The 144179-nt window shown below is 37.2% G+C and overlaps 1 protein-coding gene across 2 annotated transcripts; it reads left to right on the top strand.

Annotated features, from left to right (window-relative positions):
* The first annotated feature begins 30688 nt into the window (after positions 1 to 30688).
* Positions 30689 to 131616, top strand: NEURL1B (neuralized E3 ubiquitin protein ligase 1B). Of its 2 annotated transcripts, none has more exons than XM_053717129.1 (5): positions 30689 to 30944; positions 105693 to 106253; positions 123669 to 124373; positions 127322 to 127441; positions 128546 to 131616. In XM_053717129.1, the coding sequence occupies exons 1-5, from the start codon at positions 30914 to 30916 to the stop codon at positions 128788 to 128790; spliced, it is 1662 nt and encodes a 553-aa protein (XP_053573104.1). In that variant the 5' UTR covers positions 30689 to 30913; the 3' UTR covers positions 128791 to 131616. The 2 variants fall into 2 exon arrangements, with proteins under 2 accessions (XP_053573104.1, XP_053573105.1); XM_053717130.1 differs by lacking the exon at positions 30689 to 30944 and adding an exon at positions 87934 to 88084.
* The last annotated feature ends 12563 nt before the right edge of the window (positions 131617 to 144179 follow it).

Genomic DNA, 144179 nt, shown 5'->3' with positions numbered 1-144179 from the left:
GGCACTTACAAGTTTTGATGAGTGATCAATGACACAAGTATCGAGCAATTTGATTTGTTAGTGATAGTAGAAAATGTATATTTAAATCCTATTGGCTGATGTCATAAATCATGTGATTATGCATTTCCCAATCAAAAGTGGTGGAAAATTTCACTAGTTTGTGGGTTGTTTTTGAGCATTGCGTCAAATTTGGTGCGAAAAGTGTTACATCAAATTTGGTGCGAAGTGGAGAGTGGGACTTGTATTACATGCCTTAAACATGGTGCAAATAGATTTATCCAAAAAAAAAAAAAAGGAAGTTAGCTATATTATGTTATGAATTTATTTCATTTGTATCTCTTTATCTACTAGTGCATCAAATTTGAAACAAAACTTTGCACCAAATTTGGAGCAATACTTTGCACCAAATTTGGAGCAATAATATTGCGTTATAATGAAAAGTAACATAAGATGTAACATAATCCATAAGTAGTAATGTATTTATTTCATTTTTATCCCTATATCTACATTACTACTTATGTATTATGTTTCAGCTTTGTCTGTCATTACATTTTTATCCCTAAATCTACTAGTGCACCAAATTTGAAGCAATACTTTGCACCACATTTGGAGCAATAATATTGTTTTATTTAGAAAGAGTATACAATTTTAATAAAGTTTCTAATTTACTTTTATTATCTAATATGTGTCATTCTCTTGCACCATCGAACATAACCTTTCTGTGTTTTCAGACTCCCTTTGATTTCTATGGCATTCACGGCCTCAAGGGTGGCAGTTTGAATGATAGGTATGCTGCGTCAGATTGATACAAGCGTACCTGTTGAATGTTTGATAAATTGGCAAGAGGGTCAAATGGAGTCGAATGTGACGGCGGATCAGTTTTCTGCTTGAATAACACAAGCATCGATCTGCGTCGTATTGATTTCACAGGAGCGTATATTAAGTTACACATTTCAACATTTGACAATCTTAATGCTTTGTTAACTATGGCAGATCAAATTTGCTTCAACTTTGACGCGGACTTCCAGCGCATTATCAGTTGAAGCTTTGATAAATCGGCCCCTAAGTCTCTATTAACTTTGCACTTCTAGACTTTTGAATTTCATCCCACTCTTCTTTGCAAAAACGTTTTGAGTTCTGGGCTCTGACTGGGCCATTCCAAGACTTTGATTTTCCTTTTCTGAAGCCATAGCTTGGTCGACTTGGATTGTTTTGGGTCAACATTGTCATGTTGGGATGTGAAATTCCTCTTCATAGTCAGCAGGTTTTGTGCCAAAATATTTTGATATTTGGAGCTATTAATTCTCATCTATCTTGACAGGAACCCCTGACCCAACTGAAGAGAAGCAGCACCAAAGCTACCACCACCATGCTTAAAAATGTATATGGTCTTCCTTGGTTGATGAGCTTTAATGGTTTTGCACCAAACATATATTTTACAATTTAGTCCTAAAAGTTCAATCTTTATCTCATGAGACCAGATTTTTCCACATGGTCTAGGGTGACTGAATTAATTATTTGGCATTTAAATGGGCTTATATGTTCCTTTTAGTAAGAAATGGTTTACCATCCTACCCCATAGCAAGACATGTGCAGAAAATGAGAGATGGTGGTCACATGGAAGGAGTGACCGGTACCTTCTAGAAATTCCTCTAGCTCTCTCAGTGTTGCTGTTGGCCTCTTGGTAGCCTACCTTTCTCCTTGTCCTCTCATCAGCTTTGGAGGGTCCTTGTGATCTTTGCAATGTCTCATTTTCTCCACTTATTGATGATGTTTTTGACAATCCTCCATGGTATATCCAGTGTTTTTGATATTATTTTATAGCCCTCTACTGATTGGTACTTTTAAACAAATAGGGCCAGGTTACAAGGGGATTGCTAATTAACGATCCTGCTTAAGCGTTAATTGCGCTAGAAGTAAGCATTGGGTTGCAATCGTATTATGAGATGAAACTAAACTGTTTCCGAGCGCTTATGTGACAAGCGCAAAAAGCTCAACTTAAAATATTGCGTGCACGTTCACATATTTCCCCATAGAAGTCAATGGAGGAAAAAAGGTGGGAAAAAATAAAGGTTGGTTTGGATTATGTACTAATCACTAGGCTTGAGAAATATATATACGTTGATTGGAGTAGCCGTGTTAGTCCAGAGATTTAGATATCAAAATAACAAGAGTATTGCATTGAGCAATGATACTTTTTTATTGGACTAACTATACATTTATAAGTTGACAAGCTTTTGGAAGAGTTCCTTCCTTTATCAAGTCTGAAGCAATACTGACCAATTAAATGGAATTTACAGATTATATCTTAAAACACAGAATATCTAAGAAGACAGAAAGTGCAGGTGGAGGTGTCGTAAAAATCATGAGGGGGGCTTAGGTAACAGGCAGACAGTGTCCAGTGTAGGAGAACAGACAGGGGAAATATATAGCTTTACATAGAGCATATACTGACAAAGTTATATATCAACATTGAATCAATATCTATAAAGATGTGAAATTGTATATACAGGGGGAATTGTATATACAGGGGGAATACAAAAGTTAAAAAAAGACAAAAGTGTGGACATAGGCTTACCTGTGTACCTATGTATAAAGAATGTGGAATATACAATGTAATTTACTAAATGAAAGTACATTACAAAATGTTTTGATAATGTGTTAAGAATCCAGAGTCCACATTTAGTCCAGAATTAAACAGGTTGAAGTGCATTATCATTTTCATTTCAAAAGTTTTTCTTTCCATGGTGTTTTTGAAGTTGCCTCTGAGAATTTTGATTTTGAGGTTTTGGATGGAGTGGTCAGGTTGGGTGAAATGGTGACCAACAGGGGTGCAGTATTTTGTTTCACAGTGGTTTTTGATTCAGTGTCTGTGTACGTTCATCCGAAGGTGCAGTTTTTGGCTTGTTTCTCCAATATAGCATCCCACTTCACATGCAGTGCAATGTATCATGTATACCACATTTGCAGATATACATGAATATGCCCCTTTAATGTTATAAGATTTATTATTGTTATTTGCTGTGCTGCTTTCACAAACGTGTTGACACAGTTTGCAGAGAGCTTTATAGCAGCACTTGGTTCAATTCTGAGTGTTCTGAGTGTTCTTTTTCTGAAGGGGTAGCTTCCTATGTACCAGTTTCTGCTTTAGGTTAGGTGGTTGTCTTTATGCCAGGATTGGGGGTTTGGAAAGATTTTTTTGAGTGTGGGATCCTCTAAGAGTATACAACAATATCCATCACAAATGGCAAACTGCACTCATCTGTATACAGGAAACCAACAGATAGATGCAGCTACCTCCAGAGCTCCAGCTCCCACCCCAATCACATTAAAAAATCCATAATCTACAGTCAGGCTACAAGATACCACAGAATTTGCTCAGATACCAAGGACCGTGACAAACACCTCATCACACTGTCCCAATCATTAAGAGAAAAAGGTTACAAAACAAGGATTATAAATAAAAAAAATAACTCTGCCCTCAATACTCCCCGTGAACACTTACTACAATACAGGGAGAAGAAAAACATATCACGTATCCCACTAGTAGTCAAATACAACCCTGCTGTGGAAGGGATACGAAAAATCATAAAAGACTTACAGCCACTACTTTTAGAGGATCGCACACTCAATTTTTTTTTCCCAAAACCCCCAATCCTGGCATACAGACAACCACTTAACCTAAAGCAGAAACTGGTACATAGGAAGCTACCCCTTGAGAAAAAGAACACTCGGAATAGAACCAAGTGCTGCTATAAAGCTCTCTGCAAACTGTGTCAACACGTTTGTGAAAGCTGCACAGCAAATCACAATAATAAATCCTATAACATTAAAGGGGCATATTCATGTATATCTGCAAATGTGGTATACATGATACATTGCACTGCATGTGAAGTGGGATGCTATATTGGAGAAACAAGCCAAAAACTGCACCTTCAGATGAACGTACACAGACACTCAATCAAAAACCACTGTGAAACAAAATACTGCACCCCTGTTGGTCACCATTTCACCCAACCTGACCACTCCATCCAAAACCTCAAAATCAAAATTCTCAATATAATCTGTAAATTCCATTGAATTGGTCAGTATTGCTTCAGACTTGATAAAGGAAGGAACTCTTCCGAAAGCTTGTCAACTTATAAATGTATAGTTAGTCCAATAAAAAAGTATCATTGCTCAATGCAATACTCTTGTTATTTTGATATCTAAATCTCTGGACTAACACGGCTACTCCAATCAACGTATATATATATATATATATATATATATATATATATATATATATAAAATGTAGAAATGACTGCAGCACTCCGGTTATATTTTAATAATTTTAATTACAAGCAGTGAACATACAGGCGACGTTTCGGGCGTGTGCCCTTTCTCAAGCCTAGTGATTAGTACATAATCCAAACCAACCTTTATTTTTTCCCACCTTTTTTCCTCCATTGACTTCTATGGGGAAATATGTGAACGTGCAAGCAATATTTTAAGTTGAGCTTTTTGCGCTTGTCCCCCTATATCAGGTGTGCATAATTATTAGGCAACTTCCTTTCCTTTGGCAAAATGGGTCAAAAGAAAGACTTGACAGGCTCAGAAAAGTAAAAAATAGTGAGATATCTTGCAGAGGGATGCAGCACTCTTAAAATTGCAAAGCTTCTGAAGCGTGATCATCGAACAATCAAGCGTTTCATTCAAAATAGTCAACAGGGTCGCAAGAAGCGTGTGGGAAAAACAAAGGCGCAAAATAACTGCCCATGAACTGAGAAAAGTCAAGCGTGCAGCTGCCAAGATGCCACTTGCCACCAGTTTGGCCATATTTCAGAGCTGCAACATGACTGGAGTGCCCAAAAGCATAAGGTGTGCAATACTCAGAGACATGGCCAAGGTAAGAAAAGCTGAAAGACGACCACCACTGAACAAGACACACAAGCTGAAACGTCAAGACTGGGCCAAGAAATATCTCAAGACTGATTTTTCTAAGGTTTTATGGACTGATGAAATGAGAGTGAGTCTTGATGGGCCAGATGGATGGGCCCGTGGCTGGATTGGTAAAGGGCAGAGAGCTCCAGTCCGACTCAGACGCCAGCAAGGTGGAGGTGGAGTACTGGTTTGGGCTGGTATCATCAAAGATGAGCTTGTGGGGCCTTTTCGGGTTGAGGATGGAGTCAAGCTCAACTCCCAGTCCTACTGCCAGTTTCTGGAAGACACCTTCTTCAAGCAGTGGTACAGGAAGAAGTCTGCATCCTTCAAGAAAAACAGGATTTTCATGCAGGACAATGCTCCATCACACGCGTCCAAGTACTCCACAGCGTGGCTGGCAAGAAAGGGTATAAAAGAAGAAAATCTAATGACATGGCCTCCTTGTTCACCTGATCTGAACACCATTGAGAACCTGTGGTCCATCATCAAATGTGAGATTTACAAGGAGGGAAAACAGTACACCTCTCTGAACAGTGTCTGGGAGGCTGTGGTTGCTGCTGCACGCAATGTTGATGGTGAACAGATCAAAACACTGACAGAATCCATAGATGGCAGGCTTTTGAGTGTCCTTGCAAAGAAAGGTGGCTATATTGGTCACTGATTTGTTTTTGTTTTGTTTTTGAATGTCAGAAATGTATATTTGTGAATGTTGAGATGTTATATTGGTTTCACTTGTAAAAATAAATAATTGAAATGGGTATATATTTGTTTTTTGTTAAGTTGCCTAATAATTATGCACAGTAATAGTCACCTGCACACACAGATATCCCCCTAAAATAGCTATAACTAAAAACAAACTAAAAACTACTTCCAAAACTATTCAGCTTTGATATTAATGAGTTTTTTGGGTTCATTGAGAACATGGTTGTTGTTCAATAATAAAATTAATCCTCAAAAATACAACTTGCCTAATAATTCTGCACTCCCTGTATATATTTATGTGTTTATATGTGTAAATATGTCTGTAAATACATATATACACATATACAAATAAATACATATGTACACATATATAGACATATATATCTACATACATATCCATCTTTAGACATGTATATGTATGTATCTCTATGTTAAAGCCCTTTGCCTGTTTTTTTTCTAACACCTGAGAGGTCATATCTTTGAGCCCTTATAACTTTTGTGTGCATTTTTTTTTTTAAATAATTTTTATTAGATAGTGTAATTATGAGTGTAACTGTACCTTATAATGTATTTTTGTTGTGTTTTGTGACAATTTTTTGTTTTGCAGTAATCATTCTAGCGTTTACTTTCAGCACATAATACCAGCTTTAAGCTCAACGAGCGTAGACACCCGCAATAAACCCCTTATCACTCGCACTCAAGCATTTTCACTCCACTTGTAATCTGGCCCTTAATTATTGCAGTTTCTTTGGCAACTTTGTGTGGACCATGGTTCTCCCAGTAGGATGCAACCCCAAATATTCAAGCAAATCTTAGAACAACAGCTGACTTTTTTCTGGGTTTAATCAGAATCACTTTTATTGATGACAGGTATATGCTATTTACCTACAGGTATGATTTATAATTTGATTGATAAACTATGAACACAACTAGAGTCCCCATTATGAAAGGGTGTGCAGACTTATACAATCAGGCTGTTGTAGTTTTGTTTTTCTTTTTTATTTAAATGTTCCTAATAATCATCTATTTGTTTTGTTTTTTTACTCTGTTTTTTTTTTTTTTTGTTTGTTGGAAGATCACATTACAGATTGAAAACGTCTGACATTTATATTGTTGATATTTCTGTCTTTACATTTCAAGAATCTGTAATTCCATAAGGGTGTGTAGACTTTTTGTATCCACTGTGTGTGTGTGTGTATATATATATATATATATATATATATATATATATATATACACAGACTGTAATAAAATAAAAGAAATTGGATGCCTACCTGGATCAGGTGTTGAGGAGAGGTTGTCAGCTCAGTTACGGTCTGCAGCTCAGGATGCCTCCTCTGTGTGCCTCATGGAGCCCCTTCCAAGTCCCAATACCCAACTCTGGGAGTCCTTTACTACCCAGCACTGGAAGCTTCTCCGCATGGGAGCCTCTCCCTCCCCCTCCATTCTACTCTGGGCAGAAGCCCCTTCCTCCCCTTCTGATTTGCAGACCAGCTTGCCACACATAATTCTGGAACTTATAGTTCCCAACCTGTTGCTTAGTGCTTTTTAATTACAACAAGGAAACAGACTGTTTTATAACCCTTTAACAACTATATACAGCTAACCTCCAAGGATTTTTAAACAGTACTGTACTCATCGGGAGATTGCAAGAAAAGTGACTGGCACCATTTTGTTATGAGCAGTTCACTTTGTTTACACCATTACAGTGCAATCAGTATCTCAATGTGGTAGGCTTGCAAATGTTACTAATGTAATAGCCACTATTTTATAGGTACAGTTTTTATTGAATACTAATTGAATACTGTGCTGTGCTAGTGTTAAGCTAAACTTAGAGCTATTGCATACCTAATATATGTAAGTCCAAATATGTTTTCAAGGTTTTAAACACACTGGCAAGTGAAAAGAAAGCTAAAACCACCTTGTTTCACTTTACAGCAGGGCTCCAGTCCCTTACCCGCTGTATGAGTGAGGTATACCTGTACAAACACTTTTTTATTTTTATCAGACCTCATGGAATAAAGGTTGATTTTAAAACATATTCAGGGACATCCCAAAGCAAACCCTGAGTTAGCATATCATGTGATTTATCATTTACAGGGTTGCACAAAGACAAGTTTTCAAGACAGTGATTTACAGCAGACCCAATTCATAATGCAAAATCTATGTCAGCTAAGCTTGTTTACTATTTTGGACACACCTGACAGAGTATTAAGCCCTTCTATATTTTATGTCAGCATGTACTGTTAGCACTGTAATAACCTGATCTTTCTTGTCAACTTCACATTTTATTATACTTTTTGCATTACACAAATAAATTCCTCTGATGTTGTTTATAAGGTTTCTGGTTACTCTCATGTAAGACTTTCTTTCACATTTAATCAGTTCTGCTAGAACTACATAATCCTGGCCTCTAGGTCCCTTACAAACTTTATAGCAAGCCTGTGGTATTATATTCTAGATCAACAATATGCTCTTTACTAATCTCTCTTGCAATTTAAGCAAACTAAAAGCAAGAGTGCTGTCTTTATTATTTTATACTCTCTTTGTTTGCTGGAAATGTTGATTTTTTTCTGTTAGAGGTTCCATACAGACTTCTATAAGAGTCCAAAGTAAAGTGGCACTCACTGGATTTAAGATTGCTTTATTGTAACATTTCTGAGAAATAAATATTCCTTTTTTGGCTCCATGAAACATCACAATATACCATTTTTAATGTTTAAATCCAGTGAGTGCTGTGCACCTAGACCAGCAGTGCTCTGCAGCTCTATGTGTTTAACACCACCCCATCCCTTTTGCGGGGGTTAAACACATAGAGGTGTAGAGTTGGTGAGTGTGCATATATATATATATATATATATATCTCAATACAAATATTTGCATAGAAAATTAGCACATCTAGGCAAGTTCTAAAAAGAACGAAACAGGCTGTCTAGTGAGTGATTTCTGCATTGCTGCAATAATCCTGTTAAAAGGATCGCTGTGTTAAAACAGTATTTGAAGCAAAAAAACTGAGAATTTGCATATCTAATTTGCATATCTTACCCAGAATTCTCTTGTGCATTGGTATCATTGTATATGGACTATTTCTGGGGAAAAGTAAGAGGGAATCTTGCCTAGATGTGCTAATTTTCTATGCAAATATTTGTATTGATTTAATTTTGAGACATGGAGGATTTTAATCTCAGTTTTTTATCTCCCCCCTAATTTTAATGAATATATATATATATATATATATATATATATATATATATATATATATATATATAAGCCCTAATGGTTGGTGTTTTATTTAAGTGACGGTATACCATAAAATTATTCCCTTTATTTTCTTCTCAATTAGTTATTATTCCAGCTACAGAGTATTAAATAAGTTAGAAATGTTTTCTTTAGATTTATTTTTGTAATTGATATAGCTGGTTTTACTTATTGAAACCACCCCCAAACATGAACATTGTGTTTGTGTATAATGAGAGTGAGATAAAGAAGTCTGCTCTTTCAGGGCATGTTCAATGAGCAATTACAACAGTTAAATGGAAATGAAACCCAAAATGTTACTTGATTCAGAAAGAGCATACCATTTTAACCAACTTTCTAAATTACTTCTATTAGTAAATTACCTTTGTTCTTTTTGTATCTTTTGTTGAAAAGCAGGGATATAAACTCAGGAAAGTTCATGGGACTGGAGCACTATATAGCAGCAGTTTTGCAAAAATGATATCCATTTGCAAGAGATTTCCTGCCATGTAGTGCTTCAGATACCTACCTAAGCATCTCTTCACCAAAGAATATCATGAGAACAAAGCAAATTTGATAATACAGGTAAATTGGAAAGGTTTTTTTTTTAATTGTTTGCTCTGTCTGCATCACAAAAAAGGTCTGAATCACTAAAGAAAGAAAAGATGTTTGGGTTTCATATCCCTTTAACCTAAAGGAGCAATTTCCAATACAGTGCAGCTTATATATCAAATCAGTGGGAACCCATTAGCAGAAAAAATATTGCAGTAGACTGTCCCTTTAATTTGCTACAAGGGTTTACACTGCAGCATTAGTTCAGTATCCTGTAAGTACAACTGAATGAATCTCAGATCAGATATCATGGTCGGGCATGATTACATCTTTTATAATGATTGTGTTACCACGCTTCTTGTATTTCTCTTACACAATACTAATCTTTGGCAAAAAAAAAATAACGCAACAAAGCAAAAGACGTTTGTTTTTCTAGTGAGTATTAAAAATCAAATGTAAATTGAGCAAGTATTAAAGGGACGTGGAAGTCAAAATTAGCCTGTTGTGATTGATACAGAACATACTGTTTTTATAAATGCTTTTCAATGTATTTCTATTCTCAGATTAACCTTTTACTTTTGCTATCCTTTGTTAAATATAGCTTCTTTGCATGACAGAATACAAATGTATGGCACAAGAGTGTGCGTATATATTTGGCACGATATGGCAGCTGTGTTTGTAACGTTTGCAATAATGTGATACATATAGTTCTCAACGGAGTGCTCCTGAGCCTACCTGTCATGGAAAGGAGCTATATTCAACAAAGGAAAGCAGGAGGAAGAGGTAAGTATGTGTATTACTGGCAACTTAAGATAGCAAGAGGGAAATATGTGTATTATTGGCAACTAAATATTGCAAGAGGAAGAGGTAAAATATGTGTATTACTGGAAACTAACAATAGCAAGTGGAAGAGGTAAGTATGTGTATTAATGGCAACTAAAGATAGCAGGAGGAAGAGATAAATATGTGTAATACTGGAAACTAAAGAGGTAAAATGATTGATTTGTAGGTTACTGGTTGCCAAGGGATAAAGCAACTGCTCAGTTATGAAGAACATACATGGTGGTATCAAGAGTGGGGCATCTGGGGAGGCATTGTGTGACCATTGTTACCAATCACACATGGATTTTCCAGTATTTTTGTGGAGGACAATGCCATACTCTGATACATATAGTTCTCAAGAGAGTGCTCCTGCCCCTTCCTCAGTATGCTGTCACAGAAAGGAGCTATATTCAACAAAGGCTAGCAGGAGGAAGAGGTAAATATGTGTATTACTGGCAATTAAAGTGGTAAAATAATTGATGTGTAGGTTACTGGCAGCCAAGGGATAAAACTGCTCAGGTCTGAATAACATACATGGTGGGATCAAGAGTGGGGGCATCTGGGGAGATATTTTGTGTCCATTGTTACCAATCACCTACAGATTTTCCAGTATTTTTGTGGAGGACAGCTGGCAACCCTATCGTTATCGCCTGTCAAACTATATGTTTCAATGTGTCTCCTGATATGTACATTAACACATAATTACTGTAACACCATATTGCCAGGTGATTATTGCCATGTTTAAGCCAAAACAATGACATATATCTAACCAAATCATTGCTCATTTAAATGTGGTTCATATATAAGTAAAGTTGAGTGCCTTTAAATTTAAAGCATGTCGGGATAGCGCGCACGACTTCAGAGCTCTGGTTTCGCCAAAAAAAAACAAAAAATGTCACAAAACACATCAAAAATACAGTTACACTCATATTAACAGAATCTAATAAAATTATTAAAAAAATATATTGCACAAAAAAAGTTATAAGTGCTCAAAGATATGAGGTCTCAGGTGTTAGAAAAAAAAAGTCTGCAAAGGGCTCTAACATAGAGATACACACATGTACATGTCTAAATATATATATATATATGTGTGTGTGTGTGTGTGTATTTATATATGTACACTCAGTATTTACAGACATATAAACACAAAAACACATATATACACATATATATATAAGTGCATTTGAGCCCTTGCAGTTAAGTAGATGAAAACATGTAAAAGCATATTTAAGCAATATTCATATTTAATAAAGGTTTTAACTATGTATTTACTGTAAATATTTCACATTTCAATATACTGCAAATAGCAGTATATGTTCTATGTATTTATAATATATATAAATACAGATACAAAATTTGTTTTTTTTTTAGCACACCTTACAAAAAGTTTATATACACATCTTTGGGAGTGCTGCCAATATGACCCAGTAATTACACAAACAAAAATGTATCGGCGCACATCCATTTTCAACACTACAGTCCTTTTGCCACAGAGGGCTGAATCATTCCTGCTTTTACTCTTCATAATAGAATGAGACTCCCTAGCTTAATATTCACAACTCCATTACACTGTCATGAGCACACCTGAGCACACCTGAGCTTGGGTCGGGTGCTTAAACCAATGGGAGATGGTCAGTCTCCCTGATTATTTTTAAATACAGATACAAAATGTGGGGGGTTTTTTAGCACACATCTTTGGGAGTGCTGCCAATATGACCCAGTAATTACACAAACAAAACGGTATCGGCGCACATCCATTTTCAAAAGCACAACATATTGTTTGAACTGCTGAAAAAAAATGCCTGCAAACAACATCAAGAGACAACTATTCTTTTTAAATAAAATTGGGATCTTAGTCACACAATATGGCCATATTTTGCTTAGCCAGTCATTACTTACAAGGTGCCCCAATATAGACTGGTCCTAACACTACAGTCCTTTTGCCACAGAGGGCTGAATCATTCCTGCTTTTACTCTTCATAATAGAATGAGACTCCCTAGCTTAAAGGGACAGTCAACACCAGAATTTTTGTTGTTTAAAAAGATAGATAATCCCTTTTTTACCCATTCCCCAGTTTTGCAAAACCAACACTGTTATATTAATACACTTTTTATTTCTGTGACTAACTTGTATCTAAGCATCTTCTGACCGCCCCTAATCACATGACTTTTAGTTATTATCTATTGACTTGCATTTTAGCCAATTAGTGCAGTGTCTGCCACTAGCCACAAGCGTGATCACAATGCTATCTATATGGCCTACATGAGCTTGCTCTCCCCTGCTGTGAAAAGTAAATAAAATAGAGGCAGTCTTCAAGGGCTTAGAAATTATCATATGCACCTTCCTAGGTTTGCTTTCAACTAGAATACCAAGAGAACAAAGCAAAATTGTTGATAAAAGTAAATTGGAAAGTTCTTTAAAATTACATGCCCTATTTGAAAAATTAAAGTTTTTTTTGGACTTGACTGTCCCTTTAATATTCACAACTCCATTACACTGTCATGAGCACACCTGAGCTTGGGTGGGGTGCTATATATCTGTATCAATCTATACCTATATATAATCATCTATACCATAAGATGTATATATAAATATGTATTTATGAATAAATAGAACATATTTTTCTATGTGAAGAACACTGGAATGGGAAATATTCATATTTTAATGTCGGTTTATCGCACCTGAGAATATGCGATCAGGTTTGTGCATAAGTTTCGTGTTAGCTTTTTTTCTCCACTGTTCTTGCTCCATTGAATTCTATGGGGGAATACGTTAACGTGGTCGCAATATTCATCAGGTTAGAGCGCAAGCGAAAACTTTTTACTTTCAACTTGTAATACGACTGCTACCGATGCACATAAAAAAAGCTTACTTCTAGCACAGTTAACGCACAAGCTGGAGCGATAAATACCACGCCACTTGTAATTGGGCCCTAACTGTTTTACTGCTGGGCCGCTCAGAAAATGTGGCCTTACAGGGAACACTGGTAGGGAGTGTTCTAGAACCATTGGGGCCCATTTATCAAGCTCCGGATGGAGCTTGAGAGCCTGTGTTTCTGGTGAGCCTCGCCAGAAACAGCAGTTATGAAGCAGCGGTCTAAAGACCGCTGCTCTATAACCCTGTCCGCCTGCTCTGAGCAGGCAGATACACATCGCTGAAAATCAACTCTATTGAGTACGATCGGGTTGATTGATACCTCCCTGCTGGTGGCCGTTTGGCCTCGAATCTGCAGGGGGCGGCATTGCACCAGGTGCAATGCTGAATATGGAGAGCGTATTGCTCTCTGCATTCAGCGAGGTCTGGTGGACCTCATCCGCACTCTCGGATCAGGTCCGCCAGACCTTTGATAAATATCCCCCATTGTGTCTTTCTTAATCTTACTATGCTTCTCTGTTAATCTTTTTATTTTTACCTTTATTTTATTTTATTTTTTGAAACACCTTTTAACATTTAGATAAATTGTAAAAAAACAAATTTGACTGTAACCTATATTAGAAAACTATTTTGACTAAACTAAAATTGTCTGATATTTAAAATGCTATTCCAAACGCACCACAAACTTTTCCAGCCAATAATAAATGGTGCACTTTGCTTCCTATATCCAATGCCAAATTTCTATTTTTTTATCCAACACCAGAACTCTGGCAACCAGTAACAAGCAATTCTGAGAGGATTTGGTTTGGTATTTGGATATTTCTGGGTATAGTTTTGGTAGCCCCAAAGTTCTCTACAAAAAATAGAGAGGATAGTTTGCAATATGACTGGGACCTCTGACATGGTATAGTGGCACCCAGAATGTAGACAATTTAGGAGTTTAAAAATAGATGTCCCTGAGATGGTTGAAGTAGCAGGTGACACTTGAGATGTAAACAGATGATATTGATTTTTATGGTCTAACATCAATATCATCCAGGTCCATAAATACAGGGACACAGGAAGAAGATAAAGGTCACAAAAATATCAACTGCTCTAAATCCAAAATATTATGAATTCCTGAAAGTAAAAGCTCATCCAGAGTTATAGATAATGAACATGTGATCTTTATTAATGGTGTTTCCCATTAGCATTTATAAATCCTATATTTTTTTTATTTTTTTTTTTAAAGCATTAAAATTTAGAGTCAATACAACGCAAATGTTTTTAGAGCACATATTATGGAAGAAGTCATTAGTATGGTTATAATGATAAATATATTTCAGAATTGTACTTAAAGGGACATGAAACCTACATTTTTCAAATAAAGCATACAATTTAAACAACTTTTCAATTTACTTCTATTATCTATTTTGCTTTGTTTTATTTGTATCCTTTGTTGAAAGGCATATTTAGGTAGCTTTATTAGCATCAATACACTACTGGGAGCTAGCTGCTAATTGGTGGCAACACATATCTGCCTCTTGTCATTGGATTACCATGTGTTGAACTAGCCCCCAGTAGTACATTGCTTTTCTTTAAACAAAGGATACCAGAATAATGAAGCAATTTTGATAATAGAAATAAATTGGAAAAGTATACTGAATCTGAATCAGGTTGGTAGTTGAAGGAAGGTTGATGTGAATATAATATAAGGCAGTGCTGCTTGTTACATATAAAATATGCAGAAAAATAATTGCACCTAATTTCTGTTCTGTCCCTTGGGACATCTGGTCTTGTCTTTCTCTAATTCTATCTACATCTAAAGTTGAATTTCATTGACTGTCACCTGCACTTCTTATGCTAAAATCATTTAAATAGTAATACAATATTCTAATGAAAAAACTATTTTCAGTATATGCATCTTCATCAAAGTATTACAAATTCCTGTCTTGATTGCAGAGTATTTTTTTTTGCTCAGTTAATTATTGTCAGTACAGCATATTATTAGCATTGATTACAGTTCATTAATGATCCTGAAATGTAAATGAAAACTAAAAGTGAAAAATTAACTCATAGAGAGATAGATAGATAGATAGATAGATAGATAGATAGATAGACAAAGGGGTCTCGTTTCAACCAAACAGATCAAGAGAATGAAAAAAAAATTGTTAAAGGGCCACTCTAGCGACTCCCCAATTTGCAGGACTGCTGGATCAGTATCAGTTTGCACTTGACTAGCTCTGTGGCTCCCAAGCAGTACTTTACCTATGAGTTTATCCTCTTTGCAGGTGTTAAACGTATAGAGTTAGGGCGTGGTAAGTGTTAAAATGAGATGTTGTAACAAATATTACAATGGCTTTTTAATAAAAGTATTTGGCAAGATTTTTATTATTATAAGCTACAAAAATCATGCTTTGTCTAATTATGACGTCCATATCACTTTAAGTTGCTAATGATTTAACTTGGTCCAAAGCTATCCATTAAAGACACATGAAACCCACAATGTTTCTTTCATGATTCAGATAGAGCATGCAATTTTAAACAACTTTCTAATTCAATTCTATTATGAATTTTTATTTGTTCTCTTAGTATCTTTTGTTGAAAAACAGGGACATATGCTTAGGAGCTGGCCTATTTCTGGAGAACTGTACGGCAGCTGTTTTACAAGAATGTTAGTGCAAGAGCACTAGATTCCTGCCATGTTGTTCTCCAGATGCCTACCTGGGTATCTCTTCAACACAGAATATTATGGGAACAAAGGTGGGAACAAAGCAGATTTGATGATAGAAGTAAATTGGAAACCGTCTTAGAATGGCTTGCTCTGTCTGAATCACAAAAGAAAAATGTTGGGTTTTATATCCCTTTAAGTTCAGAAGGTGGCAGAAGACATAAGGATTGTGATGATTTGGAATTTGAAAAGGGCTTATTTGACTGTGTTAACCTGTGATCGGCAAGGTTAGAACAAACTAGCAAAGTTATGGATGTACTAGCATTGTTTAATAAAGTTAGAAAACGTTTTACTTGGTTTGCCTAATACAGTCAAAAGATAGAATACAGACACATGTATGAATTCACAAACAGCATGTGCATGTAGCATCAGCCTATCACATTGTGTTTGTGGGTGACTTGCACAAGAAAAGTTATTGCTGTAAAAACAAGCAAATTGTATCAATTTCTTACATTTCAAATGATCCTTTTATGTTTAATAAAGGGATAGTAAACACCTTGATATTTTTATATACAATTGTTAATTATGCATAATGTATCAACTTTGCAATAAACTTTCATTATTTATTTTTGCTCCCTTTTCATGTAATTTAGCTCTAAAAAAAAAAAAACCTGAGCCATTTCTCATTCTTAGAACATGAAATGACTTCTCAATGCTAACTCTGATACATATCTATCCCTAACTGGTTTTATCAGATAACAACTGCAACTGTGATGCAACGTGACATTACAAGTGCATGGTAATTCAGATTTAATAAATAAAACAAAAAACACAAGCGCTATTACTGAAGGTAAGAATAAGGATAGAAATAAAAATGTCCAACTGATAAGAACAATATTATTTGCAAACAAGCACACTTTGTATCAAAAATATATAAAGAAACAATGTATGCTGAGATAACATCAGTACAAATGTTACCAAAAGGTTTCAGTTCCCTTTCAGCATTATAGTTTGAAACAAAGATTTCTAAGTCACTTCAGCTGAGGCGGTCGGTAATTATCCTTTTGATCGGTATTCAGGAGGAAGTCTTGAGTGCAGCTCTAATCAAACCAAACCTTCCTGTTTTGGTTGCATAGAAAATCGAATACACAAAAGAGAAAACAGAGCGCAACTCCGACTCAAGCTTATTTATTTTATAAAACAGACTGCGCAAAACAAACTTTGCACTTCCTAAATACAAAGAAATGTGTGTGTCAAAACAGTCCTGTGAAGCCTTGGGGGTCCTTGATCTTTTACCGGAGCGGCTATCAGTGATGGAAACTAGCCAATGTGTGTTCCAGCTACAGATGGTCAGGTGCCCAGAGATAATTATGGTTCACAGACGACCCAGCACGTAATGATGAATCAGATCATCCTCCTCTTGAGAAAGCCTGACTGCAGATCGGGGGAAACGTATTGAGGTCATGATTACGTGCTGGGTCCTCTGTAAACCACAATTTTCTGTTTTGACGCACATATTTCTTTGCGCAGTTGTTTTGCGTTCTGTTTTCTCTTTTGTGTATTAGTAAATCTGATTTACCAGAGAAGGGTTAGTGTGGCTGACATTGCTCTGTCTAGTGCAACCAATGGATATTACAAGTTGAAAGAGTTTTGGGTTGCTTCCAAGCTGAAATTGAGCTAGAATGTTTAGCACGACTTGAGACCTGAAGTAAAATGTAAGGGTTAAAAAATAAAATTCACAAAGAACATCAAAAACATATTAAAATAATTACATTCTATATATATATATATATATATATATATATATATATATATATATATATATAAACGTATGGCTAACCATCGGCGGGCCATACGGACTGCATTAGATAAGAGAAAGAGTGACCAACCAGTGGCCAGGCACTTTTTGGAGCAGGGACATTCAGTGAAAGACTTACGCTTTATCCTTATCGACCATGTAACCCCACTGAGGGGGGGGGGGGGCGTCAGGGATATTTTACTACTTCAAAAGGAAGCTCAATTGATTTATAAATTAGGAACAATCCATCCCAATGGTTTCAATATGGGGGTTGACTGGCATTGCTTTCTCTCATATGTTTGGACATCCTTGTAATATAGGTTGTTATATAGATGGATTTATTTTTTTGCTTACAAACGTACACCTGTTTATTTATTTACTATCTGTATATTATCTCTTAGAATATATACATATTATGCAGTACAATAGTCAATACTCTGTTACCCTACTTATACTCCAAAGTTCAATTTTAGGGGTGGCTCCCTACATGATACTTTATGTATTTACATTGTACTTGAGAGAACCTATAAATATTGGAGGCATTTTGACCACTGTATAGTAAGGTGGATTGACACACACATACATAGTATCTATGATTTGTCATTATGATATCCGGGATAGTAACAAGTCATGCCTCTTCTCAATAGGATTTGCTTTATCAATATGTGTATGTGATTTATTTATTCCCATTATCTGTGTAGTACATGGGCTTTGTGGCAATTACTATCTGACCACCCCTATTACTTCGGTAGTTCATTTACAGTGCTAATTGACACAGCAGGCATTAGCTGTTGCTGGTATGGGTAGAGTGAAGGCATGTCCCATTCAACCTATAGGAATGCCCTTCCAGTATCCACACAGTTGTGGTCACACGCTTCTACTCTAGACACTACATATAGACACTACATATAAACACATAAACACATTTTTTAAACTAACATTATTTGAGCAAACTTTTTCTGCCATTTCCCCTGCAAATGATAGGTTGCCACTTTTTGAATGATAATGTAACTGCTATTCGCCTTGTTATCTACCCTCTAGTTTTTAATATCCAGACTGTTTATCTCCTAATCTGCTAGATATGGGTATACTGAGAATAGACCCTGGGTTGACATACATAGATATATGACAATGTATTAATATCAATTATTCACATCTTGATCCGTTGTTTTAAATTCTTTGGTTGTTTATATTATTATGGGATGTATTAGATTAATATGGGATGTATAGCACTGACACTGTTTAAACTGCTTGTATATGGGTCACACACATTCTTTTTTATGTATTAATTAGACTACTATTCAACTCGCACATATGGACACTTTGTATCCAACATTGATCCAATCTTATTTTAGACTATTTTAGATTGTGTATTTCTGTTTTTTCACTTGTTTTGTAATTATGTGTAAACTAAAGGGTTTCCATGACAACTGCTTTGGCTGCTTTTTTCACTAGGGGGAGGGGCCTATAGGGTATTGGTATTCACTTGTATTTGTTGGTCTGATGAAGAGGTGCATGCCCCGAAACAGCGAGTGCTGTTTCCTTCTACATATATTTGAAATTCTACTCAGCACCCTGGCCAGTGTATCTAGTGTGTGAGAGTGCACTCATCTCTACCTATTTGATATTCCTTGTTAAATCCACCATTTAATGGACATTGGACTTTCACTTTCACCACTGTGCCACACATAACCTTCACACAGGGATTACCTTTTTTTGCTGTGATAGGGATCAGAATTACTGAATGATTGATGGAACCTATCACCTCACAACCCACACATACCTTTCCTGCAGAAATAGAGGGAGCTGAGACATTATCCCTTTCTGATTACGATGTTGCAAGAATTCTCTTTGAAACAGAAAATCCAGAAACACCTGCGGAGATTGCACAAACCATATTTCTCCACATTTTGAAACTGACAAAAAAGGAGATGGATCTGAAATTGCACGGTGTATACTTATCTGAGTACCACCGTACTTATTCCTAGGGGTTTCCGTATTAAGAATGTGCCCACCATTGGCAGACAGAACCCTGAATTTTGTAAATGGTGGTGTGCGGCACTTAATAAATGTTCCCTAGACATCATCCTTCTGGTAGTTGAGGAGGTAAGGAGTTTATTGGAGAAGAACAAGATTGAACTGGCACAGGTAGAGGAGACTAAAGGACCAACACTAACAGAGGACAAAACTAAGAATTGGACTGATAAATAATCCACAAAGCTCATTAGTACAAAGATGCCCTATTAGCTTTCAAAAACAAGAAACTTACCTATGTGACTGAGGATTATAAAGATAAAAAAGTATATAGGTGGACCCTTGGACCAGAGGAACGCACCCATTATCCACCAAGACGGCAGTGAAGACATAGGGTATACACTAACCGCTGCTTAAATACAGTTGATTCCAGTTCAGGATCAGATACCGAATTTAGCGACAACCAGGGACAAGTGGCACAATGCTCCACAACCCAACAGCCTTTTTTAGGCATAACAAGATCAGCCACAAGAAGAAGAGGAGGAGACCACACACCAGGAGGGGGGCTTTTGGAAGAAGGCCCCCTTTTGCTCCAAGACAGAGGAGGATATAGTGGTCAACATCAGTCACCATACTCTCAGTGACCTGGAGCACAGGGTTCTAAATAAGGGACTCTCATTTGTACCTACTACCTCTGTGAGCCAGTTCGATACCTACATTGATACTATGAAATTTCAAAGACATTTGAAATTGGGAGATTTATTCCTAGGGAAAACACAGAAAGAAAAGCTATACCCATTTAAGAGCTGAAGTACATTCGACCCACCTACTACGAAGCCCGAGTATACGAACGCATACAAGAATGGTACAACAGTCTGCTACAACCTCAGATAGTAGCAACCGGAAACACAGAAACAACATGACAAAGGAGGAATGAAATCCATGACTAATGATACATCCATCATGATATGCCCAGCTGATAAGGGCTGCGTGATTGTGGTACAGGACTATTCTGACTACAGACTTGAAATTCTCACACAGCTGTCTAAACCACACACGTACAGACCTCTTCTATGCGACCCCACTATCGCATACAAGTTAAGTATTGATAGGATGGTGGAGAAGGCACATCAGCAGAATTGGATCGTTGATACACTAAAACAGTGGCTAACAGAGACATTTTCAATCAGACCTATTCTTTACACTTTGCCCAAAATACATAAAAACTCTAGCCACCCTCCAGACCACCCTATTGTATCAGCTCTGGGCTCCTTGTTACAACCACTTGCCACATTTGTTGATCATATGCTCCAACAATTTGTTTTACATATGAAATCGTATCTATGAGACTCGCTGGCACTTATAGACATTCTCTTAGAAGTGAAGGATTTGGGACCTGATGACATCCTAGCAAGCATGGATGTGACTAGCCTTTACACCATTCTACCCCATGGGACTGGTATTAACATCATTGCCAGGTGCCTGAACAAATATCCATATGTGGGACCACTACCAGAATTTATTCTTGAACTACTGACAACCTGTCTCAAATGTAACTATTTAAAATTTGAGAAAAGTTTTTACTTACAACTGACAGGTACTGCCATGGGATCGAACATTGCTCCAGCCTTTGCAAGTCTGTATATGGAATATATGGAGGAGGAGACACTGAAGGTGTATGCACAGGGACCTATTATCCACTACAAAAGGTACATAAACGATATTCTACTTATATCGAGAGGGTCTATGGATGAATGGATAAATACCATCAATATTTCTACATGCCCAGTGAAAAGGTCACCTCTCTGACCCACTGTCACCTCTCTGACCCTAGTGATGGTGTCTTTGTTGTATCCCCTTCTGGCAAATGTCAGTTCCATCTCCTGTAATTGTTTCAGGCGCCTCTCCTCCTCCTTTGTGCTTTGGGGATTGCCCTGATCAATGATCATGGATGACAAACATGGACATGTAGGATGGAGTTACGGTCAGTCTCTTTTTTCAAAATTGTAGTTCCCAAAGTGGTTCCATCTTTGAAGATTTTAGGTCTAAGAAATCTACTTGTTGTGTGGTAGCAGTGACCTTTTCACTGGGCATGTAGAAGGGGATACAACAAAGACACCATCACTAGGGTCAGAGAGGTGACAGTGGCTAGTAACCAAGATGCCCTGACAAGTGATGTTGTGCCACAGGAGACCCAACCAAGAGTGAACTTCACCACTACATTCTCACCACTGACTGTAACGCTTGAAACAGTATTGAAAGACAATTGGAGTATAATTAGATCTGATGACACTCCCTCGTTTAGTGAGTATAGACCTCCAAGAGTGGGATACAGATGGGTAGGAACCTTAGAGATATTCTCATGAGGACAGACCCGGTCAACAGCTACAGTACAGAAATAACTACTAGACCCTCTAAATTAGGATCGTTCAGATGTCCAAGCTGTACTACTTACAACTCCATGATCCAAGGGGGGAGTTTTAGACACCCCCACACCAACCAGCTTTTCCCTATCAAACATCACCTGACATGTACTACCAAATTCGTTATATATATGCTGAACTGCATTTGTGGCCTATTTTAGATAGGCAAAACGTCTGACGACATAAAAGAAACGTATGGCTAACCATCAGAGTGCCATACGGACTGCATTAGATAAGAGAAAGAGTGACCAACCAGTGGCCAGGCACTTTTTGGAGCAGGAACATTCAGTGAAAGACTTACGCTTTATCCTTATCGACCATGTTACCCCACTGAAGAGGGGGAGCAACAGGGATAAATTACCACTTCAAAAGGAAGCTCAATGGATTTATAAATTAGGAACAATCCACCCCAACGGTTTGAATATGGAGGTTGAATGGCATTGCTTCCTCTAATATGTTTGGACATCCTTGTAATATAGGTTGTTATATAGATGGTAATGTACTTGCTTACATACATACACCTGTTTATTAATTTACTATCTGTATACTATCTATTAGAATATATACGTCTTATGCAGTACAGAAGTTAATTCTCTTTTACCCTACTTATACTCCAAAGTTCAATTTTAGGGGTTGCTCCCTACATTCTACTTTATGTATGTATTTACATAGTACTTGAGAGAGCCTATAAATATTGGAGGCATTTTGACCGCTGTATAGTAAGGTGGATTGACACACACATACATAGTATCTATGATTTGTCATTATGATATCCAGGATAGCAACAAGTCATGCCTCTTCTCAATATGATTTGCATTACCAATGTGTGTATGTGGTTTATTTATTCCCATTATCTGTGTAGTACATGGGCTTTGTGGCAATTACTATCTGACCACCCCTATTACTTCGGTACTTAATTTACAGTATCAGCGCAAATTGACACAGCAGGCATTAGCTGTTGCTGATATGGGTAGGGTGAAGGCATGTCCCATTCAACCTATAGGAATGCCCTTACAGTATCCACACAGTTGCGTTTACAATACAGTGCTCCAGCAGCTGCAGACGGTCACACGCTTCTACTCTAGACACTACATATAGACACAACATTGGTGGTAAGCAATCAGTGATCATTTTTTGAGCTAGCATTATTTGAGCAAACGTTTATTGCTATTTCCCTTGCAAACCATAGGTTGCCACATTTTGAATGATAATGTAACCATTATTCACCTTGTTATCTACCCTCCAGTATTTAATATTCAGACTGTTTATCTCCTAATCTGCTATATATGGGTTTACTGAGAATAGACACTGGGTTGACATACATAGATATATGACGATGTATTAATATCACTTATTCACATCTTGATTCGTTGTTTTAAATTATTTGGTTGTTTGTATTATTATGGGATGTATTAGATTACTATGGGATGTATAGCACTGACACTGTTTACACTGCTTGTATCTGGGTCACACACATTCTTTTTTTATGTATTAATTAGACTACTATTCAACTGGCACATATGGACACTTTGTATCCAACATTGCTTCAATTATTATTATTCTTTATTTATAAAGCGCCAACAGATTCCGCAGTGCTTTCCATGGGTAACAAAGATAAAAGGACAGTACAATATGAGACACTTTACAAAATTTAACACACAAATGTTATTTTAGACTATTTTAGATTGTCTATTTTAGTTTTTTCACTTGTTTTGTAATTTAAACTAAAGGGTTGCCATATATATAATAATACTGATTTGAAAATGCTTGAACATAAGCCAAAATATTGATGTCTTGATAAAGGCTTGTGACTAAGCCAAAACGTTGACAATTCTGATGTCTTTTTAAAAATTGAAGAAATAAAAATTGAGGGGGCCCTTTAGCGATTGATGACATACAGGGAGTGCAGAATTATTAGGCAAGTTGTATTTTTGAGGATTAATTTTATTATTGAACAACAACCATGTTCTCAGTGAACCCAAAAAACTGTCAGTGTTTTGATCTGTTCACCATCAACATTGCGTGCAGCAGCAACCACAGCCTCCCAGACACTGTTCAGAGAGGTGTACTGTTTTCCCTCCTTGTAAATCTCACATTTGATGATGGACCACAGGTTCTCAATGGGGTTCAGATCAGGTGAACAAGGAGGCCATGTCATTAGATTTTCTTCTTTTATACCATTTCTTGCCAGCCACGCTGTGGAGTACTTGGACGCGTGTGATGGAGCATTGTCCTGCATGAAAATCATGTTTTTCTTGAAGGATGCAGACTTCTTCCTGTACCACTGCTTGAAGAAGGTGTCTTCCAGAAACTGGCAGTAGGACTGGGAGTTGAGCTTGACTTCATCCTCAACCCAAAAAGGCCCCACAAGCTCATCTTTGATGATACCAGCCCAAACCAGTACTCCACCTCCACCTTGCTGGCGTCTGAGTCGGACTGGAGCTCTCTGCCCTTTACCAATCCAGCCACGGGCCCATCCATCTGGCCCATCAAGACTCACTCTCATTTCATCAGTCCATAAAACCTTAGATAAATCAGTCTTGAGATATTTCTTGGCCCAGTCTTGATGTTTCAGCTTGTGTGTCTTGTTCAGTGGTGGTCGTCTTTCAGCCTTTCTTACCTTGGCCATGTCTCTGAGTATTGCACACCTTGTGCTTTTGGGCACTCCAGTGATGTTGCAGCTCTGAAATATGGCCAAACTGGTGGCAAGTGGCATCTTGGCAGCTGCACGCTTGACTTTTCTCAGTTCATGGGCAGTTATTTTGCGCCTTGGTTTTTCCACACGCTTCTTGCGACCCTGTTGACTATTTTGAATGAAACGCTTGATTGTTCGATGATCACGCTTCAGAAGCTTTGCAATTTTAAGAGTGCTGCATCCCTCTGCAAAATATCTCACTATTTTTGACTTTTCTGAGCCTGTCAAGTCCTTCTTTTGACCCATTTTGCCAAAGGAAAGGAAGTTGCCTAATAATTATGCACACCTGATATAGGGTGTTGATGTCATTAGACCACACCCCTTCTCATTACAGAGATGCACATCACCTAATATGCTTAATTGGTAGTAGGCTTTCGAGCCTATACAGCTTGGAGTAAGACAACATGCATAAAGAGGATGATGTGGTCAAAATACTCATTTGCCTAATAATTCTGCACTCCCTGTATATAGGGAAATGTTCTTCTAGGTAAAGAACATAAGAATTTAAAGTATTCCTAGCACACTCGGCTTTAGTGCAGTTGATCTAGCTCAGTGTCAGGTTAGCAAGCGAGTGATAAATGAAAAGGGCTTTCTATAGCATGCCCCATAGAAATCTATGGGGAGAGGGAGTTAATTCAGTTGCAAAGTCCTGAGTCTTTCATTCAATACCAGCGCTAATCCAGCTGTGCTAATTTTTTAACTTGAGCTCAGTGCTCAAGTGTGGAAAATAAATATCTTGCCACTTGTAATCTGGGCCAATAGTTTTTCACATAAATCACTATTTTTGCTTTGTTTTCCCTGATGAAGCAACTTAAGCTGTCAAAAACACTGGCAAAATTTAACAAAATATGACAGCTCTGAGGCTGAAAACTTTCTTGTATTTAAAAGAGCTATTCTTATTTTAACTGAAACCACACATTGAAAACACTGAGTAATACATTTACATAAGCAATGCATAAAACATACAATACTCAGCCTTAAATATACTTTTTGTATCAGATATCACTAGGGGATGATCTGTCTTTAGTCCAACTTCAGTAGCTTATGTGTTGGGTATGATGGTTATTCATCCATTCTTTTATTTGCTAACCAGGACTTTCATATGTATACACAAAGATTGTTCATGTGACTTGGTTTCTACACCCCCCCCCCCCCACACTCATATGTCTGTAGTGAAATAAAAAGTTATTAGTCCAGAGAAAAATGTTTCCTATAATGACGGAAATAATTAAAAGGGATATTAACTTTTGAATCAAGTAGTACCCTTGTAATTTACATTTTGACCAGTAGGGGGTGTTGGATCCAATATGTAGGAAAAATAAAAAGATTATTGGAGCTTTTTGGAGCGTGTCAGGGATGTTGAGAAACCAGACATCTTTAACTCCAGTTGCAAGGCACTTTAAATGTCATCATAATGCAGACACAAAATGATAAGAAGTGCAAGCAATTGACCTTTAACTTGCTCTTAAAATGGGTGGGAGCAGAGAGGCACTTCTGAGTCAAAAAGAGGTCCAGTGGACAACTAGAATTCTACCAGTTAAAGTGAGAGATTTTTGGATTGATTCATACAATATTAGGTGCTATCATCCCACTAGCATTAAATTTCATCAAATTGGGTTGGTATGTCTACCCGGAGATCTTTCTCTACTAGCTGAACTAAACTATGAGACTATAATGATGCAGCCAGCAGTAAGTGATATAGTGCACTTTAATATAAAAAAAGGTTTGTCTCCATTTTTCTGTTCATATGATCTTGAAATAGACCTGCATCTGTCATAGAGGTCAATTTACTAAAGTGCGAGCGGACATGATACGATGTAGCGTATCATATCCGCTACACATCGATAAATGCTGGCATTTATCATTGCCCCAGTAGTTCTTGTGAACTGCTGGTGCAATACCGCCCCCTGCAAATTTGCGACCAATCAACTGGATCGTATTCGATCAGGTTGATTTCTGTCCGCCGCCTCAGAGCAGGTGGACAGGTTATGGAGCAGCGGTCTTTGGACCGCTGTTTCATAACTTCTGTTTCTGGTGAGCCTGTACGGAGCTTGATAAATTGACACCATAGAGTAAAAAATGAACTTTCTGACAAACATGAAATAGCAACATCAACCTTAGGTGGAAGATCTAGGCATTCTGTAACAGAAAGTAGAATATGACATATTTAAGTTTGTCAGCAACAAGTAAATGCTTCTTAGCTTTCCTCTGTTCAGTCTAAAACACTTCTAAAAAAGCAGACACTCTCTCACACACATTCTCTCTTTCACACATAGACTCACAGAAAGACACTGACAAACACAAAGACAAACACTCACACACAAAGACACACAAAAAGTAACACACAGAGACATACTCCCATACTCAGACACACACACTCCCACACAAAGACACATACATGCAAGTGAGAAATAACTGTAAGCATGTGCAGTGTGTTGCAAATGAACAATGTCACCTTTTTAGCTGTGGCTGTTTTGGGAATGTACAGATATCTTTGCAAAGGCAGAAAGGTTAGCAGCTTGTGTCCACATGATATTGCAATGACAATGCTGAAATAGGGGTACCATGACTACCTAACTCTATCACTCACATTCTCTTCACAAAAAATCACTTCTTTCTCACTAAGCCCTGATTCTAAAACATTTGCCGGCCATGATGTGGTTTTCCACTCCAATACTTGCAGGGGCAGCCCTCATGAAATTCTAGAAAAAAAAGGGTATGTCCCTGGGTGTGGTGAGATGTCTCACATACAAATAATGAGGGCCGAATTCTAAATAGGTCTCTGGGCTGGTGAGATTCTATAAGAATGCTCGCCAGTCCTTCTATTTACCTGGTGGAATTATATAAAGCCACTTTTTACCCTAAAACAGGGTGTCTCGCTAAGAGGCACATACTGCATTTTCATATAGGAAGGAGATGCATACATTACAAAAGTGCACAATGAAAATCATAATTTAAAAATCAAACAAAACAAATATAATTTTTTAAAATTAGTCTTTATCGGAAAGCTGAAAGTATGACAAGAACAATGCATCAGTGATACAATACAAATGTCCAAATGAATTTGTACAAAAAGTCCCATAATTATCTTTTTTAGCAAGAAATTTAAAAAACAGTGCTTTTAACAACAAGAATATATCACTTGAAGAAAGTCTACACAATCGTGAGGTTTCAATTTTGATCATATCCAAATCGTAGATGTAGCAAAACAAATAATTTAACTATTCCCACAAATATATGCAGGGAAAAATGTATTGTTAAGGCGCATCAAAAATCAAAACAAAATTGTCCACCAAAAACCGTATTTTATCAAAAACGTAAATTTTGTAGATAAATTACACAGGAATAAATCGTATTAACTATGCAAAGCATAAATCGTCATTTTAAGTGAAGGTAAACTTTGATGAATGAAAGCCCGTCTTTAAAAATACTATTAAAAACAGGGGAACTTTCATTCATCAAAGTTTACAAAGCAGCCATTTTGATTAAAAACGTACCTTTTTTCTTTTCACAGCCAGAGCATCTTCCCCGTCCTGGAAATCCTCTCTTCACACGTCAGCAATGACTAATCCGGCTTCCTCCAATCACAGCATGGCCTCAGGCAATGACTACCCTGGGGAAAGCCGTGATTGGAGGAAGCCGGATTAGTGATTGCTGACGTGTGAAGAGAGGATTTCCAGGAGGGGGAAGCTGCTCTGGCTGTGAAAAGAAAAAAAGGTAAGTTTTCGATCATAACGGCTGCTTTGTAAACTTTGATGAATAAAAGTGCCCCTGTATATTTTAGTATTTTTAAAAAACGGGCTTTCATTCACCAAAGTTTACCTTCACTTTAAGTACACTACATATGTAAAAAAAGCAAAAAAATTCCAACTTAAAGTGAAAGTCAACCATAGTGTTTTTGAAATGCTAGGGTTGACTGTTGAAACAAATAAAGGGCACTTCCATTCATGAAGTATAAGATACTTTATGCAGAAAGTGCCTTTATTCGTTTCAACCGTTCTCCGTTCTTAGCTGCTACAGCAGCCCACGGCAAAAAAATTTTTTTGCTAAGAGGTGATATTTTCAGTTCTTAGCAAATAGCTGTACGGTAAATCCCGTTCACATGGGCGCCAAACCGGATTTACCGCACGGCTATTGGCTAAGAGGTGAAAACGTCACCTCTTAGCAAAAAAATTTTTGGCCATGAGCTGCCGTAGCAGCTAAGAACGGCGAACGGTTGAAACGAATAAAGGCACTTTCTGCATGAAGTATCTTATACTTCATGAATATAAGTGCCTTTTATTTGTTTCAACAGTGAACCCTAGCGTTTCAAAAACGTTATGGTTGACTTTCACTTTAAAAGTACAAAATAAAAGGCGTAATTGTTGTTTTTTCATAAATTGGGCTGAACATTGGGGTTCCATGGGAGTATATGAAATTTTCTTTGAAATCCCAAATTCTATAAACATTTTTGCAGTTCTCGCTGTTTTATCTCACCAGTTAAAAAAGTGGCGAGTTTTCACCAAAATACTCAAATCTTTACAGTGTACTCCAGGAATGTTATTGTTTAAAAAGATAGATAATCCCTTTATTGTCCATTCCCTAGTTTTGCATAACAAACACTGTGATATTATTACACTTTTTACCTCTGTGATCACCTGGTTTCTAAGCCTCTGCAGACTGCCCCTTATCTCAGTTCTTTTGACAGACTTGCATTTTAGCCAATCAGTGCTGACTCTTAGATAACTCCATGGGAGTGAGCACAATGTTATCTATATGGCACACATGAACTAGCAGTGTCTAACGGTCATTGTCAAAAACTGTCAAAATGCACTGAGATAGGAGGTTGCCTTCAACGGCTTAGCAATTAGCATATGAGCCGACCTAGGTTAAGCTTTCCACAAAAAATACCAAGAGAGCATTGCAAATTTGATGATAAAAGTAAATTGGAAAGTTATTTACAATTGCATGCCTTTTGGTACAGTGCACTAAAAACAGCATACTTTGATATGTATTAAGCGTAATATTCAAGTTTTAAAACACAATGTTTCCCCCTCTGTACTTTGTCCTTCATTGAGAACTATTACCTAGCAGAAAGCTCTCATTATTTGTATGGGAGACATCTTGTCACTCGCAGGGACAGACCATTTTTTTTATAGAATTCCATGAGGGCTGCTCCTGGAAAATCACGTCTAGACTTGCGACATTTCTAGAATTGGCCCATGAATCTGATTGGTGGTGATTTACAGTTTCTCCTCTTTCCTGACCACGACCATGCGGAGGCTGTGGGTAACGTTTCCAACTGTGTGTGTGTGTGTGTTGGGGGGGGGGGGGGAAATGCCCATGCTCGTTTAGGAGCTGTCATTAAGAAGATCAGTACTACTAATACAGTACTACTAGGCAGTGTATATTTGCACCACATTTGCCACCAAACCCAGATATTAACATGTCCGAGCCTGACTCAGTTTTAAACCCAGACACACAAATGAAAACCCAAACTGTTGGGGTCATTCCCTGAAAGGTAACAACCCCAGCTCTTTCTTTTTGGGGTTTCATGCCCCCCTCTTTGTAAACATTTTCAGTCTAACGCTAACTAAGAACTGGGAAGTTGTTTGGCTAAAACTCTTAAACATTGAGTATTAAAAAAAATGGTTTATATTGTTTTAATATGACAATCTGCAAGTGCCAAAATTTTGTGTTTGTATTTTACCCCATTTTGTGGAGTTTCTTCCAATTAGCATGTTTTATACACATTCCCTGTAGGCTGCCAAAACCCTTAGGCCTGATTGCTGCAACTAAAGTATTTAATAAAATGTTCTAATTATTCTAGGGTTGGTGACATAAATGAAATTAAAAAAAAATTAAAACTGAAAAGGGTTTTACATCCCTGGTATAAAAGGTACTACTTGAAACCAACTGTTGCATTCAGGATCGTTCATTTATTGTACAGCAACTGAGCTGATCCACCTTAAGAGAACAAAGCAGGAGGCAGTGACAGTGGAGAAGGGAGGGGCGAATATTGGTTCATGAGAGAGAAATTCAGGATCTGCTGGGGATAAGGAATGTGATACTACAGTCACTCTGCTCTGGCTCCGGAGCTGCACGGACACAAGGGAAGCAGCAAAGCGACCACCACCCCCTGGATTAATATCTATACCTCAGCACAGAACCGTGCAGCAACTAACATCATCCAGGGAGCAAAGGGTTAAATGGACCTTCACTGCCCGGGAAAGGGCTGTCTATCACCTTCCTGCTGCTGCTGCACCCACTGTCACCACGGAACATGGGGAATACAGCCCAGAAAACCCTACCAGGTGAGGCTCAGGTTGCCAGGCATCACCCAGTACTCTTACTGGCAGCTGTGTCAATGTGACAGAGAGGGGATCTATTCTAATCGTTTCTAAGGATGAGTCTTCATTATTAGTACCAACCTGTGCTGGGTGATGTTGTTCAAGTGTGGGTATATGGGCAAGTGTATACTTGATCACTATTCTGAAAGGAGTTGGTGTCATTATATGTATTGCAGATCATGATTATGCACTGTGAAATGTAAAGAGGTTTGTCAGGGTTTCAGTATAATGTGCTCCACAAACATGATGCCCACTGCATGCCTGCACTTCTTTGTTACACTGGTGTTTAAGTGTTAATTACCCTATTCATTAACAAATAAGGTTGTAATGCATTGCTTTGGAATCTGTTGCATCCATCTCTCCCAACAAACAGATCCTATAAATGAACATGAAATAGGATTATTATCATGCAAGTGCAATATGCTAAATACATGGAGGTTTAAAGGGGCAATAGTGACCCACTGATATCCTCAGTCTCACTTATTGGCTCACTGTCAAAGCATATTTTCCGATCAAGTCTGTGGTTTCACCTGCAGAATAGAATTGTCTCTTCCTAAGATCAATACAAAGGGTTAAAATAGCATAATAATGATATTGAATTTAACTATGGATATTACAAAAAAAAAGCACAACAAAAACACGAGAAACGCATTAGATTCATGACCAAAAAAAACTGAATGAAATTGCTATCTCAGTATAAAACAAGCAGTCCCTGTTTGTGTGATATCTGTATCTTGCCCTTCACTGGTATAATCACACCTGCGGGCGCTGTTTAGTGTGCTGCTTATGGTAGATGGGTTTCTAGGGGTTTGCTATTGTGTCTGCTTTTACCCTGCCCCTGAGTGTACACCGAGTTGTGTTACTTAGCAATGTGATCAGACACAATTTACATTTGAATTAGAGCTTGTGTAGGAGGAGCATTATTTAAACGACTGTTGTTAGATACGGCAGTTACCAGTTTGTATGTAGTTAGTACAGTGAGGCAATCGTTCAAGTTCCTGTAAAGTAGCCAGTTTCTATCACAGCAGAACCTATGTCAGAGTTGCAGCTTGTGCTGCTGCTGTGCTACTGCCGATGCTTTGGTAGAACTGATCCAGCACAACAGTTGAATCCCTCATTTCCTTACTAATATTAAAGGGTGATGTTCTGCTTAGTGTCTAGAACTGACGCCGGCAGATACTGATTTATAAACTTCGGAAAATAATCCCTAGTTTGTAAAGAGGTTTGATTTGAGTAGAAACTCAACAGATGCTATTCTTCAAAACTCCAGGAACAACGTATTACAGTCTCTTGCTATTTGCACGAATCATACAGAGTTGTGTGACCTTGTGCCATGTCTACTGCTCATGAAAACTTATATTTATAATTTGTGTATACCCTGCTGCTGTAACTTTATTAGGAAAAAAATACATTTAAATAGAATACATTAATATCAAGGCAATGAGGTGTCTAAAATACCCCATGCAATAGATGACAACATGCACCTGTTTGTGAGGGAACAAAGACAGAAAATAATGAACCATTAAAATATGTGGAAAGGCAGACTTTATTAACTGTTATTGTTGCTTAAACTAATGATACTTTTATAATAGCCTTTTTTACTGAAATGTGACCATAGAAATAACCTTATTAATGCCACCAGGTTTTGTGGTTTCCTAAAGTGCCAATGGCATCAGAAGCCTGGTGGGTTGTTGAAATCCTGAGTTCACTGTATTACATTGGATTTTTACTGAAGAGGAAGGGTCTCATATTTATCACAGTATCTTTCTATATGTGTTTTTTTTTATGGCACATATTAGTTAGCTATGAAAACATCTTAATTTATTGTATATCAATTTTTGTTATATAACATTAAAGGGATACTAAATCCAATTTTTTTTCTTTCATGATTCAGATAGAGCATGCAATTTTAAGCAACTTTCTACTTCTAGGTAATGTTATGACTGTTTTTCAGCGGCATACGCACATATTCTGTGAGGGCCCGTGCACTAGTTTTCAAACACTATGCAAACTCAAATAGTTGGCATTGGTGTTGGACCTTTCTGTCCCTTTTTCAGTTTTCAGCAGTCTTTAATACATATCTTTTTGTTTTGTTGATACGTTTGCTTATTTTATTGCATCATAGTTATCTATTAGTATTTCAAGAAACATGACTTATTTTATGTGGATTTCCACTGGATTAAAAGAACAGTGCTCACATTGTGGTTATGATTAACGGTGAAACTTCAGGTGTCTTACATAAGATGAACATATTATTTGATTTGTCACACATTGTGTTCCTGTGATTATATCTAACAATTTATAACCCAGAATATGTTGATTCAAATATTTATTATAAGAGTCTAACAGGGGAAAAAATGCTAGGATTTTATTTGGGTGGGATTGAGAGAGATCTTTGCTGTGTGGGTGGAGATGTAAAATGAGAATTGTGTGTCTCCAATGGTCTTGTGGGAACGACACGAGTCCTGTCTGAGGGATCATGGGAGGTACAACGGGTTATATAGCTCTATATTTGTTTCCTAAATATTTTGGTTAGAGGTCACATCTTAAGACGAGGCCCATAAATATTGATTTGCTCATTTGTCTTAGTGTGAAAATAATTGTAAATGTCTCTGCAAGGATTGGATTTAAGAATAAATACAAACAATGTGTTTGAAAAGTGAGGTACCCTGAAATGACACAATTGTATGTGGGCTAGGGACTGCCATCATTCACTGCAAAGATGTCAAGCAACTGCTGCTGCCAGAATTGTTTTTTATTGGCAGGATCAGCCATGTGTCTGCTATGGCCTCAGAAAGGGCAGATGCTGATTAGACTCAGCTGCTTTTGTCCCATTCTTGGTACACAAGTGGTACTAAGGAAACAGCTGAGATGCCTAAATTAAATTGAGCATTCAGTCCCAGCTTCCATGCTCAGCCCATGTGTGACACTTAATTATACTCAGAGCACTTAATATTATTATTATTTGAGTTTAAATATTTTACACTATACAACCCTGGGGGCATTCAGTTATATTGGTCATTGCATATTTAAACCTATATATGTTAACCTTTTTAAAAAGCTACATAATTATGCTCCAATCTATTTATGCAAAGACCAGGGATCCCTGTAATCTTATTATTACATTGGGATTTGATAGCTTTTCAGTCACTTTGTTCATATTAAATGCATTTTTAAATTGACATCAATGGCACTATCACTTCTGTCTTTTTGTATTTAAAAATGTAAACAAAAACAAATAGTATTATGACACAAACTTGAGCTTTTCTTGGTTTGTCGCCTTTTGTTTGAAACTGGTTAATCAGATATCAATAACACTTTTTTTTATTTTTTTGTGGTGAATTCTGGGGGAAAATTCCCATGAAAATTGTATTATTGATTGAATGAAATAACAAATGAGATGATTACGTTTAGTTAATAAGTGATGTAACACAATTAGTGTACCAGTCATGGTGTAATAGCACACACATCCCTTGTAAAATGGATTTAAAAGATGTGAGAAGAGCCATACACAAGGACAATGAGTGCCTGCAGCAGATGGTCTGTGTGCGCGTCAAGATTCTGAGCAGTCAGCTGACCTGTTGCCTCCAATGCTGCTGCTATTCTTGTTTGCCTTTATTCTTAACAGTGATTTTCTAGGAATCAATGGTTCACAGCAAATTGGCATGTGAGGCTTTGTGTTCCTTTAAGCAACATGATCTGTCTTAAAAGTATTGTAAATGGACTTGAGTCACACATTATTTTGTGTCACATTTTTTCTTTAAAAACAATAACAACTCAATGAAGTCAGAGGGTTTGATTAAGAAGTCATACATTCATTGCATCATTGTTTGTTTACTTTAAAGGGACAGTCAACACCATAATTTTTGTTGCTTAAAAAGAAAGATAATCCCTTTATTACCCATTCCCCAGCTTTGCATAACCAGCACCGTTATAATAATACACATTTTACCTCTGTAATTACCTTGTATCTAAGCCTCTGCAGACTGTCCCCTTATTTCAGTTCTTTTGACAGACCTGCAGTTTAGCCAATCGGTGCTCACTCCTAGGTCACTTCACTTGCAAGAGCTCAATGTTATCTATATGAAAAACATGAACTAATGCCCTCTAGTGGTCAAAATGCATTCAGATTAGAGGCAGTCTTCAAGGTCTAAGAAATTAGCATATGAACCTCCTAGGTTTAGCTTTCAACTAAGAATACCAAGAGAACAAAGCAAAGTTGGTGATAAAAGTATATTGGGAAGTTGTTTAAAATTACATTTCCTATTTAAACCATGAAAGTTTTTTTGGGACTTGACTGTCCCTTTAAATGGGAATTTGTGCTGCTGTATTTTTAATTAAAATTGTTACTTCCTTTGAATTAAAATGGTAAAATACACTCCTGCAACCTGTTTACGTATTTTTTAAAGGGGCGTATATATGTAGAAAAAAATCCACTATTTTATAGTGTGAGCATTTTTATTCAGCTTAACCCCCCTTTTCACTTTTTTTTTCTGCAAATGGGTTAAACACATTTTAGTTGTAATTTTTAAGAAATTGTAGTAGCTGCAACTATTTCTATGGAGATTTCTGGTGTCACTACTACCAGTTTACACCTAAAATGTAAACCAGCCCACAGTTGATTAAAAAGTTACAAATCGAGTAATCTGTTTTGCTGCTTCTGTGATGGACACAGCTGGTGAGCCAATCAGGAGCTGCCAACTTATCTATCCACTAATCACTGGTTGATTCCTGCTGACAGGAGTGAGCTGGGTATGTGTTTAACCTCACTGTAGTGGTTAAAGGGGCATGAAACACAGAATTTTTCTTTTATGATTCAGATAGAGAATCAGAGAATACAATTTAACAACATTTCCAATTTACTTCTATTATCAAATGTGCATTATTTGCTATTCTTTGTTGAAGAGATATCTAGATAGGTAGAGTGCACGTGTCTGGGGCACTACATGACAGGAAATAGTGCTGCTATCTAGTGCTCTTGCCAATGTATAACATTGTTGCAAAACTGCTGCCATATAGTGCTGAAGACACCTGCACACTCCTTAGCTTACATTCCTGCTCCTCAAGAAAGGATAACAAGAAACAAAGAAAATTTGATCATTGAGGTAAATTGGAAAGTTATTTAAAATTGTATGTTCTATCTAAATCATGAAAGAAAAAAGTTTGCTTGTTTTTTTTGTCCCTTTAAGTACAAACCATAGTAAAAAAGAACATTTGTTTAAAAATAAAATGCTCTAGGAAAATAGAATTTATTCAGATTTATTAGGAAATAAAGTTGTCAACCAGGTGTAACTATATACATAAAAGTACCCATACCTACTTTTTAGTTTCACTTGAGACCAGCAGTTCTCTGAAGCTCCTGAGTGGTACTTTAACTGTGTGTTTAACACCTTTTGTGGGTGTTAAACTCATAGCATTGTAGCTTTGTTAGTGAAAAAATGGCATGCTCTAACAAACTACACTATGTCATTTTATCAGTATAATGGCCCTTTAAGTAGATTAAAATTGCATTAAATGAAAGAAAAATCTATCATACATATGCAAGAGTTCTTTTTAAGTATGTTAAAATATATTTTTACATGAAAAAGGTGTTTTGTTCACTCTATGGTAAGGACAAATCCTACAACTCATTTGATAAACCATGAAAGAAGGAATGTGCATTCGGATTCTTCGTGAGGATCCGAATACAGAAATAGGTGGCTGCTCAAATCTTTTCATAGGCGGATTGATTCTAGTGAAAGAGCCCCACATCAAGAAATGGACTTGCACGGATCTTAGTGTGGTAATCTTTCACTAGAATCAATTTGGCTGCAAAATCATCTGAACGGCATGAGCAGCCGTCTATTTGCGTATTCGGATACCCATAAAGGATCCAAACGCACATCTATATTAAGAACATATTTTTACAACATATGTTTAAAAACACACACACACATAATGCATCACATGTTAAAATGGCCTTTTTTAGGTGCAACAAAGAAAATAAATGACTTTTTTATTTATTTATTTTTTTAATACAGTGTCTGACAGACATCAAACTAAGAGACCAGCTAACAATAATATTACTGTCTTTCTTGCAAAAAAAAAAAAAAAAGGAAAGAAAATGGTCAGCCAGTGGGTGAAAAAGTAGTATGTGAGGCTGTGATCCCATCTCAGATCAGGGCCCATAGCTGTTTAGTTTCTTTAGGCCATATGCCCACCTCTTGGCTACATGAGATCTCAATACATGTAGGACCTGTAAATTACATGTCCAGATTAGATCTGTGGTTCTGACACATTAGACCTCAGATCAGTTTTATTTTACTGGAGAGGCAGTTGAAATACTAGACTGTCCACTTAAATACCAGACAGCTAGCAAAATACATTTTGAAAGTCAAGTTTAAAAAAAAATATTGATATATATACTGTGTGTGTGTATATATATATATATATATATATATATATATATATATATATATATATACTGTATACACACACACACACCCAAGTAAAAAAAAAATTAGACCATAATAACGGAGTTCATGGTTTGTGGGACTCCAGCCATATCTTGCAAATTGAAAGCAAAGCACTTTAACAGCACCTGCAAATAATCCTTTTGGTTCTCCTCTTGATAGTTTAGCCTGTAAACCACAAACCACCAACAGCAGGGTATATAAAGTGTCAGATTTGAAGGGTGCCCTTAAAGGGAATGGGAAATCAGACTCACATGATTCAGACAGAGCATGTTATTGTAAGACCCTTTTAAGTTCACTTCAATTCCTGCATATCCTTTAAAAAAATAAATGTACATATCATGCACTACTGGCAACTAGCTGCTGATTGGTGGCCACACACATTTGTCTCTTTTCATTCTCTCACTAGATGTGTTCAGTTAGCTCCCTGTGCTGCACTACTGCTCTAGAATTGACTGCAGGGGTTAAACACACAGTTATACAAAGCAATAGTACAATAATAAAATTCTTTAACATCATAGAACATTTTCCCTTTGCACTTTTATATACTTTGAATTTTACTAGGTATTTGTTTTACAATTTGTGGTAAAAAAATGGACCTTGGAACACATCGGAGAACCTGGTTAATATCCCTGTAGTGCTAACCTTTATGTTGAATCTGTAAAAACAAAATTTAAAAGGGACAGGAAACCCCCACATTTTCTTTCATGCCTTGGATAGAACATACAATTTTAAACAACTTTCCATTTTAGTTCTATAATCAAATTTGCTTCATTCTTTTGCTATCCTTTGCTGAAGGAGTAGGGCTGCACTTCTGGCAGCTAGCTGTACACATCTAGTTAGCCAATCACAACAGACAAATGTGTGCAGGCACCAATCAGCAGCTAGCTCTCACTAGTGTAGGATATGTATGTATTCTTTTTAAAAAAGGGATACCAAGAGAACGAAGCACATTGTTAAAATAGAAGTAAATTTAAAAGTGGCTTAAAATGACATGCTCTATCTGAATCATGCAAGTTTAATTTTCACTTTCCTATCCCTTTAAGAGCTGAAGTACAATTTTAACAGTAGTATCTTCCTGTCTATTGGTTTCTCAAGCTCTGTGTTATAATATTGATGTAAGTTTATCCCCAGCATCAGTGAATTAATTGAGTTTTGTTTTTGGATTCATATGTTCAGTACATTCCATACATTTTTTTTTCTTTCAAACTTCAAGAGTAATCAACAATAGCTGTCTGTCTAGAATAAAGCACACATTAATAGTAAATCGGTAGAACCACACCCACAGCTAGTAATATACTGTAGCATAGTACCCTCACACACTTATACAAAAAGTATATTGCAAGCAATGCATATGTTAGTAGTATACATTGTGCATTTATTGCAAGTACTGATATAATACATGGTTTGACAAACCTTATGTCAGCATGACAGTAATAAGATTTAGCTCCCATAAATGTGATCTGCAGTAATATAATACTTTGGATGTGTGTAGGTAAGTAAATTAAGCTCATTTTAACCCCTTAATGTACAGGGTACGTCGCTGATCTTTGAATGTGGATTGCTATTTTTATAGCGTGGTCTCGCCACCAGCTGTCCTACTGAAAAGATTAGATTTAACCCAACAGTAACTTGATTTGGCAATGATTTCAATAGCACAGTTTTCATACAGACATTGCAAAAGCATAATGGATATAGTCACAGATTCCTTAGCTCCCTTGCCCCTGAACTGCTTTAGATCATGTATAAAGCGCAGTCCCTTATGCCATATGCAATAAATGCATTGTTGTCTCCGTGCCTGTGTGACTTTTATTCTCTTGTTCTATCCTTCTCTGTAGAAGGACAATTATTTATAACATTTGCTGATACAATGATAAGACACAGCTCTTTATCTTTGTAATAAAAAAAAACACACAAGTTTCACTGCAGGTGGAACCTTTTATATCATAAATCAATATTTTTTTTCTTTTTAATTTTTTTTTTCTAACTTATTTAGGGTTTACTACAATGAAAAATCTGACAGGCTCTTCACCTGCCATGGAAACTTGCACAGAGAGCTGTGGTTTCAATAAAAAACGTGACCCGCAAGAGAGCCAGTGTTTTAAAGGGACAGTCTTTCATGATTCAGATAGGGCAACTTTCCCATTTAATTTTGTCACAACATTAGCTTTGTTCTCTTGCTATTCTTAGTTGAAAGCTAAACCTAGGTAGGTTAATATGCTAATTTCCCTTGAAGGCCGTCTCTTATCTGAATGCATTTGACAGTTTTTCATTCTATAGCTTATAATGGCAATACAATTCAGATCTGTAATGCACAGTATTGCATTTCCCATTTGATGTTTATTAGGTTGGGTGCACAGTAAACTGTGCAGATGTATTTTGTTAAAGAGCTTTTTTTTTAAGTTAAATATTAAAGCAAATTGAACTCAGTGCCTTTAAAATGTTACATACTTGAATAAGTGAGTAAAAAGTCTGGTGAGTTATTTGGGTGTTTACTGAAGTGTTTTAGCTTCTGGGCAGAATACCTGTGACACCTGTGACATCAATAGTGGCATCCATGATGAGACAATTGTTTTATTTTTACCTAAATGTCATTAAAATGTCACCGTACAGAATGTAAAATTTCAAGGTAATTTTTCTTTTGTACCAAAAAAAAAAAAAAAAATGTTTAAAGTGACACTGTAACCAAATTTTTTTCTTTCGTGATTCAGATAGAACATGCAATTTTAAGCAACTTTCTAATTAACTCCTATTATCAAATTTTCTTTATTCTCTTGGTATGTTTATTTGAAAAGAAGAATGTAAGTTTAGATGCCGGCCCATTTTGGTAAACAACCTGGGTTGTCTTTGCTGATTGGACAGCACCAATAAAAAAGTGCTGTCCATGGTTCTGAATCAAAAATTTGCTGACTCCTTAGCTTAGATGCCTTATTTTTAAAATAAAGATAGCAAGATAACGAAGAAAAATTGATAATAGAAGAAAATTAGAAAGTTGCTTATAATTACATGCTCTATCTGAATCATGACAGTCATGGGTTCAGTATCCCTTTAAAGCCATTTACCATCAAAAAATAATTATGTTTACTACCTTTCATTTTCAGTGCTATTCAAGTGTAATGTGATTTAAAACACCAGAGTAGCGCTTGACCAGTTTTTTTCTGTATAGGAGCCAGGCTCAAAAAGTAGGAGCAAGATTATTTTTCAGGTGCCCATAAGAGCAAAGCAGCAGCAAAGTCCAGAGAGTTCAAGTGCTTTATTGGTTTTGTGACCCGTGCTTTACACTTATAAGTTGGGCGGCGCATCACCAGATTCCAAAGCACATACTGTGGGAGCCCGATAATAAGGGACAATGATCCTGTGCAGCAAGTAATAAGGGTTTGTTCAAGAATAGAATGCTCTAATGAAGTATAGCAGTTTATTATTATTTTTATTATTATTTCACTAGACTGTCCCTAAATAAAACTGTAATTGTGTGCAAGCTCCTGTGTCATTATTTTTTTTTTTCTTTGTGCTTCTTAGAAACCAGTATTTGGCAGCAAAACATTTTTATAATTTACTTAAAGGGACAGTATACACCAATTTTCATATAACTGCATGTAATACACTAGTACAAAGAAGAATATACACGGATACTGATCTAAAAATCCAGTATAAAACCTTTTTAAAAACTTACTTAGAAGCTCCCAGTTTAGCACTGTTAATGAGGTTAGGCTGGGACACCCACTGAAAGGGGCTGGAAAAACATGAAGAGCAGACACTCCCACTCCCCCTGCCCTGCATATGGAAAAAAAAGATGACACAAACAGGAGGGACAGGAATCTGTAGACATCAGTATACATCTAAAACTTTGGGGCTTGGTTAGGAGTCTGAAAACCAGCACAATGTTATTAAACAATAAGCAAAACTATACATTTTTACAAAAACACGCCCAGATGGACTGTATAAATGGATCATCTACAAAACATTTATGCAAATAACAATCTAGTGCACAATGTCCCTTTAATGGATGGGGGGAAAGGTGACCATTTTCTGGATTTACTTTGCACGTGGCATGCACTCTCTGGTCTTTTTAGATGGTACAATGTTGTCATTAATAGAGGAGCCTGGAAATTGGAAAATAATCTAAATTGCTTCCCATCTTTTCTGATTCTCATTCTGTGATGAGATAAATCCTAACCCTCTCATTAACACTTCAGATCTGTACTAGTAGAGAAGAGGTCTTGTTTAGTTTTTGCTAGCAGTATAAATTTTCTAGATAAAAGGAGATTGACATAATGCAATCACTTTCATTCCAATCTGTACAAGACTAAATATAAACATGCATAATTCCTTTTTGCAAAGTTATATTTCAAAGTTACCAATCATAGGTTGTTATCATCTAAGCAAATACATTTTACAGTGTTGCTCCAGCTTCATGTTGTTATGACAGAGAGAAATTCAAGTAAACATCCAAAGAAGAAGGGAATATGCAGTAAAGTAAAACTTCACTTTTATTGTACAAAGTTTAAAATCCAAGGAAGGTTCACACGGTATCCAATATGCGTTTTGGCGCTAGGCCGTATTCATAACTGCTAAATCACATTCTTAATCATCACCTAAAAAAGGGTGTCTAACACACTCATTGGCAAAAAAGGGGATACGCCCCCTATTCTAAATTTTTAATTAACACATTAGATACCAACTAAAAATATTATCCACTCCACTCTCACATGAAGCTGTTATGCTAAACACAATATTCTACATGTATTGGATAATTGTATATCCCCACACTGTAAGTACTGGTGGTGCTGGTGTACAGCACTATATTTAATAGGCAATTCAATATATTCATACATATATGTTTGACATATTTACAGAGACATGTGTAAGCAAGTGATAAACCTCACAGTAGGGATATAATCTGCAAATAATCAAGATAATGATGGTATATATGCAAAAAGCAAAGGACAAAAGGGCATATGTACATATAGCTCAGAACACCAAAAGATAACAAAGCAGTATAATATATAATTTTATACATGCATGCGTGAGATGGAGTAATTGGACAAGTACAATATATACATAAGCTATATTTTCAATAGTGTATGTGAAGGGCTTATAGCTCACTCTCACAAGTCTCATATTATCCTATCTCATGAATGTACTACATTGTTACACAAACAAAGATACCAGTTCTTGTGAATATTAAATACTACTCAAACCTGAACAAAGACAGAGCAAGTATAGTATGAGACCACTATTCCCCCTGATATAAAACACACATTAAATAATTGTGTATACGCTAATGCATTGACATATATATTGACATATATTGACATATAACTAAAGCATGATATTCATAAATGAAAAGAAAAAGTGAGGTTGTGTATATTCAATCAACCTGTGAACTCTAGCCACACACCAGGTCACCACAGGGCACAAGGTGAAGGGTATTTTCACTTCCAATAGTTAATAAGATCATATTGAGCATTAAGACCCTGTGGTATCCTGGTGCACAGCTTAAAGATCCACAGCATTTCTCTCTTTTCCAAGAGTCTTTGTCTATCACCCCCTCTTTTAGGATATGTGACTTTGTCAATGGCTTGCCATCTAAAGCTAATAGGGTCTTTGTTATGCTTCTGTACAAAATGTTGTACCAGGGGAGAGGATGACTTTCCAACATTAATCGTGGACTGATGTTCCCTAATACGTAATTTTATGTCACGTGTAGTGAGTCCTACTTATGGGACCTTACAAACCTCACAAGTGATGATGTAGATGACAAAGGTGGACATACAGTTTTTAATGTCATATCTTTTGTTAGTGACTGTTGATGTAAACGAGTCTGATAAAACAATGTAATCACATGCTTTGCAGCTTGTCCTCCCACATCTGTACATTCCTCTACTACTCAACCAAGAACTAGTGACTCTATAAGGATTTTTAGTACAGTGGGGGAAAGATAATTGCCTAAGGATTTATTCCTCCTATAGGAGCATCTAACCCCTTTCTCTTTGCAGCCCACCAACTTATCATCAGCAAAAAGGAGTTTAAAGTGTTTCTTAACTATATTACAGATTTGGTTGTATTCTGTACTGTAATCTGTAACAAAAGTTACACCTTCGTTTGTCATAGAGGAGTCCCTGGATCGTTCAGACAGCAGATCCTTTCTGTCTAGAGCCTGTACCTCTCGGTTGGCTCTTTGAATCACATGTTTGGGATAACCTCTACTCTTTAAACGGTTTATCATATCCTGATTTTGTGTTTGGTATATATTCTCCTTTGAGCAGTTTCTTTTGACCCTTATGATCTGCCCCTTGGCAATTGCATAAGGTACATGTTGAGGGTGGCAACTACTGGCGTGGAGAATTGAATTACCTGACATTAGTTTTCTGTATATATTCTTCTCAACACAACCATCCTTGTCACCCTCTAATGTACTGTCCAAAAAGTTTATAGATGTGTTATCAATCACATATGTAAATCTTCAGATTATTTTTATTGATGTAAGCTACAAACAACCTCATCGTGTCAACGTCCCCCTGCCAAATAAACAGGAGGTCATCGATGAAGCATCTGTAGAAGATGACCTTCTCTTTATAGGGGTTTAAATCTCCTAAGATGTGGGACAGCTCCCACCAACCCATGTATAGGTTGGCGTACGAGGGGGCAAATTTGGCCCCCACAGCTGTCCCACATCTCTGGAGATAAAACTCTCCCTCAAACTGAATTGAATAATTATGACTAAGAATAAACTCAGTAATTCTAAGGACATAAGTCCGAAATTCCTGAGATAGAAAAGAATGATTTGTCAGGAAAAAGTCTTGAGCCATTCATCCCTTGCTGTGAGGGATGGACGAGTACAGGGCAGTCACATCAACTGTCATCTATTTGTAAGTTGCTTTCCATTCTACGGATTCCATCAATGTAAGTACATGTTTAGTAGCTTTCACATAGCTTGGCAAAGCAAGTACCAAGGGACTAAGCAATGTATCCAACCATTGGGAGGTGCGTTTAAGAAGTGAGCCAATCCCACTCACTATAGGGCGATCAGTGATTTATGCACTTTGGGGAGGTGGTGAAAGGCTGAAGTAACTGGATACTCCACATATAAGTATTCCAAAGTCTTTTGATCTATAAATCCCTGTTCCAGCCCATCATCTAGAAGGTGCATAAGTGCAACCTGATATTTTCTTACTGGATTGTGAGAGAGCTTACAGTAGTTTTCTTCCACATTTAAAGTGGATGTAAAGTCAATTATAGCAGACAATCTGAACCGCTTTATCTCTAAAAATTAGCATAAGTTTGTCATCGTTTTTTTTTTTTTTAATCAGTCAATTATATCGATCTATATACTTATTCAATTGTAATCGTCTTGCTCTCTTCCTCCGCCCGCCATTTTGGACCGCATTTAGAACTTTGATTGACACTTTAGTCAACTAATAATTAGTCATACCCCGTGGCGTCCAGCCCCTTTTTGCTATACGTCACTATTTCTTTTTGCGTCTTTCAGTATGCGCATGCGTAAATAAACTCCTTTTTTATTTCGAAGTGCTGCGCATACATGCTTTAAGCATGTGCATAAAAAGGCCGCAGCCATAAGCTTCCTGGATCCACTGTGAACAGCAAGTAAGTAAGGATCGATGTTTAGACTCGGAATTCAAAATAGCTGTTGCTCGATGCAAAAGTTTTCAATGAATGGAAACATTCATTGAATACTATGTTGCTTAGAGAAGATAAGCACTCAGTACGTATGCGCATTTAAATTTTCAGTTACGATCGCGATCGCACAATAGTTGACTAACGCATGCGCAAATTCGGCAGTAAATTTTAAATGCATGCGCACACAAAAAAAGCATCATGAACAAGCTTTGATAATACGTCATAGAGTGGGTGGGACCGCTCTATACGTTAGGAGGAAGAAATAAGGGAAGTAATGGATGGGAGGAGCGATAACTGAAAACGGAAAATAATAATGCGTTTTGACTAAGACACTTAATATGGAGCATTATTTATTGTTAAAAACTGCTAAATTTACATTCACTTTAACTGTCATAGTGCTTCCTCCATATAGGTGAGTCTATCTAATACCACAACAGAGCCCCCCTTATCGGCAGCCCGTGTCACTATATTGGTATTATCTTGTAGTTCCTTGAGGGCTTCTCTCTCTTGTCTGGTCAAATTTCCAGGGACCAAAGTCTCTCTTCCAGCAAGGAGCTTCAAATCTCTTTCAACTCTATTGTAGAATTTCTTGATGAGGAGTCCTATGCTGTGTATTGGATCGAAGGTGGATTTGTTCTTGAAACCACTAAGGGAGGTTACACTCTTACTAGCCTGAGTCAAGGTACTTTCTCCCAGTAATTCATCTAAGGATACTGAATCACAAGTTTCAATAAAAGACAAATCTGAGTTTAAGTTTATTCTTGCAATGTTGTCAGTTCTCATCCTACTGTCAGGGATCTGTTCTCCCTGTTCAGACCTTGAAAAATACTTCTGTAATGTTATGTTGCATACCAATCTATTGACATCAGTCATCGTTTTGAATAAATCAAAATGTACAAAACCTAGTCCTAAACCCAGGACTTATGTGTGTTTTATTCAAAACGATGGTTGAACGATTGATCACACTGTGGGTTGATATTTGTTCTTGTTCCCTCTGCAGGGGTATCCGACCTGTGATTCTATCAGCATCCCCCCTTCCTCTGGTTTCTCTGAGGGAATACAAAAAACCTGTTCCAGTTGCTTATTGCCTTGTTCTTGTATGTTATTGTGTAGACCTCCCCACTGTAGTGTGGTTACTATAATGCCCTTTATTTGTTTCCTGTACCCCAGTACTATATTTACTGACAGACGTTTTAGGTCTAACCATTGGTTCTATATATCCACCCCTCCTTCTGGGGACTATTATTTTTTTTTTAAGATACCAGGGAGTTCTGTTTTGGGCCCTTCTCTGTCTGAGGAAGTTCTACCATCACCTGATTCAACTTCAGTCTGAAAAGGTCACATGGGTTGTATTAGACTGTCTACCCCTTATATTCCTACTGCGTGATCTGCCTCTGTTTCTGTTCTAGAATCTCTGCCCTCGATTTCAAACATGTACCAGGTTAAAATCATAGTTAGCCTGATCGGGCAAATATTTTTAATGCTTAATACCTATTACCATCGTTTTAATGTTAGCAACTGATGTTCTGAGAACCTCATCAAACTTAGGATAGTCTAATTCATGTTTACGTAAATTCAGTTCTAGTTGCAAGGTATTAATCTCATCTCTGATCATTGACAACATTTTAGCTTTATAAGTCACTAACCATGCCATTAATCTTAATGAACATTCATTGAGTATACTGTTCCAACTTCCAAGCATTTACAAATTCAGAATCCTCCACTTCAAAAGTGGGATATTTAGTGATTCTCAGTCCTCTGGGTACTATATTCAAGTCAATATACTTCCCCATGGTCCATATGTCCCATTGGAATTTGGTCTCTTTTACTCTGTTTGTCCATTTCATCAAAGAGATCACTTAATGGAAAATCTGATTTGTTAGTGGAGAAAACTTTAGCCAGTTCGTGGTCTGGTTCCTCAAGAGGAAGAACCGGTAGGAGTTAATAAAATTGTGAATCTTCCATTTGAAAACACCCCCCTCACTAGTGGATAAAATCCAGCAGTGCTGCCTGTACGCACTATACCAAATATACCGTCACTGAGCTAGGTTCATATCTCACTATGAGTGTGTGTTTAGCTGCAAAAGTATGCTCCTGCTCCTTCTCTGAGTCTGACCAGCTGTTGGTAAACAAAGCACTTACAGTCTTTTGCCATTCACCTTCGTGCCAAGATGGTGTCAGTCCCGACCTCTTTGTTGGGGAAGCCTTTTCGATCTATCTCCGATCAGCATTTATGCTCGCAGCATCACCGCTTCCATCCAAACGCTGTCGCTCTGGTCTGACCCAATCACGTGACTCATACACACGTCACCAGCACGGCCGGAAAACACCACCTCGTCCAAGGGAGCTCAGGATTCTACGTCACACTAGGAGGCTCCACTGTTCCCTACAGGCAATTCAAGTAAACATCCGAAGAAGGGAAAATGAGGTAAAGTAAAACTTCACTTTTATTGTACAAAGTTTAAAATCCAAGGAAGGTTCACACGGTATCCAATATACAGTCTATGCGTTTTGGCGCTAGGCCGTATTCATAGCTGCTAAATCATATTCTTAATCATCACCTTTAAAAGGGTGTCTAACACACTCATTGGCTAAAAAGGGGATACGCCCCCTAATCTAAATTAACACATTAGATACCAACCGGTAAATAGATTATCCACTCCACTCTCACATCAAGCTGTTATGTTACACTATGCTAAACACAATATTCTACATGTATTCAATAATTGTATATCCCCACACTCTAAGTACTGGTGATGTACAGCACTATATTTAATAGGCAATTCAATATATTCATATATACAGAGACATGTGTAAGCAAGTGATAAACCTCACAGTAGAGAGATAATCTGCAAATAATAAAGATAATGATAAATGATGGTATATATGCAAAAAGCAAAGGGCAACAGGGCATATGTACATATAGCTCAGAACACCAAAAGATAACAAAGTAGTACAAGATCATATAATTGGTCAAGTACAATTATAGCTCACTCTCACAAGTCTCATATTATCCTATCTCATGAATGTACTACATTGTTACACAAACAAAGGTACCAGTTCTTATGTATATTAAATACTACTCAAACCTGAACAAAGACAGAGCAAGTATAGTATAAGACCACGTTTCCCCCTGACATAAAACACACATTAAATAATTGCGTGTACACTAATGCATTGACATACATGTAACTAAACCATGATATTCATAAATGAAAAGAAAAAGTGAGGTTGTGTATATTCAATCAACCGAGTGTTGCAAACTCTCTAGCCTGACACCAGGTCACCACTGTGAGGTTTATCACTTGCTTACACATGTCTCTGTCTCTCTTGTTTGCTGATGTTTGACATATATACAAAGGGGCCACCACTTGATAACAGACTACATATATAGCAGTCAAGGGGTTAATAAATTGTCAGCTTACAAATAGCTGCTTGGCACATAAGAGACAAATGAGAGAAGTAACTGGACTTAATGGGTGAACAGTTTCAGCTTTGAATATTAAAACATAACTTTTATTGATGAACACACAATAAAATAGGAAATTGCAATGTTAAAAACACACTTAGGAGCCTAACAATGGTCAAATGGCCAGTGTTAGTGTTGAATATTATGTGGAGCTGCTGTAGTGTGCAGGTGGAAAGCGTAACAGGAGCTCCTAGGGCTCCTCACCAGCTCCCTAGCCCTAGGAGCTCCTGTATTTTATAAGCCTTAGGTTGCCTATCTGTAGTTGTTGATAATGTTAATTTAAACTTATCTTACTGTGGAAGCTACTTAGTGGGATAGTCAATACCGTACACTCGGGGGTAACTGTATACTATTTACCCAGGCTTAGTTGCTACCGGAACTAAAGCTGGCATTCAAATTATTCCATTTATCATTATCACAAGGTTGCAATTCAGTGCAGGCATCCGTAATTTATGTATTTATATATAGTTATATCTGGATGCTTTAGTAGTTTTTTTAAGTTTAAATTACTCTTGTGTTATATTATCCTTTGCAACGCTTATATATTCCCTATAGACTGGTCGAATGATACACCTTTACAAACTTGTGTACTCCGGTACGATCTCTTCCGCAACTTAAGTTACAATTTATTAAACTTAACTATAAGGGAAGTGCAAGATTTAAAACCAGAGAATTTAATCAGTATCATTTCATGTCAAGTCTGTATTTCTGTGTCAGAGGGAAAACATAGCGGTTATATTGCATACTATACTCAATATTGGGTTTATATCTCTCCTCTTTTTGACATAATCTATAGACTGGCTGAACACATAAGTCTACATACACTTCATACTACTGAACTCTTACCGAGAAACCTTAACCATTTAAGGTGACAACATAAGGCTTTCTAGAAGAGGTTTTATACCAGTATATTAAACTGACAGGGAACTCTAACACAGCAATTGCACAGGTGAATTATAGGAGTATCCTGATACTATTATAACCACTTTCACTACTATCACTTCATACAAATTGAATAACCAAAAACTAAGATACTTTAAGTCAATTGGCATACAATATGAATAATGAGGGGGTGTCCTATCATGAGCCCTAAACACTAACCCTGAATAAACGTAGGGGATATTTTTACCTCTAATAGTAGACTCTCTGGCAAAAAGAGGTTGTTACAAATCAAATCCGGAGCCCAATCGTATAAACGAGCATAGGCAAAGAGCGTCTTAAAGATATCAGCTCAGTACTACTTATATCAAACCTCCAGGCATTACAGCCAAATATGCAACATTAGCAGTTTATCTAATGATAACCATTGATTGTGGGTATAATTTGCCTTACTACCTGATCATAAGACCTTATATGTATAACGTAATTACTGATTCAATCAGTTAATTTTCCATTTACTGGTATAACACGCACTGATCATAAGACTCCTCTATTGATAATAGGAGGAACCTCAATCCTTGTTGAATATACACATATAAGTAATCCTCACGAGTCAGGTGTCATTAGCTGGTGAGCTACACACCAACTTTATTTACAAACGGAAGCTATCTCTACTATTAACTCAGGAGTGTTTTGGGAAACGTGATAATCTATATCCCCCCTCTAGTATTAACTATACTCGCTATTCAGTGCTTAAGCCAATGACTTAATGTCACAATCGTTAACATTAACATACTGTTATAATTGGGATCCCCGATACATCTTACTAAGCAAGTGTTTAGATAACTGCCTCCCCACGCAGTCACACTGCTACGCTTTCCACCTGCACACTACAGCAGCTCCACATAATATTCAACACTAACACTGGCCATGTGACCATTGTTAGGCTCCTAAGTGTGTTTTTTAACATTGTAATTTCCTATTTTGTTGTGTGTTCATCAATAAAAGTTATGTTTTAATATTCAGAGCTGAAACTGTTAACCCATTAAGTCCAGTTACTTCTCTCATTTGTCACTTATGTGCCAAGCAGCTATTTGTAAGCTGACAATTTATTAACCCCTTGAGTGCTAAATATGTAGTCTGCCATCAAGTTTGCCTCTCTTGTTTGCTGATACTAACCTTAGTACTACATAGCAACTACACATTCCCGTGAATAAAACATAGAGACAGCGTCATTTTACACAAATAGGTAATACAGGGGTAATTAATTTGGAATAGTAGTGCCATTGGTTCATTCTCAGTTTTTGCTATATGTCAAACATATATGTATGAATATATTGAATTGCCTATTCAATATAGTGCTGTACATCACCAGTACTTACAGTGTGGGGATATACAATTATTTTAGTTAGTAAGTACTGCGCTGGCCAAAACATAGATATCAAACCCTTCTAAAAACACACCTTCCTCCAAAGTATGTTATATAATTAGAGAACAAATTGAATTTAGTATTTAGAGGGCGCTAGGAGAAGCTAAAGATATCTTAATATGCGACCTTAGATAGGTGTTAAAGAGGATTAGCCTTATTTAGACTGTGATTGTCTATACGTGTATTTATATAGACTAAACCACAGATTCAATACCTAAGGATATCTAAATGGTGACTATAGATTAGTGTGAATATAGATTAGTCCTAATTTAACTGGATATGTTTATATGTATATATTTTATAAAATTTACCCCAAGCAGAGTAGGCAAAGATTATTACAAATGTATTTACAAAGATACTTCAGTATTTAATATACATTCACAATAGTAAAATTTGGGACGTCTCCCATACATATAGGACCACTCCTAAAAAATGACATAAGAATATAAAAACAATCTCAAATTACAATAAAACGATAAAGCAAAAATAAATTCCAACTGATCATGGATCATATAGCAGATAAAATCAATGTATATGTATACAACTCTTCAAAATTAACAAATCTGGATAAGTGGATAACCTATGTTAATATAGCCAGCTATATAGAAAACATATACCATTAACCAATTAATGAAAATATATATTCAGGGGTTATGAACCGCATACCACCATAGGAAAAATGATATATTATTGAGCCATTTGAGAACTAATCCACTTCTGATTAAATACTGTATATCTTTAAGACGTACTGTTAGACGTTTGTATTGCAGGACATAAACAAACTTATGGCGCCACTTTGAAGAGCCAAGTAAAAGCAATGTCTCTTATTGCAAGTCTTTTATAGCGAGTTTCCCACTACAGAATGTGGTAGCATACATTACTATTGCAAACATATTATTCTCAAGGTCGTAAGTGAACTGTTCTACAGGTAAGTGACACTTTGTATCAGCAGTTTTAGTTTTCCTGCATGAGCTATGCTCCTAGCTCTTGTTTCGTACAGCAGTTTTTCAAGCGTGTGTTTGGCGTGTTGTGTGGCTCCTCTGTGGTGATCACGTTACTTTACCTTACGTCACAGCTCTGATCAACTATGTAGCAGTTTTGGTTAAGGGCTGGATCGGATACAAAAGAACTTTTCCAAAAGTAATAGCAACATTAAAAGATTGCAACACGAAGTCTCCTTGCACTTAGTGCTGATAGCACGCAAGTAGTGTTGTATAAAGCATATATTATAACCCGGGTTATTTTTAAATGTTCCAAAGATTAGACACTGGATCAGAAGTTATCCGTAGATTTGTGCCTGTGTGTTAGTAGTCAGAAATGTTCAGCCTGTATACAATCAACATGTTTCACCCTATGATGGGCTTTATCTAGATGATGCTAAAGCCCATCATTGGGTGAAACATGTTGTCTACGGATAACTTCTGATCCAGTGTCTAATCTTTGAAACATTTAAAAATAACCCGGGTTATAATATATGCTTTATACAACACTACTTGCGTGCTATCAGCACTAAGTGCAAGGAGACTTCGTGTTGCAATCTTTTACTGTTGCTATTACTTTTGTAAAAAGTTCTTTTGTATCCGATCCAGCCCTTAACCAAAACTGCTACATAGTTGATCAGAGCTGTGACGTAAGGTAAAGTAACGTGATCACCACAGAGGAGCCACACAACACGCCAAACACACGCTTGAAAAACTGCTGTACGAAACAAGAGCTAGGAGCATAGCTCATGCAGGAAAACTAAAACTGCTGATACAAAGTGTCACTTACCTGTGGAACAGTTCACTTACGACCTTGAGAATAATAGGTTTGCAATAGTAATGTATGCTACCACATTCTGTCGTGGGAAACTCGCTATAAGAGACTTGCAATAAGAGACATTGCTTTTACTTGGCTCTTCAAAGTGGCGCCATAAGTTTGTTTATGTCCTGCAATACAAACGTCTAACAGTACGTCTTAAAGATATACGGTATTTAATCAGAAGTGGATTAGTTCTCAAATGGCTCAATAATATATCATTTTTTCCTATGGTGGTATGCGGTTCATAACCCCTGAATATATATTTTCATTAATTGGTTAATGGTATATGTTTTCTATATAGCTGGCTATACTAACATAGGTTATCCACTTATCCAGATTTGTTAATTTTGAAGAGTTGTATACATATACATTGATTTTATCTGCTATATGATCCATGATCAGTTGGAATTTATTTTTGCTTTATCATTTTATTGTAATTTGAGATTGTTTTTATATTCTTATGTCATTTTTTTTAGGAGTGGTCCTATATGTATGGGAGACGTCCCAAATTTTACTATTGTGAATGTATATTAAATACTGAAGTATCTTTGTAAATACATTTGTAATAATCTTTGCCTACTCTGCTTGGGGTAAATTTTATAATATGCATATAAACATCCAGTTAAATAAGGACTAATCTATATTCACACTAATCTATAGTCACCATTTAGATATCCTTAGGTATTGAATCTGTGGTTTAGTCTATATAAATACACGTACAGACAATCACAGTCTAAATAAGGCTAATCCTCTTTAACACCTATCTAAGGTTGCATATTAAAATATACAATTATAAAATACAGAGAATTTAGTGTTTAGCATAGTGTAACATAACAGCTTGATGTGAGAGTGGAGTGGATAATCTATTTACCGGTTGGTATCTAATGTGTTCATTTAGATTAGAGGGCGTATCCCCTTTTTAGCCAATGAGTGTGTTAGACACCCTTTTAAAGGTGATGATTGAGAATATGATTTAGCAGTTATGAATACGGCCTAGCGCCGAAACGCGTAGGCTGTATATTGGATACCGTGTGAACCTTCCCTGGATTTTAAACTTTGTACAATAAAAGTGAAGTTTTACTTTACTGCATATTCCCTTCTTCTTTGGATGTTTATTTGAATTGCCTGCTGTGGGGAACAGCGGAGCCTCCTAGTGTGACGCAGAATCCTGAGCTCCCTTTGACAATGAGGTGTTTTCCGGTCCTGCTGGTGACGTGTGTGTGAGTCACGTGATTGGGTCAGACCAGATGCGAGCATAGACGCCGATCGGAGATAGATCGAAAGGCTTCCCCAACAAAGAGGTCGTGACTGACACCATCTTGGCATGAAGGTGAACAGCAAAAGACTGAGTGCTTTGTTTTCCACCAGCTGGTCAGACTCACAGAAGGAGCGGGCGCATACTTTTGCAGCTAAACACACACTCATAGTGAGATATGTACCTAGCTCAGTGACGGTGTGTGTGTGTGTGTGTATATATATATATATATATATATATTCAAGCCTTACCGCTCACAAGCTCCTGTGCTGAAAATGGTTCAGTGCCACTTCCCCTCATGACAACATGCAGCCGGGGGCGTACTATTATGCACTTAAATGCCTTAGGCAATGCTGCCTCTGATTGCCTGTATTATTTTCTGCCTTTTATTTAAAAAATAAGCAGGAATAAGTGACCTGTCAAAGGCTGCATACAATGGTAACTGGTAATGGTAATCTGAATTAAAAACAAAGAAACAAGAACTAACTGGAGTTTGAGCCCACAGTGACATTGAAGTGTGGGTGGCTTTATTACAACCATATTCTGTCCTAAGTGACATTGTGTCTATGGCAATATTACAGCTGCAATCATGATAATTCCGCACCATTTAAAAACGTATAGAACTGTCATATGTGGCTACTTTGGAATGATCAGATTCCTACAAACTGCTAGCTGGTGGTTATAATGCATGGGGACTGTTAGCCTAAGATATGGTGGTTATACCTTTTTAAGCTCTACCTGAAAAAAGTTTGACACTAGCCACAATTAGGGTTCCCTGTGTACACCTATTAGAAAGCCCTTCCTAGATGCTTAATTATAAAGTCTTCTGGTGGGAGAGGCAATGTATATCAAGTATAGAAGAAGGGGTGTTGGTAGAAAGCTGAGCACTGCACTAGAACCACCGTCTGCTTTAATAATTCACGCCACCATATATCATTCCTTACAATCCGGTCATTTGTGGTAGAATCCTGCATTCAGAATTCAGTCCTGCAATCCATGATCCCACAATATTTATTTTCATACTTTTTTTGTGATATATATATATATATATTTTTTTGTTATAGATAATAGTGTGGTTAAACAGCAAGTAGACTGTCTTGAAATAGTACAGTAAATGGACAATGCCTGGCATATGTATAAAGTTATCTTTCCTATAGTTTGAAAAACATTATCTCCCTCTCTGCACAAACATAATTTATTGGCTGGGAATGCATAAGGCTTGTTTTGTCACCTTACCCCACAATAACAGGACTGAAGACAGAGATGCTACTTATGACATTATGCCAAATGACTAATCATGAAAAATCCCTTAGCTGAAGTATTACTTTGTAAACAACAAGTCTTAATTAGCAGAAATCCGTCTCTCTTCCCAAGACAGGGAGATAACATGGATCACTTGACTGCCAAAGAACAAATCAATCTCACACAGGCTTCACATATAATTGCAAAAGATTTAGGCAAATTCTGTGGTCAATCGCTGTGAAATGAAGAGCAAACAATACATAAAATATGTGCCTGGGGCCTTATTCTGTCAGAACCCCACTCAGCCTTTGGTATAATTTTCTGTTTTGGTTGGACATTGTCTTAGAAGCACCATTGATTATGCCATGAGGCCATAGAGACTGGTCCTAGACTTATGGCACTGTACAATGTTTAACTTTTTTTTATTTTGTGGATTTTTTAATCCAAATACTGGTAGGAATATTAAGTATAAAAATAAGACCTGCCCTGTACTTTTCATGTAGTAAACTATGACCAAACTACAAACCTTCCTTTGTGATACATGAGATGTTACAAACAGAAGAAAGCATAGTTTTGTTCTTGCAGGGTGATGTGTGCAGCTAATAGGATTGGCGCCATTGTTGATCATTCAAGTGCATTAATACATTTGAAACTGCAGGAGCTATACAGCACAGTGTGCCAGAACTGGTCTTATCAGTGTGATTAGTAAAGAACACACTGCATGTGCTTGAGGCTTCTTTTGTATATCGTAGAATGTATTAAACTGTAAGGTTATGCTAAAAGCAAAGCACTAGATCAGTTCATTTTCTGCAATTATTTATTCTATGATTTTGATGACGTATATCTTTAAAGACAAATTCATGTAATACAGCAGCTTGTAGATCATGTTTTTCTTTATATACGCAAATTATAATTACACAAAATATTCTCTATTTTACACTAACCTAGTACTTTTATTTATTTTGGTACCAGCAATTTGTAATAAGCTAAGAGAAACCAGAATCTAATACCTGCCCTGATACCAAACCTCAATAACTTGTGGCTAATTGTTTTTGCCATGTGACAGCTGTAAAGTGACTGTCATAGTGATAACTAACAAGACATGCAACCCCTTATTTTAATCATGGAGCATCCAACATTATGATACATTTCTACTATGGTTAGGGCCCGACACATAGAGGAGTGCACCAGTGGCATTGCACAAGGGGGGACTGGCACCACCAGCACAATGTTGTGCCTCCCTCCCTTCATCCTGAAGCTGCTCCTGGTGTGCTGCCTTCACTCACAGGCCCTTCCCCAATTTTTCCCGGGGGCCATTGTTGGTCTCAGTCCGGCCCTGAGAAGAGTACAATGTCAATATTCCATGTTTTACTTTCTAATTATCTGGTTGCATTTAGCAGTCTTTAATAAGATCTGCAATCACACTTATATGATTTCATTAAATGATGATAGATCATCATATAAGAGGCTTTGGGGCATATCTATCAAGCTCTGGATAGAGCTTGAGGCCCCGTGTTTCTGGCGAGCCTGCAGGTTTGCCAGAAACACCAGTTATGAAGCAGCGGTCTAAAGACCGCTGCTCCATAACCTGTCCGCCTGCTCTGAGCAGGCGGACAGACATCACCGCAATTCAACCCGATCGGGTTGATTGACACCCCCCCTGCTGGCAGCCGATTGGCCGCGATTCTGCAGGGGGTGGCGTTGCACCAGCAGCTCTTGTGAGCTGCTGGTGCAATGCTGAATACGGAGAGCGTATTGCTCTCCGTATTCAGCGAGGTCTGGCGGACCTGATCCGTGCTGTCGGATCAGGTCCACCAGACTTTGATAAATAGAGGCCTTTAGACCGCTGCTTCATAACTGGTGTTTCTGGCGAGCCTGCAGCCTCGCCAGAAACACGGGGCCTCAAGCTCCATCCGGACCTTGATAGATAGGCCCTTTGAATCTTGTACGGTCCTAAACTTTTTTTTTTTTTTAGTTTTATTTTATTCCAGATATATTTGGATTTGCATTTTAGAGCTACTGCTTTAAAATATATTTCTTCCATGCCCTTGTGACAACCTATTTGGAACAGGTAGGTATCATTGTACCTTCTTGTAGTAGGTAAAAGTTCTTAAAAGTCTCCATTCAATGCATATACCCTGTACCTGCTGCTGGCATCAGTTCAGTTCCTACCAGAATGTGTGCACTGAAGATCTGCTTTAGCCAGAAGTGGTTTCTTTTTTTTTTTTTGTGCAGATAAAGAAAAAAAAGAATCTGACCCCTCTCAATACATATTATTATTGCTACGAGGGTTTGTTGACAGTCCCCGACCTCTGAAAACTTGCCTATAGCCAGTGTATGCTGGGTCTTGCAGGCCCAGGGGGTCCTTATTCTGGCTACCGCTGAGGATAACTGGTATTGCTTGCTGTAGCAGCAAAGTGTTTGTATGAGATTGTTTTGTATAGTACATATTTGCTATATGGCCATATGATATACACATGTACTATAGTAGTATAGATGTTTCCAGAGATCTGGCCTAGTCTTGACTGACATAGGTGTATAAAAAAACTCACCCCTCTGGCAGGGCCAGCTGGTTACTTTTGCAAGTGCACCTCGACCCATTAGAAGAAATAATTTCTGAACCACGATAGTCTTAAAAGAAATTTAAAAAAACAAACAAAAAACAGAAACAAAGCAAATGCTTTGTGAATAAAATGGTTCTACCTTTTTGATTGCTTACCAAAAGTTAATTCTCCTTAGAGATTTGGGAAGAGACCTTCCTGTTTTTGGACTTGGCACAAAACAAACTTTCCAAAATGTCATTTTTGTTAACAAAGGAAGCTGTCGGACAGTGGTTTAATAAATTTGCTTTTCATGACCCTTATTTTCTAGTTATTTTTTCCCCCCCTGCAGATTACAAAAGTCATATTTAGTGTAAATAAAAATGAACACCAGATTATTATAGCAGTAAAAAAGGCAGTCTTTTTTGTAAATAGATGGGTTTTTGTTTGTATCCTGATGATAGGCATTAGGAATGGGAGAACATATTTATTGTATGAAGAGTCTTCCCCTTAACATTGGTTCTATAAAACATTTAAATGTCAATATTTGAATATCAAATGTAACAAATATTTAGATGTAACATTTAGATATTACCATTTAAATATTGATTCACAAAGAGAATACATTTGAATGTTTAATTTGATAATGTTTATTACTTAAAGTGAAAGTAAATTTTGCTTCAAATGATTTGATCTACAGTTAACATTCATATCAAATACTCAAGTTGATAACTTTTTTTTTGTAAAGTCAAAGTATAATTAAATAATTTTATTTTTACGGATCACATTATGCATTGTCTTCCTCCGCCCCCTCGCCATCATCCGGGTTTATGCTGGCTTCACTGTTCAACTGACAGACCCGTCATTTACGTCAAGATGCGCGCTCGTAGCCGACAAGGAAAAATTTGCGCATGCGCAATTTGACGATCTACACTGAGATACATACTAACAACTTGATTCAATGTTTAGTATTGCAGCGTAGATCGTGTGAACATTGTCTCTGCGTTGCGGGATTCCCCAAAGAGTCTAACCCTCTAAACTAATTATGTGAGTATATTGATTCCCTCCTTTAATGCGCATGTGGCTATCGTGAATGTGCTTTAAGAGACAGAATTAATTCTGTCTTAGCCGCATGCGCATTAGAAGGGCGTTTTTTTTTTGGTGCTCGAGACGCCAATGGGGGAACCAATCGGTTAGATAACGATGGTTTCGTCACAGCCACATCATTATTATTTTTTTTATCGTGGGTGGAGGAACGCATAGTAAATTGTACACACTTGGAAAGTAAAAAAGGTATTTAGACAACAATAACAAAACCATGAATTAAACTTCAGTTGATTTTGAATCTAATTGCGGATTATAAATAGCGCAACCTCTGACTTAACTTTCATTTTAAGGAAAAACAAATGTCAAAAGGGACACTGAACCCAAACTTTTTTCTTTTGTGATTCAGATAGAGCATTCAATTTTAAGCAACTTTCTAATTTACTCCTATTATCAATTTTTCTTCGTTCTCTTGCTATCTTTATTTTAAAAGCAGATGGTAGCAATATTTTCTGTCATTTAGTGCTCGAGACGTGCACGCTACCTATCTAGATAGCTCTTCAACAAAGAATAACAAGAGCACAAAGCAAATTTAAGAACATTTTTACAATTCTTTTTTCTGTCTGTATCATAAAAGAAAAATGTTGGGTTTCATGTCCCTTTTAAGGGTTACATCTCTAATTAGAATGTCTAGCCTGTCTGTTTAGCAAAAGAAAAAAATCCTTGAAGATACTTACAAAATGATCCATAATGCTATTCAATCACATACGCTCTTTGTTGTTTTTTACTCTTATTAAAGATTTTCAGGCTTCTGTTATTGGAAGGTAACATGAAAAATTGTGCATCATACGTTTAAGTGAACAATATGCTGCACATTGATTGCATTAAATCATGGTTTAGAACGTATATGGTTTAGATAGCGTATGTAATTTTTAAAAAGCTTTTCAGCTTACTTATATAATTTGCCTTTTTTTTTTTGCTTTAAAAGCTTGCTTAGTACTTTCTTAAAGGTCAGAATTAAATTTTCATGGTTTACATAGTGTATGTAATTTTAAAAAATCTAGTTTATTTATATTATTTGCTTTGTTATCTTAGTATCCTAAAAAGTAAACCTAGGTAGGTTCATAGGAGCCAATGAGTGTCCATGTGTCTCATGCACTCTGTGGCAGCAGTTTGTAACAGTGTATAACTTTACTAAAGACAAGTGCACGCTCCTAAGCTCCTATAAGCCTACCTAGGTAACTCTTTAACATAGGATACCAAACAAACAATGACACTTTTGATAATAATTTTATTTTTTTTAATTGCAGGGTCAATCTGAATCAGGAAAGTTTAATTTTGACTTTACTATCCCTTTAAAGGGTGTTAGAGCATTAAAGTGAAAGTAAATTTTGATGCTAAAGTGCCCGTTTTTAAAAAAAATTGATTAAAAACAGGGGCACTTTAATTCATCAAAATTTACATTTCACTCCTGTTGTGAAAAAAAACTTACCTTTTAATCTTGACAGCAGCTCCAGCTTCCTCCGGTCATCGCAAGTTTTTTTTTTCACAACAGGAGTGAAATGTAAATTTTTATGAAATAAAGTGCCCCTGTTTTTAATCAAATTTTTAAAAACCGGGCACTTTAGCATCAAAATTTACATTCACTTTAACTTTTTGACTATTACTTGCAAATAAGTGTTTGTTTCTCCAACATAGGTGTGTCCGGTCCACGGCGTCATCCTTACTTGTGGGATATTCTCTTCCCCAACAGGAAATGGCAAAGAGCCCAGCAAAGCTGGTCACATGATCCCTCCTAGGCTCCGCCTACCCCAGTCATTCTCTTTGCCGTTGTACAGGCAACATCTCCACGGAGATGGCTTAGAGTTTTTTAGTGTTTAACTGTAGTTTTTATTATTCAATCAAGAGTTTGTTATTTTGAAATAGTGCTGGTATGTACTATTTACTCAGAAACAGAAAAGAGATGAAGATTTCTGTTTGTATGAGGAAAATGATTTTAGCAACCGTCACTAAAATCCATGGCTGTTCCACACAGGACTGTTGAGAGCAATTAACTTCAGTTGGGGGAACAGTGAGCAGTCTCTTGCTGCTTGAGGTATGACACATTCTAACAAGACGATGTAATGCTGGAAGCTGTCATTTTCCCTCTGGGATCCGGTAAGCCATGTTTATTACGATTGTAAATAAGGGCTTCAAAAAGGGCTTATTAAGACTGTAGACTTTTTTTGGGCTAAATCGATTGATTATTAACACATATTTAGCCTTGAGGAATCATTTTATCTGGGTATTTTGATATAATAATATCGGCAGGCACTGTTTTAGACACCTTATTCTTTAGGGGCTTTCCCAAAGCATAGGCAGAGCCTCATTTTCGCGCCGGTGTTGCGCACTTGTTTTTGAGAGGCATGGCATGCAGTCGCATGTGAGAGGAGCTCTGATACTTAGAAAAGACTTTCTGAAGGCGTCATTTGGTATCGTATTCCCCTTGGGGCTTGGTTGGGTCTCAGCAAAGCAGATACCAGGGACTGTAAAGGGGTTAAAGTTCAAAACGGCTCCGGTTCCGTTATTTTAAGGGTTAAAGCTTCCAAATTTGGTGTGCAATACTTTTAAGGCTTTAAGACACTGTGGTGAAAATTTGGTAAATTTTGAACAATTCCTTCATGTTTTTTCGCATTTGCAGTAATAAAGTGTGTTCAGTTTAAAATTTAAAGTGACAGTAACGGTTTTATTTTAAAACGTTTTTTGTACTTGTTATCAAGTTTATGCCTGTTTAACATGTCTGAACTACCAGATAGACTGTGTTCTGAATGTGGGGAAGCCAGAATTCCTATTCATTTAAATAAATGTGATTTATGTGACAATGACAATGATGCCCAAGATGATTCCTCAAGTGAGGGGAGTAAGCATGGTACTGCATCATTCCCTCCTTCGTCTACACAAGTCTTGCCCACTCAGGAGGCCCCTAGTACATCTAGCGCGCCAATACTCCTTACTATGCAACAATTAACGGCTGTAATGGATAATTCTGTCAAAAACATTTTAGCCAAAATGAACACTTATCAACGTAAGCGCGACTGCTCTGTTTTAGATACTGAAGAGCATGACGACGCTGATATTAATATTTCTGAAGGGCCCCTAACTCAGTCTGATGGGGCCAGGGAGGTTTTGTCTGAGGGAGAAATTACTGATTCAGGGAACATTTCTCAACAAGCTGAACCTGATGTGATTACATTTAAATTTAAGTTGGAACATCTCCGCATTCTGCTTAAGGAGGTATTATCCACTCTGGATGATTGTGACAAGTTGGTCATCCCAGAGAAACTATGTAAAATGGACAAGTTCCTAGAGGTGCCGGGGCTCCCAGAAGCTTTTCCTATACCCAAGCGGGTGGCGGACATTGTTAATAAAGAATGGGAAAGGCCCGGTATTCCTTTCGTCCCTCCCCCCATATTTAAAAAATTGTTTCCTATGGTCGACCCCAGAAAGGACTTATGGCAGACAGTCCCCAAGGTCGAGGGAGCGGTTTCCACTTTAAACAAACGCACCACTATACCCATAGAGGATAGTTGTGCTTTCAAAGATCCTATGGATAAAAAATTAGAAGGTTTGCTTAAAAAGATGTTTGTTCAGCAGGGTTACCTTCTACAACCAATTTCATGCATTGTCCCTGTCGCTACAGCCGCATGTTTCTGGTTCGATGAGCTGATAAAGGCGGTCGACAGTGATTCTCCTCCTTATGAGGAGATTAAGGACAGAATCAATGCTCTCAAATTGGCTAATTCTTTCACCCTAGACGCCACTTTGCAATTGGCTAGGTTAGCGGCTAAGAATTCTGGGTTTGCTATGGTGGCGCGCAGAGCGCTTTGGTTGAAATCTTGGTCGGCTGATGCGTCTTCCAAGAACAAGCTACTTAACATTCCTTTCAAGGGGAAAACGCTGTTTGGCCCTGACTTGAAAGAGATTATCTCGGATATCACTGGGGGTAAGGGCCACGCCCTTCCTCAGGATCGGCCTTTCAAGGCAAAAAATAAACCTAATTTTCGTCCCCTTCGTAGAAACGGACCAGCCCAAAGTGCTACGTCCTCTAAGCAAGAGGGTAATACTTCTCAAGCCAAGCCAGCTTGGAGACCAATGCAAGGCTGGAACAAGGGAAAGCAGGCCAAGAAACCTGCCACTGCTACCAAGACAGCATGAAATGTTGGCCCCCGATCCGGGACCGGATCTGGTGGGGGGCAGACTCTCTCTCTTCGCTCAGGCTTGGGCAAGAGATGTTCTGGATCCTTGGGCGCTAGAAATAGTCTCCCAAGGTTATCTTCTGGAATTCAAGGGACTTCCCCCAAGGGGGAGGTTCCACAGGTCTCAGTTGTCTTCAGACCACATAAAAAGACAGGCATTCTTACATTGTGTAGAAGACCTGTTAAAAATGGGAGTGATTCATCCCGTTCCATTAAGAGAACAAGGGATGGGGTTCTACTCCAATCTGTTTATAGTTCCCAAAAAAGAGGGAACGTTCAGACCAATCTTAGATCTCAAGATCTTAAACAAGTTTCTCAAGGTTCCATCGTTCAAGATGGAAACCATTCGAACTATTCTTCCTTCCATCCAGGAAGGTCAATTCATGACCACGGTGGATTTAAAGGATGCGTATCTACATATTCCTATCCACAAGGAACATCATCGGTTCCTGAGGTTCGCATTCCTGGACAAACATTACCAGTTCGTGGCGCTTCCTTTCGGATTAGCCACTGCTCCAAGGATTTTCACAAAGGTACTAGGGTCCCTTCTAGCTGTGCTAAGACCAAGGGGCATTGCTGTAGTACCTTACTTGGACGACATTCTGATTCAAGCGTCGTCCCTTCCTCAAGCAAAGGCTCACACGGACATTGTCCTGGCCTTTCTCAGATCTCACGGATGGAAAGTGAACGTGGAAAAGAGTTCTCTATCTCCGTCAACAAGGGTTCCCTTCTTGGGAACAATAATAGACTCCTTAGAGATGAGGATTTTTCTGACAGAGGCCAGAAAAACAAAACTTCTAGACTCTTGTCGGATACTTCATTCCGTTCCTCTTCCTTCCATAGCTCAGTGCATGGAAGTGATCGGGTTGATGGTAGCGGCAATGGACATAGTTCCTTTTGCACGCATTCATCTAAGACCATTACAACTGTGCATGCTCAGTCAGTGGAATGGGGACTATACAGACTTGTCTCCGAAGATACAAGTAAATCAGAGGACCAGAGACTCACTCCGTTGGTGGCTGTCCCTGGACAACCTGTCACGAGGGATGACATTCCGCAGACCAGAGTGGGTCATTGTCACGACCGACGCCAGTCTGATGGGCTGGGGCGCGGTCTGGGGATCCCTGAAAGCTCAGGGTCTTTGGTCTCGGGAAGAATCTCTTCTACCGATAAATATTCTGGAACTGAGAGCGATATTCAATGCTCTCAAGGCTTGGCCTCAGCTAGCGAGGGCCAAGTTCATACGGTTTCAATCAGACAACATGACAACTGTTGCGTACATCAACCATCAGGGGGGAACAAGGAGTTCCCTGGCGATGGAAGAAGTGACCAAAATCATTCTATGGGCGGAGTCTCACTCCTGCCACCTGTCTGCTATCCATATCCCAGGAGTGGAAAATTGGGAAGCGGATTTTCTGAGTCGTCAGACATTGCATCCGGGGGAGTGGGAACTCCATCCGGAAATCTTTGCCCAAGTCACTCAGCGGTGGGGCATTCCAGACATGGATCTGATGGCCTCTCGTCAGAACTTCAAAGTTCCTTGCTACGGGTCCAGATCCAGGGATCCCAAGGCGGCTCTAGTGGATGCACTAGTAGCACCTTGGACCTTCAAACTAGCTTATGTGTTCCCGCCGTTTCCTCTCATCTCCAGGCTGGTAGCCAGGATCAATCAGGAGAGGGCGTCGGTGATCTTGATAGCTCCTGCGTGGCCACGCAGGACTTGGTACGCAGATCTGGTGAATATGTCATCGGCTCCTCCTTGGAAGCTACCTTTGAGACGAGACCTTCTTGTTCAGGGTCCGTTCGAACATCCGAATCTGGTTTCACTCCAGCTGACTGCTTGGAGATTGAACGCTTGATCTTATCGAAGCGAGGATTCTCAGATTCTGTTATCGATACTCTTGTTCAGGCCAGAAAGCCTGTAACTAGAAAGATTTACCACAAAATTTGGAAAAAATATATCTGTTGGTGTGAATCTAAAGGATTCCCTTGGGACAAGGTTAAGATTCCTAGGATTCTATCCTTCCTTCAAGAAGGATTGGAAAAAGGATTATCTGCAAGTTCCCTGAAGGGACAGATTTCTGCCTTGTCTGTGTTACTTCACAAAAAGCTGGCCGCTGTGCCAGATGTTCAAGCCTTTGTTCAGGCTCTGGTTAGAATTAAGCCTGTTTACAAACCTTTGACTCCTCCTTGGAGTCTCAATTTAGTTCTTTCAGTTCTTCAGGGGGTTCCGTTTGAACCCTTGCATTCCGTTGATATTAAGTTATTATCTTGGAAAGTTTTGTTTTTAGTTGCAATTTCTTCTACTAGAAGAGTTTCAGAATTATCTGCTCTGCAGTGTTCTCCTCCTTATCTGGTGTTCCATGCAGATAAGGTGGTTTTACGTACTAAACCTGGTTTTCTTCCAAAAGTTGTTTCTAACAAAAACATTAACCAGGAGATTATCGTACCTTCTCTGTGTCCGAAACCAGTTTCAAAGAAGGAACGTTTGTTGCACAATTTGGATGTTGTTCGCGCTCTAAAATTCTATTTAGATGCTACAAAGGATTTTAGACAAACATCTTCCTTGTTTGTTGTTTATTCTGGTAAAAGGAGAGGTCAAAAAGCAACTTCTACCTCTCTCTCTTTTTGGATTAAAAGCATCATCAGATTGGCTTACGAGACTGCCGGACGGCAGCCTCCCGAAAGAATCACAGCTCATTCCACTAGGGCTGTGGCTTCCACATGGGCCTTCAAGAACGAGGCTTCTGTTGATCAGATATGTAGGGCAGCGACTTGGTCTTCACTGCACACTTTTACCAAATTTTACAAGTTTGATACTTTTGCTTCTTCTGAGGCTATTTTTGGGAGAAAGGTTTTGCAAGCCGTGGTGCCTTCCATTTAGGTGACCTGATTTGCTCCCTCCCTTCATCCGTGTCCTAAAGCTTTGGTATTGGTTCCCACAAGTAAGGATGACGCCGTGGACCGGACACACCTATGTTGGAGAAAACAGAATTTATGTTTACCTGATAAATTACTTTCTCCAACGGTGTGTCCGGTCCACGGCCCGCCCTGGTTTTTTTAATCAGGTCTGATAATTTATTTTCTTTAACTACAGTCACCACGGTACCATATGGTTTCTCCTATGCAAATATTCCTCCTTAACGTCGGTCGAATGACTGGGGTAGGCGGAGCCTAGGAGGGATCATGTGACCAGCTTTGCTGGGCTCTTTGCCATTTCCTGTTGGGGAAGAGAATATCCCACAAGTAAGGATGACGCCGTGGACCGGACACACCGTTGGAGAAAGTAATTTATCAGGTAAACATAAATTCTGTTTTTATTTAATGGAAAAACAGTGACAATATACCATGTTTGTATCTGGAATAAGAGTGCACGGCTACTCTGGAGCCTTTATATGTTCAACTCCTCTTCAGGATTTAAACACATAGTGGTTAATCACAATCCTTTTGCTAAATCATTTGATAAGCCTTTATATACGGTTGTGACTGACCCCATATTTCTCTGCAGGCAACAATCCAATAAAGGACCTGTTGTTCTGATACATTAGAGCAGTGGTTCTCAACCAAAGTTACCTCAAGGCCCCGTATATTTTAGCTGGACATGTCCAGGGACTGGTAGTTTATATAAATATACAGTATATTTATATGCATTAGTGTCAGTGGGGGAAGAAAATAAATACTTTTATTGGTGCCAGTGGGCTGTGGGTATCACTTAACTGCGTTGTCCAGGTCCATCTGCTCCTTGTCCTGCGCTGTGCTCCCACTGAACTGCTGCTGCTACATGCGCGCAGTGCACACGCACATGTGCAATTGCTCACTGAGACGCCTGCCCGGTATTCCTTATGTGTGGAGCGGCGGGCCTGTCATATCGTGGCCACGAGCAGGGTGGCCCAGCTGTTGAAAAGCCAGGCCTTAGAGCATTTTCTTATTGGATGTTTATGTTCATTTTAGAAGATGTCCTCTAAAGCAAACTCCACTTTTACCATCTTGTCTAAATACCAAGAATGTACTAAATTCATTATGAACAACATCACCAGACACTGAAATTAAAGTGTGATCTGGCCAGTGTCTTTTCTGTAAATAAAGTTGGGCAGTTATATTTGCTGAACTTCAGATGCCACAATGGTTGATTCAGTAGTGTTTAACATGAGACATAGAGGTAGTATGCTTGTGAGGGAAAATAACCTGTATTCGCCGCAACCAATTTCTACTGCAAAATATATAATTTATTTATAGGCCTTAGTGGAATGTGCCTCCTGTATTTAGTTTGTGAAGAAGTGTTTACAGTATCGGGAGGTGTAATATTTAATGTAATTCGTTAACACTGAATATGGGAAATGGGTTGGTCATACAAGGGGCAGGGCATACAGGTGGAGATAAATAAGGGTTCTGGGCATTGGTACCTAATAAATATGTCTTGCCTATGGCCCTGGAGTGATGAAACATTAGCAAACAAATTAGCTGTCCATTTTCACAACTTTCTTTTAGTTTTTAATTTGTTGTCTATACGCAGGATAGTGATGGATAGGTTTTAAACAACTTAAAGTATTTTTAAACGGGGTTATACACTTGTTATATGGGACAAGAAATATCAGTAGAGATTCATAAGTTGTGTTTTTGGCGAATCTGAAGACTCGCCAGAAACACGGCCCTTCAAGCTCCGTACGGAGCTTGATAAATGGGCCTGTAAAAGTGTAGAATATTGTGTAGCTGTTTTCTAAGAAATTTTAAGGAAGTGATTAGTTTTTTTCAAGTGCCTTTCCAGTGGTAATGTGGGCAAATTATTTGATGCCATCAAAGTGATTTTATAACAGACTGCACGCTTATTGTTACTAATGCTTTAAAGGGACAGTCTACCATATAATTGTTATTGTTTTTATAGATAGATAATCCCTTTATTACCTATTCCCCAGTTTTGCATAACCAACACAGTTATATTAATATACTTTTTACCTCTGTGATTACCTTGTATCTAGGAACCTTCTTCCAGCCCCCTGATCACATGACTGTGACTGTTTATTATCTATTGTCTTAAATTTAGCATTGTGTTGTGCTAGCTCTTAAATAACTTCCTGTGCCTGAACACAGTGTTATCTATATGGCCCACATGTACTTTCTGTCTCTTTGTGTTGAAAAGAGATTTACAAAGCATGTGATAAGAGGCAGCCCTCAAAGGCTTAGAAATTAGCATATGAGCCTACCTATGTTTAGTTTAAACTAAGAATACCAAGAGAAAAAAGCAAAGATAAAAGTAAATTGGAAAGTTCATTAAAATTATAAGTCCTATATGAATAATGAGAGTTTAATTTATACTAGACTGTCCCTTTAATACAAAATTTAATACAACGATTCAAAACATTTTTTATCACTACTCAGCATTTCAGTGAGTAACATGCAGATTTATGTTCCTGTTATCTAAAGACATTACAGGCATAAATATCTCTTGGCTTAGCAATTCAAATGTAATCAAACAAGGACTTCCTTCTTGGCTTTGTCAACTGCTATCTCACCTGGCCGGAAAATCAAGATTACTAACAGGTTTGCCACTGTAAGACGCAGCACCCTGTGTCATTGATAAGTATGAGAACAGTAACATGTATTCCTTGGTTTCTAAGATTTATACCGTGCAGCTTGTTTGGATCTTCACTATAAGCTTCTTGAAAAAAATCAGAAGATTTTACCATCCTCCAATCTCTGTCACAATTGGTTTTATCAGTGTTATGTTTTTTACAGTCCTCCATGTCTGAAAGTGTTGTTACTGAACTGTGCTATTTAGAAAATAACAATCGCTTTTTGGTTAGAACGAGAAATTATTTGACGCAATCTAATGGATGCACTATTTGGTCAATAGCAAAGCTTTTTATATGTATTAGATGTGTCTGCTCTGCTTTTACATTGGCAGCAATAATGTGTAGCACACATGTCATACTGATTCTGCCACCCCAGCTGAACTCTTTGTGTCCTGCCCAATGCCAGTAGGCATCATTTACTTCGTTTGCTCACACCTGGTGACATATATTTCATGTCTGCCAGTGTCGGGTCATTAGCTGGGTCTTGCTACTGTCTGCCAGACGCGTACAGAATGAAGAGACTGATGGATGAAAAGGATAGGGTACTGGTAAATGATATTTAGAGGCCACCCTCATGGAGCGTGGTGCTGCCTCAGAGCTGTGCCAGGAAGCTTTTTGTTCAGTGTTGTTTGAGCAAGGCTAGCCAGTAAATGTCTCTGGGATCTCTGCCATCCTGCTTTCTCTCAGCTAGTGAGTTCTGTTAGAATTTCAACAAGGCGACCAAGTTTGTTTCTGTCTGTTTTTGGTGTTAACATTTTATATATTTGTGTGTGTGTGTGTGTGTGTGTGTGTATATAACATTTTATATATATGTATGTGTGTGTGTGTGTGTAGATAGTAGATAGATATAAAATAGATTTGTTAAAAAAAAAAATCTAAAAATCAGTAGATAACTGAAATAATTTATTATATAATTGATTAGAAATTAAACCAGATGTCCTGCAAAATGCAAGGTAAATATATATATATATATATATATATATATATATATATATATATATATATATATATATATATATATATATATACTATTACTATCAATATTTTTATATTTTAATTACTGAGATTAACTGAAGTTTTGCGCCAATCCACAAAGCTCTTTTTGTTTTATATATATATATATATATATATATATATAATATATTACTATAGTTTGGTACCTAACTATTATAAGAAAATCTTTTTGTTTAAAAATACCAATGCCTAAAATAGATTTCTTCACACAGTGACTCACTCCTTGGTATTTTATTTATTCACACAGTGGGGCAAGGTAATGGTCAAAAGTAATTTCTAAATTATACACTATAAACCCCTTCTTCAAATATATCCATGCTCAGAACTGTTTATGTAAAATGCATTCAACTTCATATAAACATGAGATTTTAATTGGACACATTGTTCCTACACTCCATGAAAAGAATTCAGATATCTCATTGAAATTTGCTTCTTTGACATATACACACTCACACAACACATTTTCCTTTTTCACCTATAACATCTGATCATTTAATTAGACGTTAAACACTTTGAGATTGTAATATAAAACGTAACGTTAAAATATATGTTGAATACCTACTTCTGTAATATACTTTCATTATTCATTTTGCCCCCTTTTCCTGTAATTTTTAAGTCTTAAAATGTTGGTCTTTACATTTCCTGTTAAAAGTGGAAATGAAGACCCCAGATTTAACACTACTATATTTCACAGTCATTGGTTGCACACTCTAGTGACCTATTTATAACTAACTGTCCCTGATTGGTCTCAACTAAAATGGGAATCTACGTTGCAACATGATGGCGCTCATTGCTTTTACCCAATTGTTTTAATATTGAAACTACTATAATTTAAAAACACATCTGCATACTATTCTCAGGCTAATCTTTGTCTTAAATATATAATTATATCTAGGATTTCTGTCTATGTCACTTTAAAGGGACAGTCTACAATAGATTTTTTTTTATTGTTTTAACCCCTTAAGGACCAGCAACGTACCCTGTATGTCGCTGGCCTTTTTTTGGGACTTGATTGTTTTATAACGCGGTCTTGCCACCAGCGTTGCGACTGCTCTATTCCACAAAGCCTTCTGGAGGGAGGGCATTAATAGCGTGTTCTTGCTAGACTTGTGCTATTATGTCCTGAAAAAAACCTTAACGACCAGTGACATACAGGGTACATTGTGGTCATTAAGGGGTTAAAAGATAAGATATTCGCTTTATTACCCATTCCCCAGTTTTGCACAACCAACACAGTTATATTAATATACTTTTACCTCTGTCATTACCTTGTATCTAAGCATCTTCTGACAGCCCCCTGATCACATGACTTTTTATTTATTATCTATTGACTTGCATTTAGTACTGTGTTGTGCTAACTCTTAAATAACTCTTTGGGCGTGAAAACAATGTTATCTAAATGACCCACATGAACTAGCAGTCTCCTGCTGTGAAAAGCAAATAAAAAAGCATGTGATAAGAGGCTGTCTATTGTGGCTTAGAAACAGTCAGAAATTTAGAGGTTTAAATGTTATAAAGTAACAATGTTGGTTGTACAGAGCTGGGGAGTGGGTAGTAAAGGCGTTATCTATCTTTTTAAACAGTAACAATTTTAGTGCAGACTGTCCCTTTTAATGCACCTTTCTGTGCCGTTAATCAGTGGTTGAATTTTTTTTTTATCAAACGTTGCACAAATATTGGACAGCCGTAGGAAAAAAAAAACATTTTAAGCAGCCAGGCATATGCAATGTGCCACAACTCATGGGATATAATACAATTTACCAAAAGTACAAAAGATAGGCTGAGTAAGTTTTTTTTTTTTGTTGTAAATATAATTTTTAATCAAGGGGAATTACAAGAGCTTTTAGGAATCCTGGTATATCTTCTTTTGTGAAGGAATTCCTAAATTATTAACAAACAACAAATTGTTACATTATGAGAAGAGTGTGTACAACAATCCTCAAACATCTATAGTACTATACAAATGTGTTTATAATGTTAAAGCACGGAAAACAAAATAACAAAACAGTTACACTACATATAGCCTTTGACCAAACAAAAAAATAAAAAGCACAGAAATGGTGGGACACTTTGAAAGTGTTAGCATTGATTATTTATAAATTATTAAACTATGTCCTTCCAACACTGCAGATGTCAGGAGTCTGCTTATAAAGGGATAGTTGTAACTGATTATAGCCTTTGATGGCAATGAAAGGTGACCTCATCATCAATGCCTAACGGAACAGCAATGTGAGGGATTTGAGATGCATATTTCCCATACTAAACCATATGTAATGTGACATATATTAATGTGTAAAGAGCTTTACTATATGAACTTAAGCTCCCCCTATTGTAAAGCAGGCAATGCCTAATATATGTTGCCCTAAATCAGCATTATTCTCTCTCCAGCAATTTCACAATCTTCAAGTTAATTAAATAAGCATCTTAGGAGAGCTTGGCTGCTATACAGAGTGTGCAGAACACAGTGACAGTGATATGTTCTCATTATTGTATTTTTCCCAGATTAGATGACAGAAGTAACAATTTAGCAAACAGATGGTACCAATTCAGAGACAGACGAAGAACATAGAAAACACACTTTTCTTTTACATATTTTCTTTTCAAGGCTTCAAATGATGCCTGAGTTAGTTTGAACCTTTTTTATATAGATTTATATGTAGTTAAAGGACCAGTAAACACAGTAGATTTGCATAATTAACAACTGCATGATAACAAGACAATGCAATAGCACTTAGTCTGAACTTCACATGAGTAGTAGATTTTTTCTGACAAATTTCAAAGTTATGTATATTTCCACTCCCCCTGTACCATGTGACAGCCATCAGCCAATCACAAATGCATATACATATATGCTGTGAATTCTTCCACATGCTCAGTAGGAGCTGGTGACTCAAAAAGTGTAAATATGAAAGACTGTGCACATTTTTTTTAATGAAAGTAAATTGGAAAGTTGTTTAACCCCTTAACGACCGAGGACGTGCAGGGTACGTCCTCAAAAAAAAAGGCAGTTAATGCCTGAGAACGTACCCTGCACGTCCTCGGTGTGGAAAGCAGCTGGAAGCGATCCTGTTTGCTTCCAGCTGCTTTCCGGTTATTGCAGTGATGCCTCGATATGGAGGCATCCTGCAATAACCTTTTTGAAGCCATCCGATGCAGAGAGAGCCACTCTGTGGCCCTCTCTGCACCGGAGATCGGTGGCTTCCTTCGTTGGTGGGTGGGAGCAGTACCGGGAGGCGGGTGGCGGCCATCGATGGCCCTGGAGATGTGGAGGGGGGCGGGATCGTGGGCGGGGATGCCCGGGGGCGCGCACGGACGCGCGCACGGGAGGGCGGGGGCGGGCGCGTGCACGGGGAGGGAGCGGGTGGGAACCGCTACACTACAGAAAAAGGCAATTAGTTAAAAAAATGTAAAAAAAAAATACGATCAATGAGGTGGTGGTGGGGGGGGGTGTTTGGGGAAGCTACACTACAGAAAAAAAAAACAAGAAGAAAAAAAAAAAAAAAAGCCCTGCCAGTACCCAAGATGGCCCCCAATAAGGCAGATAGGGAAGGGTTACAGAGCTGTTTTGGGGGGATCAGGGAGGTTGGAGGCTAAGGGGGGTCCTACACAGCAGAAGAATAATTTTTTTATTTTTTAAAAAACCTAAACCCCCCAAAAAGCTTTTATTTTAGTACTGGCAGACTTTCTGCCAGTACTTAAGATGGCGGGGACAATTGTGGGGTGGGGGAGGGAAGGGAGCTGTTTGGGAGGGATCAGGGGGTCTGATGTGTCAGGTGGGAGGCTGATCTCTACACTAAAGCTAAAATTAACCCTGCAAGCTCCCTACAAACTTCCTAATTAACCCCTTCACTGCTAGCCATAATACACGTGTGATCCGCAGCAGCAATTTGCGGCCTTCTAATTACCAGAAAGCAACGCCAAAGTCATATATATCTGCTATTTCTGAACAAAGGGGATCCCAGAGAAGCATTTACAACCATTTGTGCCATAATTGCACAAGCTGTTTGTAAATGATTTCAGTGAGAAACCTAAAATTGTGAAAAATTTAATGTTTTTTTTTTTATTTGATCGCATTTGGCGGTGAAAATGGTGGCATGAAATATACCAAAATGGGCCTAGATCAATACTTTGGGTTGTCTACTACACTACACTAAAGCTAAAATTAACCATACAAGCTCCCTAATTAACCCCTGCACTGCTGGGCATAATACACGTGTGGTGCGCAGCGGCATTTAGCGGCCTTCTAATTACCAAAAAGCAATGCCAAAGCCATATATGTCTGCTATTTCTGAACAAAGGGGATCCCAGAGAAGCATTTACAACCATTTGTGCCATAATTGCACAAGCTGTTTGTAAATAATTTCAGTGAGAAACCGAAAGTTTGTGAAAAAATTTGTGAAAAAGTGAACGATTTTTTGTATTTGATCGCATTTGGCGGTGAAATGGTGGCATGAAATATACCAAAATTGGCCTAGATCAATACTTTGGGATGTCTTCTAAAAAAAATATATACATGTCCATTGATATTCAGGGATTCCTGAAAGATATTAGTGTTCCAATGTAACTAGCGCTAATTTTGAAAAAAAGTAGTTTGGAAATAGCAAAATGCTACTTGTATTTATGGCCCTATAGCTTTCAAAAAAAGCAAAGAACATGTAAATATTAGGTATTTCTAAACTCAGGACAAAATTTAGAAACTATTTAGCATGTTTTCTTTTTGGTGGTTGTAGATGTGTAACAGATTTTGGGGGTCAAAGTTAAAAAAAGTGTTTTTTTTTCCATTTTTTCCTCATATTTTATAAAAAATTTTATAGTAAATTATAAGATATGATGAAAATAATGGTATTTTTAGAAAGTTAATTTAATGGCGAGAAAAACGGTATATAATATGTTTGGGTACAGTAAATGAGTAAGAGGGAAATTACAGCTAAACACAAACACCGCAAAAATGTAAAAATAGCCTTGGTCCCAAACGGACAGAAAATGGAAAAGTGCTGTGGTCATTAAGGGGTTAAAATGACATGCTGTATCTGAATCATGAAAGTTTAATTTGACCTGAGTGTCCCTTTAAGTTTGGGGTTAAGGGGACATTAAAACCAAAATTTTATTTCTCTTAAAATGCATGATTAAAAAAATTCAATGCAATTTTATTATTTATTTTATTCCTTTCATGCAATGTTACTCTGATAATTGTAGTGTTTTTACTCCTCTCAGAAAAGCTGGAGTGCTCTCTGTGGAATGTAGAACTCTTGCCATTCCAACATGCTGTACATTGATTGGTCGATATATGCAGGCGCTTGTTTATATATGTTCCTAATTGGCCACAGCAAATGAAGTAAGATAAATAGGATTCCAGAGGCCATTTTAAAGGGATACTGAACTGACATTTTTCTTGATTCAGATAGAGCATGCAATTTTAAGCAACTTTCTAATTTACTCCTATTATCAATTTCTTCTTCGTTCTCTTGGCATCTTTATTTGAAAAAGCAGGAATGTAAGCTTACGAGCAGGCCCATCTTTCGTTCAGCACCTGGGTAGTGCTTGCTGATTGGTGGATAAATGCAGCCACCAACGAGCAAGAGCTATTCAGGGTGCTAAACCAAAAATGGGCTGCTTTTTCAAATAAAGATACCAAGAGAATGAAGAAGAAATTGATAAAAGGAGTATATTAGAAAGTTGCTTAAAATTGCATGCTCTATCTGAATCACAAAAGAAAATAATTGGGTTCATTATCCCTTTAAGGAGTGTGTCTTCAGACCTGCAAAACCATGCATATTTTACTAATAAAATTACAGTTTTTAAAATAGGTATTTTGTATGCAAAACTTTTGTAATGTGAATAATTTCTGGTGTATACACAAAACAAATTGCCTTTAACCTAATACAGAATATGCATTATAATTTTAATATTTTAAAAACACCCATTTACATTAGCTGATCAGGCATATCATTGTGATGTTGGGACTAAAAAAACATGTTGGGGTTAGTATAATGTCTGAACTGACCATCCTTTGTTTTGTTCATATTGTTGCTAAGAATGTAAGGCACATTTTTAATATATGAAATAACTGCAAACTGTAGGGTTGCCACCTCGGCCATGTTTTCCTGGACACTTATGAGTTACACATGCTGCAGGGTGTGCAGGGAGGAACATGTATTGTGTTTCTGGACAGCACTATTCATATTCCTCGCTGCACACCCTGCAGCATGTATAACTTATAAGTGTTCTGTATTTTAAGGGACAGGTGGCAACCCTAGCAAACTGACTGTCATGTTTATGAAATGCTGTATGAGCAATCCTGCGACTGTTCTACTCACATGTGTCTAATAATCTGACAACTGCTCATAGTACTGAGGATTTAGTATGCTCGGGCTTGTAAATAACAGGGAATTTAAATTGCAAAATAAGACCAATGTGTGATGTGGGTGGTTTGCTGGGAATGTGTTGACATTTCATGTAGGAAAGAAGCCTAACTGAAAGATTCTGCTTTACTTCTCTATTGTTTTTTTGTATATATTTAATTTCAGATACATTAAAACTAATTTCTAAATAATCGTTTTGGAATTTATTGTTAAAGGGACGTGGAAGTCATATGTACCTCTTTCACTTGACATCATTTGTTGAAAACCTATCGCCTTTCTATTAGTGCATACTGCGGTAGTCTAAGGAAAGGAATGAGCTCCTTTCCAATAAGACAGGTGCAAAGTTTCATCAAAGCATTTGAAGTGCCAGGGGGTAGCAGATACCAGACGGAAACCAGATATTTTTTTTTCCACTTCTAAACTAAATTTGAATAATGAAAGTTTCATTTTGATTTAAATACCCTTTTAATTACAACACTAAATTTAGCTTTGGTGAGTGAGTTTTTACACTGCACGTGTATATAGACCGACTGACCTGTTTGAAAACAATATAGAATAATTTGGTATGCCTGGCTGTGTTCAAAGCCACTTAGATACATATGATGTGAAGATCTCTATTTCAGTATTTTCCTGTATAAAAACATTACCGCTAGATTTAGAGTTTTGTCGGTAAAGACCTGCGGTGCTAACAAGCCTTTTTTTCCAGCGCACCCTTAAGACAACACTGGTATTACGAGTTGTCTGAATGGCTGCGTTAGCCTCAGAAAAGTGAGCGTTGAGCCAAATTTAGCTCCACTTCAACCCTCAATACCAACATTGCTTACGGTAGCGGTAAGCTGGAAAAACGTGCTCGTGCACGATATCCCCATAGGATACAATGGGACTGAGCTGGCTGGAAAAAAAACTAACATCTGCAAAAAAGCAGCGTTCAGCTCCTAACGCAGCCCCATTGTTTCCTATGGGGAAACACTTTCTAAGTCTACACCTAACACCCTAACATGAACCCCGAGTCTAAACACCCCTAACCTTACACTTATTAACCCCTAATCTGCCGCCCCCGCTATCGCTGACACCTACATTATATTATGAACCCCTAATCTGCCGCTCCGGACACCGCCACAACCTACATTATAGCTATGAACCCCTAATCTGCTGTCCCTAACATTGCCAACACCTACATTATATTTATTAACCCCTAATCTGTCCCCCCCCCCCCCAACGTCGCCGCTACCTGCCTACACTTATTAACCCCTAATCTTCTGACCGGATATCACCGCCACTATAATAAATGTATTAACCCCTAAACCGCCGCACTCCCGCCTCGCAAACACTATAATAAATTTTATTAACCCCTAATCTGCCCTCCCTAACATCGCAGCCACCTACCTACAATTATTAAGCCCTAATCTTCCGCCCTCAACGTCGCCGCTACTATAATAAAGTTATTAACCCCTAAACCTAAGTCTAACCCTAACACCCCCCTAAATTAAATATAATTTAAATAAAACAAACTAAAATTACTATCATTAAATAAATGAATCCAATTTAAAACTAAATACTTACCTATAAAATAAACCATAAGATAGCTACAATATAACTAATAGTTACATTGTAGCTATTTTAGGATTAATATTTATTTTACATGCAACTTTGTATTTATTTTAACTAGGTACAATAGCTATTAAATAGTTAACAACTATTTAATAGCTACCTAGTTAAAATAATTACAAAATTACCTGTAAAATAAATCGTAACCTAAGTTACAAATACACATAACACTACACTATCAATAAATTAATTAACTAAATTACCTACAATTATCTAAACTAAAATACAATTCAATAAACTAAACTATAGTACAAAAACAAACAAACACTAAATTACAAAAAATAAAAAATATTACAAGAATTTTAATCTAATTACACCTAATCTAAGCCCCCTAATAAAATAAAAAAGCCCCCCCAAAATAATAAAATTCCCTACCCTAAACTAAATTACAAAGTAATTAGCTCTTTTACCAGCCATTAAAAGGGCTTTTTGCGGGGCATTGCCCCAAAGTAATCAGCTCTTTTACCTGCAAAAAAACCCAAATACAATCCCCCCCCATTACAACCCACCACCCACACACCCCTACTCTAAAACCCACCCGATCCCCCCTTAAAAAAAACTAACACTACCCCCTGAAGATCACCCTACCTTGAGTCGTCTTCAGCCAGCCGGCCACCGATGGGACAGAAGAGGACATCCGGAGCGGCAGAAGTCTTCATCCGATCGGGGCAGAAGAGGTCCTCCAAGCGACAGATGTCTTCATCCAAGTGGCATCTTCTATCTTCAATCAACCGGAGCGGAGCTATCTTGAATCTAGCCGATGCGGAGCCATCCTCTTCTTCCAATGTCCTAAGGCCAAATGAAGGTTCCTTTAAATGACGTCATCCAAGATGGCGTCCCTCGAATTCCTATTGGCTGATAGGATTCTATCAGCCAATCGGAATTAAGGTAGGAAAAATCTGATTGGTTGATTTAATCAGCCAATCTGATTGAAGTTCAATCCGATTGGCTGATTGGATGAGCCAATAGAATGCGAGGTCAATTCTATTGGCTCATCCAGTCAGCCAATCGGATTGAACTTCAATCACTATAGTGTAGGTAGGTGGCGGCGACGTTGGGGAGGCAGATTAGGGGTTAATAAATATAATATAGGTGTCGGGGATGTTAGGGACAGAAGATTAGGGGTTCATAGGTATAATGTAGGTGGCGGCGATGTCCGGTCGGCAGATTAGGGGTTAAATAATTTTTAATATAGTGTGTGCGATGTGGGGGGGGCCTCGGTTTAGGGGTTCATAGGTAGTTTATGGGTGTTAGTGTACTTTATAGCACTGTAGTTAAGAGCTTTATGATCCGGCGTTAGCCCATAAAACTCTTAACTACTGACTTTTTTTTGCGGTTGGAGTCTTTGCGGTAGAGGCTGTACCGCTCACTTCTTCCAAGACTCGTAATACCGGCGTTAGGCAAATCCCATAGAAAAGATAGGATACACAATTGACGTAAGGGGATTTGCGGTAGCCTCGAGTCGTGGAAAAAAGTGAGCGGTAGACCCTTTCCTGCCTGACTCTAAATACCAGCGGGCGTTAAAAAGCAGCGTTAGGACCCCTTAACGCTGCTTTTTAAGGCTAACGCAGAACTCTAAATCTAGGCATTAGTCTTTAACATTATCTGCGTAGGAAGGGATTCCTGTCAATTGGGTATTATATAACCAAGTGTGAATATTTTATAACATTTTATAGGATAGTGGCCTTCAGCTAGTTGTGCTAAATGATTCATATGTACATGAAGTGAAAGAGAAAAGATTTTGAAGTTATTTTGCTTTTTCTTTTTTTCTTTTTTTTAATGGTTGTTTTCAAGACATATGTCATCTTGCTTTAAAGGGACACTCATGTTAAATTAAATCTTCATGATTCAGATACAGCATGTAATTTTAAACAACTTTCCAGTGCACAGTCTTTTATATTTACACTTTTTGAGTCACCAGTTCCTACTGAGCATGTGCAAGAATTCACAGACTATACGTATATGCATTTGTGATTGGCTGATTGCTATCACATGGTACAAGGGGAGTGGAAGTTCAGACTAAGTGCTATTGCATTGTCTTGTTATCTTGCATTTGTTGGTTATGCAAATCTAATGTGTTGACTGGTCCTTTAATGAGTTTTCCTCAGGGTACAATGTTGAGCTTTGCTTTCCAGCAACAGGATGTATTGTTTCAATGGAAGTTTTCCCGGTCTGCTAAGCACCACCCGCCCTAGCTTTTCTGTGTAATCTCATAATGTCTACATGTAATATTGTAATGATGCTGTTTTTACATGTGATGAGAATAAGATTGAAGTAATGAACCACCTAGCAAGCGGTTATTACTGAAAAATGTCATGCACTAATAAATGAAAGGGTAAATAAGAATTTTGTCATTTCCCATTCCCCTCTTAGCCAGTAATGATAGTATGGGCTCAAATTAAACATAATGTAAAGATGTGTTTTACACAAGTATATTCTTCACCAATACCGAAGCCTCAATTAAATAGAAATGTGACAGCTCAGAAATACCAGTCTCCATGTTAATTAGTGATCAATTGCAGATGTCCTTATGATTAGTGGATGCATAAGCAGATTACTCTGACAAACTTCACACAAAGTAGACCCCATCATGCTAAAGTATGGTACCCCTTAAAGGGACATAATACATATGCTAAATCACTTGAAACTGATGCAGTATAACTGTAAAAAGCAGACAGGAAAATATCACCTGAGCATCTCTATGTAAAAAAGGAAGATATTTTACCTCACAATCTCCTCAGCTCAGCAAAGTAAGTTCTGCGTAAAAAGTTATACTCAGCTGCTCCCAGCTGCAGGTAAAAAATAAAAAAAATAAAGAAAAGAACAGCAGCCAATCAGCATCAACAGTGCTGAGGTCATGAACTCTTTTACTGTGATCTCATGAGATTTGACTTAACTCTCATGAGATTTCATAGTTAGCTTCCTTTAACCTGAATAGGGAAATAATATGAGAGTGCATGAGGCTCATCCCCTAAGCTGTCCCAGGACAAACATACTAATATGCTGCTTAGAAATCCTTTACAATGGAAGGTGGCTACTGAGAAATGTTTGAGGTAAAATATCTTTCTTTTTTACATAGAGATGTTCAGGAGATATTTTCTAGTCAGCCTTTTACAGCTATACCTCATCACTTTCAAGTGTTTAAACATTTGGGTATTATGGCCCTTTAATTCCCGCATTCAGTAATAGAATGTCACTGTAATATTTTTAGTCCTTATGGACATTGCACAGACAGATAATAGAACATTACTCTAGTTCATATTATCCGTCTTATTACTTTTGGTATGTACAATGCCAGTAGAATTAACAAGTTGATAATAATTGTCTACAGTGATGTATGTCACCAAAATAAGTACATAAGTTTGTGAATTACAGGAAGACAAGGTGGAAGTAGAAATATTTTAACCATGCTGTTCATTATTTCCCAGTAAATATGAATTATGAAATAGGCTATTTGGGGGACAACTGATTTTTACATTAGAACAATAAACAACATGTGGCATTTCTCTTATTTGCTTCATTTCAGGAAATGCCAGGAAGAGCGGGGAGCCTGTGCATAAGCTATTAGTGACATTTAAGGCTTTGAAGTTAGCTAACGTATCAACATTTTGTTCCCTGAATGTCTGTAAGGTTCTACCCCTTGTGATACACAGAGCTTCATCAATCTGTTTATGTTCAGAGATGGAATGCAATCTTCTAAAATATTTCTCCTGCTCATTTTGTACCAAAGAACACTGGGAAATATTCCCTATTCGTTAGACTCCAGTGGCGGAGCCCTTGTCAAAATTCTGATGTTTTGCATCTGGATGCAGTTTATCTCCTTTGAATGTGAAGCTGATATGGCTTTTTAAGATGCAGACTAATAATTCCCAGGGAATGATCGCTCACAGGGAGAGTACCGGAATATCTGGAAAGTTTTGACATCTGTACTAAGTGTCCATCCAACTGTTGGGAACAATTTAAGAGAAATGCAACTCTTTCAAAAACAGATATCACATAATGTGAGTTTTAAGAGCTAAATAACATGTATATCATTGAGCAAGAGTCACCTCACCTCAACTTTAGCTATGACAGTATCCTTTATTCACATTTTAATTGAGGTTCGTTATTCGGAACAGTAGTGGTAAAAGTATCTATTCACATGTCCATAATGTGCAATATCATTATCATTTAGAGTTCTTGTTTAAAAAAAAAAAGAGACATTAAAAAATGTGAAATTGCTACTCTAGTAGTTGACCCTTACTGGCCTCAACAGAGGAAAGTGCAAAACACTCTTATATGCCACATAGCCATTGGCTGTACACTTGAGTGACCTATTTATAACTGTCCCTAATTGGCCACAGCAGAGAAGGTAACCTTAGTTATAACATGGCAGCTCCCATTGTTTTATATAAAACTTTACACCTATTTTGTCAACTTTTAAACAGCCAATGGAACTTTAAAAATACATCTACTACATGTTATTCTCAGACTAATCTTTTCTTTGAATGCTTCATTCTAGCATTTGTTTAGTGTTTAATGTCCCTTTGAAATGAAGGTCAAGTTACAAGCACAGCCTTACGGAATTGCATAGACATCAAAACGAGCAGGAGTTTAAGTCATGATTTTTTTTTTTAAATCCTATTTATTTTCTTTTATTTTTACCTTTAAACTGCTCCGCCGATAAGCGCAGCACTCCCGCCCGCCATCTTGTCTAATTGATTGACAGATGACGTATCCTAAACCAACTAATCCTTGTTTCCCCCCGGGCCGTGACATTTACGCAAAGGGGCTCACAAGTGTCTGAATCTAGCTCGTGGAAAGAAACAGATCTGGCGACTAGTTTCATTTTGTATTTCCCATTTATATTTAATCAGCTATTCCTAAAATATCTGGCCTCTAAGGTTGGTAGAATTTTGTCAAGATCCGGTTTATTCTACATGTGCTGTTTAGCTTGTAATTGGTTCTGTAGCCTCATGTTCATTTTCATAGACTGTAAACAACACTTTGATATCCATCACGTTGTCATGGAAACAGAACTTTTTTAATAATATTTTACAAATTACTGATAGTGTTTACTTATTCAGTTTGGATTAGGATTGGTTGTTGAGGTCATTTGCAGTTGGTCGCAGTATAATTTAAAGAGAAGTTACAGCTATTTTATTTATTGCAATACAAATGTGGTCTCAAATGCATTGTGTCTGTCCATGTTAATACTACATAAGTGTTAAATCATTGCAGAGTTTATATGCAAGTCAACACAATTTTATAGTTGTTTAAAATGGAAAAAAAGCTGCAAGGGTAAATGGAGTTCACAGAAGTGAGACTGAAGACATTCATAAAGTGAAAGCTGTCATGACACGTAATGGTGTAAGTAGTAGGAATATCTGTACAATAAAACAATTAGAATGTTGCTTATTCTCTTAGAGATGAAATGGAGATTGAAGCCAAAATTAAGCTATTTGTGATTCAGATAGTACATGCAGTTTTAAGAGACTTTTCAATTTGCTTCTGTATTTAAATTACTTTGTTCTCTTGGTATCATTTGTTGAAAAGAATACCTAGATAGGCTCAGGGGGCAGCAATGTGTGAATAGGAACTAACTGGCGGTTCGTGGCTACACACATATGATAGGCTCACCAGATGTGTTTAGCTAACTCCCAGTAAGGCATTTCTGCTCTGGTGCTGACTTTTACTATGTTTTTAATTTACAACACATTAAAGCATTTTCTTTTTTCACTTTTATGCCTGTTTAATGTCATTCATTTATTGATATACTGTCACTTTGTTTTGCTTTTACCATGGGTTAGATTGTTACTGTTGAAAAGTCATGATAAGCTTTTAATTTGGAATAGAATATCTCCCATATTATTATGTAATAACCAGGTGGAAATAAACTATTTTGTGATGAGGACTACAGATTCTCATTGTCTCCAGTTTTCCTGTGACACTTAGTGCTGGATGATTGTCTGTGTAGTCATAACCTTGTATTATTATGTAACAGTAGCACATCCTGTTTGCAGTTTGTACAGTATGGATTATTGATACTGTAATGGAAATTGGCATCACTGTGAGGTTGACACTTGTTTTTATTATAACCTATGTCTAATTATAGTTTAGCTAACCCCATCCCAGGTACGAAACAGTTTCTACAGAAACCAAAGAGAATATGCACCTTTAAAGTGACGCAAATCTGAATCAGCTGCATTTGTACAAGATACAGGGTCTATGTTCCAGAAGGTCTGGTTTTACTGGATATTAGAAAGTAATAAAAAATCGTGACTAAACGCTGTCTAGAAAGTGCTTGGAGGTTGAGGAGAGATTATAATTCTGGTTTAGAAAAAGAAGAGAGAAATAGATATGAAGACTAGCAGACTCAAATAAATCTTTTTAAGAATGAGTTAGATGATGGAAAAAAGTATTAGCGACTATATCGATATAGTGTACAGTGACAAAATGTAACTCAATGGGTTTTTTCCTTTTTTTTTTTTTTCTCTTTGTTTTTGTGTGTATTCTTTCTATTTGTTTAACTTGTTTATTGGTATTGTATTGATATTAAGATTAAAGTTTTATAGGGCTATCGCCCCCACATTAAGATAATCCCTATGGAAGGAAATATATCAGTTACAGTTTACAGAGATGGTTAGAGGGAAAATATATTTATGAGGAGTAGCTCCTCCACACCTCTGGAAGAAACCTACAATTCTGTCATGACTTGAGACGGCAATAATATTGATATCTCCACGATAACAGGGGGGATGTACTGTTTATGGAATCCTAAGAGACTCAACTACTAAAGAATTCCTCTGGAACGGATACCCCTCCTAGGGGTAGGACTATGTACTTCAGATTCTTTAGTCAGATGTATTCTTGTGATAAAATGTCTGTAAGTCTTATGTTGCTGATGGTGGAGAGGAGTGGCTAATAAAAAAAATAATTATTTCATCTAAAGTGACGCAAATCAACTCCAAAGGTTTGATTTGCCCGCGTGGAGCGATGTTGTGAAGGTTACTAACATTTTGGTTTTACATTAAATCAATATGAGAAGGATTTATCTGATTATCTGTGTATTGTAGTTTTAGGTCTACATAAGAATTTGCAGGAATTGCTTCCACAGTAATGTCGGTTGTTGGTCGGGATATTCATTAAAGGGACATAATACTCATATGCTAAATCACTTGAAACTGATGCAGTATAACTGTAAAAAGCTGACAGGAAAATATCACCTGAGTATCTCTATGTAAAAAAGGAAGATATTTTACCTCACAATTTCTTCAGCTCAGCAGAGTAAGTTCTGTGTAAAAAGTTATACTCAGCTGCTCCCAGCTGCAGGTAAAAAAATTAAAAAAATGAAGAAATGAACAGCAGCCAATCAGCATCAGCAGTGCTGAGGTCATGAACTCTTACTGTGATCTCATGAGATTTGACTTAACTCTCATGAGATTTCATAGTAAGCTTCCTTTACCTGATTGGTGAAATAATATGAGAGTGCACGAAGCTCATCCTTTCAGATGTCCCAGGACAGACACATTAATATGCTGCTTAGAAATCCTAACCTAACTTGTAATACCAGTGCACATTTGAGTTAAGTTAAGCGCAAATATCGCTTTCGGTTTTGCGCTCCACTTATAGTCTAGCTCTAAATATGTTGTGCCATAGGTTAAAACTACAACTCCCTTCTTATTACTACCATTGATCTTTTTGCAGTCTCTATGCACATACTTTCATCTCTTCAGTGTAGAGAATGGCAGGAGCGATGCCCTCCGCTCTATCCTCTAAATGCTCATCTAGAGGTATAACAAGCAGGGGCCAAGGGCAATTATGAATTGCAAAATAACTTTTTACAAAATTAATGTTTTTATAGCCATGTAAAACTGTCAGAGTTTCTGTACATACCAAGCAATCGCGGTCTATGTTGCAAGGTCATGGTTTTGGCTCCTAAAGGTTACACTCCAGCCTAATTGGTAGCAGTGGAAAGACAATTCTAAAAGTTAAATTACAGGAAAAGCAGGAAATATAAATAATGTACATTACATTTTTAAATATACATAGTTAAAGGGACACTGAACCCAAATTTTTTTTCTTTTGTGATTCAGATAGAGCATGAAATTTTAAGCAACTTTCTAATTTACTCCTATTATCAAATTTTCTTTATTCTCTTGGTATCTTTATTTGAAATGCAAGAATGTAAGTTTAGATGCCGGCCCATTTTTGGGTTGTCCTTGCTGATTGGTGGATAAATTCATCCACCAATAAAGAAATGCTGTTCAGAGTCCTGAACCAAGAAAAAAGCTTAGGTGCCTTCTTTTTCAAATAAAGATAGCAAGAGAACGAAGATAAAGTGATAGTAGGATTGCTTAAAATGTCATGATCTATCTGAATCACGAAAGAAAACATTTGGGTTCAGTGTCCCTTTAAACATTTTATCATATTTAGTTTCCATTTTAGTAATTTCACTGTTCTTTTGAAGCTTGATTAGGCTACTGATTCCAGAAAAGTTGAAAAGACATTTTGTGAATTAAAGGTACAGTCAAGTCCAAAATAAACTTTCATGATTCAGATAGGGCATATATATATAAAATACAGGGCTGGAAAATGTCACTGTTATTGGACAAATGAGAAAAAAAGTGCCCCTCCCCCCTATCTTTAACATTCGTTATGTGGTAAGGATGGGTGATCCCAAAAATCACAAATAACTGCAAAATAAACTAAGTTGCCATTTGTATAAGCATATTAACAACCTCCATTCTTTAACTCTTGTAACCAAGTCAACTACCTGTTTAATCAACTTTTTTGGGGATATTTCCTATCTTCACGTTAACCGTATGATCAGAAATATCTCAGAGTTGTTCTAATATGCTATATTTAACATATGACAGCATGTACTGAACATGTGTGACATTACACACATCTTGCTTGTTGTAAAAAATTGTACTTCCCATACTCCCTAGAGAGGACAAAAAGCAAAACTGCCTAAACCCGTTATTTGATTTGCAGCATTTGCAGGTTACAAAATGCATGGGTAAGTACAATTTTTATACAAAGAAAAAGGTGTTTAAAGGGACAGTCTAGTATAAATTAGACTTTCATTATTCAGATAGGACTTTTAATTTTAATCAACTTTCCAATTTACTTTTATCATCAAATTAGCTTTTTTCTCTTGGCATTATTAGTTTAAACTATAGGTAGGCTCATATGCTAATGTCTAAGCCTTTGAGGGCTGCCTCTTATCACATGCTTTTTAAATCTCTTTTCAACACAAAGAGACAGAAAGTACACATGGGCCATATAGATAACACTGTGTTCAGGCACAGGGGGTTATTTAAGATTTAGCACAAAACAATGCTAAATTTAAGACAATAGATAATAAACAGTCACAGTCATGTGATCAGGGGGCTGGAAGAAGGTTCCTAGATAAAGGTAATCACAGAGGTAAAAGATTGTAAGTTCCCACGGGAATAGGGCCCTCGATTCCTCCTGTATGTGTTTGTAAATTCTGTCCTGTCTCTTAGTCTTAGAAGTTTTATACTAATGTTTTATTTAAATGATCTGTATCCATGGACAGTAATATAACTGTGTTAGTTGTGCAAAACTGGGGAATGGGTAATAAAGGGATTATCTATCTTTTAAAACAATAACAATTCTATGGTAGACTGTCCCTTTAAAGCCAATTTACAACAGTGGTTGACACATTTATTTCAACCTTAGGGGCCACCTTGCATACTTGAATCCTATGAGCCATGGTCCTCTGCCAACCAGGAAGCCCTGTCATAAAATGATATCTAGTTATGTTTGTGTGCATTGTATATATCAGCATTTACCCAATCAGGGGCTGAAGGTAATTTTAACTTAATATTGGCTAAAATTTTAGCCAGGTGGTCAGTAAAATCAGCCGGGTGTTGCACCTGGTAAAAAGGTCCTGGGAAGAACACTGTAATATATATATATATATACTAAATATAGAGAGAAATAGGTGTTATAGGGATATTCTACTATTACTGACCAGGTGAGGTAAAACATCAAGGTTGTATTGTTATTGACGATCAGTTACTTATGTTTTTTTTATTTTTAAATTGAGTGGATGTAATGTTTAGTGCTAGAGAAAGCAACATGTTAGATGCATATGACTGCTTACTGTACATTTATTTACTAGGAGTCATGTATTTATGTGTGTATATGTTTAAGTGTGTCTATTATTGCAATTTTTCCCCTTTTTTTACAGTAAGGTCTGAGCTTTGTTAATTTGATCTCTATTTCATATCTCATTGTTGGGACCCAAACCAGGTGACTGCGCTATTTAGAGAGGGTCACCAAAAGTAGGAATGTTAATCACATCCATTAGGCCCAAGGCAGTTTCGTATAGCAGCATACCATGCATTCTAAACTCTATTTGTATAAGGGGTGTTTTACCGAGTTTATTTCAGAGAGGTCTACAAAGAATAGGCAGTACCACATCTTCATCCTAGATATGTTTGTTCAGTTAAAGATATTACAAGCTGCTAAAAAGAAAATAATATTCTCTTTGGGCGAATTACAACAACTGCCATTTTGCTTGTTAACCAGCCGCATCAATTTCAGAACTTAGGTGAGAAATATTATTTGGGTCACTGTTTAATTACAACTGATCTACATCTTTAAGTTTAATTTGTCATATTGGCAATGTACCCCCTTTAGCTTTATGTCTTGATTTCTAATGATTCATCTGCTATGTTGCATGTCCTACCTTCCTTATAGTTCTTTATAAAAAAAATAATGTGTGTGTATATATGTGTGTATATATGTGTATGTATATGTATGTATATGTATGTGTGTGTATATATATATATATATATATATATATATATATATATATATATATATATATATATATATATATATATATATATATATATATATATATAAGCTAGGAAAGGGAGGGGACTCTCAGGATTTATATACATCAAAGTTAGTTTATTGTTTACAGAGCATTCTGTTTTGCCGGTGGTGTTGTGTGCGGCTGCTAGTCGCCGTTGTGAGTTCTTCATCTGTCTTGATGAAGGCTTCTATGTAAGCCGAAACGTCGACCTATCCTTATGTGTGTGTATGTATGTGTGTGTATATATATATATATATATATATATATATATATATATATATATATATATATATATATATATATATATATATATATATATATATATATAATAGCATTTTATATTTTTTCTCTTGTGCTCACCATACACATTTTTGTTAAACAATATTCTCCCTTGTTTATTTGTCTTAAGGAAGTGTTTTCTTAATAGGATGGGATTAACCACAAATATTCACTTTCTCATTCATTCCGAGTATACATTTCTTACCCCTATGTTAAAAGGACATAGTACCAAAATCTGGTAATACTTTGATTGCCTGTCAGTAATTTAATTTGAAAAGGTGTTGATGCAAAAAAAAAAAAAAATTTTATAATCTGGATTCACTTAAAGGAATAGTCTAGTCAAAATTAAACGTTTATGATTCAGATAGAACATGCAATTTTAAGCAACTTTCTAATTTACTCCTATTATCAATTTTTCTTTGTTCTCTTGCTATCTTTATTTGAATGTAAGCTTAGAAACCAGCCCATTTTTGGTTCAGCACCTGGGTACCGGTTGCCGATTGGATGGCTACATTTAGACACCAATCAGAAAGTGTTTCCCAGGTGCTGAACCAAAAATGGGCCGACTCCTATGCTTGCATTCTTGCTTTTTCAAATAAAGATACCAAGAGAACGAAGAAGAAATTGATAATAGGAGTAAATTAGAAAGTTGCTTAAAATTGCATGCTTTATCTGAATCATTAAAGTTTAATTTTGACTAGATTATTCCTTTAAAGTTCTTCAAAAAATAAAATAAAAAAATAACAAATAGTTGCTACTTAGTCACATTAAAATATATGTTTCCCAAATTATATATATTCATTTATTAGTATATTTGCAATTTAGGGGATGATTACAATGTTGTACATATTTTCACCAGATGATTTCTAGTCATGTGCCCTTTTAGAAATGTTGAATTTGGATTTGCTGTGTGTTGTACAATTGAACAAATAACTTTGGCTCTGAAAACATCGGAACGCCACTACCTGCTGCCTTATTCAGCATTTGTTTATACAAACGAATGCTGAATTTGTAAAAGTGCACGATTTCTGAACCTTGGCTGATATTGTCAGGTTTTTTCCCAGTGACCACAATCCTAAGATGCTTCTGCTGTTAAAACCCTTCCAGCTCACACATTAAACCTCCTGAAAACAACACAAAATTGTTGTCGTCTTTATTATTATTAATCTCCCGATTTTTCAATTAAAAAACCCTATGTGCAGGATTAAGGCAAACAAAATGGTGATGTTTTTGGGTTTAGTGATTACATCAGAGGTATCAAGACTAGAACATGTTTAGCATAGGATCATTTGTCATTAAACCAATTTTGTCATTAAACCAATAGTGAAAAGCTGTCAAAACATTAAACTGGTTGATCGTGATCACTTCTAAATCATAAAAGGGCTTATTTGCAGCTGTTGACAACAAATGGTTGTGAAATTTTCTAGATTATTATGAATTTGATTTTCTAATTTAGGTTATTGTTATTCATATACATAAGTACACAATATTAAAAATAATTAGGTCATACTAAAAAAAAAAAAAAAAAAATCTATGGAGAAAATGCATTAAGCTGCATTTGCATCTTTTGAGGCTTTGTGGAGTGAGCCTTCAATAACAAATGTACGAAGCCGAAACTCCTTTTTGCTTTTCCTCCAGCAAAATAAATCTGATAAATCACCCAGACATTTCCTTTTTCAGATGATTGACATGCCCTGCAATTGATTACGTAAGAGCAGGGGGCAGCATTGCACAAGAGTGCTCTTGTGCAATATTAAGTTTTACCACACAATGCTGCATCACAAGTGGCAATTGCAGGTGAACAAGATATCTACTAGACCCTCATCAAAGTAGCGAGTGGCAAGATCAGCTTTGACCTAGTGAGACACGAGCTTTAGATAAGATACAAAAGTTGTGCCTTTCTAAATCTCTCGTGCTAAGTTATGGTTTAGAAAAACCATGGAAACGCCCACACAGTTAGCCTCCTATCCTAGTCTGTGGGATTGCTGATCCAAAGTCTAATTACGTTCCCATAATAAAACAGATATGCAAATATATAACAATCACACACATTTACACAACCCAAGTGTTAAAGTTGTAATTACTGTTTATCCATCTTAGCTGTGTGAGATATCATGTATTGGGTCTTTTAACACAACTATAGATTTGTTCATGTAAGAGATGCTCTCTGGCAATAGATTCAAAAAGATAGGTGAATTGAGCTTCAATTAATTTCATATGAGCACCCATCAATGTAACCCAAAGACTTGAAGTCTATGCAAACACACTCAATAGTATTTGGATAGATACATGCTCTATGGTTTTATTCATACTGGCAAGTGTGCATGTGCCTATAGCATATGAAAGATGAGTCTAAAACTATCTAGCCGAGGATGACAAACCCAGAAAGTGAAGTGTTTTTCTGTTTTCAGCAATTTTTATAAAAAGGTGTTTCCCCTGATTGATATGATTACATGAAGGTTACATATGTAATATAATACAATGAGAAAAAAACAAGTCACTTTGCACTGACATGTTGTAGCTATAAAAAGCACAGTCGTATATTGTCTGAAGCATATTACATGGGGGCGTGTCCTGTTTTTGTTTTATGCAATCATATGTTTGCTCAAGTACAAAGCCTGGCGAGGCAATATAAATAGCATGCATGAGCCATAGTGATACACATTAGTTTTGCCCAACAGGTTATGCTTGTCCTTCGTGCAGACAAACCTAGTGTATCTGAGGTGATAAAAATATGCTAGAAAAAGAGTGGTTCCACTTGATTGCCTTTAACCCCTTTTATACCACAGAGTTGCAAAGTATTGCACCCAGGGGGTTAAAACATGATAATGACTCGCTAAACTGTTCAAATAAGTTTTAACTATTTTGAAATCGTTGACTGACTTTTTGGCTTTCCTGAATGATATCTTAAATGGAAAGTTTACCCTAAATGTTTCTTCCCTTTAATACAGTCCAGCAGGTAAAATTGATTATTTGGAACAAATTAATTTTTTTTTTTTTTTTTATAAATAACTTCTTTACCTTTTATATCAGCATCTGAAATAGCTGTGGTATCCCTACCTATACTAAAAGTTTCATAGTATAGGCTATAAAAAAAAAAAGCTGTGTAATCATAGCTAGCAGAAGAAATTACACTCCCAGTGGGAGGTAGGTGAGATAAGTAATAAAATGTTAAATTTAAATTGATTTCTTTAAGTATTGGACTTTGTTATTAAACACAGATAATATAAATAATTGTGTGTGTACAGAAAGTGATAACATAAAGAGATCTGATTTCCGTGCAAGCTTAACATTTTTGTTGATGGGTTGTGGTGTCAGAGAACAAAACCAGCTATTTCATAAAATGTAAATGTAGCCATCAATCAGCAAGCACTACCCAGGTTGCTGAACCAAAAAAATGGGCTGGCTCCTAAGCTTTACATTCCTGCTTTAAAAAAAAAAGAACAAAGAAAAAATGATAATAGGTGTAAATTAGAAAGTTGCTTAAAATTGCATGCTCTATCTGAATCATGAAAGAAAAAATGTGGTTTTCATATCCCTTTAAAAGCATTAATGCCTTAATATAATTTGTTATTGTGGAGCTGATACTCTTTATAGAGATGTGAATTCCAACATTTTTCTTTTGTGATTTAGAGAATACACTTTTTTTTAAAAAAAAAGTTTCCAATTTACTTCTATTATCAAATTTATTTTTTCATAGCATTCTTTGTTGAAGATTACCTAGGTAGATGGCGTGCAGATTTCTGAGGCAGTACATGACAGAAGTCTTTCCTATACTTTAAATAAAAACATTCAAATTCAACCAGATGATGGGAGCTTGTCCAAAATTAATCTTTGAAGGCTGAAGAGAAGAGTACTGACCAGAATTTCAGGATTCATATCTCATACCTACACTTTGTTCACATATTCTAGGTCCTTTTTATTGACGTGTACTTTGGAACATCCGTTATTTAATTGTAAACTGTGAATTATTATAAGAAAAGGGAACTTTGTTTTTACTGTAGGGTGGGCCCTACATCTATTGGTTATCTTATTAGTGAAGTAATATAATTTTAGTGCAGGCATGTGAGTGATAGTGAGAACAAGCAAAAATTTGTTTCTTCTGCTCATTTCCATTTATTCATTTCTGGCACCACTGTTTACCATGTTAGCCATATACAGTTTATGTTGTGCGCTAAAATTCTTTTTTTTAGTTGTCTTTAAAGGGATGTTAAACTGTAAAATAAAATTTACTAGGAGCACTGTGGTTAAGGTTAAAACTTTAGACTTTATTATTGAATATTCAAGGTGTGCAAGCCCAGAGGGTAAAAAACAGTATAATCTGTGCAATATTAAACAAGAAAAAATGTGGCTGACCGGTTTTGGCTGCTGCCTTACTCCTAGCCTGCTTAAAACATACACAAACTTGCTAGTTTAAAAACCATATGTCTGAGTGCCTATTGGATATTGGGATACACACACCTCCCTTTCCATAACCAATCAGGCTACTAATTAATCAAAAGCACTCCTAAACTACACAAACGGCTAATTGTGGCTGAGTTCTACTGCTCTGTCTATCACTTTGCAATCGCTATTGATATAACCAAAAAATGTGACTACATTCTAGTGGAGTCAAATATGTGGAGAGACCCATGGGACAGTAACAGAATGTTAAATATCAATATAGCTTTGACGCTGAGCTGAATATACTCAGTATTCTTGGCCAATCAGGCTCTCAAGTTACCAAAGCTTAAACCAATCAGACACTTGAATTACCGGAGCCGGTCTGAGTTATAATGGCCTCTTTAGAATGGCACTCTGACACTGTCCAATGAGCATCTTTAATTTGTAATGCACTCCCCAAACCTTCGGCCAATCAAACCTCCTGTTATGCGGAGTAATGCGGAGCTATAATTCTCCGATCTAATGTGCACAATGCCAAAGTATCTAGCACATGTATATGCTGGAATAAGTCCTGCTCACTTCATATATTCCAAACATTCTGGGCAAATTATCTAATTATTGCGGGACCAGTTCTTAAGTGTGGATGCCTGGTAATATCAGCACTCCGCTCCTGTCCAATGTGCCCTATTGTCTGCAAACACACCCTACGCTTTTATAGCCAATCCGGTGTCTTGTCGAAATCTGCGACTCAATGGAATTTGTGACCGTTACGTCACCACATTCCTGACCGCACACGTGACTGGTTGACCACCAATCACCTGCTAGAGACACCTCCTTCGTCACGGTCGCACATTCTGAGTGCTCACATTGATCCAGGTGAGAAAATTATACAAGCAAAGGAGCTATTGCCTTGTGCTCTTTTATTCTCCTAAAGCAACTTATCTCTAAAGCACCACACCGGCGGCAGAGTTAAGATGTTGCTTGCCCTCAATATTAGATATTTCTATTTGAATCTCTCTGCGTATTCACTTTTTAGGTTCACGTCCTCCGTCTTTACTACACACATCTACTTTTTCGTGTCGCATTACTGTCTTAACTCCAAGTACTTAATATTGTTACCTGGTATATAGGCATTAGGTCAGAATATATTATTGCCTCTTCGTAAGCGAGCACTCAGAATGTGCGACCGTGACAAAGGAGGTGTCTCTAGCAGGTGATTGGTGGTCAACCAGTCACGTGTGCGCTGAGGAATGTGGTGACGTCACGGTCGTACATTCCGTCGGGTCGCAGATTTCGATTCTACACCGGCTCTGTGTTCATTGAAGTAAGGCTGTATAGCAAACATCTAATAAAATCTAAACATAGTCTGTACTACAATCTTGCCATCCTGTTGAAACTTAGGACCCTGGGAATGTACATGAAATGGCTTAAAATTAATTATATCGATGTGTCCAATCTGTTCAATTTACAAGTTCTCCTGTGTTTAAAGGGCTCGCCCCTTTTGACCTATCAGATGCAACACGACATGCAATAGCCTATATGAATGTTGCTTATTGTAACTGTGGATATATGACTACCAACTCCAACCTACATCCTGCAACACATTACGAGTGCCCCTAATCTCTCATATAAAGAATATATCAATAGCTTATATGCAACACTTTTTTGTTTTTACGTTCTACTCGTCATTCTTCAGAGAGGTGATGATGAGGCAGACTCTAGTATTAAAATCTTATCCCACACCTTTTGCCTACTATATAGTATCAGTGTGAGAGTTAGTAAGCTAGATTAATAATACACAATAGATGTATATAGATTCTGACAAAGTAACTCAGATACGGATAACTCACATAAGGGTTATACTATGCCCATTGAGAGAACGAAACTACCAGAAGATAATGAGGTCAAATTCCGAGTTTAGCCTAAAGATCCAGAAGGCCTCTCTTTCTCCAAGTTTTCGTGCCCTGTCCTCCCCTCTTTTTTGTGGGAGTGCCCTTTCTATAATGGTCCATGTAAAGACCCTTGTGTCTTTCTGATGAAGAACTGAAAAATGATTAATTAGGGGGGTAGTCAGCACTCTTGCTCTAATGTCTGTTAGGTGTTCTTTTATCCTTACCCTGGCCTCCCTAGTCGTGAGGTCAATGTACTGAAGGGCACATTTTGTGCAAGAAATAAGATACACCACATAAGTGGAGCGACAATTCAAGCACAGACTCTTCTGGAAACTCTCTTCTGTGACCATGGAGTTAAAGACTTCTCCAGTTGTGACTCTCTCACATGCTATGCATGCTTAGTAATGGCACCGATAGGTGCCATTAAATCTCAACCAGGAAGAGTTTGTTACTTGTTCCTTTCGTAACCTTGTGGGGGCTACCTGATTGCCTATTGTCCTATTTCTCTTGTAGGTAAATCTGGCCCCTCTTGTCACCGTCTCCTTTAGATCGTCATCAGCTGACAATAAATTGAAATGATTCCTTATGATCTGACGGATCTGGGTATACTGTTGTGAATATTCTGTTATAAATGTGACCTTACTGTCTGTCTTCTTTCCTGGTTACCCAGGGTGCTGAACCAAAAATGGGCTGGCTCCTAAGCTTTACATTCCTGATTTAAAACAAAAAAGATACAAAGAGAAAGAAGAAAAATTGATAATAGGAGTAAATTAGAAAGTTGCTTAAAATTGCATGCTCTATCATAAGAGAAAAAAATGTGGGTTTCATATCCCTTTAAAAGCATTAATGCCTTAATAGAATTTGTTATTGTGGAGCTGATACTCTTTTTATCTTTTTTACATTTTTATTTTGTGATTTAGAGACTACACTTTAAAAAAAAAAAAAAGTTTCCAATTTACTTCTATTATCAAATTTACTTTTTTTTCATAGCATTCTTTGTTGAAGATTACCTAGGTAGATGGCGTGCAGATTTCAGGAGTCATTCCTATACTTTAAACAAAAACATTAAAATTCAAACAGATGATGGGAACTTGTCCACAATTAATCTTTGTAGGCTGAAGAGAAGAGTACTGACCAGAATTTCAGGATTCATATCTCATACCTACACTTTGTTCACATATTCCAGGCCCTTTTTATTGACGTGTACTTTGGAACTTCCGTTAATAATTGTAAACTGTGAATTATTATAAGAAAAGGGAACTTTGTTTTTACTGCAGGGTGTGCTATACATCTATTGGTTATCTTATTAGTGAAGTAATATAATTGTAGTGCATGTGAGTGATAGTGAGAACAAGCAAACATTTGTTTCTTCTGCTCATTTCCATTTATTTCTGGCACCACTGTTTACCATGTTAGCCATATACAGTTTATGTTGTGCGCTAAAATTCTGCTACGTTTTAGTTGTCTTCAAAGGGATGTTAAACTGTAAACAAATGCTAGACATAATCTATCCAAAGCAAAGATCAGCATTACATCAATATGTATATTTTACAATTATATTTGTTTCGCTAAATAAAGCGCTGTAGAACAATATCCCACAACACACGTCTCATTGCTAAAGGGTATAATGTAACAAAGCACACATTTTCACATTTTTACACATACATCAGAATAAGAAATCCCCAGCACCTTTCCTTGCGAGTGCTGTGTGAATGCTGCCTGATCGACACACTGCACCTCTACACCTATTGCCTGGATGCAGCCAGTCTGACAGGACGGAGCAGTCGCAGTGCTGACATGCTTGGGGCAGGGGCATTAAAGGGACATTAAACCCCCAAAAATTATTTCATGATTCAGACAGAGAATACCATTTTAAACAACATTCCAATTTACTTCTATTATCTAATTTGCTTCACTCTTTATATAGCCTTTGTTAAAGAAATAGCAATGCACATGGGTGAGCCAATCACAGGAGGCAAATATGTGCAGCCACCAATCAGAAGCTACTGAGCATATCTAGATATGCTTTTCAGGAAGGAATATCAAGAGAATGAAGCAAATTAGATAACTGAAGTAAATTAGAAAGTTGTTTAAAATTGTATTCTCTATCTGAATCATGAAAGAAAAAAATTGGGTTTAATGTCTCTTTAACACTAAAAGATGCAGTGCACGCTTCTTTTATGTGCACTGTACTGCGTTTGTGGGTCGCCAGTGACATCACCGGCCAATTAACGCATGCGCTCTGCTGATTGGCTAGAGACACCCATGTGACTTAAAAGGACGGGGAATCCATTTAAAATTTCAAACTGATTGTTCTCAGAAAATATGCATTGGTTTTGAATAAGGTTAGTATCAAAATGATTTATATTTTATTATATACATAATTCTGTGCATTTCCTGCAATGTTGACTGGTCCTTTAAAGGGACATGAAACCTAACATTTTTTGTTCATGATTCAGAGAATACAATTTTTAAAAAGTTTCTAATTTACTTTTGTTATTAAATTTGCTTTGTTCTTTTGTTATTATTTGTTGAAGAGGTATCTAGATAGGCACTACACGACAGGAAATAGTGCTCTTGCTTATGTTTAACATTGTTTCAAAACTGCTGCCATATAGTAATGCAGGTGCGTGGACACACCTGAACTTGCCTTCCTGCTTTTCAACAAAGGAACAAAAAAATAAAGAAAAATTGACAATATAAGTAAATTAGAAAGTTGTTTGAATTGTATGTTCTACGTGAATCATGAAAGAAAATGCTTAGGTTTTATGTCTCTTTAAGATGCAGCTTTATATAGACTAAACTGGATACTAAAATTGGCTTGTGACTGAGATTTGCTAAACTAAATGTGATTCCTTTATAATTAGTAAGTTAGTGCAGGGTTAGGGTAATGTACAGGGCACAAACTAAATATAGTACCAGTTACATATAAGTGTGAGCCTACCATACTGACTTTTTTCATATTGCCTTAAAAGGATAAGAAACCTAACATTTATCTTTTAGACACAGAGCAGTGATGCCTAACCTTGGCACCCCTGATGAATCAGAACAATGCTCAACTAGACTGCAGTGTGCCTAAGCATCATGGGTAATGTAGTTTCAAAACATCTGGGGTTGTCAAGGTTAGTCATCACTGCGATAAAGCCTATGGGGCCCATTTATCAAGCTCCGGATGGAGCTTGAGGGCCCGTCTAAAGACCGCTGCTCCATAACCTGTCCGCCTGCTTTGAGCAGGCGGACAGACATCGCCGCAATTCAACCCGATCAGGTCCGACGGACCTTTGTTAAATAGGTTTCTATATCTCACAGCAAGTTGGGTGTCATGAGAGTCAAAGTGCATGGTAAATAGAATTTGCTGGCAGACTGGGGCCACTGAACAACAAGCCGCTCAAAAAATGCTCATAAAATTTGGAGCAGGCTACTAGATTGTGATCAGATTTCTCAAGACCTAGGATGATTGTGCACACAATGTAGTATATTATTTGTAGTTAACCACTAATATATTAAATACTAATGTTGTTTAGTAATATATTCCCTTCCCAGCCTGGGAATATACATTTGCTTCCTAAATACTAAACATCCTATAGAAAATGATGACGCTGCACTACAATCATCACCAATATAATGTATTTAAACCTTGAGCGCTAATCAAATATTTTGTGTCATTAATAACACAGAAGGGAACGGATACTATAAAGATTGAGATCAGTATCTTGTGTGTTTATATATATATATATATATATATATATATATATATATATATATATATATATATATATTTCTGTTTGTCTATGTGTGTGTATATATATATATATTTCTGTTTGTCTATGTGTGTGTATATATATATATTTCTGTTTGTCTATGTGTGTATATATATATATATATTTTTTTTTCTGTTTGTCTATGTGTATATATATATATATATTTCTGTTTGTCTATGTGTGTATATATATATATATATATATATATATTTCTGTTTGTCTATGTGTGTATATATATATATATTTCTGTTTGTCTATGTGTGTGTATATATATATATATATATATATATATATATATATATATATTTCTGTTTGTCTATGTGTGTATATATAGAGATGTGTATATTTTGTTCTGATAAATATATATTTTTAAATTTGTTCAGCATCTCTAGAGTAAAGGATAAAAAAGTGTGACTTATCTACTTAGTGAAAAAGTAGCCCCCCCTGATCCAGCAGGTGTTATTTAAATAAAACACACAATAAATACAATAACATCCTTTCCCATTTCCATTTGGCAACTTTCCCATCACACTTCAGTTAGGGTGTTTTTTCTTGCTTCTGCACGTAGACAACTACTTTCAGATGTGCCTAAAATGTATCTAATAAGCAATGCAAATGTACACCTCATTCCTCTTAAATGTTAACCTTTGTTGTCTCTGGTACCAGTATTCCACTAAGAGTTTGCAATATAAAAACTTTCATGATTCAGATAGGGCATGCAATTTTAACCCTTTCGTGACAGGGTTAAAGTGTCTACATCGGAACACCTGTTCCGATGTAGACAAATTGAAACTACGCGATCGTGCATACGATCGCGAGATTTCAATTATTGGATCGCATCTGGGGGGCGTCCCTACAACCCTAGGAACGCCCTCCAGACCGCGATCAAGTCCTTGAAGCGCAGAAGGCTTCAGGACAGCCGTTTGATATGACGTTCTATTCCGTCATAACGGCTTTAAAGCCCAGTATAAATATGACGGAATAGAACGGCATAACGGCGTTAAAAGGTTAAACAACTTTCCAATTTACTTTTATCATCCCATTTTCTTTGGTATTCTTCATTGAAATCTAAGCCTAGGTAGGCTCATATGCTAATTTCTAAGCCCTTAAAGGGACAGTCTACTCAAAAATGTTCTCCCCTTTAATTTGTTCCCAACGCTCCACTTTACCTGCTGGAGTGTATTAAATTGTTTGCAAGTATTTCCATGAACCTTATATTGGCATTTGAATTAGTTTATTTAGCCTGTGTTGTCCCCACCCATCCTGAAAGTTTTTGGCCACGAGGCCCAGCTGTATTAACACAGCCAGTAGAAGAAATTACACTCCCAGGGGGTTATAGAAGAGATAAGGTTATAAAATGTTAATTTTACATTGTTCTCTACAAGTATTGGTGATTGTTTTATGGACAGATATAAGATAAAGAAGCAGGTTTATTTACACAATGTGATAAAGTAATGAGATCTGATTATACCTACAAGCTAAACCCATTTTATTAGGTTGTGGCTTCAAAACACAAAATCAGCTAAATCATATACACAAATAAGCCTTAAAAAAGCAAATCTCATACATTTTATACTCTGCAGCGGGTAAAAAAAGTAATTGGAAACACATTAAGGGAAAAACAATTTTATAGTATACTGTCCCTTTAAAGGCAGCCTCTTATCTCAGTGCATTACAGCTAGACTGTGCTTGTTATTGTGTGTCAAATAGATAACATTGTGCACAGTCCCATTGAGTTATTTTTGAGTAAGCACTTATTAACTAAAATTAAAGTCTGTCAAAAGCACCTAGATAAGGGGGCAGTCTGCAGAGGCTTAGATACAAGGTAATCACAGAGGTAAAAAGTGTATTAATATAACAGTGTTGGTTATGCAGAACTGGGGAATGGGTAATAAAGGGATTATCTATCTTTTTAAGGCAGTTTGTAGTAATTCAGTGCTTGATAAATGTAGTTAAACTCTAAAGCCATTTAAATTATGTTTAACTCAATCAGGAAACTCATGTTTGTGCACAAACCATTCTTTAGGAACAAATGGCTGATTGTGAGGTGCACATGAATGATAAAAATAGGAATATACTACAAAGCTGTGTTTAAAGGGACATGAAATCCAACATTTTTCTTTCATGATTCAGATAGAACATACAATTTTAAACAACTTTCTAATTTACTTCTATTATGTAATTTGTTTCATTCTCTTAGTATCATTTGTTGAAGGAGCAGAAATGCACTACTGGTTTCTAACTGAACACATGAGTGAGCCAATGACAATCGGTGTGTATATATATATATATATATATATATATATATATATATATATATATATATATATATATATATATATATATATATATATATGCAGCCACCAATAAGCAGATAGAACCTAGGTTATTTGCTGCTCCTGAGCTTACCTAGATAAACTGTTTGGCAAAGGATAACAAGAGAATGAAGCAAATTAAATAATAGAAGTAAATTGGAAAGTTGTTTAAAATTGTATGTTCTATGTGAATCAAGAAAATGTGGTGTTTCATGTCCCTTTAAGTAGTAAAAGTAGCATATTTAGTGTTTGTGCTGCCCTAGGCATTAGACATCTATCTGAAACCCCCATCTCAACCATTTTAAAGGGACAGTCAAGTCCAAAAAAAACTTTCATGTTTCAAATAGGGCATGTAATTTTAAACAACTTTCCAATTTACTTTTATCACCAATTTTGCTTTGTTCTTTTGGTATTCTTATTTGAAAGCTAGACCTAGGAAGGCTCATATGATAATTTCTAAGCCCTTGAAGGCCGCCTTTAATCACATGCTTTTGTATTTACTTTTCACAGCAGGGGAGAGCTAGTTCAGGTAAACCCTATAGATAACATTGTGAGCATGCACGTGAATTGTGGCAGACACTGCACTAATTGGCTAAAATGAAAGTCAATAGATAATAAATAAAATGTCATGTGATCAGGGGGCTGTCAGATGCTTAGATACAAGTTAATCACAGAGGTAAAAAGTATATTATTATAACTGTGTTGGTTATGCAAAACTGGGGAATGGGTAATAAAGGCATTATCTAGCTTTTAAAACAACAAAAATTCTGGTGTTGACTGTCCATTTAATCTTGCATTAGTCCCAGCCAGAGGGCAGGGATACACGGAGGGGTCATGCACACAAGCTAACTGGGAACTATTGGTTTTTTCTTAATAAACAAAACCATTGGAGGGAAAGCTTTACAAATGGTGGCCTTCTTATTTATAACACATAAAAAGTTAAGTTTCTGCAAATTACAACTGTTTTTGTAATGTTTTGCTGTACTATTTACACATGAATCGCGCATTAGTCACAGCCAGAGGGCAGGTTTTGTATTGTGTTTTATACATTTTATTTTCTTTAGTTATATGATTCTGTTAAAGTGACGGAAAAGTCAAATTAAATAATAGAGCGTGCAATTATAAACACCATTCTAATTAACTGTTGTTCTAATGGTATCCTTTGTTGAAGAGTAAACCTAGGTAGGCTGTCAGTAACTTAGGAGCTTGCACATGTTTATTAGTATTCTATGGCAGCAGTGTTTTGCAACTATGCATAATATTGCTGTAAACATTGTTGCAAACACTGCTACCAGATAGCTAAATATACATGCACGCTCCTGAGCTCACCTAGGATTAGTAAAATTGATAATAGAAGCAACTTGGAATGTTGTTTAAAATTCCATTCTGTGATCAATCCATTTGTTTAATTTTGAGTTTGCTTTAAATAGGGAGAGAAAAGTGTGTGCCGGAGTGCCTGCAGCTGCATTTCCTTCTTTTCTTTATGCCTGACTATTTTTATCTGGTGGTTTTTGTGACCTTATTAGAAACTACTGTAAGTGCATTGTATAGAGTTTTGCAAAATGCCTTCTAAATAGCTGTATTGTGCTCCACCTCCCTCAGTCCATTTCATGGCTAAATATACCCTCCGTGCTAAATGTCCTTTTGCAGCTTCACCCAATCGTTTCTCTAGTAACCAACATAGCAGGGCTTGTGACTGCAGACACTAAATCTTCCTTTTAAGAAGCAGTAATACAGAGTTTTATAACTGGCATGCACTCACAAATATTAGCCCTTATCGCTAATCTAGAGCTTTGCAGAAAAAAATCTATAAAGTATATTCTAAAAACCAACTGATAAGTAGGCTCTACCCATTAACATACTCCTATATTCAGGCAAGTTTATATGGAAAAAAAAGTTTCCTGTGTAAATTTTAAGAGTGAACATGAGAACCGCAAGTGTATTGAATCTAATGTTTATACATATTTAGAGAGAGATCCCAGAAAATAAATGACACATGGATATTCTCATGTTAACGCACTGTATATGACAGAAGCTTGATTGAAGATTTAACATATCCACAAATGTTAACAATATGGTAAATGTCACTTTTGTAAAGCTATACTTTCTCATAGTCACATGCTCATGAATGCAGTTCAATTATTTATGTAATACACATTAGCACAAAATGCTTCTAGCGAAAGTTATCACTATTGTAGTGCTACACATATCGTATGTATGTCACAGGCATCCACAGTCAAACACTGCTCATATTGTCATTGTATTCAGCTATGTCACAAATAAAAAGGACAGTAAACATTGTTTAATTACAATCTATTCCTGTTGTGTTGCAATAGAATAATATATTAGAGAAATCTTATGGTTTTGCCTTATTTGGAGGAGCCAATCTGGGCCTTAGTCAGCAGACAACAAAGCTAGCCACTGTCATAGTTAGTATAAAATGCATTATTTTGCAGTGGTTATCCGATGAAGCCAGTTAGGGACCAATATGTAGCATAGTTAGCCTTGAAAAGTTACCATGGAGCAATTTCTAATTCTCAGAACTTGAAAAGGCACATTTGTCAGAGCTAATTTACATGAAAAGGGGGCAGTATAAATAATAAAAATATATTGCAAAGTTGTTTCATTACTAATAACTAAACATTTTAAATAAGAATTTCAAGGCCTCTTTAAGTCATCACAAGCACAATATACACTGAACAGGTGCAGTGTTTGAATGTGCACATTAATAGCTACCATTAAACCAGTGATCACGTTTACTAGAAGTATTTTTTTTGGATAATGTGTGTATTGCAAAAAGCCTCAATTCAAAACTGAAATGTACTTATGAGCATTTCAATGTTGCTCTTTTGTCCCTAATGCATAGTTAGTTGAAAGCTGTGTGTTCTGATCCTTTTTACATCTCAGGTTCACAAAAAAGAGTTAATCATTATTAGGTACAAACATTACAATATGTAGAGGTAAATTAACGTGGATACAGCATACCCCACAATCTGACCCATTTCATTGCACACTGAGTGACATTTTTGCATCTTAACAAGCCTTGTGTTAATGTTTAATACTACAGTGGCCAAGCAAGCCATATGACACAGATGTATGACCCAAGGAACGTGCCAATATTCTACATCTACATATGAATTACTGTGTGTGGAATGTGTGTGTGTGTGTGAAACTGCATAGCACAGGAAAATATGGATGCTGTTTCCACTCTCATATGATGTTTTTTTTTTACCTGATGAATAAAATATAGCTGGTTAGTGCCAAAACACAGTACATGTATTCTAAAATACTCCACACTGTAGGCTAGGCAGACACCATCTTTATCTTTTCATTAACCCAATATTTTGCCACACCCATAAATACATAACTGTTCATAACCCTGAAAGGGTTACATTTTTCCAATACTTAAACCCCAGAGGAAGGAAGGAAGGGATAGCAGGGGGCTGCACGTAACTTTTAGAGGGATGAATTTACATTACCTGACTTCTTTTAAATTTCAGCCAGACAGCTGATCCTGTATTTGAAAAGAAAGCCTTGTATGTTAAAGGAAACAGTCTCTGCATATTTCCACTAACAATTCCTGTACAAATCAGCAGGAGCAAATGTGCAAGGAAATTGCTCTTGCTTCTGTACCAGAATATTATTTTTTTGTCTTTTGAGGTTTTCAATCAAACACAATAAAGGAAAGGCACAACATTGTTAATCTTAGGATCTGGATCTGAATTTGTTTGTTTGTAATTGTATATTGTTTAAATAGTGCAAAGTAATCCTATAATACAAGGATATTATTATTAGCTTTACCTAATGTGTAGTGCTACAACCTGCATATAATGAATGCATGATGCATAAGACATTCTGTTTTATATACACAAGTAGAACAAAATGCAGTCCATATTATATTGGTTTAGTTAAATGTAAATCAACTAAGTTACAGTTGAATTTTAGTTTTGTTTTGAAACCTCTTTCTAGTTGGTTTTGTAGCTTTAAAGGGACAGTCTACACCAGAATTGTTATTGTTTTAAAAGATAGATAATCCCTTGTTTACCCATTCCCTAGTTTTGCATAACCAACACAGTTATATTTATATATTTTTTACCTCTGTGATTATCTTGTATCTAAGCCTCTGCAGACTGCCCCTTTATTTGTTCTTTTGACAGGCTTGCAGTTTAGCCAATCAGTGATGGCTCCCAGGTAACTTCACGTGCACGAGCACAGTGTTATCTATATGAAAAACATGAACTAACACCCTCTAGTGTTGAAAAACCTGTTAAAATGCATTCTTAAGAGGCGGCCTTCAAGGTCTAAGAAATTAGCATATGAACCTCCTAAGTTAAGCTTTCAACCAAGAATACCAAGAGAACAAAGAAAAATTGGTGATAAAAGTAAATTGGAAAATTCTTTAAAATTACATGCCCTATCTGAATCATGAAAAAAAAATTTGGTCTAGACTGTCCCTTTAAATTCATACAACCAGAATTTCTGCAGTTAAAATATACTGACTATTTAAAATGTACAGGCTTGTTGTAAATTGTTAGCCCTAAATGGAGCCAACTGCCTGTCCATTTAAGTAAAAAAACTGAGATCAGATTAGTTCTGTTTATTTTATGTACTTTTCTAACAGATTAACTGTATTTTTCCCTTAAAAATGTGATTATGAATTGATTAATGTAATATTTTTAATAGCAGATTTTTTTTATGTCTTACACAGATACAAACCATCTCAGTCGTCCAGTGGTCAATAGACCTTGCTACACATTTCTCAACTGTGGCCAGGAAAGGAGGATGGTTCTATCCAGAACAGAGCCTCCTCGCTTCCACTTGCAAGCCAAGGGCAAGAATATTCGCCTGGACACTCATGGGCGAAAAGCCATTAGACGAAATAGCTTTTGTAATGGGATCACTTTTACAAGTCGACCCATCCACCTATATGAGAAGGTGCGCCTGAAGTTGGTTTCTGTCCACCATGGGTGGAGTGGGGCATTGCGGTTTGGATTCACCATCCATGATCCAGCACAGATGAAGTCAGAGGATATACCCAAATATGCATGCCCAGACTTAGTTACAAGGCCAGGATATTGGGCTAAAGCTTTGCCAGAAAGGTTTGCTCAGCGAGATAATATTTTGGCTTTTTGGGTTGACCGACATGGAAGAGTATTCTATAGCGTTAATGATGAAGAGCCCATTTTATTTCATTGTGGAGTAAAAGTATCAGGCCCGTTGTGGGCCTTGATTGATGTGTATGGTATCACCCAAGAAGTGCAAATACTAGGTAAGTCTCATTTCAAATCTTCATATACTGTATATTTTTAGGTTCAGTTTTTTTTATATATTTTACAGGACAGAAACATAGTTATCCGTCTTTCTATGTTCAATTGTTTTCCTTTAATCAGTTATAACTACCTGTAGCTTATAGTCCCAAACCTTTTAATTGACCTATGGTTACATGATGAGGTGGTATATTTTCCGCTGCAAGAAAAATGGCCAAAGCATAGTAATTTGGTGCCATGTATGCCAGCCACAACCTTACAAACACATTAGAATATTTTACTATTGTATATCTGACTATCAGTATTGAAGATATTAATAAGAATGTGAGATCGGTGGTGTGCTTTCATTTAAAGGGACAGTCTACTTGACAATCGCTATTGTTTAAAATGATAGATAATCGTTGTATTACCCATTCCCTAGTTCGGCATAACCAACACTGTTATATTAATATACTTTTTACCTCTATGATTACTCCTGCAGACTGTCGCTTATCTCAATGCTTTTTACAATCTTGCATTTTAGCCAATTAGTGCTGGTTCTTGTATAACCATTATCATTCTCCACAGGAGTGAGCACAATGTTATCTATATGGCACACATGAACTAGCACAGTCTGGCTGCTGTGCAAGATTTAAAAAGCACCAAGATAAGGGGTGACCTGCAGGGGCTTTAGCAACAGGCAAACTTAGAGGTTATAAAGTATATTAATATTACAATGTTGGTTATTCGAAGCTGGGTAATGGGTAGTAAAGACGTTATATATCTTGTTAAACAAAAACAAAAAAATCAAGTAAACTGCCCCTTTAAATATAACACAAACTCTCTGGTACATAGTCTGTCCTTACATATTGACAGTGTTAGCCCTTTTTACATAAACCTCAGCAGAACAAGGCAGTAAACTATGTTAAGTGTTTCCCTATTAGCTACTCATTGCTTCCTTGCTGTGATTGAGCTGTTTACTTCAATGGACAAAGTACATGGATCTAGTCTTCTTTAATCTCCAGTAGCATTCCCTCTTGCTTACTGTGCTTGGCCGCTACTGTTCCCATACCGAGCACCCCCCCCTGCTTTTAGCATCAATTGCTCTGCCTACTGTATATCGCGTATCTCCCACAAGAGACTCTTTAGGACCTCTTATATAGCATTCCTCTGTTATCAGTCAGGGTTTTTAGAAAATCCAGCACTTGACCCTCCAGAGAAACACCAGCGTACCTTTTATCAGTAAATACAGGAGTGTTCTAATTCACTTTTTAAGATCTTGGAAATTTCCACCCATTAAAAAAAACAAATCAACAAATTACCTCATTTAGACAAGAAACTGGAGCATGTTATTTTCTAAGATGTCTGTTGGCAGAAACAGGTGTTACAGCTCCTATCCCAGTAAATTCTTTGTTTTATGATTGTATATTTATTGCTGAGGTCTGTACTGTGTATTGTGTGTAAAAAGACATTGTCAGCTGTTTGTTGTACAGTTTGTAGAAAATAAAGTAAACTGCATTTATGTACAGTTTAAGGTTTATACACCTTATACTATTTGTTTATACTGGGATAGGCAAGGCGTCCGTACACAGACACTGGTGTCCGTGACTGGCCCTTACAGTGTCCGCCGCCCATTTTGCTGTGGGGAGGGAGGAGTAGGACAGATGAATGCTGGTTCTGACTCCTCCTTAACACACGCAGCGCCATATTTTGCAAGGTTGTGGCCACTCCACGTGATGCCGCTTAGTACCGTGAAAATGACTAAGTGAGACTGAGAGAGAAGGAAGATTCAAGAAGCAAGCTCCCACTGTGTCCCTGGAGCTTTATATGCAAAGCCTTTTAACCAGCACCTGAGGTTTATTATAAGTAGTATTTAATTAGAAAGAAAAGATATACTAAGGTTGTGATTCACAACCTTATTATACCTTTTATTTCGGATTAAATAATAGGAAAGGGAGAATATGTAGTGTGAATAAAGTTAGTGGCTTGTCAAGAGACTGCTAGCAATATTGGGTGATAAGTTATGGAATAAATAAAGCCTGAGTGAAATACTGGATGTGTATCTGCATCTGTATAATAGCACCCAGCACTATATAAAGACACAAAAGTGACACTGGCACATGGATATAGCCAGAGGAGGGCTGGTTATAGGATCAGTGGTATCTGCATCAGTATAATAACTCCCAGCACTATATAATGACACAGTAGAGACACTGGCACATGGGTATAGCCAGAGGAGGGCTGGTTATAGGATCAGTGGTATCTGCATCCGTATAATAACACCCAGCACTATATAAAGACACAGTAGTGACACTGGCACATGGGTATACCCAGAGGAGGGCTGGTTATATGATCAGTGGTATCTGCATCTGTATAATAGCACCCAGCACTATATAAAGACACAGTAGTGACACTGGCACATGGGTATAGCTAGAGGAGGGCTGGTTATAGGATCAGTGGTATCTGCATCAGTATAATAACATTCAGCACTATATAATGGCACAGTAGTGACACTGGTTCATGGGTATAGCCTGAGGAGGGCTGGTTATAGGGTCAGTGGTAACTGCATCAGTATAATAACATTCAGCACTATATAATGACACAGTAGTGACACTGGCACATGGGTATAGCCAGAGGAGGGCTGGTTATAGGATCAGTGGTATCTGCATCAGTATAATAACACCCTGCACTATATAATGACACAGTAGTGACACTGGTTCATGGGTATAGCCTGAGGAGGGCTGTTTATAGGATCAGTGGTATCTGCATCAGTATTATAACACCCAGCACTATATAATGACACAGTAGTGACACTGGCACATGGGTATAGCCAGAGGAGGGCTGGTTATAGGATCAGTGGTATTTACATCAGTATAACACCCAGCACTATATAATGACACAGTAGTGACACTGGCACATGGGTATAGCCAGAGGAGAGCTGGTTATAGGATCAGTGGTATCTGCATCAGTATAATAACACCCAGCACTATATAATGACACAGTAGTGACACTGGCTCATGGGTATAGCCAGAGGAGGGCTTGTTATAGGATCAGTGGTATCTGCATCAGTATAACACCCAGCACTATATAATGACACAGTAGTGACACTGGCACATGGGTATAGCCAGAGGAGAGCTGGTTATAGGATCAGTGGTATCTGCATCAGTATAACACCCAGCACTATATAAAGACACAGTAGTGACACTGGCACATGGGTATAGCCAGAGGAGAGCTGGTTATAGGATCAGTGGTATCTGCATCAGTATAATAACACCCAGCACTATATAATGACACAGTAGTGACACTGGCTCATGGGTATAGCCAGAGGAGGGCTTGTTATAGGATCAGTGGTATCTGCATCAGTATAACACCCAGCACTATATAATGACACAGTAGTGACACTGGCACATGGGTATAGCCAGAGGAGGGCTGGTTATAGGATCAGTGGTATCTGCATCAGTATAATAACACCCAGCACTATATAAAGACACAGTAGTGACACTGGCACATGGGTATAGCCAGAGGAGAGCTGGTTATAGGATCAGTGGTATCTGCATCAGTATAATAACACCCAGCACTATATAATGACACAGTAGTGACACTGGCTCATGGGTATAGCCAGAGGAGGGCTTGTTATAGGATCAGTGGTATCTGCATCAGTATAACACCCAGCACTATATAAAGACACAGTAGTGACACTGGCACATGGGTATAGCCAGAGGAGGGCTGGTTATAGGATTAGTGGTATCTGCATCAGTATAATAACACCCAGCACTATATAATGACACAGTAGTGACACTGGCACATGGGTATAGCTAGAGGAGGGCTGGTTATATAATCAGTGGTATCTGCATCAGTATAATAACACCCAGCGCTATATAAAGACACAGTAGTGACACTGGCACATGGGTATAGCCAGAGGAGAGCTGGTTATAGGATCAGTGGTATCTGCATCAGTATAATAACACCCAGCGCTATATAAAGACACAGTAGTGACACTGGCACATGGGTATAGCCAGAGGAGGGCTGGTTATAGGATCAGTGGTATCTGCATCAGTATAATAACACCCAGCGCTATATAATGACACAGTAGTGACACTGGCACATGGGTATAGCCAGAGGAGGGCTGGTTATAGGATCAGTGGTATCTGCATCAGTATAATAACACCCAGCTCTATACAAAGACACAGTAGTGACACTGGCACATGCGTATAGCCAGACAAGGGCTGGTTATAGGGTCAGTGGTATCTGCATCAGTATAATAACACCCAGCTCTATACAAAGACACAGTAGTGACACTGGCACATGGGTATAGCCAGAGGAGGGCTGGTTATAGGATCAGTGGTATCTGCATCAGTATAATAACACCCAGCACTATATAATGACACAGTAGTGACACTGGCTCATGGGTATAGCCAGAGGAGGGCTTGTTATAGGATCAGTGGTATCTGCATCAGTATAACACCCAGCACTATATAATGACACAGTAGTGACACTGGCACATGGGTATAACCAGAGGAGGGCTGGTTATAGGATCAGTGGTATCTGCATCAGTATAATAACACCCAGCACTATATAAAGACACAGTAGTGACACTGGCACATGGGTATAGCCAGAGGGAGAGCTGGTTATAGGATCAGTGGTATCTGCATCAGTATAATAACACCCAGCACTATATAATGACACAGTAGTGACACTGGCTCATGGGTATAGCCAGAGGAGGGCTTGTTATAGGATCAGTGGTATCTGCATCAGTATAACACCCAGCACTATATAAAGACACAGTAGTGACACTGGCACATGGGTATAGCCAGAGGAGGGCTGGTTATAGGATTAGTGGTATCTGCATCAGTATAATAACACCCAGCACTATATAATGACACAGTAGTGACACTGGCACATGGGTATAGCTAGAGGAGGGCTGGTTATATAATTAGTGGTATCTGCATCAGTATAATAACACCCAGCGCTATATAAAGACACAGTAGTGACACTGGCACATGGGTATAGCCAGAGGAGAGCTGGTTATAGGATCAGTGGTATCTGCATCAGTATAATAACACCCAGCGCTATATAAAGACACAGTAGTGACACTGGCACATGGGTATAGCCAGAGGAGAGCTGGTTATAGAATCAGTGGTATCTGCATCAGTATAATAACACCCAGCACTATACAAAGACACAGTAGTGACACTGGCACATGGGTATAGCCAGAGGAGAGCTGGTTATAGGATCAGTGGTATCTGCATCAGTATAATAACACCCAGCTCTATACAAAGACACAGTAGTGACACTGGCACATGCGTATAGCCAGACAAGGGCTGGTTATAGGATCAGTGGTATCTGCATCAGTATAATAACACCCAGCTCTATACAAAGACACAGTAGTGACACTGGCACATGGGTATAGCCAGAGGAGGGCTGGTTATAGGATCAGTGGTATCTGCATCAGTATAATAACACCCAGCTCTATACAAAGACACAGTAGTGACACTGGCACATGCGTATAGCCAGACAAGGGCTGGTTATAGGATCAGTGGTATCTGCATCAGTATAATAACACCCTGCACTATACAAAGACACAGTAGTGACACTGGCACATGGGTATAGCCAGAGGAGAGCTGGTTATAGAATCAGTGGTATCTGCATCAGTATAATAACACCCAGCTCTATACAAAGACACAGTAGTGACACTGGCACATGGGTATAGCAAGAGGAGGGCTGGTTATAGGATCAGTGGTATCTGCATCAGTATAATAACACCCAGCTCTATACAAAGACACAGTAGTGACACTGGCACATGCGTATAGCCAGACAAAGGCTGGTTATAGGATCAGTGGTATCTGCATCAGTATAATAACACAAGCACTATACAAAGACACAGTAGTGACACTGGCTCATGGGTATAGCAAGAGGAGGGCTGGTTATAGGATCAGTGGTATCTGCATCAGTATAATAACACCCAGCACTATATAATGACACAGTAGTGACACTGGCTCATGGGTATAGCCAGAGGAGGGCTGGTTATATAATCAGTGGTATCTGCATCAGTATAATAACACCCAGCACTATATAATGACACAGTAGTGACACTGGCACATGGGTATAGCCAGAGGAGAGCTGGTTATAGAATCAGTGGTATCTGCATCAGTATAATAACACCCAGCGCTATATAATGACACAGTAGTGACACTGGCACATGGGTATAGCAAGAGGAGGGCTGGTTATATAATCAGTGGTATCTGCATCAGTATAATAACACCCAGCACTATACAAAAACACAGTAGTGACACTGGCACATGGGTATAGCAAGAGGAGGGCTGGTTATAGGATCAGTGGTATCTGCATCAGTATAACACCCAGCACTATATAATGACACATTAGTGACACTGGCACATGGGTATAGCAAGAGGAGGGCTGGTTATAGGATCAGTGGTATCTGCATCAGTATAATAACACCCAGCTCTATACAAAGACACAGTAGTGACACTGGCACATTAGTATAGCCAGACAAGGGCTAGTTATAGGATCAGTGGTATCTGCATCAGTATAATAACACCCTGCACTATATAAAGACACAGTAGTGACACTGGCACATGGGTATAGCCAGAGGAGAGCTGGTTATAGAATCAGTGGTATCTGCATCAGTATAATAACACCCAGCACTATACAAAGACACAGTAGTGACACTGGCACATGGGTATAGCCAGAGGAGAGCTGGTTATAGGATCAGTGGTATCTGCATCAGTATAATAACACCCAGCTCTATACAAAGACACAGTAGTGACACTGGCACATGGGTATAGCAAGAGGAGGGCTGGTTATAGGATCAGTGGTATCTGCATCAGTATAATACCACCCAGCTCTATACAAAGACACAGTAGTGACACTGGCACATGCGTATAGCCAGACAAGGGCTGGTTATAGGATTAGTGGTATCTGCATCAGTATAATAACACAAGCACTATATAATGACACAGTAGTGACACTGGCACATGGGTATAGCAAGAGGAGGGCTGGTTATATAATCAGTGGTATCTGCATCAGTATAATAACACCCAGCACTATACAAAAACACAGTAGTGACACTGGCTCATGGGTATAGCCAGAGGAGGGCTGGTTATAGGATCAGTGGTATCTGCATCAGTATAACACCCAGCACTATATAATGACACAGTAGTGACACTGGCACATGGGTATAGCCAGAGGAGGGCTGGTTATAGGATCTGTGGTATCTGCATCAGTATAATAACACCCAGCACTATATAATGATACAGTAGTGACACTGGCTCATGGGTATAGCCAGAGGAGGGCTAGTTATAGGATCAGTGGTATCTGCATCAGTATAATAAACACCCAGCACTATATAATGATACAGTAGTGACACTGGCTCATGGGTATAGCCAGAGGAGGGCTGGTTATAGGATCATTGGTATCTGCATCAGTATAATAACACCCAGCACTATATAATGATACAGTAGTGACACTGGCTCATGGGTATAGCCAGAGGAGGGCTGGTTATAGGATCAGTGGTATCTGCATCAGTATAACACCCAGCACTATATAATGACACGGTAGTGACACTGGCTCATGGGTATAGCCAGAGGAGGGCTGGTTATAGGATCAGTGGTATCTGCATCAGTATAATAAACACCCAGCACTATATAATGACACAGTAGTGACACTGGCTCATGGGTATAGCCAGAGGATGGCTGGTTATAGGATCAGTGGTATCTGCATCAGTATAATAACACCCAGCACTATATAATGATACAGTAGTGACACTGGCACATGGGTATAGCCAGAGGAGGGCTAGTTATAGGATCAGTGGTATCTGCATCTGTATAATAACACCCAGCACTATATAATGATACAGTAGTGACACTGGCTTATGGGTATAGCCAGAGGAGGGCTGGTTATAGGATCAGTGGTATCTGCATCAGTATAATAACACCCAGCACTATATAATGACACAGTAGTGACACTGGCTCATGGGTATAGCCAGAGGAGGGCTGGTTATAGGATCAGTGGTATCTGCATCAGTATAATAACACCCAGCACTATATAATGACACAGTAGTGACACTGGCTTATGGGTATAGCCAGAGGAGAGCTGGTTATATGATCAGTGGTATCTGCAGCAGTATAATAACACCCAGCACTATATAATGATACAGTAGTGACACTGGCTTATGGGTATAGCCAGAGGAGGGCTGGTTATAGGATCAGTGGTATCTGCATCAGTATAATAACACCCAGCACTATATAATGACACAGTAGTGACACTGGCTCATGGATATAGCCAGAGGAGGGCTAGTTATAGGATCAGTGGTATATGCATCAGTATAATAACACCCAGCACTATATAATGATACAGTAGTGACACTGGCTTATGGGTATAGCCAGAGGAGGGCTGGTTATAGGATCAGTGGTATCTGCATCAGTATAATAACACCCAGCACTATATAATGACACAGTAGTGACACTGGCTCATGGATATAGCCAGAGGAGGGCTAGTTATAGGATCAGTGGTATCTGCATCAGTATAATAACACCCAGCACTATATAATGATACAGTAGTGACACTGGCTTATGGGTATAGCCAGAGGAGGGCTGGTTATAGGATCAGTGGTATCTGCATCAGTATAATAACACCCAGCACTATATAATGACACAGTAGTGACACTGGCTCATGGATATAGCCAGAGGAGGGCTAGTTATAGGATCAGTGGTATATGCATCAGTATAATAACACCAAGCACTATATAATGAAACAGTAGTGACACTGGCTCATGGGTATAGCCAGAGGAGGGCTGGTTATAGGATCAGTGGTATCTGCATCAGTATAATAACACCCAGCACTATATAATGACACAGTAGTGACACTGGCTCATGGGTATAGCCAGAGGAGGGCTGGTTATATGATCAGTGGTATCTGCATCAGTATAATAACACCTAGCACTATATAATGACACAGTAGTGACACTGGCTCATGGGTATAGCCAGAGGAGGGCTGGTTATAGGATCAGTTGTATCTGCATCAGTATAATAACACCCAGCACTATATAATGACACAGTAGTGACACTGGCTCATGGGTATAGCAAGAGGAGGGCTGGTTATAGGATCAGTGGTATCTGCATCAGTATAATAACACCCAGCACTATATAATGACACAGTAGTGACACTGGCTCATGGGTATAGCCAGAGGAGGGCTGGTTATATAATCAGTGGTATCTGCATCAGTATAATAACACCCAGCACTATATAATGACACAGTAGTGACACTGGCACATGGGTATAGCCAGAGGAGAGCTGGTTATAGAATCAGTGGTATCTGCATCAGTATAATAACACCCAGCGCTATATAATGACACAGTAGTGACACTGGCACATGGGTATAGCAAGAGGAGGGCTGGTTATATAATCAGTGGTATCTGCATCAGTATAATAACACCCAGCACTATACAAAAACACAGTAGTGACACTGGCACATGGGTATAGCAAGAGGAGGGCTGGTTATAGGATCAGTGGTATCTGCATCAGTATAACACCCAGCACTATATAATGACACATTAGTGACACTGGCACATGGGTATAGCAAGAGGAGGGCTGGTTATAGGATCAGTGGTATCTGCATCAGTATAATAACACCCAGCTCTATACAAAGACACAGTAGTGACACTGGCACATTAGTATAGCCAGACAAGGGCTAGTTATAGGATCAGTGGTATCTGCATCAGTATAATAACACCCTGCACTATATAAAGACACAGTAGTGACACTGGCACATGGGTATAGCCAGAGGAGAGCTGGTTATAGAATCAGTGGTATCTGCATCAGTATAATAACACCCAGCACTATACAAAGACACAGTAGTGACACTGGCACATGGGTATAGCCAGAGGAGAGCTGGTTATAGGATCAGTGGTATCTGCATCAGTATAATAACACCCAGCTCTATACAAAGACACAGTAGTGACACTGGCACATGGGTATAGCAAGAGGAGGGCTGGTTATAGGATCAGTGGTATCTGCATCAGTATAATACCACCCAGCTCTATACAAAGACACAGTAGTGACACTGGCACATGCGTATAGCCAGACAAGGGCTGGTTATAGGATTAGTGGTATCTGCATCAGTATAATAACACAAGCACTATATAATGACACAGTAGTTACACTGGCACATGGGTATAGCAAGAGGAGGGCTGGTTATATAATCAGTGGTATCTGCATCAGTATAATAACACCCAGCACTATACAAAAACACAGTAGTGACACTGGCTCATGGGTATAGCCAGAGGAGGGCTGGTTATAGGATCAGTGGTATCTGCATCAGTATAACACCCAGCACTATATAATGACACAGTAGTGACACTGGCACATGGGTATAGCCAGAGGAGGGCTGGTTATAGGATCTGTGGTATCTGCATCAGTATAATAACACCCAGCACTATATAATGATACAGTAGTGACACTGGCTCATGGGTATAGCCAGAGGAGGGCTAGTTATAGGATCAGTGGTATCTGCATCAGTATAATAAACACCCAGCACTATATAATGATACAGTAGTGACACTGGCTCATGGGTATAGCCAGAGGAGGGCTGGTTATAGGATCATTGGTATCTGCATCAGTATAATAACACCCAGCACTATATAATGATACAGTAGTGACACTGGCTCATGGGTATAGCCAGAGGAGGGCTGGTTATAGGATCAGTGGTATCTGCATCAGTATAACACCCAGCACTATATAATGACACGGTAGTGACACTGGCTCATGGGTATAGCCAGAGGAGGGCTGGTTATAGGATCAGTGGTATCTGCATCAGTATAATAATCACCCAGCACTATATAATGACACAGTAGTGACACTGGCTCATGGGTATAGCCAGAGGATGGCTGGTTATAGGATCAGTGGTATCTGCATCAGTATAATAACACCCAGCACTATATAATGATACAGTAGTGACACTGGCACATGGGTATAGCCAGAGGAGGGCTAGTTATAGGATCAGTGGTATCTGCATCTGTATAATAACACCCAGCACTATATAATGATACAGTAGTGACACTGGCTTATGGGTATAACCAGAGGAGGGCTGGTTATAGGATCAGTGGTATCTGCATCAGTATAATAACACCCAGCACTATATAATGACACAGTAGTGACACTGGCTCATGGGTATAGCCAGAGGAGGGCTGGTTATAGGATCAGTGGTATCTGCATCAGTATAATAACACCCAGCACTATATAATGACACAGTAGTGACACTGGCTTATGGGTATAGCCAGAGGAGAGCTGGTTATATGATCAGTGGTATCTGCAGCAGTATAATAACACCCAGCACTATATAATGATACAGTAGTGACACTGGCTTATGGGTATAGCCAGAGGAGGGCTGGTTATAGGATCAGTGGTATCTGCATCAGTATAATAACACCCAGCACTATATAATGACACAGTAGTGACACTGGCTCATGGATATAGCCAGAGGAGGGCTAGTTATAGGATCAGTGGTATATGCATCAGTATAATAACACCCAGCACTATATAATGATACAGTAGTGACACTGGCTTATGGGTATAGCCAGAGGAGGGCTGGTTATAGGATCAGTGGTATCTGCATCAGTATAATAACACCCAGCACTATATAATGACACAGTAGTGACACTGGCTCATGGATATAGCCAGAGGAGGGCTAGTTATAGGATCAGTGGTATCTGCATCAGTATAATAACACCCAGCACTATATAATGATACAGTAGTGACACTGGCTTATGGGTATAGCCAGAGGAGGGCTGTTTATAGGATCAGTGGTATCTGCATCAGTATAATAACACCCAGCACTATATAATGACACAGTAGTGACACTGGCTCATGGATATAGCCAGAGGAGGGCTAGTTATAGGATCAGTGGTATATGCATCAGTATAATAACACCAAGCACTATATAATGAAACAGTAGTGACACTGGCTCATGGGTATAGCCAGAGGAGGGCTGGTTATAGGATCAGTGGTATCTGCATCAGTATAATAACACCCAGCACTATATAATGACACAGTAGTGACACTGGCTCATGGGTATAGCCAGAGGAGGGCTGGTTATATGATCAGTGGTATCTGCATCAGTATAATAACACCTAGCACTATATAATGACACAGTAGTGACACTGGCTCATGGGTATAGCCAGAGGAGGGCTGGTTATAGGATCAGTTGTATCTGCATCAGTATAATAACACCCAGCACTATATAATGACACAGTAGTGACACTGGCTCATGGGTATAGCCAGAGGAGGGCTGGTTATAGGATCAGTGGTATCTGCATCAGTATAATAACACCCAGCACTATATAATGACACAGTAGTGACACTGGCTCATGGGTATAGCCAGAGGAGGGCTGGTTATAGGATCAGTGGTATCTGCATCAGTATAATAACACCCAGCACTATATAATGACACAGTAGTGACACTGGCTCATGGGTATAGCCAGAGGAGGGCTGGTTATAGGATCAGTGGTATCTGCATCAGTATAATAACACCCAGCACTATATAATGATGTTTTTAAATTGAAATGTTCCTTGGTGTCCTTCACTAAGGTCTTTACTTTGGAAAATGTCCGCCCTAGCCTTGGTTCGTGCCTATCCCTGTTTATACACCTTATACTATTTGTAATGCTATCCGTTAATAAAACCATTTCTATTTGTTTTTTTTTTGTATGTTTAAAATCATCAAAGTAAACAAAATAATAGATGTGTATTCAAATAAAAATGCATGATTAAAGGGACGTAACACCCTAAAAATGGATTTCATGATTCAAATAGAACATACAATTTTAAACAACTTTCTAATTTACCTTTTTTATCAAATTGTATTTGTTTTCTTGTCATGCTTTAAGGTAAGCAGGTAAGTTCGTGAGTGGGCAGGTGTCTGCAGCACTATATGGTAGCAGTTTTACATTAACAAGAGTACTAGATGGCATCACTATTTCCTGTCATGTAGTGCATGCTACCTATCTAGATATACCTTCAACAAAGTATAACAAGAGAACAAAGCAAATTTGATAATAGAAGTAAATTGGAAAGTTTTTAAAAATGTAATTCTCTATCTGAATCATAAAAGAAAAAATGTGGGTTTCACGTCCCTTTAAGAAACAGAGTGCAATTTTAAACAACAAATTTATTTATATCATCAAATTTGTATTGTTTACTTGGTATCCTTTGTTGAAATAGTCAACTGTGTAGGCGTATAGAGGCTCAGGAGCATGCAGATATCTTTAGCACTCTATGGCAGCAGTGTTTGCAACAATGTATAAAATAGCTACAAACCTTCTTGCAAACACTGCTGTAATACAGTGCTAAATACACATTCACACTCCTGAGCTCCTATACTCCTACCTGAATTTACTCTTCAAAAAGTATACTAAAAGAATAAAGCAAATTTGATAAAATAATAAAAACTGCTTGTTCTATATAAACCACAAAAGGGTTAATATTTACTTTAGTGTCCCTTTAATATAATTTCTGTTTATCGCCATAATTTGTTACACGTTCTTGTATCAACACTGTAATTTCTGTATGACTTATTCTTCATTTTGATAGTTAAGAGTTTTCAAGATTTTCTAAAAGGCATAAGAATGAAAATGTGCACATGCTGTTTTAACATATAAATATTGCAAAAAATCAATCAATCAATCAAATTACACAAAGAACAAAGTTAAAGTAAAGAATTTACATCAAATGAATAATAGTATAGAAATAAGATTAGTTAAAACATTAGAAAATAAGCTAACAAATACCAAATGTTTCATCCTATTAAGCCATTTTAGTTCTGATCTTTTACTCTCAGAATATCCTTTACAGTGTAGCTGCTGAATATCCAATTATAGATTACGCTGCTGATATATTTTTAAAAAATATGCAACAAAAAAAGTTTTAGCTCTGTGACTGCCTGACATTTTGCAGCACATTGCTTGGCTACGTTGAGCAGCCAAGGGGTTAAACAGTGCATAAAGCGATACTTGTGCATTGAGAGGTTCGATGAACTTTAAAATCTTGTTATAATGATTGCTGGATGTATACACCGTTTTCTAAAGAAGCAATTGCAGTATTCATAGCCTCAAATGTCACACGCACCCTACTGTTGATGGTGCGCTCTCTGTGTCATGACCATGACTTACGGCTTTGGTTTTGGAAGATCAGGTTAAGCTTCTCAAAAGTCATGTCCCTTGAGATGCACAGTATGAAATTTCAGCGCCTGAATAGAGCGTACCAAAAATAGCCACCGTAATGCTGAGGATGCTATATGCGTCTTCTCACTTGACTATCACAGTCTAAAGAGGTCAGGTGAAACCCTTTAATCTCACACCCCACATTAGTGTCATGTTTATCGTTTCCGGACTCTGTTCTTCTGGAGGCAGCCTGTGCAGTCATTAAGATTACAGCTAGTTGGAGAAATTCTCAAACTCATTTGTCATATCATCTTGTCTTGTTTTTCAGAGACATTAGCTCATCAGATTGCCTCTTATGGTAAAGTCTCCTAAGGCTTTCCCCCCTGCTTGTAATGTAGACAGAGGCATTTGAGTCAATTAAGCATGACCAGTGATTGCTTTGGAACAAAGAGTTAACTAAATTAACATCTGGTTATCAAAAGGTTGTTTAAATCTCCATTTTACTTATAAGTCATTTTAGACTGGTCATATAAGATCACTATCTTAACTAAAACACTGTAGAATCCAGACAGAATGTTTCTGTAACCTCTCAGCTTGGGTACAGGTCTTCTAAGCTATCTGATTTAATTCATTCATGCTTATGCGGGCAGATCATTAAATTCTTTCTTTTTTTGTAGTCCTTTAAGAAACTTTAAAACACTTAATAAAAGCACAAAGTTTGTTGTAGTGGATTTGGTGACTGCAGATTTCATATCTATTCACCCCTTATATAATACTATTTTAAAACAAGACTTTGACATTGGTATTACTTGAATACAGATGCAACACTATAGCACATATGTTTTGTTTTTAATCTTTTTATTGAGGCAGTATGAGTTATACAACATCATAAATACAGAATATATAAACAAAAAAGGAAGTCGGTTTTGAATTTACAATATTGAATTCACACAAAAATGAACAATTATTAATGAAATAACCAACATAATAAAGATGCCTGCCTCAATGTTGTAATGTAAGAGAAATAGGAAAGAAGGAAGGGAGAGAGAAGAGAAAAGATTTGATTTGGAGAAAAGAAAAATGGTCAGTCACATAGATCCCAAGTTGCATAGCTCACTTACAATTCCCAATAGATTGGCGTCTAATCGGTTATGGCTTATGTCATATGTTAGCAGATTAGCGCATCAGTTTGTAAAGTGAAATGAAGAAGAAGAAGAAGAAGCATCATTTCTAACTTCTGAATCTAATTACAAAATACAATACTATGGCAGTCATTAAAGAAACAAAAATAGGTACATAATATGGAATGTCAGTCTACAAAAGGACAAAGGGCCAGATTATCTAACATTCGCTGGATGGGACAAGAAAAATCTTGCTGACACTCGCAGGTGTTGCCCTAAATGAATTCTTTAAAAAGGGGGCTGTCTCTGCGAGTTGAAATGTGTCCCACAGAAAGTAATGGAGTTCACTGGAAAGGGAAATTTCACTGGGGAGAGTGAAGTTGGCAGGAGCATGCTGCAACCAATAGGAATCGGATGACCCTGTTTTTAGCATATAGTATTTTTACAATTGCTTCTACTTTTATAAGTATGTGTTTGTTTTTCTATCAGTGTAATGTGTTTTTTTTTTTTTTGCATTTTTACTTCATTTTGTCACCTTTCAGTTTGAAAAATAAAACAACAAGATCTACAGGTGGGAATATTTTAAGACGATACATCTGATTTGACATAGAACTTTTAGCTCCACCCATGGAACACCAATATTCAGCCAACTAGCAGAGGCCCGGGAAACTCATTTGAATGTCATACTTATAAGTTTACTTCATAGCGTTTATTTAAAATATATATATATATATATATATATATATATATATATATATATATATATATATATATATATTTATTTGTTTTAATCTGCAGTATAGTTTTATTATGATTTGAACTTTATGCAATAAATAGGGCGTCGTGTAATTTCAATACAAATTTTAATTCTTCCATAAAATGTTAGTTTTTTCTGAAAAATGTATTTTATGATTTTTAATGTGATTCAACAATATAACTTCTGACTGAGGTTTTTGTTTTGTTTTTTATATATTTAATTTATTTGTTCCATGCAGTTTTTCTTAATTACATTTTTTTTTGTAAGCTCTACTGTAATGTATGCATGGAACGTCCCCTTTGTGGGATACACTGTCCTCAAGGTAAACAAAATGCCTTTAGAGAATTCCTCTAGTATTCCTAAAGAGTCTCACAAGCCCAGAGACCTTTAGATAATCAGGATCAAAGTGCTTTACAGAATATGCATATGTGCTTTATATTTATTTAAAAACCCCCAGATAAGTCCACCTTTTTTATATTGCATTATAGTTTTGTTTTGTTAAAATGTTCGCCACCCATATCTTCTTCACAAAGGCACCATGTACCTTACAAACTGCCTTTTAGAAGCAGTGCCACACTTGCTGGCTGATGAACTGGATATTACCATATAACCATAACTTGTCTAGCTCTCCCCATTTCCAACACACACAGGTGACAACAGCCTTTTCTTCAAGTGACTTACCCCTTTTGTATTTAGTTCCTATGATTATGTTAATGGATCATTTTTATGTATGTCTTTGACTCTTACTTTGTTGTAAAACTTTTTATATTGAAGTAGATATTTTGATTAATTTAGAAAAAGATGTGTGTGACTGTGGCCCCTCATTTTAACAAATTGCAAATATCGGTTTTAAAGTTATATGGAATTGAAATCTAAATGATGCGTGCTTGCACACTTACTGTTTGTTAAAAAAATGTTGCCTAGCATTAGGCCCCAAGGAAGGTTTCATAACCCCCATGGCTGAGGTAAAGCAGCTGCCGTGCTTTTGACTTCTTTTCATTTATAACACCATTGTGGATGGAATATTGTTTTCCATTCAGAGAAGTTGGCGTGATACAGTGACACTAAGTTCATTTCAATCCAGTGATATTTGTAGTGCAGTATCCTTCTGTTCTTGATTTACCATATGATTAATTGTCTATTAGAAGTCCAAGGATTTCTTCATTGCCTCATAATTATTAGCCCACATATAACTAGGTCCTCACGGTTTTGCTGGAAATCATTTTTATTTCTGTCTGCATTAGATTTTTTTTCCATTTATTATAACAAAATTGGTCGTTTGTAGGGCTAAATACTTTATATACATTTTATATATCAATATTATATTAATATTTCTGTCAACAATTTTGTAATATCATATGTGCTTTGTCATTCTATTTCTTACAGATAGCATGTTTGCAGAGACCATGCCTTCAGGCCGCCTTAGCAGTCCTCGGCTGAGCACGTTTTTACCCCAAACAAGCCATGATTCTGCCAACTTCAACAACAATGAACTGGAGCATAACCAAGTGGTGGCCAAAATTGCTAATCTGAACTTAAACCGTGGGCCGTCTCAGACAGATAATCACTCTATACCTTGCTGTACAAATAGGAGGCAACGAACACCAGCCATACCCACTTTACTAGACATGGAACTTCATTTTCACCACACTCGGGGTGCAGACATCACTCTGTCTCCTGACCGAACAGTAGCGTACACCAACTGGCAAGAGAGCAAACGGACGATAGTCTTTACTGACAGGTCAGTGCACATTGGTGAGACTCTCTTTGTAGAGACTGGACAACTGCCACTGCCATATTATGGTTCCCTCTCTTTTGGTATCACATCTTGTGATCCAAGTATGTTACGGACCTGTGACCTCCCATCCAACCCTGATTACCTTTTGGACCGGAAGGAGTACTGGGTGGTTCACCAAGGGTTGTTTACAATAAGCAATGGAGATATCCACAGCTTTTCATTTTTACCCAGCGGTGAGGTTCATCATGGTATTAATGGGAACAGTCGTGGAATGCTAATGTTTGTGGACATATCACAGCCGCTATGGGTGTTTTTCATTATTCATGGGATTGTCAACCAGTTAAAGATTATGGGTAAGAAAAACATTTATTATATATATTTTAAAAAGTCATACTGTGCACTTATTTTATGTGGTGGCTTTATAAATATTCTTAGTAGAAAAATACAAGAATACAATACTGTTATCTGTCTTTAAAATCGTATGTATTAGTTGTGAACCTATAAAGCAATAGGTATAGATGGCGATAAAAATCAGTAGGATTTATAGATATGTGGTATCACTTTGTGTTGAATAGATCGATGTCACCTTATATAAAATAGATAAATGAACCAATACTAGTATAAAATGAAATAGCATTTTTAATCAATATAAAACTCAGAGTATAACTAAAAACCCATCAATGGTTAAAATCCAAAATTCAGATAAAAGATAAAAAATCTCATAAACAGCTAGAACATATATGTGTTATTACCAGATAAACATTCACACTGCTCATTCAACAATACAATCTCTCAGACTCTTAATGCACATAACAGACTATATAAATGCCAATATCACAAGTGTCCAGCTGATACTTTCTCTTATGGGGATCCCCAACTTAGATTCTTATAGATTCAGAAGTCAATATGGGCTAAATTGTCTGCAGTTCTCCAACACAAGTTACTAGTATGTGTGCCCATGGATGTCAGCGTCCTCGCTATACCTTCAGTAGCTCCTTTTCAATATGGCTACAGATAAAAGTGGTTTATCTCATTCCCTTACCGCTGTATTAGTGATTGGAACAGTCAATGATACTGAATGGAGCTGTGAGGCTCTCTTACCTCCTCTAAGTGTCTACTTGTCGGCCTCCTCACCCAACCCGACACTAATAAAGTAAGGGATGAGATAAACCACTTTGATCTGTAGCCATATTGAAAAGGAGCTACTGAAGGTATAGCGAGGACGCTGACATCCGGGGGCACACATACTAGTAACTTGTGTTGGAGAACTGCAGACAATTTAGCCCATATTGACTTCCGAATCTATAAGAATCTAAGTTGGGGATCCCCATAAGAGAAAGTATCAGCTGGACACTTGTGATATTGGCATTTATATAGTCTGTTATGTGCATTAAGAGTCTGAGAGATTGTATTGTTGAATGAGCAGTGTGAATGTCTATCTGGTAATAACACATATATGTTCTAGCTGTTTATGAGATTTTTTATCTTTTATCTGAATTTTGGATCTTAACCATTGATGGGTTTTTAGTTATACTCTGATTGAGTTTTATATTGATTAAAATTGCTATTTCATTTTATACTAGTATTGGTTCATTTATCTATTTTATATAAGGTGACATCGATCTATTCAACACAAAGTGATAACACATATCTATAAATCCTACTGCTTTCTAGCGCCATCTATACCTATTGCTTTACTGATTTATACTTTTTTAATTGTCTAGGGAGGAGACAATTACCATAGTTAAGCATAGTGGGATTGGTCTAGTGCTGTACCCTATCTATCTTTGTTAGTTGTGAACCTAGATCAATGATCCAAATTATGAATAATAATAATCATTTATTGTGGTTTTCTCTCAAAAGCGACTCTCAGTTGAGTTTTATAGTTTGTTATTCACTTGCCATAAACAACTGGGTGAAATAAATGATGAATAATCATCTCATTGGTCACATTCACTGTAAGCAGAGTCCTGGGGTCTGACCCTGGTTATTCAGCTTTAGGCCTGGAACCAGTATGCAGTAATCACTGGTACAGAGCAGGAAGACAGACTACAATGAAGCATTAATTGAGGCAGCCACAAATGTTATCAGTGTATATATTGACTCTTATCCAATCAGTATGTGTATTTTGTGTTTAAGTAAATTGAGATAAAAAAAATGTGAAATTTAGCTCTAGGCTTTTGCTATGAATGTGATCTTCATTTGTGATTAAGGTTGAATAAATAGCTACTGAATTATGAAGGACAAACACACTGAAACATTTTTAATTCCTTTTTTTGCATCAATCTGTAAAAGCAAAAAACAAACCAAAGCCAGCTTTTTGTGTCTATGTATTTACCCTCTCAGCTATGATGAATGTGATGATACAAAGTTTATTTCCCAAGACCCCAGAGTTGTTCTATGTCCTTTGTTTGGACATGTATATCTTAAAGGGACACTAAACCCCAAATTTAGTTTTCATGATTCAAGTAGAGAATACAATTTTAAACACCATTCCAATTTACTTCTATTATCTAATTTGCTTTATTCTTTAGATATCCTTTGTTGAAGTAATTGCAATGCACATAGGTGAGCCAATCACACAAGGCATCTATGTGCAGCAACCAATCAGCAGCTACTGAGCCTATCTAGATATGCTTTTCAGCAAAGTATATCAAGAGACTGAAGCAAATTAGATAATATAAGTAAATTAAAAAGTTGTTTAAAATTGCATGCTCTTTCTAAATCACAAAATAAAACATTTGGGTTTCATGTTCCTTTAACTCATATAATGTTAGTTCTAGGATGGTACATAATGGTACCATGAACACAAATCTCTCTCTCTATAGTATATTTTGAAATGTTTTTCTGATATCTGAGATACACACACATTTCCCCTAGTCCCAGAATTACTACCTAACAAATCTAATAAATATTAAAAAGTACTTAAACATTGCCAACCATAACGAGTAATTGCATAATTACAGTTTATGAATACTTGTACAGATATAAATTCTCGACATTCAAATTGATCAGATTTAGATAAACCGACCACACGCCAAAATCAACCATGTTCAGTAAAAGTTAATGTACACATCGTAAATATATAAAATATAAAAATGTAACTAGCAGAATGTGGAATTGAAACAACTATTAAAATAACACTAATACCTAAAGTAATTATTTATGATCTTTAAGATAGGGTATTTTATTATACTAAATAGGAATTATTTCAAACGGAATACAGTATTTCCTTGATTAATACAAATTAAAACCATAACAACTCGTTTTATCTTATGACTTCTCTTCCCCTGGTTCACAGGTACAGTCCAGTCCAATGTTCTATCTCCATCTGGTTCTCCTAATGGCTCACCATACGACAGTGATTCAGATATGGCCTTCAGTGTGAACCGCTCCTCTTCGGCCTCAGAGTCTTCCCTAGGTATGTTAAAGTACAATAAATATACTATTTTTAGGGACATTGTAGTGAATACGTTCTTTAAATGTATAGGATTAAAAAAAGAATTTATATAACTATGCTATTTTTATTTATTTACACTGTGCCTTCCTGCCTTACCCATCTGAGCAGCTAACTGGCTGTATGGAATATACATACAAATAAGTCAGCATCTGTGTGCACATAGCAGATTGGAGATAGTGAAACATGAAAATAGAATTTAAAGGGCCATAATAGTAAAAAATAAAATGACATGCTCTTATTCATTAGATAATGAAATTTGAAGACTAGCGACCCTGCACTACTGTGCGTTTATTGCAAAGGGTTAAACAATAGAAGTACCGCTTGAGACCTGCAGGGCACTAATGGTTCTGAGCAGAAACTGATGCTGATCCACAACTAAGCTGTGTTACTAGAGCTGCTGATTGGATCTTAGTTTCCACTCTAAACCAGCAGTGCTCTGGGGGTCACATGCCGTACTTCTACTTTTTAAACCCTGTGCAGTAGTTAAACACACAGTATTGCAGGGTTGCTGGTCTTCTAACAAAGCACAGACTTCATTAAATAGTGCTGTCATTGTATATGAGTTTAAAACTTTATTTGCATATACATTAACCAGTCTTTATTGCTAGTTTAATGGCAGCAATACATTTTATTCAGCTTAATAGAATGGGTTTTTTTTTTGGGGGGGGGGGGGTTAAGTGGGCACTGTAAAATGTATGGATCTTTTTTACTTAAAAGAAAACGTGTCTGTTGAAAAATGATGATTTTTGTTCTTATGTTTGTGGGGGTATATGACTGTCAACCAGAAGAGTTGTGGGATTTGTCCTTTTCAGCCTGTGAGCTTCTGTCCCCTGAACCAGTTACCAATTGTACCAGCTTTAATGTAAAATATTCATATCAATATATTCCTAATCTACCTAAATAGTGTTGTTTCATATGCATGATAGTATTGTTCTTTATGTATCCTTTGTTAAAAAGTAGGTCTATCGGATCTCCTCTATAGCTTATCACATCAGTATTATGATAATAATGTGAATAGTTTGAGAAGCCCTTTTCCTTCTAACATTCTCACCGTCATTTTTGCAGTAACTGCTCCTAGTTCTCCTTTGAGTCCACCTGTATCTCCAGTGTTTGCACCACCAGAACCACAGGGAAGTAAAGATGGCGAGTGTGCGGTTTGCTTCGATAACGAGGTTGAGACAGTGATCTATACTTGTGGACACATGTGCCTGTGCAGTAACTGTGGGTTGAAGCTGAAGAGGCAGGTCAATGCTTGCTGTCCCATCTGCCGGAGGGTCATTAAAGACGTCATCAAAACCTACCGAACCTAAAAGTGTGTCTGTCTGATCCACGGACTCTGTGGCCTTGCAGGGATATTTTTATGCTGACTTTTCAGAAGACAAAATGAGGAGTTTAATCAGGGATGTTCCCTTTTGGAATCTGTACTTTCTTATTTGGCTCTGGGATGTCATTACAGACCTGATGCAGCAGCATAAGCACGTTCTAACGTTCTTACGGCCAGTTAAACATAAACTATCTTGAATATCGTTTTGTAAGGGAGTTGGTATTTCAGAGTGGTTTCTTTATCATAGTGATTTGTGCAGAACTGTTGAAATGAATCCTTTTCTCAGGTGTGAAATTAGACCAAAATATTTTCACTTAAAACCCTTTTGATGTAAATGTTCTACTAGGAAAAGTGGTAAGAAATAAAGGTAACTGTGCCTTGTTATTATTGCATTTAAGGCACATGATGACTGGCAAGGTCCCTAGCACTATGTATACCATAATATAAAGCCAATCACATCTTTGCATTTCGACATCACTTTCGTGTTGTAGTTTGTGAAATGCAACAACCGTTGGCAATCGAAGTGTATAGCCATCTAATTGTCATTAAAACCCCAAAGACACAAATAAAAGCAAACAGCAGCATAACATTTGTTAATTTGATTACTGAAAAGTTCATATAATTATTACCAAGAAAATCAGCCTTGGTTATCTTAGTGCTGCATTATAAGGTACATGGAAAGTGTATATTAACTGCAAAAATTGAGTGTTGGGATTAAGAAAATTTGATAATAATTTTCATGGGCAGGCTGAACTATCCTGCAAATTTAAATAACTTTGAAGGTTGAACTCAGTAGGCTTTTGTCTTCTCTCAATCTCATCTACCATGTTACTATATAGTTAGTCAGCAGACACACTCGTCTCCATTCCAGGCATTATCCTGCAAGTGCAAAGCCACTAATTATTAACTACATATAGTCAAAACAATAATAGTAATAGTTTTTTATGCACAACTAACTTATTTCACAAAATTAAATATGGCTATTAAAAACTGCATTTTTTACTTTTGAGTAGTTGCATAACTAAAACCACCAACACATGAAAAGGAACTGACAAAAATAACACAAACAGACACTGTACAACAGCACAAGACAGTACAGGAAACGTAAGCAGGGGCCAGTATTCCGAAGAACACACATCACATCTGCACATCATGCATACGCCCCCACCAGCAGGAACAGGCAGCATCAGGTTAACCCAGCATAAACTGGCAGGAGGCAGAATGTTAGCCATATTTCGTATGGTGCAGAAAGCCTATTATTTGCTTGTCTGTATAAACGAGTAACAAGTTGCAATCCCTTTAAATCAGACTAAGCTCAGGGGAACTGCACCCAGCCCAGCCTGCCCATGATGTAGATGTTGGAGGTTCTAACACTGGTGCGTTATGTAAACAGCAGAAAATATTGATCAGACTTAAAGGGACAGTCTACTCCAGAATTGTTATTATTTAAAAAGATAGATAATCCCTTTATTACCCATTCCCCAGTTTTGCAAAACCAACTGTTCTATTAATACACGTTTTACCTCTGTGATTACCTTGTATCTAAGCATCTACAGACTGCCCCCTTATGTCAGGTCTTTTGAATTTTAGCCAATCATTGCTGACTCCGATAACTCCACGGAATGAGCACAATGTTATCTATATGGCACACATGAACTAGCGCTGTCTAGCTGATAAAAACTGTCAAAATTAACTGAGATAAGAGGCGGCCTTAAAGGGCTTAGACATTAGCATATGAACCTACCTAGGTTTGGCTTTCAACAAAGAATATGAAGAGAACAAAGCAAATTTGATGATAAAAGTAAATAAGAAAGTTGTTTAAAATTGTATGCCTTAACTGAATCATGAAAGCTTAGTTTTGACTAGACTGTCCCTTTATGGCACATTTACCTAAAGGAAAAGAACAGTAAGATATTCACAAGATGCCTTGCTATCATGGTCAAACGTTAATGAGAAGGAAAATGTCAAACTCTGAATCATGTTTGCTGGCTGATTATTTTTTATTTAGCTGTTCATTACATTTCAATACCATGTCTAGTCCATATGTCGGTAATTGGAGGAAGATCACCATTTATTTTTGGTTTTATCTTTCTATCTGTCTTGTGCTGCATCTCATACCTTGCAGCAAACTAGTAACCATTCCTTCAGCATATTCTCTACGCCCTTTGTGCTTATATATGCCATATTAATTGATATATCTGTTACTGTGGCTTAGAGAATGTCTCATATATTCCCACTTCCCACATTGTTTTTGAAAGGTGGTATCTATACATAGCCACAGATACTGACTTAACCTTTTGGTTTTACATCAAAAGCTCCCACGCTTCATTAAATTGTGTTCTACGAATTAAAGCCTAGATAAGAACTGGCATAAGGTTATTAGCAGATGTTGTGATGTTAATATCAAAAGAGACATGCTCTCAAGCATTGTGTGTGAGTCTAGTTCTATAAGTACCAAAGCCATAACATATTTTTCAGTTGCCTCCTTGGTAATGAAAACTGTTGGCTCTGAGTGCCAGCTTGGTTGTGCTGCTGTGTGGCGCCAGTAATTAGTAAACTAATGACTGAAGCTCAGTTCTGTGCTGATGGTGTATATAGCCCCTGTTTCTACAACAATATAATACAACACTTAAGCACAGGAGGTAACCGTGTAAACAACAGAAACCTTGCAGGAGGCCTGCATGCCTCCGTGCTATGGCGCTGCCTCTTAATTGATTCTAATAGCCACCTTTGTTTAAAATTATTTTTGCAAAAATGTAAAATGGTTTCTTCTTCGTGGTGCACTAATAATAAAAAAGCTTGTCCAACTTAATACCCAGGGGCCAAAGTATGTATTTTATCTGGTGCCCCACTTCCTTCTCTAAAGTAAATACTGTGTGTATATGTACTAGGGAGGGATATTAGTATGTTTGCTATACTAACAATATTGTTTTAACTAAGAAACATACTGATCAAGGTGTAGAGGCATAAATGGAGAGAAGCAGTTCTTTAAGTGTTTCTTGATCTTACAAAAACAGAGGCGCATCACTTCACAAGTAGCCAGGCTGATATTGGCACTTGTGCAAAACAAAACGTAACTAAATAAACCATTGAAGGTTGTTGACATATAAAATACATCATATATTTATTTTTGTTTAGCAAGATTACAAAACATTTACTTACTTATTATCTTAGAAAAATATGGAAATATGGCCCTCAGGTGAAAAGGTTGGATATGGCTGGAGCTTTTGTATGAAGTAATCTTTAATGGTAAAACAAACTGAAAGGGTTGAATAAATGTGACTTGGCAGTGATCAATGCTTTAGATGCAATATAGAGGACATTAGCTTTTTCACATTTCCATTTACAGCTGTCTGTGAATAAATGGCTGTGTTAATTTTTTTTATAACGCAGTATGTAGTAACTGCTAAAATAGATTTGTATAGCACATTTATATATATATATATATATATATATATATATATATATATATATATATATATATACATATATATATATATATATATACACACACACACAGGTGCTATTATAGATAAAAAAAAATATCACCAAACCAGAAATTGAATAGCCTCCCTCCATTACACATTGGGCTTAAAGGGACAGTCTACACCAGAATTGTTATTGTTTTAAAAGATAGATAATCCCTTTATTACCCATTTCCCAGTTTTGCATAACCAACACAGTTATAATAATATACTTTTAACCTCTGTGATTATCTTGTATCTAAGCCTTTGCAAAACTGCCCCTTTTTTCAGTTCTTTTGACAGACTTGCAGTCTAGCCAATCAGTGCCTGCTCCCAGATAACTTCTCATGCACGAGCACAGTGTTATCTATATGAAATACGTGAACTAACACCCTCTAGTGGTGAAAAACTGTTAAAATGCAATCTGAAAGAGGTGGGCTTCAAGGTCTAAGAAATTAGCATATGAACCGCCTAAATTAAGCTTTCAACTAAGCATACCAAGAGAACAAAGCAAAATTGGTGATAAAAGTAAATTGGAAAATTGTTTAAAATTACATGCTCTATCTGAATCATGAAAGTTTATTTTGGCCTAGACTGTCCCTTTAAATGGGCATAAAACCACTACATTTTAAAGCAGACTTTTAAATAAAACAATCTGTGCCTTAAAGGTTTACACACAGAATCTCAGCATTGTCCCTTTTCCAAACACCTAGATGCAATTCAGGAATAATTCAAGGACACACCCTATTTGGACTGCAGTGGAACAAGGAATTAACACGGCTTTCAGTAGTTTCAGCCGGAGTAATGCTGAGCTTTAGAGAAGAGTTAGCTTTTCAGGCTTAGAAACAAATTTGATTCAAGATGTATAATATAGTGACAAATATCATTTTAAAGGTTTATATAGCTTTGAAAGTGTTTTCCTGACATATTTATGAGAGTGGGTAAATAGAAGCTTGACATGATATTTTAATTAGCTGGCAATAATGTATGATGACCACATTGAGTCACAATAAAATATACCCTGTACAGATGTAGTGCAGTTAGACTAGTTGTGTATATATTGTGATGTTACAGGACCAACAGCTATGTCCATCTACAGTTCTGATAATGTTTTAACACCACAATTGCTTCAGCATTAGTTTGCTAATGTACTTTGTAAGGTCATGTAAATGATGTAAAATCCTTCTTCAGCCACTTTCCATTATTACTGGCTTATCTGTTAGACTCTCCTTCCCCTGTGGCAATAAATGGTTGAAATCAAAGTCAACCAACAGAGAAATAAAGACCCATGGCGGTAGCGGTCTTATGCAGCTGCCTTAATTATAGAACACAAATACTCCAAAGCTCCAGCGAAACAAAGTGGACTTTATTGCAAGTGTGGGGGATCCCCAAGAAAAACAGCAACATTTTGGGTTGACAATTAACCCTTATTCATGCATAAGGGTTAATTTTCAACCCGAAACGTTGCTGTTTTTCTTGGGGATCCCCCACACTTGCAATAAAGTCCACTTTGTTTTGCTGGAGTTTTGGAGAATTTGTGGTTAATGCAGGCTTGGTAAGCCTTTTCCTGGCAAAGTGTTTAGTGCTGTATTCTTCTCTGAAATTGAATTATAGAATGCACAGAGTAGGAAGAAGTGAGTGCACGGACACTTCAGTAAATATTTCACTATAAAAACTGGGAGCTTGAGACACGCATTTGCCTTCTCTTGGCCTATACTCTAGAAAAAGCTGTGACCCAGCTTAGGGACATCCCTATATACATTTTCATTGTAGTAGGTGGAAGCATCCAGGGACCTAGACAGGTAGTTAGCTCCTTGTTATTCTTAGTGAATTTGAGAGATCATAGATTTTCATAGTTTGCTTATTTGTAGTGAATGTCCTAGTGCAGAGCAAGTAAATAGATTGAGACATTTGTTCTTTAGTAAGAGACTTGCTTATTTTACCTGAAGGTCCAGTAAGTGTAGAAAATATATCTTTGGATGAAATGGAGGTGACTTGAATATGGTAGATAGTTCATTTTTTTTGACCCATGCTATTAATGACTAACGTGGCTATGAGAGGTTGTGTACAATTAGTCTGTAATCTTCATGACACGTGGGTAACATTCAATAAAGCCTATCTGTATGTACTAAGGTTATTAGAATACCACTTTATCCAGCACAGCCACTGTCTTTTTTTTCCAGTGTATTCGCTTATTAATAACCAGTTAATGTGAAAAATGTGCATTAGAAACATAAGCTGTCTTTTTACGTACATACAGATGAGAGAAAATCCCATCCTTGTTCTAGTGTCTCTAAACATTCTGATAAAGTATAACTAAGTAATTAGTATGGATCTGGTCTAATCAGCCTTGGCACTGCACAACAAAACAAAACCAGATATTATTAATAAAGAGTAAAATCAACACAACTGTTTGCCTACCATAAAAAAAACAGAAATATAAAGAAAGGGGGACATCCATAAAGGCCCAAAGCTTCCATTTTACAAATTGAACAGCACAGTGTAATAACCTCACCTGAGATAGATGCATCTGAATTGGTTGTAACACTTCCAAAATCATGTTATTTATATTTAAAGTATTATTTTGTAAAAGTGATATACAATTGGAATTGAGACATGTGAAGGCTGTAGTGTAATGTCAACTACCCCAGAGTTTACCACCTTACTTTGACTTCTAACTGCTTTAGAAACTCTGTTGAACTCAGTTTGTAAAGAAAGATACTTAACTTATTTATTGAGGTTTTATTAATGATATTCTTCATCCATTAATAGTGCACTGTGCTTTGGTTGAATCTGAGTAAAGAAACATGTTCATGTACATTAAAAGAGTCATGCTTGTACAAAGTATGCTGAAGTTCTATAGTCAGCTCCCTATGTTTGAAACTTGCCACTGATTGATGCATATGTACCATGAAGGTGCTTGTCTATCATCCAGGTGTGTGTAGACTGAACACACCAATCATTGGCTGCATATACTACTAGATATGCACCTGAAGTGCCAACTGCTGTTTAGAAATATATGCTGTGGTAGTAGAGCCCAGCCAAGTTTGTACTAAATTGTCCCCTTAAATTATTATTCCCAAATTACCTTTTCCATTTTTAAATCTTAGAATCTGATCCTACCCACTGTGTAAATACATTGTATCCAGTTTTCTCAGCTGCACTTGCAATCTTGAAGCTTTTAATGATCATCATGCTCTGTTTCATAAATCCTAATTATCCATAAAATTGTCAATGATAATTGATCATCATCTTTTCTTCTGTAGAAAGTTGCATTTATTTCAGATGAACCAACATTTGATCTAAAATGGTAGAGAAGTTCATTTTGACTGCATAGTACTTTTTTTTTTGGGGGGGGGGCAATATTCTTTCAGTTGTAAAGATGTTTTTGAAAAATTCAAGTGCACATGAGCCAAGTGCTGGGGTTAATGTTTGACATCACTGGCATTCTGAGCTATAGGGGGGGAAAAAAAACCTCTCAGAAGCATTTTTGCAAGAGAAACTATATTGACTTATGTCACTAATAACATGAGACATTTCAGGCTGAACTTGTAGGAGGGCAGAAAACCCTGATTGCCTTATATTGTTACAACCAAGAAAATAATAACTAGGGATTTTTTCCCCACTTTATCAGGGATGGTATCTTCATTAGACAATCTTCAATTGGCTCCTCTGCAAGTTAATATTACTAGGTTCACCTTTGCAAGAAGCACATGAATTCCCTCTCCCCCACCCCAAGCTTACTGTGCCTCCAGTTTATAGTTCACCAAATAAAATAGCCCAATGCTCCCTACGTGAACACTTTGTGCACAAGCTGTACCTCTTCACTTTCCAGGAGGACAATCATTGTACAATCAATATAACTGGTTTGTAATTTTAAAGCTTTTTGATGGACAAGTAAATCATTTGTACATAAGATGTTTGTGCCTTATTGAGGGTGTTTGTGCACTTTTTATATCCTGTCTCAAAAAAAAAATAAAAAAAAATAACACGTTCGTTTTATATAATCACTACCAATAACTGCTTTTTTTGATATTGGAGTGAAAATGTTAAGTTTCACTGATGATAGCTTTTGCTCTTATGATTTATTTTTTTGGGAAAAAATATGCTGATGAAATATGGTTTATTACTGTGACTTATGTGATGCATTGTAAGCTGAAAACAAGTCTGTATAAAAGACTTATTTTATATTGGTTGTATCTGTTTTGCACTTTCCATTTTGTGTTGTGCTTTTTGCTGTTGTACATTCTTATCTGATATGCAGCAATACAGTTATTTCTGTTCAATACAATAATAAAAAAACCATGTAAAAACAATGACATTAGTAGCCTTTGCTTTGCAGCATACAGACTCTCTAACCCAGTGTTTTTCAACCAGTGTGCCGTGAGAGATCCTCAGGTGTGCCGCGGCAGACTGACAACAGTGCGGGGGTGTCCCTCTTTCAAATTTTGAAATATTGGGAGGTATGTGACAGGCTCATCAGGCATCATTTACAACCATGACATACTGACATTCATTCACAGACAATCATTATGATTGTTTGTGAATGAATGTCAATATGTCATCTATAGTTTGTAGTAGGCATGGCATGACAGCACAGTACAGTGTGTGTGTATGTATATATATATATATATATATATACACACACACACACACACACTGTATTAAGCTACAATGTGTTATTTTGTAAAATTTTGGGATGGTGGTGTGCCGCAGGATTTTTTAATGTAAAAAAGTGTGCCACGGCAAAAAAAAAAAAGGTTGAAAATCACTGCTCTAACCTGGATACTGCTTCAACAAGCTGCTATTGGAATCTAGTATGAGTCTTATTGGCAGTTAGTGTATACAAGAAAGTTCTGTAGGAATACAGTGAAAGAGCTGCCCTGCCATCCTGTGGCAAGACCCTAAGCTGAATGTCTCTATATTTAGGTTTTACTGCTTTATAGGTCACAGCTCCTCATGTGATGTTCCGCTATCTTCCATGTCTTACTGGCAGATCACCCAGCATGTTTGTAGCCCTCAGTGCACAAGCCAAAATCTTTAATAAGTTGTAGAGAATCTTGTGATTTTGAAGTGCTGCATTTATGTACGGGGAGCTGTCGTTTTTCCTATTTCCACAAGATACCCAGCCCTGCTACACTTTAAACAGTGACCACTATAGCAGCTCGTTTACATCTGCCCATAGCAGGTCAGAGCATAAAAGACAAGTTGTTTTTTTATTAAAAAAAACAGTAGTTATCAAATATATATACATTTTAAATTTTGCTTTAACAGTGATTGAACAAAAAAAGGTCCCTCCAATCTCAATTGCTTCACCATTTCCTCATTTCCTGTTATCCCTCTGACAAAGTGTCGTACGAGGCACAAAACGTACATAATATGTCAATCCCTTTTGCGGCTCCTTATGTTTATAAACTGTTTCTGATAGACTTTAATTTAATTGCATCCCCTGACACTTGACAGCTTAGTGCGTATTGCCCACTGAACAGGAAAAATTAACAAAAATGATATACAATTCATTTGAACTAAAAAAAAACTTTTATTAAGTTGGAATGTGATTTGTCACAGAAGAAAGTACATCAAATGCAGAATGTTTTGGCAGTTGAAGGCTAATGGGCAGGTACAGGAAGGCAGCTCCCTTTGTTCATATTAGCAAGGAAGATAACATAGCGACTGATTAGAATAAACATTTCTTCACCAGGATTTACGTTTTAATATCACTTGTAATGCTTTTTTTTTTTATAAACAAGGGTGAAGTTGCAGGTTGCAAATAAACCTTACTACCAAAATAAATTGGCGTATGAACAGATATCACATTTCTGATTACAAAACTGACACAGATGGCAAAGGCACAATGATTGGGAAAAGGTCACTTTGGCTCAGTCAAAATAATTTAAAACTAGTTTTCAGCAAGACGGTACGGTTTCTTTTCATCCTACAAGCAAATATAGTTGTAGTTATGGGCAGAATATTGCTAAGTGCTAACTACTCAAAATGTAATATGGCTTTTTTTTTGGCATTTTATACCAAAATATCATATCCAAATTATACAGTCTTATATGCAATGCTGTCAGTGAACAAACAACTAGTCTGTGAAACCATCAATGTATGACATCAGCATAATAAAAAAGATGTGAATCACAATAAAACCTATGACATCTGGGTTTTTTTTCTTCTTTCCTTCTAATGGTGGTGAGAGTCCACAATTAATTCATTACTGTTAGGAATTCATCATGTGGCCACCAGGAGGAGGCAAAGACACCCTATAGAAAAAGCTTGAATATCTCTCCTACTTCCTGTTCCCTCCAAGTATTTCTTTGCCTCGAGCAGGTGAAGATAGAGGCATTCATCATTTTATTCAAGATTGATTCTTGTATTCCCTCATGAGGTAAAACTTGGTAAAGAGGGATTCAGGAGTACTGGCTGAGCAATGTAAATCTTCTCTCTGGAGTTGTAGTCACAATCTGGCCACGGGTGTCACTGGGAAGTTCCTAAGCCTCCTCTTGCCTGGTACAGTACAGGATGTGTTTTTACTGCTCCAGTATGAAAACAGCAGCTGAAGGGTGAGAGCAGTGTAGTGGGATCCTTCTTTGGGGTAAGTACCTGCATGTCTCACATAGCACACAAGCACTTATAGCCAGATTCAGCACCTTAGAATTGTACCTAAATTGAAACCTGGACTACCCTCCTCCTTACTCTATGTAGGAGGATTTGACATAATTCACTGGTATGAGCACATGATTCGCTTGGAGGTGTCATGTAAAGATTTGTTTGTGATCTTTATGCCAGGTTTTTACCTAGTGTGCTTTTGGGGACGTTATTAATTACACTTTGTTGTTGTAGGTTGCAACTGATGTTAGCACATAATTTTTTATTTTTAACACACCAGGGTAACAAAATACTTTTGCATACCCCCCAACTGTCCCGATTTTTGCAGGACAGTCCCGATTTTAGTGGTCTGTCCCGGGTTACTAGCCATCTGTCCCGATTTGCCCCATGCATAAAAAAAAATTAAAAAAAATTAAAAATAAAATTAAATTCTGTTGGGCCCATACTCAGAAGCAGCTGGCTTTGCTCTCACAGGGTTAGATACCTGTTAGATGCCCTGTGGAAAAGGAATGGTGTGTGGGCTAAGCAGGAGTAAGAAGGCTGTATACACTCTGACCACGGGTAATGGTGACCTCTCTAACCTACCTCTGGTAGTGATGATGTCTAACCAATGGTGATAATACTAGCATGCCTTCAGTTTTATACAATGAGCAGTGCTAATACCAGGGTAACGAACAGTGGCAGCCGCAGACTGCCAGCTAATGTGCTTGCCAACCCCAGGACCCCATACAATGAATTACAGATACCCATATATGATGTAGTGTGTGTGTCTATCTGTATCCATAACTGTGTGTGTGTATCTGTATGTATAAGTTTATGCTATGTAGTGTGTTTGTGTCTGCATGTATAAATGTAAGCTATGTAGTGTGTGTATGTGTATCTGCATGTATAAGTGTATGCTATGTAGTGTGTGTGTATAAGTGTATGCTATGTAGTGTGTGTGTATCTGCATGTGTAAGTGTATGCTATGTAGTGTGTGTGTGTCTGCATGTATAAGTGTATGCTATGTAGTGTGTCTGCATGTATAAGTGTATACTATGTAGTGTCTGTGTATCTGCATGTATAAGTGTATGCTGCATGTATAAGTGTATGCTATGTAGTGTGTGTGTGTCTGCATGTATAAGTGTATGCTATGTAGTGTGTCTGCATGTATAAGTGTATACTATGTAGTGTCTGTGTATCTGCATGTATAAGTGTATGCTGCATGTATAAGTGTATGCTATGTAGTGTGTGTGTATCTGCATGTATAAGTGTATACTATGTAGTGTCTGTGTATCTGCATGTATAAGTGTATACTATGTAGTGTCTGTGTATCTGCATGTATAAGTGTATACTATGTAGTGTCTGTGTATCTGCATGTATAAGTGTATGCTGCATGTATAAGTGTATGCTATGTAGTGTGTGTGTGTATCTGCATGTATAAGTGTATACTATGTAGTGTCTGCGAATCTATCTGTATAAATGTATGCTATGTAGTGTGTGTGTGTATCTGCATGTATAAGTGTATGCTATGTAGTGTGTGTGTATCTGCATGTGTAAGTGTATGCTATGTAGTGTGCTACTGTGCATTTTTGCTGACTTTAAAGGCCAGAATCTAGAATATTAATGGGGAATGCAGAGAGCAGTTTTAAAGAATTTATTATTAAATGTCCAATTAAGATAAAAACATTTAGCAATGTCTTTGCAAAGGCTAATTAAATACATAGCTCACATAGCCATACCAGTGGTTTGAGCTTGTGTTTAATTTGCTGCCTAAGTGTATTAAAAAATATGACTTTAAGGGGGGGGTGTCACTCTTAAATTTTGAAATGTAGGGAGGTATGTTTTTGCCTCCCCCCGTTTATGAGTATTGTTTATGTTTACACTCCACAGGTTTTTTTTCTATCAGCACTAAGCAGTGCTAGGGGTAAGTTATTAGGAGCGTTGCACAATGGATACTGCTCAATGTGGGTGGCGATTTTCTGTTATACTGAGTGTTAAAGGAGTCGCTCTCTGGTGGGGGTAAAATAGCTTGGCGTGGTTGGGGGATGTTTCATGTATTGTCCCATTTGTATCCTTGTACTTGTATACTCAAATTTAATCCCGGCTAGGTTGAGTAACTTCCAGGCTTATTTGTGCTTTCAAATTAATGCAGTGCATAGAGAGGTATATTATATTCTGTCTTTTATGTGTGACTTTGATACCTTGTTCATTTTATATAGTTGTATTGGAACTTGCTGGAACTGTCACTTCTGGGTAATCTCTCAGTACTTTAGCTCTATGACAAATTTCAGTACAATTCATTAGTGGATAAATCTATTTTTATTGAAGTGTGTACCTCCATATTGTGCAAGTACATACACAATTTAGATGTCTTTTTTCAGCATATAAGGTCTGCTTAGAACTTCTTAAAGGGACAGTGGATAATTAGACATTTGTATACAGTATTGTTAATATATTCATCATGAAACAATGTTGCAATATTTTGCACGTTTCTAATACTCAGCTCTGAAAAGTCAGCCTGGTGCATTTGAAGACATCTCTCGGCAGGATGCCTGCCCTTACCTAATATCATACTGTTTTTATGTTGTTGCTTATCAGCTATACTGATGCCTAGAGTCCATTTGGTTCTTTCATCTATGGCAGTTGGTTGCAGTTAAAGAGATGTTCATTCGCTTTTGGCCAATATGCTATGCTCTGGAAACGCAACAGAAATGTTTAATGGCTACAGGGAGTTTATTGTCCTTTGGATTTTCCCTTTCTACTGTGAGTCCAGTCTCTCTAAAGTGGATTGGTAAGGTGCTTTGGGTGTTATACCTGAGTGATTAAGTGTATTTGGCTCTGTATTCTGTTAAAAGGAAAAATGCTGTAATCCGAATATGGCCAATTTTCCTACTGACTATTTTTGTGGTATTCAGTGTGAAATATTGTACTGCTCACATTTATGTACAGTTCTCTTGTATGCCACAGTAGCTGTTTACCTGTGTTATAGTTCTGTTGAACACTATAGTAACTATTTAAGTCCTGTATAGCAGCCTTAATATTTTATGCAGTTTAAATGACATACTGCAGTTCTAAGGTATCTAGCCGTCACTTTTTACATTATGTGTACAGTTCTACTGTGTGCCACAGTAGCTGTTATTAATTCTGCTTTTTAGTTCTGATGTATATCACAGTAATTGTTTGAATCCATAATTGCAGTTTAATGTGTACTGCTGTCACTGTTTATATCCCATATTGCAGTTTGACGGTATCCAGCAAACTGCTTCTGGGTACATTTCTAATGTATACCATTGTAGCTGTTCAATTTAATACCTGCATTATAATTTAAAGGTATACCACAGTATCTGTTTTAAACCTGTATTATGGTTTTAATGCATACTGCAGTAACTTTAAATCTTGCATTGCAGTTCTACAGTATTCTAAGGTAACTGCTTACATTCTGGGTACAGTTCTGATGTTAACTGCAGTTCATTGCTTAATTTAATATATTCCTTAATGTTCTGATGTTTGGGACAGCAGTTTTTTATTGCTTATATTACAGTTTTAATGTATACCATAGTATTGGTTCAAAACCTATATTGCAGTACTAATTTATGAGGAAGTACCTGCTTATAGCCTATATTGCAGTTTTAAGGTATTTAGCAGTAAATGTTTACAGCCTATGTTGTAATTCTCTGGTATACTACACTATTATATAAATTATTTTCTGCAGTCCTAATATACATTGCATTACCTGTTTAAATTCTGCATAGCAGTCTTAAATGCCGCAGTAACGAATTTCAATTCGTAGTGCAGTTTTGAGGTATACAGCAGATATGTTTTTAACCTGAATTGTAGTTTGAATGTATAACTGAGAAAAAAAAATAGGGAGGCCAGAGGGTTCAACAAAAAATACCACAAACTTAACCACTTGATAACAGCTTACGTACAGGCACAAAACAAGAAAACAGGCTCAAATAAGTATACAGTACCACACTATCAGACACCACCACCACAATCTGATTTAGATAAGAATAAATTGGAACAAGCTTTTTTTTGGCCCAGGCCCCAGCAAGCCCAATCCCAACATGCAGAACACAAAGCAATTAAAACAGATACCAACTACGGGCAACAAGGGGCAGGGAGAAATACACAACCTAGTGATAAATCTGTCAAGCACCCCACTCACAAATATTGAAGAAAAAGTTCTGCGTTATGGGTTGAATTTTGTTCCTAGTTCTAACCTTTTTTTTTTTAAAACAGACATGTGGGCTTTAGAACAAAATCAGACTTTTACCCCATACAATCTAGAGGGAACATTCTAGAATCATTCCATGCTAGGGTGGAACAAGAACTAATTACACTACATGATAGAGGTGAAGGTAACTCCAAGAAATATAATCTAATAAAATCAGAATGGAAAGCATTGAAAAGTCTAGAAGCCAGGAAAGACATTACAATTAAGAAATCAGATAAAGGAGGTCGTATTATGGTCTGGGACTACTTAGAGAGGCTTTGAGACAACTTACAGACACCACAAGTTATGAAACACTCAAGACTAATCCAGTCAAAACATTTCAGACACAATTATATCACCTCCTACAAGAAGGACAATATAAGGGGTTTATAGATAGACCAACACATTAATCAACACCCTAAGACACCCATATTCCATATGTTTCCCAAAGTACATATGAGCACAGTTGATGTGAAGGATAGACCAATAATTTCAGGCATAGGCTCCCTCTTGGAACCTGTGTCTGAATGGGTAGATACCATACTTAAACCAATGGTATTAAATCTCTCCAGCTATTTGAGAGATTCTAAGCATCTGGATACTATAAACTGGACTGAGGAATCAAGGTGGCTGACAGTAGATATAGTGCCCCTGTATAGCACGATATCTCATGATAAAGGCCTGCAGGCAATTTGGTACTTTTTATCAAGAGAGAGTGAGTGACATGACATACGCCTTTCACAATTTTGTTCTGAATATAATTGAATACCTATTAACGCACAATTATTTTTCTTATAATGGGACTTTCTATCTCCAAAGGTGTGGGACAGCCATGGGGGCAAAATTTGCCCACTCTTACGCCAAACTCTATATGGGTTGGTGGGAGCTGTCCTACATCTTTGGAGAGGAGAATGTCTACCAGAGATATATAACCCAGTATAAGCGTTTTATAGATGATCTCATTTTTATATGGACAGGAGACAGAGAGACCTTAGAAAACTTTGTGTTGTACTTTAATTGCAACAAGCTTAACCTAAAATTTAACCATGAGACAGATAAAAAAAATGATCAACTACTTGGATTTGCAAATTTATGAGGAAAAAC

The sequence above is a fragment of the Bombina bombina genome, chromosome 6, assembly GCF_027579735.1.
Source record: "Bombina bombina isolate aBomBom1 chromosome 6, aBomBom1.pri, whole genome shotgun sequence".
Taxonomy (NCBI): domain Eukaryota; kingdom Metazoa; phylum Chordata; class Amphibia; order Anura; family Bombinatoridae; genus Bombina; species Bombina bombina.
This window is presented reverse-complemented; position numbering and strand designations above follow the sequence as displayed.

What these genes read in the sequence shown, in the direction of transcription:
- NEURL1B (XM_053717129.1), top strand. Translation starts at nt 30,914, where the DNA reads ATGGGGAATACAGCCCAGAAAACCCTACCAG. An exon ending in CCAAGAAGTGCAAATACTAG is followed by an intron (nt 106,254 to 123,668) that starts GTAAGTCTCATT and finishes TATTTCTTACAG; the next exon opens with ATAGCATGTTTGCAGAGACC. An exon ending in GGCCTCAGAGTCTTCCCTAG is followed by an intron (nt 127,442 to 128,545) that starts GTATGTTAAAGT and finishes TCATTTTTGCAG; the next exon opens with TAACTGCTCCTAGTTCTCCT.